Genomic DNA, 140,884 nt, shown 5'->3' with positions numbered 1-140,884 from the left:
GGGGTGTGTCACTTGACGTGAGTCCCCGTATCCCCGTAACGGCCCCTGGAGAGGAGGGGGGTACTCGACTGTCCGTTCCTGCTTCCGCTGGTCTCTCCTGCCACGACTTGGTGTAATATGGGGGGTTCACCCGTGCGGGGAAGCTGGCAGTCCAGATGCGGTACCTCATCTCCAAAGTCCAGGGGTCCTGAGGGCTCCTCCTCCCCTACACCCTCGCCCGGTCCTCCGGGTTAGCCTCCATCAGTGGGGCTTCCCTGCAGGGGTTCACCCCTGTTCGGTCCCCAATATAGTATAATAGCCACCCACCGACTGCGCCTGCTCCTCTGGGACCGGAAGGGATACTTCCCACTCCCGATAGTCTCTGGCCCACTCGGGCAGGGACGCCCGGCTCCCTAGTCTGTCGACCAGTCCTGCAGTGGGGTGCTGCCCTCGCACTGCAGGACCCCTTTAGGAGTCCTTATGGTACCTGGCCCCAGCCAGGTGCCGCTAGCTCCGGCTGGTCTGGGGTCTCCATACCCCTACTGACTGTCCCTCGATACCCGGGGGTGCGGGGCTTACCTCCCTGCCCGCAGGTCTTCTTCAGCGGCCAAACCGCCCGCAGCCGCCTGAGAAAGGTCCCCCTGTCAGGACCTCCAACTCCGGGTCCCTCCGGAGCGGCTGCCACCGGCCCCCCTGTTACCGGTTCCTTGTCTCTCCTCGCGGCCGCCTCCGACTCCACAGCTCCCGGCTCCGCTGGTTCCTGCGGCGCGGCTCTTGGCTCCACGGCTCCCCGCTCCGCAGCCGCCGGCTCCGTCCGCGTGGCTCCCGGCTCCGCCGCCGCTGGCTCCGGTCGCGTAGCTCCCAGCTCCGCGGCTCCCAGCTCCGCAGACGCCAGTGGAGGCTCCGTCTGTGCGGTTCCCGGCTCCATGGCTCCCGGCTCCGCAGACGCTGGTGCAGGTTCCAGCTGGAGCCTCACTCCTCCACTGTTTGGGGTAGGTGGGCTCCTTTTATTCTTCCAGGCCGGTCCTGGTCCGGCCCGGTCCGAGTTCCGGGAAAACACAAGCCTCCGGCCACACTTCCGGGTCGGCACCCGGAAGTTGGGCGGAACTCCGGCGTTCCCCGTCCGACCCTGGCCCCCTGGGGCCTTGACCCCTTCACAATAATGTAATTACTGGGAGAACCTGCTCAGCACAGAATTGGTCAAAATATCATGGATTAAAACACTTTTGACCAAAACATGGGGCCTCATTGAAAATGTAATTAAGTTTCCAATGAAAACATTTTTAAACAAAAAAATTAGCCTCAAATTTTGTAATTTCACTGTCAGATAACAAATGTTGGTCTCCAAGCGCACGGTGGAAGTAGTAAAGCACTCTAATAAACCCCAAGGTCACCCACAGTTTTTAAAGGATGCCTGGTTAAGTGTACAGCCAGGTCAAATGAGCAGCTACTGCAAATAAGTTTTACTAGTCTCATCAGAGAGAGAGAGAGAGAGAGAGCGATAGCTTTCAGGGGGCACATCTATAAGAAATGTTTACTGCACAGTAGACTAATTAGCTGTGCAGTTAACATTGCACATCTACATGGGTACCCCTATTAGGCTGAAGTAAACTAATTTACTCTGCAGCAGGATAGTACTTGTAAATACAAATACTATCCTGCTGCAGAGTTACCCAGCTAGCTGGGGCATGAGGGTGCTTCAATGGTGAAGCCCCCTCATACCCCAGCCAGCCCCTCCATAGCATGTTGAGCCAGGGGGAGCAGCCTTGGGCCCCCTGCCAGCTGGAGTTCTGCAAGCTGGCTCAACATGCTGCGGTCCTGGGTGCACGTGCAAACAGCACACCCAGAGCAATAAGCTCTAGAGTTTATTGCTTCGCATTAATACGCACATGTAGACATGCCCAGAAAAGAATACCTGCTTTACTTTAGCTTGGCATTTGGAAGATCCTCAAAGCCCTGTGAAGCAAGAGAAAGGAGAGAGAGATCCATGATCAATAATTAATTGTTATCCACAATGTTTTACTGAGGCTTGAGCACATTGTTCCAAAGCTGCTTTTCTTCTCAAGCCCTTTAAAGCTTTTTGTCCATCAAAGCTGCTTTCAAATGAGCAACTGAATGATGGCAGAGGTTTCAGTCCTGCCTGGGTACCAGCGCTCTAATAAACACAGATATCTTCCAGCCCTCTGATCACATTCAGTATGGATGCCACATGAACACTAATTGTTTCTTCATGCGCTGCTCCTGGATGCTACATAGACTGTGATAAACTTAACAGCATGTTTGGCAATACTCAAACTAAGCAACCGCCACTGCCTGTTACTCTTCAACACTTTGTTTGCCAGCAGTATTACAAGACTGTGGCTGATTAGAGCTATGCAAAAAAGATCTCAGCAAAGCATACAAATCTTCCCTGGCTTTGCAGTAGACTCAGATTATAGTCATTGCAGGACCTATAATCTAGTCAATGTATGCAGGTTCTCACATGCCTCCTATAACCATATAGATCCTGAGCATCTCACCAACATTAATGACTTTCTCCTCTCAAATTCCCTCTGAGTTAGTCCCATGCTACAGATGAGGAAGTGAATCTCAGACAGATCAAATGACTACCACAAGGGAGTGTGTGGGAGAGCCAGAAACCAAGTCCAGGTCTCCACAGTCTTACTTCTCTCCTGGAACAGGAAGAGCAGCCTGCCTGGACCTGAGTGCAGGAACATAGGAGAATAATTTATGGCTTTGCATCCAAACTATGCTAAATTGGCCATTTGCAGGGTTTCAGCACAAAGTCAAGTGCAATTTGGCAGCTTTGCTCACATTTTGCTTTGAGCACCTGTGTGCACCTAAAGCTCAAGGCAAAACAAAGCCTCCACATAGGTCAAAAATGCACAAAATATTACAATGATCTCCTGTGATGTGCAACTAATCACTCTGGCCCATCTTTAGCTGTTACTGCGCAGAATAGGAAAGCAATCGGAGCACAGTTAATACATGTGCTCATTGTGTCAGCATGGCAGAGCTGGGAAGAGGATATACATGGTGCTTGTCACATGAGCCAAGATGAGTCCTGTTAAAGCAGAACACACAGACCCCAGCAGGAAAACATTTTCACCAGTAAAGAGTATTCTATTATGACAAAGAAAAGAAGATATAGTATAGTATAAACCACCTTTATACCAATGTAAGCATGTCCAGACTAGGCCTTGTGCCGCTGTAGGTGTCCTGGTAAATAAAACAAAAGTCCTAACTCTTACTGTTTTACCCCTCCCCTCACAAATTTTCCACATTGGAAAGCTGGTTATGACAAATCACAATGGAAGGGTGTTGGGTGGCTCAATTCTTGTCACAAGTGGAATGCTGGCTGTCTCACAAACTTGGGGTGCAAAAGGGCAGCTGAGGGCATTTTCACTGGGGAGTCCGCGCACTGAAATAGCAGGGGAAGGGCTGCAGGTCAAGATTAAAGTACATTTGCAAAGTTGTGAATGGGGAGCTCTGGACTGGAACAGCTGTAAGCAGCCAAGGTCAGGACTGAGTACTAAAACAACAGAAGGTTTAGCTTGTTTAGTAAAACAGTAGGAGACTGTTAGGATGCACCATAGACACTGAGCTGCCTATGCGCTACCATGGGTTGCTTCCTATATGATCATTTCAAAAGACAACCTTGGGGTGCCACTGTCTCAGCTCTCCTCCAAACTCAGGACTTCACAGGACATCATTATTATATAAAGGACCAAATTCATGGTCCCCGGGATGTGGCATAGACAAAGGGGCAGGAAGGAGACTCAAAACCTGTTGCCAAAGGGTATCAATCTAATCCAATCTACATATCTATCCACCTGACCTGAGAATTTTAGTATTTGAAGGGGACTGGGAGCTCACTCTGATCAGCTGGGACTGAGAGCAATTAATGATGGGTAAAATCTGCAGTGATTTTAATGCAACATGATGGATGTTAAATGAGAAAGGTATATTTTTTGCCTTAGCTGAGTGGAGAGCAGGGAAGGTAGCACTCCCCTTCCCTGAATAAGCCCATCTGCAACACTTCCAATTTGAATCCAAATAATATTTGAGGTTTGGGATTCGTCAGCAAACTAGCTTTGAGTCCCTAATCCCAGCACCTGATGTCTGGGGGTGTTGGGACTTGGAGCTAATTAATTCAGCCACCTGTAATTTCCACTCAGATGTGTTGTCTGAATGTCTGTTTCTTTCTTAGATATATCCCACTTTCAAAGGCTGCTGACAAGAGGGCTGGCTTGACTCCTTATGCCATAGTACAGTATAACCCCTCTATTGGCCCCTCACTTTTTTTCCTTCTCCCCCCTACTCTCACTTTCTCTTGTCCTGTCTCCCCTTCACTGCCCTCTCCCTTTTCTAGATTCTTATCCAAAAATGCTCTGATTTTCAATAATTCGTTTGACTCCTTGGAAAGGGAACAACTATATTCCCCTTCGTGCCATCTGCAGAGTAATGTTCCCAGTGCCTGTCCCAACCTCTCTAGCAGGTTTCATCTGAGCAGGAGAGGTTCAACACTGACTGTTCTTGCTGGGAGAAGGCATCGGGTGATAAATATTGCAGGATCCAAGAAACCCAGGAGTCTTGTCCTAATTTCTTTTCCTTGGCAATGAAAGGAGGGGAACAAGAAGCAAAAAAGGTAATTAGTTTGGAGTTTTCAGAGAGAAATTGGCAACGCTTGGTCCATTCCCTTTTAGTGCAAAATGATAGTTGGGGTCTGTGCTGTCTGGACTGCTGGCTTTTGGGGGCAGTGAACTTCTTACTCATCTACGACACACCTAGAACTCTTCTACTGCTGCATAAATAATGTGTTGTAATAAGAAAACCTGGATGCAGTTTCTCCACATCTGGACAGAGAGGGGCTGCTGCTATTTTAATTTTTAGTTGTATTCTGGTGGTGCCAACTGAGGCTGGGACCCTACTGTTCCAGGTGCTCCACACACTTATAGTAAGAGACAATCCCTACCAACAAAGAGCTTGGTCCGACAATGAGTGCTACATAGGCTGAGCATGGTGCTCAAGTGAAAGCCTAATGAGGCTAAAGGGATTCCCATGGGTGTAGGAGGCTTTCCATGTACAGTCTATAGCAGAACTAGGATCTTGATTTAATCCTCAATGTTCCCACTAGCATTTGAGTGCAGAAGACCAGTTTTTAACTCTTTGCTGTGTCAGCGAGTCACACATTCAGTTTTTTCTGTCTCATGAAGGGGCCCATCATGAGGATAATTTTTGATGGTTGGCAGCTGTGGTTCATTATTGACCTTCATTAAAGGGACCTGTCATAAGACCTCATGAAATTCTCTGATATCACTCTGACCAGAATGGTAGCATGTACTGCCACTGTTTTCCTTACAGAAATCTTTCATTTGAAATTATAGGGAGGTTAAACACATTTTTTTTTTTTTGGATGAAGGTCAATAGACACCTGCAATGAGGGCAGCAAAGGGGCCAAAAGAACCCAAGGGCTAAAGAGCCATTGCTGCTTGAAAGAGATAAAGTTAGAACTGTTTAACGTGCCTGGGTGTGAAATTAGCACCATCACATAATCTCATTAGCCTCTGACTACCCATCCAGCATGGGAGGATGAATCTTAATTGGTATTTTCTTATCAATATGCCCAAGTCATGGGGATTAGGGATAAGAGCCTTAATGCAACCTGGATTTTTAGAAGATGCTTCTGATTTTATTGTGATCAGGAACTACTAGTGATGCAGAGAGAAGGAGCAAGAGAGCATAGGGAGAAGGTTCCTTTCAAGAACATGAACTTCAGTTTTTCAATGTGTTGGTCAACGTGCGTACACATTTGATATATGTGATGCTTACACCTGCACGTCCTCCAGACCCCTCTCCCCCACACATACAGTGTGCAGTCTGTGCAAAGAAACCTCAAGGAATCAGCAGCACATGCATGCAGGAAATAGAAATGCATCATTATTTCCTACTACAATTGATTTTTGAGGGGCTTTTGATTATAATATGGTTCTTAAAATAACACCCCTGAAAATATTCCACAAAATGTTTTATAGACTATGTGAATGTTGTACATATAAGTATTAGGGCCCATGTACACAAAGTGCTTCAGGAATTCCAGGGCTCACATTGATTATTTGCTGTTTTTTCTTAGTTGCTTAAAGTTAAGTGCATGTTTAAGCACTTAACAGGGACCACTGGCTGAATCAAGACCTTAATGCAAACCCAAGGAGCATTGCAAATCCATATATCACACTCCCTCTTTCCCCTTCTAAGAACAGAGCCATGAATTCTTGCATTAATATGAATCTCCTGCCAGGATAGTAAATGAAGAGCGGCAGCTATAATATCGCATCAACCCAATCCCAAAACACCAGCTGCTTGCTTCCTCAGGGTGACCTGGAGTGAACAACAGGGTGTGGATTGGTGTATTTTTCCATCGATTAAGCACAAACTCACGGCTCCTTAGAGTGCATTAGTCTGCTGGAATGCTCTTCTAAGTGTGACTGCCTTCCAGCAGATATCCCATGTCCATCTTCATTTGCAGTGAAAGGCAGAGGTTTGCACCTTTCATGAGAGTAAATGAGCAAAGATGTCTGTAATAATCAAATCTGCAATTCTTTTCTGTTGTGGTGGCTTTTTCTATTCATTCTCTCCCTGTCAGCTCCAAATCACATTCCTGCCTCTGTTATATCAGCTATAACTATATATCACAACCTTGCCCACACTACACCCTTGAGAGCTTTTCTAATACTGAAGTATCCTGCTACACCCTGGAAGATGTCCTTTTCTCAAAAAAAAAAGGGGGCGTGATCAATCTCATGGGCTATGGATCACATCCTGGCATGCCCTGCAGGCCCACTCAGGAAGAGAAGAGGTTGTAGAGAGCTTCTTTATTTCCATATGCTGGCTACCCAGGTACCGGTGTAGGGAGGAAGAGCCTCCAGCTACAGTGGCTGGATGGAAGCTGGGAGGAATTTTAAGACTATGAATATAATCACTTTCTTGAGTTTATCATAGGGCAATGCATCTATGTAGTAGTCTTTACTCAAGACTTAATCTGGCCCATTATATAAAGGAATAGGAAATATGGTCCCAATGTTTATTGGTAGGGGTCACCAAATGGTTTTGTGTCCTACTGGGGCGTCACAGTATGGAAAGGATTGTGAATCTCTGCAGTAGAACAATCAGAGGAAATGGGCATTTCCCATTCCCCAGAGATTTTGAAAATGTTACCTTTAAAGTCAATGAAAGCCAAAACATGTGTTTGATTTTCTGGACCTGGCAGTGAACTGCAGCAATGCTCAAAAGATTCTTTGTCCCTCATTCACCCTCTGCGATTCTTTGTCCCTCATTCACCCTCTGCACCTCTGCCAGAGCCAGAGTCAGATCCAATGTATCTGGGCTCTTTTACTGTGTCCAGCATCATAGTACCTGGCCTCCTGAATGGGCCTGCAGCTTAATTCTTCATGCCTGGCATAACCTGCTGTTTAATTTAATGAATCATTTTTTCTTCCAAGTAACATTTCAGCAATTAATGAAACCTTTGGCCTCATTGAACAGGCCATTTCATGTGTACTTACTGGAGTCAGTTTGTGAAATGAGCTTGCTGTGCTATGCAGATATTCTTGTAGTTATTATAATACAGATGTCCGAGAGCATTCTGCATTACACAAGACCTAAACATGAGGGATGCCCAGGCAAGGGCCTCATTGCTAACACAGTAGGAACCCAAAGATGGAGCCTAAAGTGCGTTTAAATGGAGCAGCGTGTAACCATTCTGCTCTTTAATAAGGAGCAGCTCACAACCCCCATAATGCAATGCATGAGCTTGACCTTAGCAGCAGCCACTCAAACAGGGATAGAGCATGAGATGCTGAGATTTCATATATTAAAAATGAAAATAGTTATGGCCTGCTTACATGGCTGTAGAGCTATATAAAATATATGAGGTCCACAGGCTGTAGTGTGGCTGGCAGTCCCTTAAGCTGCCTTCATTGTATAGGTTGCACATTACATTCACTCCTCAAAGCAATAAACTCCCTTTTACTCACTGCTGTTTTCTCTAAAAACCTGCCCTGTTAAGGAAGCTCTGAGATCCCATATATCAGAACACAGCTTGGTCACTGACTTTGCCAGTATAATTTTGGGTAAATCACTTCTCCTTTGTGTGCCTCTATTTAACTGTCTCTAAGAGAGGAAGCCTAATATTTTCTGTCTACACTGACTTATGGATCAGCTGAAACAGTCCACAATTACACAGGGTTTTTTACTGTAGTTACACGCATTCATTCATCATTGTCTATTATCTGTGTTGTGGTAGCACTTCAGACCCCTAATCAAAGACCCTGGGCCCCTTTATGCTTGGTGCTCTACAAATACATAGTAAAAAGATGGCTCCAGTCCCAAAGAGTTACAAGCTCTGAGAAAAGAGACCATTTATAATTCATAAAGAAACCATTACCAGGGGATCTGGATATAAATTATATGTCTTCATGTAAACGGGCTCCAAACTGAAGAGTCAAACATATCTCCATCTTACAGGAGGAAGATAAAGAGAGATACAGATTGCTGTGAGATGCTGTCATAAGAAGCACTACAGAAGTAAACAGTGTAAGGAATTTAACCCTGTGGAGAGAGCCACCCTAAGGTCTTGTGCAGCCCTGAAAAATCCCGTTCGTGCTGCAGTGTGCTGTGCACTGTGGTGAATTCCTCAAAATCCAGCTATCTTCCATCTTGAATGCAGCAACCAAGTTTTCTAAGGTGGGTGTAAGGAGTTACAAGCTTATCTGGGATATTTGGGGTACATCTAGTTTGCAGAGACTCTGACACTATCTGGAGTGGTTTGGTTCAGGAGGCTGCACTTAATTAAAACTGCTAAATGGAACAATTAGCTGAGGCTCAAAATTTTCTGCAGCCTCAGCTGAGTGTGACGAGTGTTTTCTAATCTCTCTATTTATCTTATTGTCAATCTGCAGCTATCAATTAAAACAATTCTCCAAACTCTATTTTGATGGGTCCATTTGGAAACCACTTAGATGACAAAAGAATCATTTAATTCTCCTTTTGTGGAGCTTAATTTGCCCAAGGCATTTTTATGACACTTTCCAGTAGTGAAAGGGATGTGGACTCTGATCTCAAACCTGGCAGTTTTGGGGTATTCTGCCAAGCTGGGGATCCAGATTTGGGTACCAAGGCTGGGATGTCTGCAGAAATGCCAGACAGCACCAATATATGGTGTTTTGCAGACCCTTCGTGCAACCGCCCACCCTGGTTCTAATGGCTTTGGTGGTTGGAGTGAAAACACACACTGAATTCTCATAGGTTTGTCATTGGGCAGTGGTGCCTTTGCATGGAATTCACGTGCAACCCAGGCTGGTAAAAAGTGCATTGCACGTACAGCTTAGTTTGTCATTAGTGCATGTAAAACTGCATCTAACTGAATATAGCACAGGAAATGCATGCTGTGCTGTCAGGCCCGGAGGCTGAAAACCTCTATTTATCCACAATGCGGGCAGTAGCTGCAGCATTTCCAGCTTTCCCTAGCACATGGCACCCTGCCTACGTGCCTCAGTCCTGCCTTAGAAGGAGTGCCTCCAAGGGTGCTGGGATTTCAGCTGCCCTCGTCCTTTTGGTCCTTGGTCTCCCTGTTTAGACTACAGCAAGGCTGACACTTGGTTGGGTTAATGGATGACTTAGTTGGATGCCTATTCCCCAGCACATTTCACACAGACCACTGAACAGGTGGCACGGACCGTCATTCATTGCTGGCCCTTGGCAGTACTCAAAGCAGTGTCTCAGAGGCTGCAAGCTCTTTATCCCATCTGCTATCACCTGAACCATCCAGTTCCATCTTACCATTTGATTTAGTAATGGTGAATAAACTATGGGAATGGCTGACCTTAGCAGTGACCCTTCCCAATGCTCCCGGCACATGTAGTCGCTGACAGCTGCAGTTCTCCTCTTCGCAGGAGGTTAGAGCATTCTAATTAAATCAGGGACCTGGTTTAATACTCTTGGTCAGCACAGGCAGCGGAGACAATTCCTTCACAGTTGCTTTATTAATGCAGCGGTAATCTCCGGATTGGAAGTTCACCTCCATATTTATTTGCCTGACTCCTTGGGAGTGGGGAATGAGTTTCTCTGCAGATGCCGGCTTTCCGTGTGCATGCCAATTTGGAGAAACAGTTCCCCAGAAGAGTGCACAGACATGAAGCAGAGCTGCCCAAACAGGGGTTCACAGTGGCGTTTTGCCACAAGGACCCTAATTAAGCTCAAATCCTGCAAGAGGCTGGGTACCCTCAGCTTCCATTCCACGTGAAGGTGCTTTAATTCATATGCAGATTAGATGGAAACTAGTTCTCTTGCTCTTTTATATGGAGAGGAGGCCTACATAAAGTGACAGAGGCTGATGTGCAATGTGGCCTTTACTTGGATCAGGACAGAACATTGCAAGTTTTTGAAAGGCGCCTCATGATTTTAGTCAACCAAACTGAGAGGTTTGAAAAGCAGTCTGTTTTCAGCATTTTCTGGCAACCAGGCTGCTTTATAGTGTCTGATATTGGGCACTCAAAATCATTCAGCACATCTAAATATGTCAGCCTCAAATATCTCTCCCCACGTATTTTAAACAAGAAAGCTGCTGCAAACAGTAGTTTTGGGTCACCGTGGATACCCCCAGAATGAAAGAAAAACCACCGGGGAATGATCTATAAATTGGGAAGTAGTGAAGAGAGGTTGCACGATACCCCTTGGCAAATATATATATAAATGTTAACATTTCAAAACCTGCTTTTGCAATTGGGTAGGGCTCAGACATGTCAAACTTCTTTAACATTTTGAAATGTCAACCAGAATTTTTGCATAAACTGAAAAGTGCTGACCAGCTTCCCAGTGAATGTGTGAGCTCAAGAAGGTATCAATGAATATAGGTAAGTACTTGTCACAAGGCACTGGTCAAGTCCCAGTTTATCCCTCTAAAGTGGCTACCCAAGAAGTTGAGTTTTTTATGGTTCTGCCCCCCTATAACTGTGACATTTATGCTGGGCCTGATGCTACTTTCACAGGCTGAGGTGCAAATCATGTGGAACTTCATTGAAATGGCTGGAACTAGACCAGGAAGGAGAATTAGACCCCAATATATTTAAAAAATGCAGAATGAAGTACATTTCTGAGTTGGATAATATATGACCTGCAAGGTATATAGTTTTGTTCTAATTCCCCCAAATATACAAGAGGATGGCGATACTAATGGGAAAAATATGCACTGTTCAGTCAGGGAAATTATACTGAATGACAATTCCAATGAAAATATATTTTCTTGGTGACACCAGTTTCCTAGTACAATACAATAAAACATCCAACTGGTAGCACATCAGCTGATATAAATCATCATTGTTCTGCTGACGGCAATGCAGCTACCTTGATTTATACCAGTTGATAATCTGGCTCTTATTCATAATTATTTTTACAAATTCGATAAAGAATAGCGAAGTTTGGAAAGTTTACCAGGATGTGTGCGAGTGTGCGCGCATATGTGTGAGTATTAGCTCAAGGCAACTTTTAGCAACTCAGATAAAGAAAAACATTCAAATGAGGCAAGGATGAGTAATTGACGATCATAACTGTGATTATAAGGTATAATTACAATTAGCTCCACAAGAGTGTTAATCATGAAAATAATTACATGTCAGCTTTCCTCCTAAAGAAAAGAGAACGTAATTAAGTGGCCCAAAAGGGCGACAAAAAAAAATCACAGTGACAGAGGTGGTGTTGGGGATGGGGGAAGGGTTATGGTTAAGGTAAAGCTGCCTGAATGCTTTAATATTACTGCTCAAGCCTCTTGAAATGAGGAAGGGGATATAAAATTATTAGCTGTTCAACTTAATTGAGCCAATTTTGCCACTATTAAAAATTGAAAGAAAAAATATCCCAGGGATATAGCCTCTAGGTTTCCAATCTTTACAAGATTAAGTCTGACTTCTGTGGATTCAGAACAGACCAGCTTCCAAGCCACCTTTTTTCCAGCCAGGCCTAACTAAAGAAGAACTGGTTTCCATCAAGGAATCATCATCAGAAAACAAACCTGATATTTTGGAAATCGTCCTGGAAGGGTGTAACTGGAAAGGCACACGATTGGGACTCAGGATAGCAGTATTTTCTGTTCTGTTCTTCACCTACACTGATGCACAACCTTCAACAAGCTAGTTCTCCTCTCTTTGTCTCATTTTCCCCATCTGCAGAACAGAATAGATAGCCGATGTAAGCCCAATAGAGTCACAGAGTTGCAATAGTGTCACTTGCATCATGAACACGTGACGGATTTTTTTGTCAACAAAGGGGTGATTTGCCACGATAAAACTGAAATACATCGGAGATGGTCTAAGTTGCCACGCTCAAAGAAAGTTTGACATGAAAAAAATCATGCACGTATACATGGTGACACCGTTATTCTGGAAAAATGGTGATTTCTCATCACGATTCGTCATGTGTATATGGTCAAATCATCACGTGTACAAATACGCCCATTGAAAGTATACTGGTTTCACCTGTGTGGTTATGTTTAGTCCTAAAACCTCTGCCTCTCCCCTCTTAACACTGGTATCAGAGATGGCCCTCTTGGTAGCGTTCATCGTAAGCCTTTCCTGTTTTTGGTTGCCTGTTTGCTCCACCTGATGCTGGGTGAACTGAATTGCTACTGCCTCATGAAGAGATTTGTGTGCCACAGCATCTTTGTGAGAGACCAAGCCACTCACTCCTTGGCATACACACCATGAATCATAAAAGCTTTCTCTTCAGGGAGTGAGGGTGACAAGGTCCTGTAATTTATCTCGCATGAAATGAGCTGGATTATTTGAATGGGCCAGAAAAAGCAGTCCATTAATTCTCCAAGATAGCTCCTAGGCCCTGCGGGGTTGCAATTCCAGTCCACACATCCAATACACCAAAGGTTGTTATTTTTTTTTTAATGTTTTATGCTGCAGACTCAACTTTGACTCCTACAATTACATGCTTCTCAAATCTGTCTTCACATCACCAATCATGTGTATAAAATAATAGAGTCAGTTTGCCCAGTACAAATCCTTTCTGTACAACTCTGTAGAGGAAAAAAAAATCCCAACAACCTATGTTCTTTGCAGACTTTTTGTTTTCTGTTTTCCTAATTCTTTTATTTGTTTTTGTCATGGAAGTAGCACTGATCCCACAAGTCCTACTCAAGATTGGCACAAATCAGGAACATTCACCCTTTGCACAAGAAAAGTTTTTGGGTTGTCACAAAACCTGGGGGAATATTGGGCCAATGTTTCCTGCTGATGTAACATGGTGCAATTCCATTGCAGGGTGGCAGGGGTTAGGTCCATATCAAAGAAATCACACTGAGAAACCTGCTGGCTTGCCACTTTATTCAGAGCCTGGTCTTTTTTGCTTTCAGTTTTTAGATGCAAGGCACAATTTTAAAACATTTTTTAGTGCATGGAACAGCTTTCCAGGGGGTGGAGTAGATTCTCTCTCACTGGGGGCCTTTAAATCAGGAATGGGTGGCTGCATTCAGAAGAACATGCTTTCTTTCTGCCGCAAGTCATGAGCTAGATGCAATAACAATTGGGTGAAATCCCATGGCATGTCCCACAGTTCAGAGTAGATGATCAGGAATCTGTGAATTACTTGGCAAAGTCCAAATACATTCCTACCATCTGAACTGTCAATGGCATGACCCCAGCATGGTTTGAAGGTATACTTCTCTTCTACACAGAACAGACCTCTGCCACTTCAGCTAGCATGGCTGTGCACAGCTAGTGGCTATCGTGGGCTTTTGTTGTCTCTGCAGACACACCATTGGAGTACGACACCATGTCAATTGGTCTGTGACTGCAAAATCAGCCTAACATCCTTCCCCAAAGAGTGTTAGTGGTGAACCATGAGCTTTAACTCTGTGCTGTCTCCACATACAGCATTATGCCTAGTAGCTGGATTTCAGCAAATTGCTGGGAGTCACTTCAAACCTCTGCAAATCATTAGCGTGCCATGTCTCTTCAAGAGCCACTGTGATAAATTCCTCTGAGTAACAGTGTGGCTTTTTTATTTGTTACTTTCCCTTCAGCACCATTTGTAATATCAATGCTATGATTTTTTTTTAAATTATCTGCTTGAAACGGCGATTTAAAACTGAATCCCAGGAAGGAACCTGGCTGGCATACGGAATAAAAAGCCCCCTGAGAATTGCTTGGCAGGTATGACCTGAATTCTTATGTGAAAGGCACCAAAAATGGGAAAGAAGCATAAGTTGGCAACACGCTTGCTCCCCAACAGAGCCTCCTGCTCTGCTCTTCCTAGCTGGGCACAAGCCACTTTTTGTGCACAAGTCACTTCTTGTGCATGTGGTCTACAACATGACCTTATGTTGGCAGAGAAGGCTGTCCTCTCCAAAGCCATTCTCTTCATAGGATCATAGAAAATGAGGGCTGGAAGGGACCTCAGGAGGTCACATCTAGTCCAATCCCCTGCTCAAAGCAAGACCAGCCCCAACTAAATCATCCCAGCCAGGGCTTTGATGAGCTGGGCCTTAAAAACTGCCAAGGATGGAGCTTCTATCTCTTCTCTTGGTAAGCCATTCCAGTGCTTCACAACCCTCCTAGTGAGAGTGTTTTTCCTAATATCCAAACTTTATCTCCCTTGCTGCAACTTGAGCCCATTGCTCCTTTGTTCTGTCATCTGCCACCGCTGAGAATAGTCCAGCTCTGTCCTCTTTGCAGCCCCCCTGCAGGGAGTTGGAGACTGCTATTCAATCCCCTCTCAGTCTTTTCATCTGCAGATTAAATAAGCCCAGTTCCCTCAGCCTCTCCTCATAAGCCACATGCCCTAGCCCCCTCACCATTTTCATTGCCCTCCTCTGGACTCTCCCCAACTTGTCCACATCCTTCCTATAGTGGGGGGCCCAAAACTGGACACAAGACTCCAGATGTGGCCTCACCAGTGCTGAATAGAGGGGAATAATCACTTCCCTTGATCTGCTGGCAATGCTCTTACTAATGCAGCCTAATATGCTGTTAGCCTTCTTGGTAACGAGGGCACACTGCCAGCTCAGATTCAGCTTATTACCCACTGTAACCCTCATGGCCTTTTCTGCATAGCTGCTACTTAACCAGTTGCTCCCCAACCTGTAGCAGTGCATGGGATTCTTCCGTCCTAAGTGCAGGACTTTACACTTGTCCTTATTGAACCTCATGCAATTGCTAGAGGAGTAGCAATCTTCCATATGCTAGAAGAGTGGGGAACTCTGGTATGTGATGGGTAAATCTCTTCCCTTGGCCAAGGGCTCTCCCATTTATCAGAGAAGTTTATGCACTGAAGTGCATCATGTAAAACAAGGGAACTAGGACTGTGGTGGTTGCTATGGTGCTTAGACCTTGCCATTAAAGTGCACCATGGCATCAACTTTACTTCTGGTATTGGAGGGAGTAAAAACCATGATGATAACGCATATGTACAGGAGAGAGAGAGACCTCCGGGAAAAGCTGTACCCTTCTGCGATTCCCTAGAGATCACAAATCGAAGCCTGTGGGCCTTCCCACCCCCACACCAATGGCCATTTTTGGCCCTAGCATCACTCTGTTCCTAGCCAGAGCTAGGCACTGGACTGCCCTCTACCCAGCCATACTGCACAAGGGGGGAAACCAAAGATCTACACTTTTCTTTTCGCCTTGCCCTGCATCAAACCCATGGCCATGCCTCCTTCTCTGTGCAAACACTTTGCCGTTGATTGTTCTGCCTTTTCCATTAGAGCTGACCTCAAATGAAAGACAGGAACCTGGACTGGTTCTCTATGTGCCAGAGACAACTATGTGTTAATTCCATCACCCTCAATGCCCTCTGTTACTGGGTCCAGATGTCTTTCTAATTACAGGGCACATAGAAATTGTCCAATCCTGCCTTTGTGAGCTGCAGTGAAAGCACATGGTTCTGGGAACAAGCAAAAGGAATTGGGTTCCCTGTCTGTGAACCCTGCCCCTTTCCTTCATTGAAAAGGAAACCACTGCACACCTCAACTGGGACCGCAACTCTTCAAATAAAACTACTGTGGTTCCCTGCCCTCTACACTGCCTGAAAGTGGTGAGGGAATGATACCTTGTCAGCAAACCTGCAAAGCACAGAGCCATCCTTCAGGATGAATGATGGTATGAACATGTGAGGCGAGATTATTAATACTCCCTGGGTTGCCACGTTAAAAAAAATGGATTTTTAATAACTAACCATCTCTTTCTCCTGCTTGGGTTTTTCCAGGGTTGGGCTTGAAGAACACAGAGATTTGAAGAATTAACTGAGTTAACAAGGGCTGATTATTAATGTGCAGAGCCTAAAAAAAAAAAGGAAGAAACATAGAAATAAAACACAAAAATGAACTGCAAATAAGGGTAATCTCTCATTCCCCAAAAGTGAGGCACATTGAATTATTGCTGTAGTTATCAGAAAAAACACCACAGGAACAGAAATAAATACTTCCCATTAGTTTTTGGAAAGCCTGTTAAATTAAAAATGTGAGAAAATTCCTGGAGTCTGTGGAGGGATCTGGTAATGAGAAGATGTCTGTAGCAATGACTGCCCATGAGACATAGGGCCAGATTTTCAATAGCATCAGAGCCTACCATAATGGTTCGATTGTCATGAGAGCCCAGTTCTCATTTATACCAAGATAAATGCTTGGGTTTAGTAAAGAACTCAAGTTGGTGAAGTATGAAATCTAGGGAAAAAAGGATTGAGATTGGAAGCCCAGGTACAAACTCTGCACTTTTGCAGTCTGTCAGGGTCAAGCCTTTCAAACCCAGCCCTGAGCAGCACCTTAGGTAATCGGACCACTCATTTCTCCATGTGTTAGACCTTCATTTATAGCATGGGAATCACAATACTTCTGCTTTTTTAAGCTGCAAGGTCTTTAGTCCCTTACCATGGTAAAGCACCCGGTAAAACAAGGTTGTAGTCTTACTTAGGGTCTATGATGAAACCGTAGCACAATTATTAGTATTGATATTCACCTTATGCCAAAGTCCTAAGCAGCTTTGCCCTTATAAGAAAAGCAAACCCCTTAATTATCTAGGTAGAAAGAAATGCTATGTTGACTGCCATCGCTCATTCTCTCTGGGTGGGATCATCCAGGATTGTCAGGGCTAATGGAAATTGATGTTTCCTTTCACACCTGGTCTCTTTCCTGCTTTATTAAGCCTTTGCAAAAACTGTTGTCTCTGGGGAAACAGTGGGAGTGGAGAAGGAGGCCTGCGGAAGGGAACAATTCCGGTTGTTCAGCACAGCGCTGGGAAATTGCATTCAGCCGTCTTTGCATAGAGTAATAAAGTGTTGTCTGAAAGGCAGTGTGGAGTTTTAATTTTCTCATTGTCAATGGATGCTGTAATCACGTAATTAACCAAGTGCAGGAGATAGTCATTTAAAGCAAGCTGAGAAATCCAGCACATGGTGCAGATGCTGAGGAACTAAAGCAAGCGTGATTTGCTCCCAACAATGCTCTTCTGGAACTACAGGCCTTTAAATACTTGAAACCTAGAAGAATCACCATTACATGGCAAGCTGAAACAGAATTGGGGGGTTTCCACCACAGCTGTCATATACAGGGGACCTGTTTCTTCCCTGCATGCCACTAGCCTAAAACAGGAAGAACTATCCTGAAAGCGATGGAGATGCCACTACATTACACTGCTGGATGGTTGAAGAAAATGGGGCCCAGTGGGTCACAAAGCACTTAACTCAGAGCTGAGTTGGAGGTCAGTGAGAATAATAATGATGAAGGAACCCAAGTCTTTCCATGCAACCACACTGTCCTGGACTCGGGTTTCTGTGCATTTGCCAAGCTAAGGAGTCTGGGGACTGTTCAGCAGTTGAATGAGACGTGCAAGAAACCCAGGCTTGCTGCAGGAGAGAGTATTATTGACTGGCAAATGTAAGGACATTGTTAGGTGGCCAAAATCAATTGCTTCCTTAGACTCTGGCCTGATGCTTTAGTTATCCTGACAAGGCTTTTCCTTATGGTATCCTCCTTTCATTCCTCCCTAAACTGCTGCATCCTTATCTCTCATGCCACCATTTTTTTTCCCAGTGTTGCCTTTTCCATAGTTATTCACATTTTTCCCCACATTGCTCGTAGTGTATTGTGTTAAACAGAGTCCCGAGTACTGCAGAGGGAGTGCTCCACATTAAACATTGATCGCGTTTAAAAACCGGCTTCCTCCAAAGCCGACCGAGGGGGATTTTTTTGGACCAAATAGCATCACTGCCACTCTCTAACCTGATACAGGAATGGTGGTGCCCTGGTTGTCATGGTATCTAGATTGGCCACAACCTCCATGTGTCATCTCCGAGTAATCAGCAATCTTCTGGGAGACAGCAGGCAGTGATATGTAACCAATAACTTTTCAGACTCAGTGATCAGCAACGGGCAGCTGATGACTTTTTCAAAGTAACTGTAATAACCCAGTGCACAGAGCATGGACACACAAATACAACAGCTGCCCTGCATTCACACAGCTCCCATGCGCTGCCTCGGATGGCAGAACTTACTTTCCTGAGCAGGAAGCACAGGTACTGACACTTGCATCTCTCCCAGGTCCAGAGGAAGAGATTTTTTTTTTGGTTAAGGAGCACAGAAGCTAGGGCTCTGCTTCCCATGACTTGAGCCTCTGATCCCAAGCAAGTCCTGAAGTGCCAGATTTACAATCAATATTTAGGTATCTACAGGGGCTGACTGCTGCCTAGTGAGGTTAGTAAAGCATTGCCATCAGTGGGTTTGCACACCTAAGCTACTTGGCTGTGTTTGCTCTTCAGCGTTTATTTATTTGGGAGCTCTAAACTCATGTTGCTAAGGTGTCTAATAGGGCTGTGTGACGCTTCGGTCCCTGATTTGATCCGGTAGAGATTTGGCCCGATTCGGTGGCCAAATCCCTGAATCCAGATTGAATCAGAGGACCCTTTAATCTCTCCAAATCGAATCGGGACCCTCTTAATCGGTTTGGAGAGACTCGGACAAAGAGAGAGCTTTAAATGTTTTTTCTACATACCTCTACATAGCAGCAGCTCGTGATCACTGCGATGCTGGGGCTCATGGAGCATCCCACAGAAGTGTGGGTGTAAACAGTGTGAGTCCTGGCCTCGTCACAATATTGATTATGCACGCATAGGAAGGCTAGAAGTTAAAAGTCTCTGAAACAGCTAAACTTCTGACTTTAATGATGCGATGACCTACTCAGGAAACTGAGGCACGCGCCATTGAAACGTTGTTATATGACAACCCCGCAGGAGAATGATGTTACTAAGTCTGTGTGGTACGATTTAATGCGACTGGTCCAAGAAAGTGTGTGAGAGACTGGGGACGATTGGGAGTGCAGGCGCTGAGCAGGGACAAGGACAAGTCCACCAAGATACACCTGAATGCCACTGGAGATACTGACCTTTGTTTCCCCCCCTCATGGGACGGGGAAAGTATTCCCTCCAGAGGTCTCCGAGCACTTCACTTGTGGAAGAAAGGATAGAAATCCTGTCAGACGGGGACGTGACAGTAGGCCCTGCAGCCTGCGTGTCAGTGCTTTTGGCTGCCACCGCTGGTGACAGGCCAGCGTTGCTCGCCGGACATATTCGTATCTAGCGGTCTGTTCCGAGGTTGTTGATTAGTTCGTGTTGTTGTGACGGTTGATACCTTTGGCTTGTCATACAGATTTGCTTATTAACCCTGGCTTTGGTGTCTGTCTTCATTAACAGTAGTAGGCCTCAGGATGGGGCCAGTGCTCTGCGAGATTAACCCTTTCAGGTGCAAGCGAATCATAGACCCCTGGCACTGTAGAGGCCTAACAAACCTCTGCCCCTGTAATTACCACAGCCCTTGTGCCAGGCCAGTCTTCACGGGGGGGGCTCCCCAGCGCCCTCGGCAGCAGATCCGGAAAGGGACCAGAAGCACTTCTCGTCCACTTCTGGGTCCGCCAGGGAGCACGCTGCCCGTGCCCACCCAGCCCCGCACTCCCGTGGGACGCTTGATGCACCCCAGCATTGCAGCAATCGCAAGTCACACTGGTACCTTGAGGTTTGTAGAAAAAACATTTAAAGCTGTGTTTGTATCCGAATCAGCATCGAATCTTCGGATTCAGCCGAATCGGATCAGGGATAGTGATCCAAATCAGTGAATCGAATCACTGTCCCCGATTTGGGCCGAAGCCAAATTGAATAGGCCCCACTTCGGACACCCCCAGTGTCTAACCAAGGACAGAGCTATTCGAGGTCAGATGTGAAAGTTTTCATATTCCTTTCCCTATCCCTGGGCCCGTAGGCTCAAGGCACTTTTAACAGTCACTATGAAAAACTGAGAGAGCTTACAAATGCAAAGAGGAAAAGAAAGAGGAATATCCCGAGAAGTAAGAGACCACAAATTCTAGGATGATGAGAAGAAAAAAAAATACCCAATACCTAACTAAACGAATTGCCACAAAGTATCTCTGGAGCAAAGAGCTTTGCAGAATTAAAAAGGGGAAGAGTGTAATGAAAACATCCACAGTTACATTAGATGTATATATATATATATATCCTATCCCATGCATTATACAATATGGGCATGTTATAAATACTCATTCTTCAGCAGATTGACCAATCTCCACTTGACAGAGATTAGGAAGAAGCTTTCCCCGTAGCTGGGGTGCTGCACCATCCTGCCAGCTGAGTGGATGCTGAGTACTGGCAAACTTCACTAACTGAGGAGGTCAAGGCTAGATTTGCATCTATTATCTACTCAGCATCTCTCCTTAAAACCAGAGGATAACAGAGCGTGTCTGTGTCCAATAAAACACCCTCTGTGACACTCCTGCTTTCTTCTCTAGCACGAAGGACATTACAGCTCCTAGACCCACAATGTAATCCCTCGAGCACCCCCCTCACCAGTTAGGGTGAGGAGACAATATTGTCCCTTCTTGTACTCCTTTTCCCAAATGTGATCTATCCACAGGGGAGACAGTCTCCTCTAAGGGCGGTTGATCAGAGAAAAAGGATATCTGGGGGAAGGGAAGAGAAGTACATTTCTTATGCAGGAAATGATTCCTTCGTCTGGGAACCCTGCAAACAATTAAAGCAATGGAAGAAACCTAGAGATTTAGAGATGCAGGAGAGCTGACAAAGGGTAAGTTTTACCCATTCATCTCTCAGCCCTGCTTGGCATATTTAGCAGCAGCTTGGAAGCACCTTGTGAAATTGAACCTGGTAAATGTAAATGATGGCCTTTCCCGTTCTGATTTTTAATTTTGTGGCCCTCAGCTGGCCCCCTCCAAAACAGTCTTTTTCCCTCTCCAGTGATCGATGATCTGTCCATCCCCACCTCCCTGCCGCTGGACTGGAAATTGTTTACTTAATGGATGTTAAGGCTCTGCTGACTTTAATTAGGAGGAGATACCAGTGTAGAGGTTGCATCCGGGAACTGCAGGCTTGGGAGGAGTGGGGGAGGTTTGCGAACAAAAATGAGTTCGATAAAGCATTGTAGATAATCAGAGGTCACCGAGTATCTCTAGACTGTGCCACTGCAGAGCTCTCCTTGCTCTAAGGCCCCTCTTAAGCTCTTGTTTGCTTTACACCTCATTAGCCAAAGGAAAAATCACCAAATGGCGTCAATGATCCTGTGTACCTGACCTGGAGAGGATTGATTTTTACCTGGATTTGTGGAGGATATCAAAATGCCCTGTGTTATATTCTGATACTGTCTAGAGACTTATGTGAGACTGGGGCCTGCTGTGCTAGGCTCTGTACGTAAGTATAGCTAGAGATGCCCCTGCCCAAAAGAGGTTTTGGCTGGCTCTTACAGGAATGAAGCTAGCGGTTTGGATGCTGCCGGACTCATTACCTAGATCATCACCTTCTCTTCCCAGATAAATAACTTGCTCTATGTCAGCCCTGGCACCTTGTAGTCAAGGATCTCAGGGCACATTAGAAAAGGGAGTGAGTTTTCTTATCTCCAGCTTACAGATGAACTGCAGAGCAGTAAAGAAGCTAGTAACTTCTAGAGATGTGGAACTGAATGATTTGCCCAAGGGTCAGAAAAAAAGTGTTTGGATAACCCAGGAACTGAACCAGGATTTCCAGCATCTCATCCCTAACCACAGGCCCATCATTTCCTTGCACCTTTACCCTCGCTTTATATAGGAATAGAGCTATCGGTGAAGTAAGCTACTCTTGCTTTAGGCCAGCATAAACAAAAGGATGCTCAGACTTGGACCCTGCATGCTGCATATAATCACAACTATGATCTGATCCAAGACTCTCAGTCCTGGACATCCCTTCTTGAATGGGCAAAGAAGGGATGCTATGTGAAACCTGCACTGACAGCAAGAACGTAAAGCCTGCTGCATCTGCAAGTCACTGTTCGTGTTCCCCATAGCCGCCCATGGAGATAATTACTCAGAGCTCTTTAAAATCTTTTGTATGTCTCCTCTGCGATTTTAAATCAATCCATCAGTTGTGACAGTTTTTGAGAGCTGATGCGGCTCATCCCCTGGAACAGACACGCGGTGGATCAGAATGATTATTCCATAAACTCTGTTTTATTTTTCACCTTACATCTCCCTTGATCTTTGAGCCATTAAATCTCAGCTCCTTTCCCAAATAAGTCTGTCTGTGGCACTGGTGGCAGAGTTATTTTTGCCCAACCTCTCAGTGTGTTCAGAGAGGCGCTACACCTCCATAAATGACAGGCTCTGTGTTTTGTTGGGGTAAGGTAAATTGTGTGTTAAGTGCGTTTAATTTGTTAACACAATAGGCAGCAGCGCCGTCTCCCCTTTGAGTTGCCAAGCATCAACATGATTTTCAACTGCTGCCACTTAGGAAGTACCAGGGAGTAATAAACTGCACCCTGAAAACACAGTGACACAGAAAAGGACGTACGTCTGCCTTGCTCCTCTGTAGTGATGATGAACCTATTAATTGCCCCTCCTCCAGGGCAATCAGTAAAAGCCAGGAGACTAGTGCTGAAAGGAAGTGGTGCCGGCAGCAACAAAAGGTAGCAGTTATGGTTGAAATACGGATGGTGGCGGCAGTGGCAGTGGTCGACAAAGTGGTTATAGCACTGGTGACACTGGTAGGTATGGCAGCCAATCCTTTGGTGAACTCCCCTGGACTTCAGACACCACCGAAACAGGATGTGAGTATGAAAGAAAATCAGACCTCAGTGTGTTAAAAGACCCATCCTTTTTCTCCTAGCTGATCACCATACATCCCACTCCCCTGTCTATCTCGAATTACATTTAAGCAAACACAGGAGGAGGTTTCTCTCCATGGTTTCCTAGGCTGAGATGCCCACTCAGATGTGAAAAGTGAGTAATAAACTGCTTTACTATTTCCAAACTCACAGCCAGGTCAAGGAAGGAGTCAGCAGCTGCTGGATGGTTTTATGAGCTAATTTAATTCTTCAAGTCTATCAGCCTGCAGTTCATATAAAGTCCCTGACATACAGACTGGACCAAGGCCTATAAACAGGAGTGAGAAAGCCTCCATGTAACTGCAGAGGAGGAGAGAATAGAGGTCTCATCAGGCCCAGAAAATAATCAACCCCCTGTCGGCTTGAATTCCTTACCTGGGCCAATTCTTGGGACACATCTGGAGCTGGTATGAAGTGGAACTATTCATACCAACTAATGCTTTGACAAGCATGGCCCTAATTTTTAGTGGGGAAGAAATTCAACTAAAACTCTGCATTGATTTTGCGGGGCTGGGGTGCAGGAGTGTGAACATGGCTGCAAGATTGTGAGTTACAGACTTGGGAGGGGAAGATCCACCAAGGCCACCAGAGACAGAGGTTGGCACAAACTGTCTTATTTACAAATTGTCACATCCAGTGTCTTCAACATGCTAGCACCTAGGCTCCTCTTTCTGAGCCTGATCACCATTAGTCTGAATCTTGGCCAGTGTTCACTTAGAGTCATAGACAGTGAGGGTGGAAGGGACCTCAGGAGGTCACATCTAGTCCAACCCCCTGCTCAAAGCAGGACCGTCCCCAACTAGATCATCCCACCCAAGGCTTTGTCTAGCCTGGTCTTAAAAACCTCCAAGGATGGAGACTCCACCACCTCTCTGGATAACCTGTTCCAGTGCTTTTACTACCCGAGAGAGTAGAGATGCTTAGGGGCTACAACCTCCGCACACAACATCCATTGTTGCACTCCTACTGTCCTAAACTACAACTTTTTCCTTCCCTAAAAATAGCCCGTGTGAAGTCCATGCGAGACCACCCAAGCAACTTAGGAGAGAAAGTCTGCATAACATGACTGCCAGTGCCATTTAATGAAAGCTGTAATTTTCCTGCAATTGATTTCCTAAAGATAACTTGTGGTTTGCGTGCAGCGAAAGCTAATTTAAACAAGAAAGATGAGTCTCTCCAGCACACCTTGATTGGCAATCGTGATAAATTCCCATAGTTATTATTGACTCTGAGGAGGAGTCTCATTTGTTAAAGACATTGCCAAAATGACAATCCAGAAATGGAACAAAACAGGGAAAGCAGAAATCTGCATGCAACTCCAGTGTTTGCAGAGTTACCCAGGTCTTTGACAATGAAAAGATGAACATGTGGCCATCACGTGGCTTTTTTCTCCTTGCCAGTATCTCTCATCACCTTTTGGGTTTGTTTTTTTTTCTAACTGGGAAGATTTAAAAGTGATTATTACTGCAGCGCTCTCTTGCTCACTGACATGGGACACAACAACTCTTCTGTGCCTGTGACTGTAATCCACAGGAGTAAAATATTTAGAATTATCAACCATTTTTGCAAGCTCACTACTGGCAAATTCTGACACATGAAAAACTGAATTAAAAAAACATTGTGAGATGAGCTTAAAAATCAAATTTGTTTCAGAATGACAAGTTTGGGGCTCTTTTTATTTGCCTTCTAGTTTCTGGCCTTAAGAATTGCACTTATCTCACAATGGGTGCAACTGCATGTGCACGCTCCAGCAGATTCAATTAATTCAGCCTGCTCCAATGAGCTGTAATTACAGTGCGTTGGAGCAGCCTTGTTGCTTGTGTATAGGCACCCTAATGCAACACAAAAAAGTGCTCTTTAGCTAATGCACATTAAAATAGGCTAATATGCATTTTTCTAGTACCTCTCAATAGAGGTACTAGATTTAATGTGCATTACCTAAAGCACATTAATGAACATGTAGATTTGCCCAGTTTCAAGGATAGGTGACACGTGGGGGGGGATACAGGGGGCACGTGTCCCCACAAATTTCTGCACTGATGATAGGGCACGGGGTTGCAGCCTAGCTAGAGCCAGGACCTGACAGCAGTGGTGGCAGTGGCACGGAGTTGTGCCCCTGCCTCCACTGTCAACATTTATGTATCATGTACAGTTTCAAGTGCATGTATGGTTTCTTTTACTTTTTGTTTTTTCTGTAGCTTTTAAGGCTGAGATTTCCAGGACTTATCTTGGTTTCAGCAAGCTGAGGTTTTAACAAAAAACACCCAATATGATGAGACTCACAAGGAAGTCATGAGAGTTGGCAGTGCTGAGAGCTCTCTCCTCTCCCTTCCCACCTGTACATGAAATGTTCACAAAGCCTCAAAATACAGGAAGATTGGCCAGCTCTGTGTGAAAATGATTCTTGGTGCACTTGTGTCTCGGGGATAAAGTGGAACAGGGGGAAACATTAAAATAGAGCATTCAAAGGCAAAAACATCCCCAACTGCTACTGTAAATTGGCAGGTTCTGAGCAGGTTGCCAAGGATCTGGTCCACAGCCCCTTGGATGTCAAGCAGTGTGTCCATTAAAGCAACTCATCCCTCTCTGCTTTTCAGTGGTGCTCCACCGTCTGCTCCACTTTTTAACCTTTCACACACGGGAAGCTTTAAAAGTGCAAGATATGCACTTCTTTGCAAGATGTACACATGCAAAAGGGCTAATCCTCAGTGGCCAAACCTGAGTACGTTGTGACCTTCTTTTAGCTAAGCTTCCATTTAGTAATACATTTCCATGAAAATGAGGGGGCATAATTATATGCTGGAGAACTTCTTTGCTGAATCCAGGCCTACATTTTCTTCCACAAGTATGTGGTCTCATGGTGCTTCATGCTCCCTCTCTGCCTCACAGTGCTGATCACAGCTGCACAATCAGTAATAGAGTCATTTTGTTAGCCCAAAGTGGTGCGTCGGGCAGGCAGTGTAGGAAAGAGAACTTATCCTCAGTGTTTTGATCAGCCAGAGATCCATACTTGGATGCCAAACTATGTGTTAGTAGCCTGGATTGAATTGTAGACCCTGCTGAAGGCACATCTATGTCCTTTCTGAAACCTGCCCCTCTTTCTCCCCATCCTTGCATCACACTACATAAATGGTGACCCCCCAGTAAGTAAAGCATTAAAAGAATAATGAGGTTAGTGGGTTGAGAGCCAGATCCTCAGCTGGCAGTCACGGGCAGTGACTTAATTGAAGCCAGATGAGCTGTTCTGACTGATACTAGCTGAGGCTCTGCCCTTCTGCCCCTGAGTTCAAAGGAGTCCATCTCAGATGGGCTGCACTTCTGAACCAGCTTGATTCGGCCAACTCCAACTGGAAACTACATGCAACCTCTTTGGCCTAGGTCGGCAATTCTGTTGGGAGAACAGAGCTGCAAGAACTCAGACCTAAATGGAGTAAGGGGAAGATAGCCAGATGTTGTCCTTGCCCAGTGAAGGATCAGTTAGAGATTAGGTTGTATTTCTGGTCATGTTTTAATACACATTTAAGGAAAAGGCCTTTCCAGTGATTCACACCTCTGATATGCACAGACTTAAGAGTCAGATTTTTCTTTCAAAAAGAAAGAAGAATACAACAGATGCTTGCTCCCAGAAAGCATTCTGTGAGAGAGAGTGAAAGACCTCCCTCTTCTGCATGATACTCACAGATGCCATGCTGGGACATTGTAGGCCACAGGTAAACAGTGTTCTGTACTGTAAATTGTGTCTCCGAAACCCGGCCGCTTGTGTGGGTGTGGAAGCCTCGGCTAGGTGTCCTGCTACTTGCAGCCAAGAGGTAACCGTACACAAAGCAGCAGCAAGAAAAAGAGCAGCAGGTAGAACAAGTGCTTTGCAGGAGACCTCGTCTCATTATTCAGGTGCTTATTTGGCTCATAGGCTTTTCCTTTCTTATTTTTTCCCCTCAGAGGTCGAATGCTTAATGATAAACTACAGCTCTTATAAATGCAGAGCTAGTAATTAACAGTTGCAAAGCCATTATTTTGCACAGGATTTGGCTTCTTAAATAAAGAAGGAAGGGAGAAAATGTCAAAGACACAGCAAGTCCTGCAGTTCCCTCACTGCCCTGCTCTCTTCTGAGTTTGAAGGCAGTGTTGCATGTGTGCGCCTGTACAGATATACCTATTTGCATAATTTGCACATTCATCTCGCAAGCATGATCATGTATGCAACCACACATGAATACATATTTGTGCTCCTGCATGTGCAAAAGTTAAGATAAGCAGTCATAGGCACACAGGCATTCATATACAACTAGGCACACATATGTGCACACTTAAGCACACACCTAATCACCCATACCTAGATGCTGAAATGAGCACAAAAGAATTAATGCAAAAACAAGTGCATGCCCGCACAATGTATGATTGCTTGCACCTGCACACTACATAAATATTTCTTTTCATTTCAAAGACGGTCGAAACGCTGAAGTGTAAAACACGTCAAAGTCTCTGGTATCAGCTCTGGAAATTTGTGTTGTCTTTCCAGGCTGTAGCCAAAAGAACCGAACAGATGGATCATCCATCAAATGAAATTCTCTGCACAGTATGAGCACCTTGGTCTGGATTCTGAACTGCGGAGGGCCTGCGATGCTTTGGATATGGCACGAGAGGCAACCAACTGGGCTGTAGGTATGCGCATAACAGATGCCAAACTCCCTGAGAAAAAGAAAGTTCATGTCCTCCCTACAGAAATATAAGACAGAAGTGGTCACAAACTGGAAGAATTTCACAGGCAGAAAAATCACTGGAGTATTTCTTTCGAGAACGGCGTGGTCAGGAAAAGAACATCCCTTCCCATAAGAAGAAGAAAGTATTTTGATTCAAGCTCTTCCAGCAATTGCTGAGATTGTAATAGAGGTCCCAGCACGGGTACTTTAGCACTTAACCTTTTCAGTTAATCAGTTATTATTCTCTACAAGCTTCAGCCTTTCAGGCCTGGGACCTGTTATTTAAAGGGGAGATGAAAGCTTCTTTACTTGCCTAGACTTGAGATTTCAAGGGGCTGATCATGCTCCCACACCAGTTTTACACTGCTGGCTGCAGCAAAACGATTCCTGATGCACAAGTCTGTACAAAACCTGGGCTCAGGATGCTGTACCTGACCACAGATGATCTACAACAAGCCCTGAAGTACAAGGAGGGTTGGTTTTCTTCCTCCTGCCTCTCAGATCTGTGACACAGTTGTATTTGCTGAATCAGGGCATAATTATCACAGAGGAAACCCACTCTGCTCTTGCTCCCAGCTCTGCAATTCAGGAAAAGCTGAGTGGCAAGAGCAATACTGGTACAGGCAAAAGTTAAGTCAGGTCTGACCTGTCATCTCTGTAAGAAAATACAGAGCCCTAAATTCTAGTTTCTTTGCATGTTTCAGACTACACAGTCTTCCTTTTTGCTCTTTAACTACAATCCTCCTCCCCAGCTGGCCTTTACTGACAGGATACATTGTATTTCCATTGCCAATACAACTCACATCAGGGCATGATTCCACCCCGCCCCTCCCTGCCAGTTTTAACATCAGAACAGCTCCATGAGTTTCCCTAGGGCTGCTCCCAATGCATGCTGTTTTAAGGGAGAGCAGGATTTGGCCCCATGTGTTGTTGACCTAGGTTTATCTTGGTACTATATTAAATTAGTTATAATAGTGTTGCTTCTGGTCTGGTTCCCCTCTACAGTTGACTTGTTATTAGTCAACTTTGTTATTGGCTTGCTGGGAATTATCCCTGGCTTGAGGATCCAGCTTGGGATATTGAGGGCCTGATTCTGCGTATTGTTTTGCACATGCTTGGCTTTCATCTTATAAGAAGATACTTTGGAGTCCATGGACCAGATGCGTGGGAATAGCCAAATGGGTTTATATCAACTGAGGATCTAGCCAGTGAGATTGTTCATAGGCACCTGTACATCTGCACATTTGCAGACCTGATCAGCAGACAGCACGCTCTGCTCCCATGAAGGTGGATGGAGGTTGGTATGTTCAACACTTCTAATAAGCAGGTTTAGGATGGGTCTCACGATGGACACCCAACATCTGGCTACTTGAAAATGAAAAGGCCCAAGTCTTTAACAACACTGTGCTGGGCCTTTTTCTCCATTGTCTTCCCCCCTGTATGTCCTAATTTGGAAGTATGTACCTCTACTTTCTGCCCATTTGAATGCTGCCCCGAAGTGCACGGCAGGGGAGAATACATGGATTCCCCCACAACATCGGCTCTGTCTTGCATTCAAGTCACTACTTGATAGTTTAGTCTGAGCTCCTGTGCAACGTGGCCTAGAGAGTTCCAGACACGGCTTCCTGCACCAAGCCAAGTAACCCGGGGATGAGCTAGAATACAACTTTTGCAGACACACAACCTCAACTTAATGACTTCCAGTAACAGAGAATTCATCACAGCCTGGGTTAGATGTTCCCAAAGGTTAATTACCCTCCTGGTTAAAAATTTGCACTTTACTGCCCATATGAATTTATCAGTTTCCAGCTGCTTGGCTTTGCTATGCTTTTATCGACTGCATTAAAGACTTCTCTTCTATTAGAGATCATATCCGCACCTCGGTTTTTATAGACTGTAATCAAGCTACCTCTTACTATTGTCTTATGCTGCTCTAGGAGTGTAGGTTCAGATGCTCACTGAATAAGACAGTAATAACAGGCCCTTCCTGTAGCACCTTTCATCAAGATTAATGAAGCCTGAAAACACACCTCAAATTAGGTCAGTATTGTTCTCATTTTAAAGACTTAGAATTTGAGGCACAGAAAAATATACAATCACCTACACCAGTGACAGAGTAACACAACTGGGACAAGAGCTTCTGGGTTCAGGCATGCCATATATTCTCTATATTCTCTCCTCGGAGATTTTAGTCCTTTAATAAAGGGGGCCAAGATATTAACTCTGCAATTGTCTTAAAATCCCCCAAAAGGTGCTTTCCAGCTATAGCCTGAGCCCCAGCTGAGAACAGAGAATGAGATGTTTATATCTCAACAGTTACTCCCTGTGGCATGAGTAAATTTGGGAAGAAGGGAGGTGAGAGAGTGAAGAAAGAAAATATTTCCCCAAATCCTTCAGCTCTTCACTTGGACTCCATGAATGAGATATTTAAATATGTTGCCATGGAAACAATCCAAGCAGGGTTTTTTGTGCATGTGTGTGTTTTAATAATCCCAAAGGGGGTATTTAATTGGAATCAACCACAGCTTTTTAACTGTGTTTTAAATTGGAGAGAAATAAAAACGAAGAAGCTGCCAGAAGAGGAACATTAAATAAAAGGGAAAAGAAACATGAAACAAGGAAAGGACGGGGGGAGAAAAATAGGAAATCAAAAGAATAAATTTACTGTAACCAGCAAAGGATTCATTAGGGTTATAACAAAGCCGAGTTCAGTTTCCCTCCTATTGACACCAGCGAGTTTGATGTAGGTCTAGCTTGAAAGCCGAAGTGAATGGCTCTCTCTTCCACTCTCTCCGCATGGTCCCCAGGGGACCTAGCAGCTGTCTGTAAATTGCTCCACTCTGGGGAATATGGTTTCCTTTCTAACCACACCTGCACTGAGCAGCCATTCCAGGAGCCTGCTTCATCCCTTCCCAGGCACTGCTGCATGCCCTCTCCTGTCCCAAACCTCTTATCTTGGATGGACCTATTTAATTGCAAGTGATTCTGAGATGGTATTTGTTATCACACCCTAGCTACAGGATGGTTTGGACCACTGCCAGGGCTATTTTTCGTGCTAGCAACAGATCCCGAGCCTATTATTAATGATTATTATTAATACCAGTAATAATAATTAGGAGAGCTGCTTAAATGAAAAGCAAATCCTGGCACAAGAATGAATGAAAAAAAATGGCCATGAATAAATTTTAACTGGAAATTAGAAGGTTCCTGACCATCAGGGGACTGAGATGGAGGAATAAAACACAGGGAAGAAAAACACTAAATGTCATTTATTTAAAGAGACAAAGTTCCTTGGGTAAATCCGATCTCTTTTATTTGACCAACTCAAATAGTTGGAAAAATTCTTCTTTACCCAAAGAGCCTTCCCTGTCTATGTCCTTGGACTAACATGGTTACAACCTACACCCCTGAATTTATTTAAAGAGGAATTTTGATACAGTTAGGAGAAGGGTTATTTGCCATAGCTGCCTATAATAGCAAGACACTAGTACAATAACTTTTTGAGTCAAAGAGACAAACAAAACTCTTGGGTTAGAGGCGATATCTTTTATTAGACCAACTAAACAGTAGAAAAAAAATCTTTCTTTGCAAGCTTTTGGGTCCAAACACCCTTCATCAGGCTGAGGAGAATTCAAAGTTTGTAAAAGTTCTCCCAGGTAAAAAAGAAACTTCACTTTGCACACGGGAGGTAGAGGCTGGAAATTTTTTCCTCTGGGTTCCTCAGAGTCCTTTTTTGAGAAAGTTGCTCTGTGATCTGTTGATCAGATAGGCTTCTTCCCTGGAGGTATCTGATGTCAGGCAGGTACATGAAAATTTCTTCTTTAGGGTGTTTGGACCTGAAAGCTTGCAAAGAAAGGACATTTTTTGCACTATTTAGTTGGCCTAATAAAACATATCATGTCTGACCCATGAGTTTTGTTTGTCTCTATTTCTTAGACAAACTTGGCTAGAAAATATATCCCTAAGTCAAAGAGAGGTAGTTATCAACTTTAGTCTGAAATCAGGCAGAAGGCAAAGTAGATTTGAACTTTCTGAGTCAGACTGATGTTCCTATAGTTTATTATTGAAATAATAGATGTTCCTATAGTCTATTATTAGAAATGAGGGAGTTGCCAAAGACCCAGAACACAGTGGAACCCGAGTGTGCAAGGAACCACATGCACACACATCCAAGTACACAGAGGAAGAGGTAGCTTCTGCCTTAAAGGCTAGGGACAGACATTCAGAAAGCTTGAGCCTGAATTGACTCAATTTTTGCAGGTTAGTCTGGCTAGGTTAAATCACTTTGTAACGGCACAGACATCCCCGACATGCAGGCACATGCCTGCAGTGGCTCAGGCTACAAGCTGGGGGTGGCTGAGGGAGGCCTGGCCAGGCCCTGGCAGGATGCTCTGATTAACCCAGCAGGGAATTGATAACAGTGTTTATCACCCCATTAATAAAACAACAGAGGGACATTACCAGCCAGCCGTTGATTCAACCTGTTGATTCAGCATGGAGCATAGCCAGCATGTGGTCTGCTAGCTAATACACAGACACCTCTAGGCAAGGCAGAAGGGAGAAGGGAATTCCTGCTTAGCAGGGAGTGGTAAAGGGGAAGCTGGGGGAGCAAACAGCTCTTCTTAAACAGCTTTTCCAAGGAAGGACATTAAGCTACCTGTTGATTAGCTCCAAAAAGCCTATCTGCCTTGGTTGCCTCCCATGGCACAGACTGTAGCCAGCATGTGATCTGCTAGCTAATGCTGAGGTGTCTGCGTAAGGCAGAGGGGAGGGAGGAATAATCTGTGCTTAGCAGGGAGAAGCCAGGCAGACGCTGCTGTGCCTGCAAGTCTCTGCCGAGCTGCAGCCAGGGAGCGGGGGGGGCAGCCCTGCTGTGGAACAGAGAGCCCTGCTCAGCCCAGAGAGCATGCTGGGATGCTGGGGGAGTCTGGTTTATCTTAAACCAGCAAGGGGTCTGGGACAGACATTTCATAAACCAGTTTGAGTCAAAGCTGATATACTGCATTCAACCAGGTTTATCTCAAACAGGTTTCAGCCATTTTCAAACTGGTTTATGTGCACTGAACACCTGTTCTATTACAGGCTTAAACCAGTTTCTGATCACTTAAACTGGTTTATGTGTAATGTCTGTCCCTAGAGCCTAAAGAGACAAGACAGACCAAGGCTGCGAGCAGCCCAAAGGAGGGAAGTGGCTTGCCTTTTGATATTGTTTTACACCAGTTTCTGGAGAGGGAACAGCACAGTACTCCTTCAAATTGACCTCCCTTGTAAAGAGCTTTGAGGTCTACCGATGGAAAGCGCTGTGTGAGAGGTAGGCATTACTATCAATGCTGCCGAACTCCTGGACGCAGCAATCCCCTGGTTAACGTGGACAGGGAGTCAGGTCCCCAGACGTTCAGCAAGGCATTACCAATTCAGCTTAGGCACACATTGGAAAAGTTATATTATGTTGCTATAACAACAATAGTGGGAAGCCCTGGCCAGGATTGAGGCCTGTACGGTTAATGCTGCTCAAGCACAGAGTAAGCAACTGTCCCTGGCCTGAAGTGGTCATAGTCCTATGCAGGCTAGATTCAAATTGAGACCCTCCTGCTTTGTAGGCAGCAGTGGCATCCAGCGAGCCACAAGAGTAGAGTTGTGCCCGAAACCACTGTGTGAAACCTTTGTGGCTTTCCGTCCCTCCTCTATCCAGTCCCCAGTCCATTCCTAAACTAACACACCACCTCTGCAAGATGTACCTGACGATTAGAAATCTGAGCCCTTTTTGTTACCCTTATTGCAATCATACAGGCTCCGTACTCCTCCCTGCAGCTGGTCCCCTCTTTGAAAAAGAATAGCGCAAAAGAAAATGTATAGCTGTAATAGATTTTCCCCTCTGGAGTGTACATTAAATTTAAGGCTTCACTCTGGACACTGAATGGTTGGTCATTAACGCGCCTCGAATCAGCAGCATAAAACAATCCTCATAAGTGCTGCCGTGAAAAATGGTGACAGAGATCAGAAGTGATCAGAATGCAGACAGGAGCCTCCACTCTCAGTGTAAAAATGATTAATGAAAAATCCCCAGCATCCTTTCTCCTCCTTGTAAGAAGGGAAGCAAGTGAGCTTGACAAGAACAACCGCTCCTCGCGCGCGGAGGATAATAGCAGGAATGATATGTCTCCAGGAGATTCCCAAGGCCTCCTGTGCACATAATAAATTGCCCTTGTCACTTTCAGGAAACTTATGAAGAAAGATCGCCAGAGCCAGGGAGAGGAATGAGGACAAAGAACAAAAGATTCAGCCCAAAAGCGGCTTTGCCAGCAAGACGCTCAGGCTAGGCTCGCCCCTTACCTCCGTTTGTTCTGCAAAGTGTTTTCTGAAAGGGAGTCAGATCCCCTGGCTCATCAAATACCTGTTGTCATGTAACAGCAATGCAGCTTGCAACAAAGCTCTGGTTCTCAAACCTCACACTGGCCAGACTGGAAGAAGCCCTTAAAATACTGCCACGGGTGTTTTTAGTAGTGGACGTTCACAGGCAGCTGGTGAGTCAGATATTATATACCTTTGCACACTCAGAGCTGAGTTCAAGCTCTGACTCCTATATGGCCTCAAGCAGGTCACAGTCTCTCTTGTGCCTCAGTTCCCCATCTGTAGAAGGGACATGCTTCCATTTTCCCCCTTTCTACCTGTCTTGATTGTCATGATTTCCATTTCTTTGGGCAGGGGCTCTCTCTTTCTCTCTGTATGTACAGCGCTTGTACGCACTACCACGGTACAGATAATAACAGCAGTAATAGGAAATGCCAGCTAAATACAGACAAGATTCTTTGGGTAAATCTGATAGCTTGTACTAGACCAACTCAAATAGTTGGAAAAATTCTTCTTAGCAAGCTTTCAGGTATAAATACCTTTTGTAGGCTCATGAAGCATCTGCAGTTGGTGTGTGCTCTTCGTGGGTGGAAATACTGAGGATTTAAAGTCAGGGATGGAAGAACTGGAAGTTTAGCAAAGGAAAAAGTTACAGGGCTGATGATCCTGGAGCATTAAGGGCCTGATTTTCATTTGCACTGAGGCCTCTGCTCTGCTGTAGTATATTGTCACTGCCAGAGCATGGCAAAGGAGCTGTAGTATAAATGAGAATCAGTCTCCTATTTATCCACTAGATGAGTACAGTGTGGGCAGAGGCAGGGCAAGCCTCCACAGCCTGCACACATATGCCATCCATCACCCAGCCTCAGTCCAGACCTAGGGAGGGGATAGAAGCCAGAGGACATTTAAGTCTCTATGGTCCATTCACACATTTCTACTCTGGCTGCTAAGTAAGGGGGGCCAGTTTGGAGTGGTGGTTTTTAATCATTTGCTCCCTAAGAGCTGGACTGAGACCCCCTCCTCTCAAAGGAAGATGGTAGAAGAGCCATTATTTGGGTCATTTAAATTTAAATTGGATGGAGCACTCGGAAATACGCTTTAGGGAACCATCCTGAATTGGCCAAAGGGGACAGGCTAAATGACCTGATAGGTCTTTTCTGGTTCTGGTTTTTGTGAATCATTTTGCATAAGGCACTGAGCATATGCCAGGTGGTATTGCCTCTGGGTCACACATACTGAGTCAGCAGAGGAGACAGAGTTCATGGACAGCATATTTCTTCCTCATGAACTGGCTTCCCAAAGGAGTTAGTTATATTTTAAGAGAACAATGTAGCACTACTAATAGTGAGGAGGGTGTGGGTGAGGAATGTACTGCCTCCTTTAGCTGCCACTCTGGTGGAGGGGAGGGATTGGAGTTTACCACCATCCCATCCTTTGTCCTTCCTGACCTTTTCTTTTCTTGCTAAAAGTCACATTTGTACAAAAGCCATAAATGGGAAAGGGGCCTCTTCCTTCCCACAGCACCACGTATTCCTGCAATGGAAAGGTTATTCCTTTCAGAGCCGAACAACCTGACATATGCGTTGGAGTGAGCTGCCCTTTCCTAGCCTAAATTATCAACTCTAATATGTTTTTTCCCTTTTTTATTATTTTTCCCCTGAAACAAGATGTTTTTACATTTCTTCCGTAACATTGCTTTCTCCATGGGTGAGGACAGAGAACCAAGTCTGAGGCACAAGTCATGTTACCAGGAACAAAAAGCAGCAAAATGTAATGGGCTCTGTTGTAGTAACCCTTAAGAAGTTGCTTCTCAAGAGGCCTACAGTGGAGTGGAAGAGTAATATCTTGGAGTAAAATCCTGGCTTTTTATTGATGTCAATGGGAGTTTTGCAACTGAGTTCAATAGGATTTTATCAGGAGTAATTAGATGAGGTTTGTAAAGTGTTCTGTAACTATTATCATCTCAGCTCATCCTTCAAAGGACATGAAACACCTGATAGTATTGGGTGAATTTTTTCAGATAAACCTTTTATTTCAGGGAGAAATGCAGATTCTAGGATGCTGAAATATTCATTGATTGATCCTCATTTTGCCAAATTGTTGGAGCCAAAGAGAAAAAAAATAGCAAAAGTCTAAATGTTTTGATATTTTCAAAACAAGATTTCAGTTTTTTTATTTAAAATGATTTCCCCTTTCACAATTTACTTTGGTTGTATTTTAAAGGATGAAAAACCCTGCAGGGGAGGAAAAAAAGCTTGAATTAGAAAAAATACTGTTTTATTTTAGGTTAAACAAAATTGTTCAACCGGAATGAATTAGTTGCAAAGTTTTGCTTTGCTTTGCTATAAGTTAAAAAAAATGGATGGATCTCACCCAGAAATTAATTCTAGAATTTCCTATGAGGCCGAAAGCCAGCTATCCCGATTGATCTACCTTTGGGTGATTTCAGAGGAAGTAAACACAGGGGGTACTTTGATGTCACATATGTTGGTTTCAAACGAGTGCAACCTCATTGGCTTCAAAGGGGCATTTCTAATTTACCCAGCTTGAAGTAAGGAGCAAACATATAGCTTGGTTTTCTGCTCTCCTGTAATAAGGGAGTTATTTCAGATTTGCAGCACAGTGGTTGAGATAAGAGTCTGGCCCATTAGCTGGACATCCCTTCATCTCCTGTACTTATTACTTTATGCATCATCCGCCACTGCACGGGAAGCATGAGCCAGGGACTCTGGGAGAGCCAAGAATAGCCAGTCATGACTTTTTTAGCTTGCAAATGCAGTAAGTTGCCATGTTACATCCTCACAAGCCTTAATGCAGCTCAGGGATCTTAAGGAGCTTTTTCTATTAACCCTTGCTCTTCTGCATCATCTCAGACCCCCCCAAAGGAGCTCCTTCCTTCACCTTTAATGGAGCTGCAGTGAGCCTTTATTCTCTGAATCCCCAGCAGCTGCCATAGCTGCTTCATTCCTCAACAAAGAGAAACCTTATCTTCTGATGGACACATACAACACATTCACAGTGACATTTAAATCTCCCTTTGTAGCCGACTCAGATATTTTTGCTGTTAAAAGAAGCCCGCGCAGTTGTGCAATTTCATTACTGCAAATGTTATTACAGTGAATGCCTGTTTAAAACATAATGTCATTGAAAAGGGGAAAAAAAAAGATCTAGCAACAAGTGGAGCCTTACCGTGGGCCTGAATTCATCAAAGAGTGGGAAAGGCTTCTTCAAGTGTCAGACCTGCTAATGCAACGATGCTTCCCTTCATCAAGCCAAGCTGCCTGCTTCAAACCCCTAATGTGCTAGGGCTGAGGATTTCAGAAAAGGTTAGTACTAGATCAGTAGCCAACACTTACTCTGTACTTTGGCTGTAGTTTACGCGGCAGCCAAACGGATTTCAGAGCCCAAATCCCTATTCCAAAGGCACTCATATGGTAGATAGCTCTTCTGCCATGTCACGGTTTACCTTTTTAGATGGCTACACCAGAATGGCAGACAGACCGATAAAACCTAAATTAACTGATGTAACTTCCCCTGATTTACCTTGATTCCTTTGGGATAAGTCTCCACCAGATTGGACAAAGTAATCCTGGCTTGCAGGCTTGTGTCATCTAGTCGTTACTTTTCCACACCCATGTAAAGCCAATTATCCCAGTGTAAATGTTTTGTTGGTCTATGAATTAAGTGCAAGAGAACAGCGCACAGTCATGACTGCAAGATAAGAGGAATTATCAGGCTAAGTCTCCTACTCAACAGCCTGATCCAAAGCCCACAAAGGTCGAATCTTTCCAGTGACTTCATTGAGCTTCAGCTTGGGTCCTGGTCTGCTTATTAACAAGACGTGACAAGCTTTGGTGAATGCAGAGGCAGAAAGCATCTGAATTTTACACTGCATTTTGCTAGAGACTTATTGCTTCAGTTGCTTTTTTCTCCCCACTCCTGCAGCCCACCCCCCTCCTTGGGCTCCAGCGCCCAGGCAGCGCCTGGCATTAACAAGACAGTGGATGACAGGCACACCGTGTCCACCATCCTCTCAGAGCTTCCCAGCTAAGTAATCATAAACGTTGCAAGTTTTCTACAAAGCAAGCAGCTGTCTTTCTGCTTTGGGACAAAGTTTAAGAGGAGACTGTCTCCTTGCAAATGACGGCTCCGCAAGCTTCGCAGCTTAAGAACAATGACTTTGGTGCCTGTTTTCTTCCCTTCTTCTCTTTCTTTTTTTTAATAGAAAAGATTGCAACATTGCAGGAGAACACGTCAGCTCCTTCAGCCGCCAATCAATACTGCCAAGTGCCTCGGTTTTAACTTCTTTTCTGCCTGACGCTGCTGAAATTGGCACCAGGGGATTGAGTTACCTGGCCATACTCCCATCAGAGGGGTTACTACAATCTATCGCATTTCTTATCGGTTTATTTGGGGGGTGTTTCATAACATCCTATTGCCGACATAGCTGGAGAGCATCTGTCTTTCATGTGCTTTGGAGCAGTGGGTGTGAGGGTGAGGTTGGTAGAGCTCCAAGAAAAGAGATAACCTTGAGCTTCACTGTTCCCTTCTAGAAAGAAGGAGCCTATAAACAGCCCTGAATGAGACATCCAGCCCTAGCCCAAGTGTACGGAAGGAGAGCGCAACCTTGCAATGGAAATTAGAGAGAAATTATTGCGTCATTTTGGGACCCAGCACTGTCACTAGTGCACTTGCCTGGTATGTAGAAAACCTGGGTAACTCTGCTTCCTTTTCCCCCCTTTTGTCTATTTGGATTATAAGATTTTAGGGTCAGAGAAAAATTAACTGTACACCCCCCACACAGCTCATATGCATGCTGTCATGCATATTCACAAAGTCCACCCTGAGCACATGTGCATGATACAAATGCAAGATCACTGTGCCACCACGATGTGCACCACACAAATATATATGATGTGCACGTGTGTAGCTTGCACGTGTGACTGACAGCCCTCACCTAGGGTGCATTATACCTATGAATGTTCATAGTGGTCAGAGTAACCTTGTCAGTGCCTCCCAGGAAAGGTGGCAGAGGCTGTCATTGCAGAATGGTTTGGGCCTCAATCCCAGGCAGAAACACCAATGCTTTTTGGTCCTCCACATCCTCAGTCTTGCCCTGAGGGCATCCTGCATCCCCTTCACATCCCTGAGCCCACACAGCACCCAGGTACCACTCCTGTCTTTCAGAAGATTTCACTTTCCAAAGTCTCTGGGGTGCAAATGGTAACATTAAACGTAATGCAGTGGGGTGCTCTCAGGCCTGACGGAGCAAGAGGTTCTCATAATGAAAACCCAGACTAGTCCCTCTGCAGCAAGGCAGGGGAGGAGACCCCACCATGCAGCATCACCTTAGCTCTTTGAAGCAGGGGGTCTCACACAATGGGTCCTGACACTTATTTTCTTTGGCATCCTACTGCAGAGAAGACTGCCTGAAGGGTGGTAAGTCTGGTCCTGTTGGAAAGTGCTTCCCATCTCTACTCTTTCCAGCCCCCGTGCTGTCACAGCATGATGGCAAACAGAAAGCCACTCAGACCAGGGCAAAGTCAAATGTTGCTGAAAGGACAATGCACAGAAATCCTTGGAAACTACAAAGCCATCCCCTCTGCCAGCACTTTCCATCTCAGTCTTAAAGTTGTCAGTGGATCTTTATGACCTCAGCTTTGCGAGGTGTCGCTGCCCATGAGTAGCTTTGCACAGTGGTTAGAGCACTAGCCTAGGAAGCTCAGGAAGCTTGTTTTCAAGCCCCAGCCCAGCCTCTGCCACCCTCCAGCAGTGTGAAGGAGTTAGTGGATCAAGAGTGTGAGGGGGCTGTTGGTTCATTTGCAGGGTATCAGTGCCCTTCTGGGACATATTTGGTGTTTATAAGAGGCTATGTGTGCATCCATAGGCCTATGAATCCATGAGCAGGGTATTAGGCTGTCACTCTAAGCCCCTGCTTTGCTCCGTGGCAAACAAGAGCAGCCTCCATCAGTCATTGTGCTTCCATTTCCACCTCTCCACAGGCCCAACAAAGCTTTCTGTGACCTAAATCTGCAGTTTAATGACAATGGCATGTTTTTCGTGGGTGGCCTCCCCTCTCCCTGGCGTAGCTATGGGAACCTGCTTGTTGAAGCACTGACCTTGTCTGAGCACCTTTTGCTTGAACAAACATCAGCCCTGCTATTAGGCAAGCTGGCGTGGAAAGCGGGGGAAAACATGTTTCCCTCTCAGGGCCGTCCAGAGAAGCTGGATAAGGATGGGAGAAGGTCTCTTGGCCCTCATCTGGGAAGTCCCGTCCAACATCTGACCACCAATGGACATCAGCAGCAATCACCTCTCCCTTGTTACTGATGTGGTAAGCCAACTAAATTGGCCTGATCGATTATTCACTGGACTTACCCAGCCATGCTTGACTTCCCTCCTTCAGGGCATGGCTGCCTCCTACTCCCTTTGCCCAGGGTGTCCTGATAGCACAGCATAGTAATGATCTGTCCAATTGCCAGGCCATTGTTTTGCTGTCACACAAAGGAAACAGACGGGGGTGGGGGGCTCTACCAGTGATGCACCAAGTGTCCATTACTGCACCAAGCAAGTTCTCTGCGCTGTACATTAGTCTACCCTGATCATCCCTCTGCCGTGCAAAGGGGACAGGGGCCGAAATATTCAGATCCTCTTGCTTAACCTCTCTGGCCTTTGCTTAGACCCCATAAGAGACATCCAAGTCAGCAGCCCACATTCATGCTGGTCTATTACCCTTCCCACACTCTCTTCCCTCTCTCTTTATTATACCTGCTTCCTAACTCAGCCATGCACCTGCAGTGCACCTCGCTCCATTGCACTGCAGCCATTTATACCCTCACCATTACTACTCTTTCTCTCTGCCAGCCCCCTTCTGTGATCAGTCTATCGGATGGCAGATGTTCAATGAAATATGTAAATTCTCTCTTGTTTATGAGTGAATATAATAAACTCTGGCTACTGCGCCTTCCAGGTGGCTGTTGGATGCACAGCGTTTAGTGCATAAATACCCAGTGATTGATCTCTGATCTTTAGAATAGGGCTGCGAGGACCGTGGTAAATCTGCATGCATCTGGAGTGTAAAGCCAAGAAGCAGCAGCTCTAAAACTCTTCTGACACTGTTATTTATTTCCTTGTTTTAAGTTTCTTGCATTTTACTGCATGCCAGACAATGCAGGCCTTATGATTTATGTATAACCAGAGCAGCCCCCAGTGGCTGATACTGTGAACAATTCCAAGGCACCCTGGTCTTAGTCTCTCCGGCAGATTCCCAGTCTCAAGTCTTTCTGTTAATCCCCGTTCATCCCTGCATAGATGTTGAACCCCCTCCCTTCCCCCCACCCCAAGTAGGAAGGAATAAGGGAAGTTTGCTCGCAAATCCATCTTATCACTGTCTGGGGATGCTGGGGGAATAGCTCAGCCCACAGAGCAGGTTAAAGCAGACATAGTGTCTTGATTACAATAGTTCTTCTGGGCCCTGCAATATCTGAGAACCGTTCAGACCTAAGGATGCCCTAGGCACTCCTCGTCCACCCCTGCCAGCAGCCCGTTCTCTGCAGGACAAGAGACATAAAGCATGTGTATCCCTTGGAAGCTTCCTCCCTCAAGCGATATCCTTCACAGCGTGTGGGCAGAGCCTGTCGGGTGTTTTAGGAGAAGCTGGGCTCAGCCTCCCTGTGACACACCAGCTGCCCTACCAGCTGCCTCTTATCTGCCAGGGACCAGAAGGCCCACTTCATCTTTTAGCTTCAGCTAGGTCAGTGTGATGGGCTGGCAAAGAGTACGGGGATTAACTGAGAAAAAGGAAATGCAGAAAGGTGGGTGGTATTTGTGAATGAAGAGAGAATCCCCAAGCCCTGAGAATCCGTTCTCGTAGGACAGTGGGAAAGGACTGAGACCTAGTCCAGAAAAAAACACCTTTTTCTTTAATGTTTCTGTAATAGGGTTGCTGTGACACCCCTTTCGTGGCCGCCTTAATACCGTCTGCCTGATCTCTCCCACCTTCGTGTGGGCTGCTTTTTGCATATGCCCTGTGTGGGCTTGGTGGATTTTCCTCCCCCTTCCAGTCGTACTTCAGTAGTCCCCACAACCTGGCTCCCAACCCTCCTCCTCCACTGTGTCTGAGGAACGAGGTCTGGGTCCCCTGTTACAGTTTCCTTTGGGGCTTACCACTTAAATTTGCTACCTGTGTCTTGCCTGGTTAGTCCTGGGAAGGGCTGCTGTATGTCAGAGTCTATCTCGAAGCCTTGTATAAAGAAGAATAAAGATTTCTGGGGAAACTGAAGCAAGATGAGCAGTGCCGATAGAGCAGAAGAGGGTGCTGTGGAGGCCAGCCTGGGCAAGGGGCATGCTCAGTACTGCTTTCCAGCCTTAACATCCTGATAGATTTGGGGGCAGAGGGGACACAGACTCCCCTTATTTTCCTTGGTACTATTTAGTACTATTAAAATCTGAAACAATTTGAGAAAGATCTTGTGATGCGTCCAAGCAGGGCTCCTGGGCAAGACCTAACTAGCACTGGACAGCTATGGAGTCCTTTCCTCTTTGCAGGAAGCACGTATGAGCATAGGCAGCATGTCCCTCTTCATCCCTAGTGTAGCCCGTAATGACTCTGCTAAATTACATCAGTCAAGTGGGAATGTGGTCCAGTGTGGCTGCGGTGTTGTGAAGGCAACCTTCCAGCTGGTACTGGATGCTGGATCCTATAGCACCCACCTGCCTTTTTCCCCCCAGCATCCATCAAAACACCAGGGAAAGGAATTTAGGATCCAAAGTGATTATTACTACTATTACTTTTTGCAGCCCAGGAGGAAATGGGGTAAGAACGCGGGTGCTGTGTCAAGCACCTGAAAGCAGCTGGATGGGGACCAAAGCCAGAAGGGACGGGCCTTACCTGATAGCAACCGCTGCTGCTGGGGTTGGTTCCCTGCACGCTGGGGCTGTTGCTGCCTGGTGGCAGCTTCTGGGGCATGCAGCCTATCTGGGTACCTCCTACAAACTGGGACCAGGGGCATCCCCTATCCCCACCCTAGTTGCGCTACTGAGGGCTGTGGCAGGACCCATGCCTACACTAGGGTTATTTGATCCACCCAAAGCAGCACCCCATGCTGCTGCAGCCATTCCTGGTCCAGGGCTGCATGCATCCCCTGGAAACAGATAGGTGTGGGGTCAGCTCCACGTCCTTCAGTGGTCAGCATGCAGGGCTGAACTGGGAAGGGACACAGCAGGCACATTGGGGAAGCGCTGGAGGGGATAAGAAAATGGGGAATATGGGACCAAATCCTTTTCTGCTGCAGCTCAGGGAACAGTGAAGGGGGGGGGGGAGGGGGCATGCAAATAGCTCTGCTTTCATATTTAAGTGACTTCCCTTAAGTTCATCAGGTGACAGCTTGTTGACGTTTTCAGTCTCTGAGGCTGCCCAGGCATTTCAAAACGCCTGAAGATTTCATTATCCAAGAGGCAGTTGTTAGCTGTGCTGCAGTCTTTTGGCTACTTTTCAAAGCATCTCCATTATTATCACTGGTTTAAAAACATGCAGAATGAAAATCTTCCTGTTTAAAATGACCAGGAAGTGCCCTGCAGGCAGCATTCAGCCAAAGCATTTATCCGCCTAATTTTATTTCTGAGATTCCTTTTTCTTTGGGTTTACACTTGAATGATGGGCAGTCGAGACATTTCTTTTTAAGTGAACTGCATGCAACTGGAAATGTACTGTGTTGGTGGCCAAGGAGAGTGAAGGCCTCTCTTTATCCACACTAAAGAGACACCCCAGGGCAGCAAAAGTGCACACTTCCCTTACGATGCTCAGCCAGTGTTTCTCTGAGAGGTGGAGGAGCATCTCCAGGCATGGATGAGAATTTCCAACTTTACTGTGATACATGGCAGCACAGCCGTTACGCAGAAAGACATGTCATTTCCATGAAACAGCTGTGAGCAAACATCCTTCTACATTGCTTGAGATCTGTCCTTGACTCATTGGTGAGGCCGCAGCTGGAGTACTGTATCCAATCCTGGGCTCCACAATTTAAAAAGAATGTGGAAAAGCTTCAGAGAGTCCAGAGGAGAGCCACGTGCATGATCAGAGGGCAGAAAAACAGGCCTTACGATGAGAGGCTGAGAGCCTTGGGAGTCTTCAGCCTGGAAAACTGCAGGCTCAGGGGGGACTTAGTGGCTGCTTATAAGTACATAAGAGGTGTGCATCAGGATCTGGGGGAACGCCTGTTCACCAGGGAACAACAAGGCTCAGTGGTCACAAACTCCTGCAAGACCTTTTTAGACCGGACATAAGGAAAAACTTCTTTACTGTCTGAGCCCCCAAGGCCTGGAATAGACTCCCCCGAGAGGCAGTGCAAGCATCTACTCTGGAACTCTTTTAAGAAACATTTTGATGCCTATCTTCCTGGGATCCTTTGACCCCAGCTGACTTCCTGCCCCTGGGGCAGGGGGCTGGACTCAATGATCTTTCAAGGTCCCTTCCAGCCCTAATGTCTATGACATAAAGGCTCATGTGATCCAAGGCCAGGAGGGAAGGCCATACGAGGAGAGGCTGAGGGACTTGGGGCTCTTCAGTCTGGAGAAGAGAAGGCTCAGAGGGGACTTGGTAGCAACCTACAATTACATAAGAGATTTCATAGATTTTATAGACATCAGGGCTGGAAGGGACCTCGGGAGATCATCGAGTCCAGCCCCCTGCCCAAAGGGCAGGAAGTCAGCTGGGGCATAGGATCCCAGCAAGATAAGCATCCCATTTGGTCTTGAAGGTGTTCAATGTAGGTGCTTGAACCACCTCTGCTGGCAGACTGTTCCAGACCTTGAGGGCTCGGACAGTAAAGAAATTCTTCCTTATGTCCAGCCTGAAACAGTCTCACAGTAATTTATGACCATTCGACCTCATCATCCCTTGGGGCGCTCTGGTGAACAGACGTTCCCCCAGATCCTGGTGGTCACCCCTGATAAACTTATAGGTGGCCATCAGATCACCCCCGAGCCTGCGCTTTTCCAGGCTAAAGAGCCCCGTGGCTCTCAGCCTGTTGTCATAAGGTCTGTTTTCCTGACCTCTAATAATGCACGTGGCTCTTCCCTGGACTCTCTCAAGCTTCTCCACATCCTTTTTGAATTGTGGAGCCCAAAACTGGATGCAGTACTCCAGCTGCGGCCTCACCAAGGCCGAGTACAAGGGGAGAATGACGTCCCGGGATTAGCTGGAGAAGCATCTATGGATGCAAGCCAGCATCTTGGTCGCTTTTCTAGCCGCAGCATCGCATTGAAGGCTCATGTTCGTCTTGTGGTCAATGATGACCCCCAAGTCTCTTTCTTCTGTAGTGCTATCCAACGTAGCACTGCCGAGCCTATAAGGATGCTGCAGGTTTTTCCTCCCAAGGTGGAGAACCTTGCATTTTTTGGTGTTAAACACCATCAGGTTCTCGTCTACCCATTTGCTGAGCCTGTCCAGATCAGCCTGGATCACCCGCTTATCTTCTGGCATGGATGCTTTCCCCCAGAGTTTGGTGTCATCAGCGAACTTGGCCAGTCCACTCCTGACTCCAATGCCCACATCATTAATGAAGATGTTGAACAAGACAATTAATGAAGATGTTGAACAGAGGTACATCAGGACCTGGGACAACAGCTGTTCACCAGAGCTCCCCAAGGGATAACAAGGTCTAATGGCCATAAACTCCAGGAAGGCTGATTTAGACTAGACGTAAGAAAAACGTTCTTTACCGTGCGTGTGTCCAGGGACTGGAACAAACTCCCCCCAGAGGTGGTACAAGCACCTGCTCTGGACGCTTTCAAAAAATAGGTGGATATATTTCTTGCTGGGGTCACTTGATCCCGGCTGACTTCCTGCCTGTGGCACGGGGAGGGGGGCTGGACCCAATGATCTCATGAGGTCTCTTCCAGCCCCTAATGTCTATGAAATCTATACAATCTATGAATGCAGCAGGGTCTTCAATGCATGTGGAATTCTGGACATCACATAGACGGGATTATATACTGCAAATCAATATTGCCACAGTATTCTGGTCTTCTATATTGAGATTACCATACTTCTAGCCCTCTTTCTGGCAGATACTTTTCTACTAGGGACAGACATGTATATACCTATAGGCTGTGTCCAGATGAGCCGGGGTATGCAGTTTGTGGTGCCACAAACCAATTTGTGGCACCACAAATTACATGCAGAGAATGTTAAAACATGCAGTGCAGGGCCAAAATTTGCTACTGGGAAATCCCAGTAGCCAAAAAAAAGTGCCAGAAAAAAATGTGGCACAGTGTATATGACAGGAGTGTGCGCCGGCAGACACAGAGGCTTGGTCCTCCAGGGAGACAATGTGGCTGCCGGCCAGACCATCTCCACTTCTTCAGTTGTGTTCTGGCTGGGAGCCGGAAGGAGCTGGGCAAGGTCAGTTTGCCCAAAGCGGGACAATTTGTCCCTCAACAAACTGCACATACAGGGGCGTGCGCTGCAGCAAAAAGTAGCAGAACAAATTTGTGCCGCTACTATTTTTGTCTCTCCAAGTGCACGTCCCCACACATCTGGACACAGCCATAGGGCCCCAATTGCTGCAGTATCTAAGCATTTCCCAAATATGGATGGCTCTATCTTCCCAAATTAAATATTACTCTCCCTATTGTACAGATTGGAGACTGAGACAGACTGTGAGACATGCCCAGTATTATGCAGGAAGTCAGTGGCAGAGTTAGAAACCAAACACAGCTCTCCTGAATCCAGTCGTGTCCCGCCCATAACCTTGCCTTGCCTCCCTGAGCTAATTTCAATAACATCCCAGAAGCTGAGCAAAGGGTTGCTGTTGTCATGCGTTAGAACTGAACCCATGCCTTAAATGATAAGAACTCTATTATCCATTAGCAACTGAGCTGGGAGAAAAAAAAATCAAACAAATATCTTTTTTCCAGTTGAGGCAACTGACACTATTTATGAAAATGGCAAAAGTGTCAGCCAAAAAAAGCCAAAAACCCAACAGGAGACAAGTTGTGATAAAGTTGAAATGCGTTATAGTCTCTCCAGTCAACAGTGAAAGTAAGAGGATAGTTAACCGGCTCTGGAACCAGTCAGGGTATCATCAACAGGCTGTGGCAAGTACCATTTAGGAGTCAGGATATTTCCATTTCAGATTGATTTGGTCACAAGTATTAGTGATAGTGTCTATAAGGATCCAGAAAGTCCTACCCAGACAAAAATAGATGGGGTTTTTCCCCCAAAATGTGGTTTAGTTGAATTGAAACATTTCATGTCTCAAACTATCTCTTTGATCCACTTGGGCACCTTTTACCTTTTTTTACACTTGAATTTCTATCACTTTTTAAACAGCAAAAAAAAAAAAAATCTGTTCCCAAAGAAAAGTTTGCGAATTTCTGGTTTGAAAATGCCAGAATCAAGTGTTTCAGATTCAAAATGGGACAGTGGGAGCCTGCTGAAAAGTTTTGACATTTTGTTACATTCTTCCCATTTTTTTGAAAGTGCCTCTTCACTCAATTTGATCCAAATTTGCAAATTGCTTCAGTCTCTCTGAAACTCCATTTTTGGGTGAATTAGCCCCTAGCTAGTTCTGCCAGATGAACTGAAAGGAAAAAGGCACTGAGGTGAACTGAAATGGTTGAAACTGTGTGCGCACATTTATTTCAGCAAGCGCCGCTGCCAGCCAGATCGGTGTCTTTCTTTCTGTGGCTTGTTGCACACAGGCGTGTGTGAGAGGGAGACAGCACGTCGGGGTTGGGGGGAATTTATGGGAGTGCATTTGGATCTGTGTTATTTGGCTGTGTATGAGTATTTACATGCATGGGGAGGGGGGTGTGCATGTTTGTCTGTGGGGCTGTGTGTTGTGCCAGTCTCCCTCCTCTTCCTCTCCACCCCCCAAACGCAGTGTGATCTAAACAAACCTGCCTCTGGACATGTCATCCCTTAAAATAGATGTTCATACATCAGCCTTTCCACGGCGGCAGCAGAAACAGCAGCAGCAACAGTATGAAGACATGGCTGACGGGATATGACTAGACTACTCGCCCTGAACTGAGAAATCACAGTCTGCATAAAGGTAGGGTAATGGGGGTGGGCATCTCCCTCCTGCGTGTCTATCTGTCTGTCTCGGTGGGGCTGGGCAGCCTGCATGAGTGTGATAATGTCTGTGCCGAGCCATGTGCGTAGGCAGGGCTGTCTGCCTCTCTGCTTCTCTCCTCCTCCCTCCCAGTGCAGCGTGAGACTGGCAGGGGCTGCAAAGACAGCCATGAACCTGTGAGGCATTGCAGGCTGCAGCCTGCTCCATGTTTTGCTGTGAGTGTGGGTCTCACCCCACCTGGGAGGTTTCGGGAATAAGGATGTTTTGGGGGGGATCTGCTCTGTGGTCTTTCATCTTCTGGGTAGCAACCAGTGACATTTTCCAGCTCAAGCCCCTTGTATCTGAGCATCGCGAGGGCGGGGAATTACATCCCAAAGTGGATGTGGATGTGGCTCGCAGCCTCTTACCCAGTCCTGGGTCTGTTTGTAGCCTTCTATTAAGAGCTGTGAGAAATATCAGACCCTTTCTCGTGAGCTCCCCCCTACGATCCACGGGACACAGACACAGGCAGGGCTTGGATGTGTTGCAGTCAAGGTCAGGCAAGGTTGGCTGTGTCCTGAGCAGATGGACACTAGTGACATAGTAAGTGTGTTGCTTGTCTTGGCCTCCATGTCCTGGCTGAGGGGCTTGCCAGGTATTTGTTTATTCCTGGAACCAGCAAGTTAAATGTTCAGCACAGCACCAGAGCTGGTGCAGGGTCAAAAAAAGGACCATGGCGCATGCTTGGGCAGTTCTTGTTACCTTCAGAGGCAGCTGCAGTGAGCTGTGCCAGAGCTGGATTGAGCTTGCTCTTCCAGCACAGACCGGTCCGTAAACCGCACAGTTATGTTCAAAGCAGCATCTAACATCCTGCACCTGAAACAGGCCACTTTGGGGAGCGATAGTGGAAAGGAGCATATCTTGAGCATCTCTGGACCCACTCTGAATCTACAGGCTCCTTGAAATGTCTCCAGCCTCTCTGTCCTGTTCGGTGGGCATCTGGGGAGTGTTTCCTCCTGGACCGCTGCCTTCCGGCCATTGCTGGAGACAGGATGTCACAGCAAGTGGATGGATGGTTTGAGCCAGCCCAGTGGTAAATCTAAGGTCACTGCATTTCCCCCTCTTAGCTCTGGTGCCGAGCTGCTGATGGGAAGAGGGGCTGGGAAGTGACAGGCTGGACGTGCTCCTGAGCACTTGAAGCCACTCCAGGCGACAGCTGAGGCAGTGCTGTTGGGGGGCAGGAGAGGGCAAAGTACATTAACGGTGGCAGCAGCCGTGGCGGTTAGTTGGCCGTGATCAGGAGGACAACGGCAAGCAAGCAAAATGTTCCCACGGCTGAAGCTTAGCTTCTGGGTCTGGGTGAGATTATCCTGGGAGGCTCGCTGGTGGTGGGAGGAAGGAGGAGCATGGTCTGGAGCACCGCACGGCATGCTCTGGCTGCTCTTCTTTAAAATAAGTCTCCTTGTGCTCAGCAATCGAGAAGCACCCCTCTCCCCAGTCACCTCCTGATCTTTCAGAGGGGTTAAAAGAGCTCCCAAAAGGGGTTAAAATTGCTTCTTGCTATGGGCTGCTCTTATTGGTATGTGGCAAGACAAAGCTCAGCCAGACCCCACGTATCTCCATATGAAATTTTCCACCTGTTTTTCCTCCCAGCCCCAGCCCCAGCCCCAGCCCCAGCCCCTGGCAACCGGCCCAGAGCTGTCACTGCATGCCAGCTCCTCTGATCACAGGCTGGCACAGCCTGTTCCTGAACTGGCCTCACTATGCTGGCAGAAAAGCTTTGCGGTCTCCTCAGAGGGGGAAAGCAGCAGCTGAACAACTGCATCGCCCCCTAAATACAAAACCACAGGTAGCCACTCCGGCCGGCGTGGCACTGCTCAGACATGGCAGAGCTGGAACATGGCAAATGGGGAGTGTTGCCCAGGGGCAGAGGACCCAGCTCTCTCTTTTTCTTGCTTCTGCCATTATCAAGCTGTCCTAGGCAGGGAGGATGAAATGTTATTCCCTTTCTTCATGTCAGGGACCCCTGGATAGAGAGTCCCTGCTCCCTGCACCAAGCTCGTGAGGTAGAGCTTGCTTGGTAGAGCCACCTTGAAGGGTATTTTGATGAGGCAGCAGCTAACTCCAGTGTCAGTGGCCCTATGAATCTCAGCCTGGAGTTGCTGGATCTGGCATCTCCTGGTGTTGCTGGCCCCAGGAAAAACATCTGGATCTGGGAGGGCTTCTAGGGCTGAATCCCATGGGGGAGCATTTGATGATGTGGTTTCCCTAATAGCCTCTGTTGCTTCCAGGATAAGACAGTGGGTGGCAACCGCAGCAAAAGCAGCATCCCGGCCACGGCCCGGCCTCGACCAGCCCACAGGGATGCATTGTGGGATACAGCCACTCCAATGGCTTTCATGTCCAGGTTCTCCAGGAGCAGCTCCAGGTCAGCCAGCCGAGAGACTCCAGAAGACCGCAGCAGCCACCCCATCCTCAGTGTCTTCGAGTTGGAGAGGCTGCTGTACACAGGGAAGACAGCCTGTAACCATGCTGATGAGGTCTGGCCTGGACTGTACCTGGGAGATCAGTACGTACAACCCCAAGGAGACTCTTTCTTGTATCATATGGATGGATCCTGACAAGCCCTGGGGGTGTGGGGGCCCACAACTCAAATAGCAGGGGGCAGTAGGTTGGGGTCAGTGGGCATTGGCTGAGTGGCACGGGGAGCCCAGGAATGGGAGGGGAGGGGCTGTGGATTAGGATTAAAAGAGTTACCTGAGGAACCCAGGCTAAAATCACATGGGGTTGCAAAGTGGACACAGCTTAATTTACCTAATGTTAATTGTCCCCATGGTAACTCCATCCCCTTGTGGACGCTTCCCTTCCAGCCAAAAATATGCAGCAGGCCACTCTGATCTATACCATCACTGCCTCTTCTAGCTGGTGGTGCTTGCACAAGCCTCTTCCAAACAGGCTTTGCTCCACGCTGAGTGTTGTGGATCCTCCATGAACCCCCAAAGGGTTAAAACCCTGTTTTAACCCTTTGCATTCTCTTCTCCGCCTACAGGGATATAGCAGCCAATCGACGTGAGCTGGCTCACCTGCAGATCACCCACATCCTCAATGCCTCACACAGCAAGTGGAGGGGGGGTGCCGAGTACTATGAGGGCACCGGCATCCACTACCTGGGCATCGAGGCCCACGATTCGCCCACCTTCGACATGAGCCCTCACTTCTACCCCGCCGCCGACTTCATCCACCAGGCACTGAGCGAGAGAAGAGGTGAGGGGCAGAGATGAGCCAGGAAAGGACCTTATCCAGGAGGGAGAGGAGGCAGTGTCCAAAGCCCTCATCACCTCTTTGACCCCCTTGTTTCCTCAACCCCAGGGAGCTGGAACAGAGCAATGACTCCCCAGTTTCATATCTGGCCTCCTATACACTCAACTCCATCGAAATTAACTGATGCGGTGGTGCATCCAGATCACTGCCCCCCCATTTGGGAGGACACCCAGCCCCCCGTTCTGGACTGTTATCTGACCCCTCCATGTCATTGTGCAAGGTGGCAGGCACATATTAGCAAAGTGCCATGGCCTGCTCCAGCTGATATTGGGACCTGACCCACTATCAAGGTCCTGGGGTATGGAGAGTCAGGAACAGAGGTGTCTGTGGTTTCTGTCCCTGAGCAGGCAGAGCTAAGTCTAGTTCACAGGAGCTGTGGAATAGGGCTGGGTGAAAAATGTTCATTAGCACTGCTTTTCAATGGAAAATTGGCTTTTCACCTAATTTTTCATTTTCCCTGGGAAATGTATGCTTTTCACTGAAAACAAAACATCCTGGCCCTGTGTGTGTGTGTGTATGTATGTGTACATGTACACATGTATACATGCATGTACATTTGGATTGAGAAAGCTGCTGTAGGCTGCTGTGGAAACTGGGATGTCATTGTCCTAGGTCCCTTCTTCCCCTAGGGACTATGACCCCATGGTGGACTTTGAATCATAGAAACATGGAAAGTGAGGGCTGGAAGGGACCTCAGGAGGTCACATCTAGTCCAACCCCTTGCTCAAAGCAGGCCCAGTCCCAACTAAATCATCCCAGCCAAGGCTTTGTCATGCCGGGCCTTAAAAACCTCCAAGGATGGAGAATCCACCACCTTTCTGGGTAACCCACTGCAGCATGTTTTGCTTCAGAAGAGCCAAGGAAGGGATAGGAAGGAGGCTTTCTCTTGCTGCACTTTATCTCCTAAACTGCTGAGTGCCTGCACCGTGATGAAAGCCCTGCTCCTGCTACTCACGTGACAGCAGGTTTCTGCTGAGTGGAAGAGAAAAGAGACTCATGGGAGAGGAAGCAGACTTTCTTTTCCATGATGCACCGTGGTCTTGGGACTGCCCTAATACACTGACTCTTACCAAGTGGATGGACTCTCCTGGGTCACAGGACATATTGTCTGAGCAGTGCATTCATCCCAAAGACAAGAAAGCGAGCACAAAGCCTCCAAACTATAGATCCCACAAGGCATCATTTCTGAAGCAAAACATTTTGGTTGTCGATGTTGGGATGAACTTTCCCTGGATTCCCCTCCTGCTCCTCCATTTTCCACCTGGCTCTGCCACCTTGTCCCACGTCCTGTATCCTAACTAAGATTGGACTGTCTCATCAGTACCGCACTAGGGCACTTTCCTAGGTTCCCTTTAGAGACCCAAATCATGCTATGATGTTGCTGCTCTTCTCTCTGCAGGAAGGATCCTTGTGCATTGTGCTGTTGGGGTGAGCAGGTCGGCCACCTTGGTCCTCGCCTACCTCATGATCCGCCATCACATGACCCTGGTGGAAGCCATAAAGACTGTCAAGGACCACCGTGGCATCATCCCCAACCGGGGCTTCCTGCGCCAGCTGGTCACTCTGGATAACTCTCTGAGGCTGAAGCGGAGGGTCTGAGGGGGTGCTGCACAGTGGATGACATTCAGCAGAAATTTGCTGTCACATGAGCAGCCAGCGCAGGGCTTTCATCACAGTGCAGGCACTCAGGGGTTAAAGTGAAGCAAGGGACTCCCCCCCGTCCATCCAGTTGCCTGGGGTCCTCCAGGAGCCTCAGCTATATGAAGTGATCAAACAGATCTCTGCTCCCCCAACTGCAGTTGCAATGGCCCAATATGCGGCCTCCCCCACAAGCCTTCTAACCTCAGAGGTGCAGCTGATGAGACTCGGCCCCATGTCTCAGGCTGCTCTCACTCCCTGATGGCTCAGGGAAGCCCTCAAGGGTTGGTCCTCCTAACCGGCAGACCCATTCACCCAGCCGGCCTTGCCCTTTCTTTGTTCCTGGCAGACCCAGGCTGTGTGTCCATTTCTCTGTGACCTGGGTATGGCCTGGGGAACAGACCCTCTACTGTAGAGTTTGAAAGTCCTTGATGTCAAACATTTACCTGTAAGAATAAAAATACTGCAAGGGAAACAGAAAGTCTAGCTGTCCCTTCTGTGGCTGGAGCATCTTGGTCCAGACTGAGAGATGGGGTGGGTTCCCGACTGTGAGTATTTAGTGGTCACTTCTCTTAGGGCTGAAATGAACTTGGAGGGAACTCCATGTCCCGTGTCACAGCAACAATGATGATGCAGGGCTCAGGAGGGTCCGACCAGCTCTTTATGATCCTCTCCCAGGCCCTTTGAAGTCAACATAATGAAAAGGAAGCAAAATGCATCTGTATGAAAGCCGCCACTCCACAGGGGTGGGTGAGACGGGAGGAGGGCATTTGTTTCCCTTTATTTCTATGGTGGAGGCTTTGAATCATGCTACCAAATGGCCCAGCCAGCCTTTCTTCTCACCCAGGAATGGGCACCATCATTCAGAAGCTGCTGGAGGGAAGGAGCCAGGGACTGTGGGACTAAACACAGAGCACTACAGAGCTAAACACAGACCTACACCTTGAGGAGCTAATGCACATCCATACCCATATCACTGCCTCCTTAACCCACCATAGAAACAAACACACCCATTACAATATCTGCACCTGTCCACAAGGCATCATCTCCCCTTGTCTCTCAGTCCTGTCCCTGAATACGGGGCTTAAAACTCAGTTCATTCACGGTTGCTTCCACTGGAGGACCTGCTGCTGCTGTTGCTGCTGCTGTCCTCATGCCTGTTTTCTGATCCTATTGTCTTGCCATCCTCTTCACTATCTCTGTCTGTTTCCCCACTGCGGGGTCTTGAAAGAGCCTGTGCCAAGTGTCCCTCTGCCAGGTGGATGAACTTTTTTTTTTAAGGAAATTTTTCCTGTTCCAAGCCAAATCAGCCAAATCAAGTCCAAACCCATGAGTCAGTCCAGAACCAAAAGTGGCCCTATAACCAGCAAACATCCTCCACCCCCACCTGAAGCTTCAGATGTTTCCAAGGTCTTTGGCAGGCATCCTACATGCAGGCCCAAGCCTGGAGGCTTGGGATACAGATGCTCCCGAGTTTTGCTTGCCCTCAGCCATATGGCCAGAGGAGCAAACTAGGGAGGAGCCTCCCATTTCCATGAAGTGGGCGTAAAGCCTAAAAAGCTCACTCCGAGTATCATTCCACAAAAAAAACCTTAACATATTACAAAAACCGTGTCCGCGTAGCCCGTGCACCTATGCAAAGGCTCACTGGCCACCCGGACCTGTTACAATATCCGTGTCACGCTGTAGACACACAAGCAACTTCTGGTCTCTCAGGCCACCCTTTTTTTTCCTCCCCCCAGCTGCTTGCGGGGTCACATACTCAGTTCACCTGCTGTCCGTGTTGCTGTCCGGCTGCTGCTGTCGCTGTCTTCAGTTCAACTTGTTTCTTCCTCGCTGCCACCACCCCCCTCCCTGCTAGGTGGGAGTTGGAAGATCCTATGCCACACGCCTCTGTGCCAAAATGGCTTTGGCCATGTCCTCTCCATCCTCCACTACTGATTCCTGGTAGTAGGTCTGGAGTTTTGCTCAGAGCCATTTTCACACAGCCTACTACCTCTATGTCCGTGTGCCTGGACAACAGGAGGTTCCTGGCTTTCCCCAGGGTGCTCCTGACACGGGATACAAACTGGTTAAAGTGGGCCGATGGGCTCCCCTGGTGCTTGGTGAGGTGCCTGGACAGTGCCACTTCTCTGGGTTAGCCAGTTGTCACCGGTCACCACTTCACAGAGCTGCTCCATCCTTTTCCATACCCCTGTGGCGCAGGTGCGGAGCCAGAGCAGGTAGTCGATCGTCTTGGTGGCTCTGTGGCAGTTGAGCCACGGGCAGCTGGGTCTCCCCAGCTGACCCTCTCTATGTCTCCGGGACCTCGCTGGCAGGGCTCGGTGGGCTATGAGCCAGTTCAGGTCCTTGTGGTCTTTACCCAGGTCCTTGTGGTCGATGCGCTCCCATATGGCCTGACATGTGTCACCTGGGAGCAGGTCCACAAACGACATGGTGTCCCTCAGCCTCACCGTCTCCTGGATCTTTTTGTGGTTGCTCATGGTCACGGGGCCTGCGCTCTGCAGGCCATACAAGCTGCGGCACTTGTTCAGGATCTCGTAAAAGCACGGTGCGCCTGTGATTGGTTGTGGCTACACTGAAATGGCCAGGGGAGGATAGGGCAGGAAGTCAATATTTATCCAAGCAGCCCTGGACCCTTTGCTAGTGTCTAGTCCCCAAGCTGGGGTGAGCAAGGCAATTTGCAGGTGCCCCAGTGAGCAGTAGCAGGAAGCTCTTAAGGCAGGACTCTCATTTACACACCCCAATGAGGAGCTATCAGAATTGGAGAAGGAGTTTGGAGGAGTCCTGAGAAGAGCAGGGAGAGTCTTAGCTCCCGCTCAGGCACAGACCCATAGCAGAACACACATTGGCTAATATAGGGAAGGGTAAGAAAGCAAGCCGAGAAGCCGCCAAGCTGCAGGGATTTCCCCATTTGGAACGAGTGGCTCCCAGTGCACTCCCACATAGGGATCCAGCCCAGCTTTGCTCGTGCCCTGTTCCCAGGGGCCTTGCTACTAGCAGCATTCATTATTACAACCTTTGCACAAGCAGGGCTCAGGGAGCCAGACACACTGGCCACGAGAGGGCAGCACCGAACTGAAGAACGTTCCTTGTGTTCTGCGCCAGGCACTTCATTAGGGCAGGACTTGCCATCCATGCGGGAACATGTCTGAGGGCCTCGTTACGTGGTAATTTGGGCAGCTCCTTGAGCTCTTAACCCCTGGATTGTCTGCACTTTAATACCTCAAAGCGGTTTTAAGCACTCGTTACGTGGCTCAGAATTAAGCCGCTCCAGGACAGGATTATCTCTGATCCGCCATGCCCAGCTCCTGGTCCATTAGTATGTGGCCACTCCCCACCAATGTGCTGCTCAGGTTGAAGTCCTCCAGTATCCCAGCACCTCTAGTAGAGCAGGGGTAGAAGCCTGTCCTGGGTCACTAGCCCTGTAGGGGAAACTCAGAGGTACATCTCCTAGTCCTGCCCCTGCTCACCAGGGTCTGGGACAGAAGTTTCATTAAACTGGTTTGACATAAATCAGTGAAGTCGGATACCACATTCAACCAGGTTTATCTCAAACTGGTTTCAGCCATTTTGAAACTGGGTTATGTGCACTGAACTTCTGTTCTGTTACCGGTTGAAACCAGTTTCTGATGACTTAAACTGGCTTATGTGCGACTTCTGTCTCCAGTGTCAAGTCACAGCTGTGCAGGTAGAGGACTGTCAGAGAAGGCTTCTTCATCTCTGTTTCTCAACCCATGGGTCGCGATCCAAAAGTGGATCATGAAAATGCATGAAAGCGTTGTGAACAAACTTTAAATACAGATCAACAAACTTTTTAAAAAGTGGCTTTTCCTTTGAAAGGAGAAAAACATGGGAAACCGTGGGTTTTCCCTTGAAGGCTGGCAGAGCTCTGGCCTCTGAGAGGCTGCTTGCACCCCCACCCCCCGGGCCCACACAGGGGGTCCCCTGCTCCATGCACTGGGGAGCTGGGAGCAGCAGGCCAGGATTGCGGGGCACTGGGGCAGGTCTGGCCATCAATGTTTACAAATGGGCCCTGATACAAAAAAAAGTTGAGTTGAGACCTGCTGTTCTAGCCTAAGGGTGTGACAACTCCAAACTCAAAGCTAGCACTAACATCAGTCAATATTTGTGCAGTCCACGGTGTAAGGTGCAACGAGGCCCTAAGATTCATCCAGCTCCCACGATAAATAGGATCCATGTTTGCCCCCAAGATAAAGGGCTAAGACTGCCATCTAAAGTGGAGCCACGTGGACAGAGAAACCAGGGAGCAGCCAGGGCAGTACAGCCAGTACATCATCTAAGTACGGTGGAAGTGAGAAAGGCTGAGCCTGCTGTCATGTTTAGCAAAGACCACCAGATGGAGAAGTTGCACTCTGTCAAAAGCCGTCGGACCCCCGCCAATGAAACTGGGGCCAGCAAAAATGAACTTCCCTGTTAGTGATGGAAAGTCCTTTCTGCACCAAGAGGCCTGCTCTAGCCCATTCGTTTCTGGCGCGCACCCTCACGGCAGAGACGGGGATTCAGGAGCCTGCAAGGAGCAAGAGGAACATGCCTTGCGGGGAAAGGATTCTGAATAAAGGACGTCTGCGCTGCTCTTCAAAGCACCCACGCTAGGGAAGCACTGGCTCTGTTGTGCTTGTCCTGCCTATGGGAAACCGATTCTTGCTCGTCTGCCTGTCGGAGACCCTCTTGCTTGGTTTGATGTGAAGCCAGTGGCTGAGCCAGGCTACCTGAGTAAGCAAAGAGCCTACAGAGACTTCATCTGGGAGCCTAAGATCTGGAGAAAATTAAAAAAAAAAACGACAGGTGAAAAGTAGCTCCTTCTTAGTCCTCCTCTTTATTCCCCATAAGTTTCCCAGCCTGGTCCCTGTAAGCAACCTCATCTAACTGTGTTCCTAATGACCACCAGCAGGTGCCCGAGGACCAGGTTTTAGGTGGCCAGGCAGCTTCAGTTTCCAGCTTTGTGGATCCTTTCTAACCACTCGGTGCTCGGTCCAGAGATCTGGGAAGCCAGAAGCTTGGTCGTTCACCTCTGGGCCTCCTGAGTGCCAGGGGAAGGAGGTTACCATTTCTACCCGTAGCTAGAAATAAGATCAAGCTGTGCAACTTGGGTCTGGCTTTAAGACACTGTTTAGCCCCCACCCCTGCAAATCAGGATGCATGTGGCTGATTTCATGGGGTTTGCTGAGGTCTGACTCAGGCTGAGGTTGGGTTGGAAATAGCATGTGGCTGAAAACCACTTGGTTTGCAGAGCTCCCACTGAGAGCCTGGAATATCTTGGCCCGCTGAAGTCTAAGGGGAGCTCACGTGCCGCACAACCCCGGGGGGGCAGGAGGAGTGGGAAAGCTGGCAAGAGGGTCAGGAAGCAGGAAGAAGAAGGGTAGGAAGGGAGCATCCCAAGTTACAGCTTCAGTGGGCAATGTGGATGTTCTTGCAAAAGGCGGTAAGGTCCAGGACTGAAACGCTGCTGGAAGAGCCTATAAATAGTGGCTACAATACCATCCCACCCACCCCAGAGTAAGTACGTGGAGAAAGATCAGATCAAATTTAGCCGCGCATAACTGGCACCACGGTGCTTCGGGGACGCATTGTCCAGCCGCTCTTAATATAACTCCATTCTTCTTCCACTTCCTGACACCAGTTGGCTGCTTGGGCAGCCCCGTATATCAAGAGCTTGCATCTAATAAACATGTGGCAATGAGGGCTCTGAGTGCTTTGAAGGGCGAGCCGCTCAGCTTGGATGCTAGCCAGACTGTCTGGGATGCCGCGGTGCATCTGGCTTAGTGTCTCGGCAGGCCTAAGCACCAGGCAAGCAGCGGGCTGGCAGGGTGCCTATCCTGCTTCCAGGGAGACCAGGAGAAATGCTCCTCTCAGCCTTTGTCAACAAGAGGCACTGTTGTGTGGGAGAGTGGGCAGAGGGTCAGGATTGGGGCTAACTCTTTTAAAAAGGCATATGACAGAGAGGGAAATCTCCTGCCCCTGTATTATAGGCACTAGACATTCAGCATAAAGGAACTGTCCAGAAAAGGACAATGACACTAACTCCAAATAGCAAGCCCAGGGCTTCTGGGTAACAAAAAATATGGGGCTGGAGCTGGACAGGGCATGGAGGGCTTCTCGGTAGTATTGAACGCGGCTCTGCAGCCGAACAGGGCCCTAGGAGGTCTTGGGAAACAGGCAAAGGAATGGGCTGGGCAGAGGCCCTGCAGCCAGATCCTAGCTAACAACACAGGCAGGGATTGTCCTCAAATGTGCCCATCTGATTTTGCAGTTTTACCTCCTGTGCTATGGGCCCTGCAGCTGCGCAGCTCCCATTGTGTGCCCGGGCGCTAATCAGGCCTTCAACTCAGGGCACAGCCATTGTTCGGTAAAGCCGGGATCAGGGAAGTGCAGAGCACGAGGGGAAACTTGTTTGAGTGAGGATCAGCAAATTAATCCAGAGGCTGAAAGCACTGACAGAGCCCGCGACTGGGCTTGCTGTGCTGTGGAAGGGCCTCGTCTGTGTGTGTGGAGCAGGGGAGCCATGGTGTTGTTTGCCACGAGCCTGGCTCAGAGCAGCTACCCTGTGCCCTGCTGCACTAGGCTCTGTAACAGCATATAAAGGAAAAAGAGTCTCTGCTCCAAAGAACTCCCCAGCTGAGCAATTGCTATGCTAAACCAAACCTGTAGACCATGTATTCCCACATCGGCTTTCTAATAACTCCATTGTTTGAGTGGGAAGGACGAGAAATCTCACGCTAAACCATCAGTTTCCTCGTGTCTACTACCACTCAGTTTCCTTTATTCTCTGAAGCACTCAAACTTTGTCTTCCTCACTTTTGCAACCGTGGCTATGTACACCAGATGCCCTGCAAACAGACAGACTTATTGACCGGTCCTGACTTCAAACACTGCAAACGGCATAGCAAGAGATGGCAAATACAAGCTGTACAAAATACAATAATCCTTTCTGGGTGTGTCTACCACATTCATTAATGCGCCTTAGTTACTGTTCCTTGCTTAATGAAGTGCTAACTAAAAGCGCAGTAACTAGAGTTACTGTGCAGTAGCACCGGCACATGTTTTTTTGTGATGCTTACTGCACATTAGTCTAACAACACTGCACGGTAGGCTATTAGCATGGATTTTATCCACCATGATACTGTGCCGCGTTATTGGGCTAATGCTCAGTAAGTGTCTCGTGTAGACGCACCCTCTGGGATGTGAGGGAGGGAATGCATCATTTAGAGTTAAGCGTGCAGCTAAAACTATTCGAAGTGCATTTTATAGACTTCGCTCAGGGGAAGGGGCCCTGGGTTCATGGGTTCTGCCTCCGGTGTGATTTACGTGGCCTTCAGTCACACCCAATGCCAGGATTTCCCATCCCTGCCTCTCGCTGGTGTCATAGGGACACCCGGCACAGTGATCTGTCGGTCCAAAATCCCGTACAAGAATCCACACCGTTATATCCACAACTTGCACGTAGACTGCTGAGAATAAGAGCCATCCAGCTTCTTCTGTGATGCTATTTTAACACAGTCCCCTTGTGAAAAAATGCACGTGCAATCATTAACTCTTAGAGGACTCCTTGGTGACCCTTACACCCATGGAAAGCAAACGGAGCTGTGTTTGAGTTTGCTCCCAGGCTCTCAAAAAGTCATTTCAACTTGGGTTGTATTAGCTAAGTACATATGCAGCAAAGCAAACACTGCCTGTTGCCTGAGAAGCATAGGCTGGAGAGGCACTTCAAAGCCAGCCTATCACACACAATCTTTACACAGAAAGCATAGTAATGAGGCAGGCAGCTCAGCCTGGGATTGGCTCTGTCTGTGGATAATAAGCCAGGAGGGGTGGGGTTTCATGGAGGAGGTTGCTTCTTGTCAGCCCTATACAATGTCCTAGGGAGTAGGAAACAACCCCTGAGCAGCAGCTAGTGCCTTGCAATTGGAGCAGCCAAGAGGCCCCAGTTGCCCAAGCCTTCCTCCCTCTATCATCATCTGCCCTGGGATTTTTCTGTTGTCACCTCCAAGCCTATCCCGCCTGCTCCTTGGACAGCTGCTGGGAGGGAGCAAGCTCTTCTGGGTGCTGCTATGCTCCCCATCTCCTCGAGGGTCTGACAAGAGGAAGGATCCACCTCCTCGTTTCCCTTTTCCTAGCAAGAGGCAGCCTTTGGGACTCATTGATGCACCCATTTCAGTGGTGTAACGGTTAGTATCTGGCATGGGCTGGGGGTGGAGGGGGTGTACGCGTGCATGTCCGTGGGCATGCAGAAAGTCTCATTGTGCTGCGTGCCCCAGTGGCTTCTGCTCCCTGCTGAGATGGGAAAGGGCTCCTCTTTCTACAGCCAGGCAAAGTCCAAAATTTTTCTACAGAGGTAAAACGTCTGTCATTCCCATCAAGACTGGGAGTGGGGAATTCACGCTGCTGCCAAAAACATGTGAAATACAAGCTGCGGCTTTGTTTCCACTTTCCTCTCTCTCCCCCTTCCTCTCTCCCTCTCGGAGGCAGGGAGAGAAAGAGAGAGCGAAACTGTCTTTCTAGTGCAGCGATGAAGTCAAAACCGAGTGACTCCACATCCGACAGAGAATCCTTTCCTCAGTCTCGCTGCTACCCTGAAGGGGGTCGTTGGAGTTGATACTCAGATTTGGACTTTTGCAATCTTTAGGCAGAAACTTTTTTTGCTTCTTGTTGAAAGAGTTACCAAGATTAGCCAATTCAGTCATGCTGCTTCCGTCTGAATGCTGTCTTTCTCTTGATGTGTTTCACTTTGGATTAGCTAATAGTGACAGAAAAATATTTTGGATCAAACCCTTTCCCCCTGGTTTTGCTGCTTCTATTTTCCTTAAATATATGCTTAGCAAAACAAAGAAAAATTTTTTTAAAAGGGCTATCCGATGTCTTTCAACAAATAAGTACCTCGACTACAGTTCTACATCATTGTGGAGAAATCTTTTCCAGTTTACGTTTGGGAACTTTTTATTCCTTGTCTACTGTATTCTCCTTCTCGTCCCTCCTCCCTATCCCCCCCACCTTTTTTTCCCTTGCCAGACTTGTGTTTTTAATAGCTAACAGATGGTGAATGCTCCATGGCTCTGCCTACGTATCATGGTTAATTATAAGAAGAATCCCTTCTTGGATCTACTCATACTGAGCTTGGATCAATTATTTCAAGAGGCTTTTGTTTGATGGCTAGTTTGCATGGCATTTCGCCCTCCCTCAACTGCATATAGTTCCATGAAATTTAACTAGCCCACAGTCGATTGGCCATGTGCTGCAAAAGACAATGGAAAAAGTGGGGAGGAGATTTGGTTTTATTTCAAGTTCAGTGAATCCTGCTCAGCTCCAATGAATAAAGCCATTTACTAAATTAATTTGCCATGCATTCATTTTGGCTGCTGCTCATATTGAAAATCCCTCTTCCATGTGTCCATGCAACTGGAATAAACCTATTAAAGAAGGACCCAAGACAAGGCTTTGCATCTCCGCTGTATCCTGTTAAACGTACCAAATGTCCATGAAGACAGTCACGCGTGCATACGTTAGTTTGTAAAATAATCAGGCATTTAGTTTTATGGTGAAGTTGTTCAGAAAGCATGCTGGGAATTCTCTCATCAAAACTATTCTTGGGTGATAAGGCTGGTTTCTTTTAATTCCTGAAGGGCTGCAAAGTTTGAAGCTCCTTATAATGCAACCAGTGGTTTCCTCTTCCATAACACAGATTCAGATATTGTGTGTTTTTGTGCAATTTCAGGGACAAGAAGCCAATATTCTTGCCACATGTTAACAGCTAATGTGTTTAAAATGCCTGCATTGCCTTTAAAATTAGATGCATGGAAATACACCAGGAGAAAATGGGTCCATCTTGGGTCCGTCACGTTAGGCCCATAAAGCACAGTCGCGTTTCGTGGTTCTGAAGATTCATGGCATCTACTAGCTTCAGCAGCTGAGAAACTGGGGACATCAGAAAACAAAGCCACTCTTATTCAAGAACTTACACGTGGATTTTGGAATATGAGTGTAGGCACTCAGGTTTGTAAAATCTGGCTTTAAGCCCTGTCCCGACAAGCATTCAAGCATATGAATCCATCTTCATGAAGTTAGGTACATGTGTAAGTGTTGCAGGAAAGTTGCCTTAATGGGGGTATGCTTCCATCCCTGTTCCCAGTTACATATTTTCATCATTTTTCCTCTTGTTGAAATATATCTAGAATACTGACATATATATTTTGTGTAGTCCAGTGGGTACGTGCAAATCCAAGGGGCTACACATGCATAGCTTTGTTTGGAGGAGAGGATGCACTGACTCCCATTGTGGGCCCAGAGGTCACTCTTTGGGGAATGCATATGCTCATAAGACCAGTGTGGCACTGAGCAGATCTTGATTTTAGTTTGCACGCTCCGTCACCTTTCTGTGGAACTGGGGAACATAGCTTTTATATTTTGACCAGCTGCATTTTTTCTGTCATTTTAAAAAAAAAGCTCTCGTGAGGTGACATGATTCATTTGGCTAGAGCCCAGTGAGTGTGAGCATAACCTTGCATTTCCCCTGCGTCTCTTGCTTTGATGAGGCTCAATGTTGCACCCACCAAAGTTGGCACGGGGTCCTGCCATGTAGCCCCCATTGTGGCATGAAGGCCAAGTGGTCTGTCTATTGCTCCCATATAGGACTGTACTGAAATCCTTCTCACAGTTGTTATGCATTGGTGAATATATTCACTGTCCTTTCCATGGTCATATATATATATTTGATATCTATAGATATAGATAGATATATAGATATCTATATCTAGCTATCTAGCTATCTATAGATATATCTATATCTCTGTATCTGGTAGCTGTGGAAATCTAGTCCTTGACTCACAACTTGGACGAAACAAGGTGAAAGACAGGGCTTTCCCCCCCCCCGCTTGTCTCCCTCTTAGACTCTAGGAGGGAAAACCTCCACCTGTGCTAACAAGTTTGTTTTCTTAAGCAAACAATATGTTTTAAATAGGATTATTTCTGGTTTCCTTTAGACATTTAAAATACATGTCTCTCATCTCACCGCATCCTCATATGTGATCCAGGAATGGGCTGCACAGCTCTGGGACAATTATGTGATTGAGACTGTCTGCTAGGGGAGGAAGTATAGGGTGTTTTTTTTCTGTGCTGCTAGCCCTATCTTTGTCTGGGCTAACTGGAGCAGGGTCTTCTACATTACAAGAGGAGTTTCCTTGTCAGAGAATAATCTGTTTTAAGTCCCAGGCACAAGCAAGGAGTAACTGAGGCTTTGGCATTGTCTGTACAGGTCTGTGTAGTTAAACTAAAGCAAACCTTTACATAAATGCTCTTAATTCAGTTTAAGAGCGCTTACTTTAGCCTTTAGCCTAACTCCTCTGACAGCAGGAGCTAGGTTACTTTGGGGTATGAATAGGACAATTCACGACCAATCTCTTTGGCTACAAATAGATGTCACTTTTGTCCTGGGAGAAACCATTTTATCCCAGGACAAAGTATGGCTAGGGACAGAAGTTATGCATAAACCGGTTTAATTTATCAGAAACTGGTTTAAACCTGTAACAGAATAGAAGTTTATTACACATAAATGGATGAAACTGGTTCAGCCAGTGCACATACACGGCTGAAACTGGTTTAAGATAAACCTGGTTGAATGTAGTATCAGACTTAACTGATTTAGGTCAAACCAGTTTGTGAAACTTGTCCCCCAGCATCCCAGCATTTTACAGCCCTGAGCTGGGCTGGCCTGGGCTGGGCTGTCTGCTCCAGAGAGCAGGGCTGTCCCCACCCTCTTCTCCCTAGCTGGAGCAGTGAGGGCTGGCTCACCACTCCTCAGCAAACCCTGGTGGTTTTATAGAGGACAGCCCGCTTTTCTGCTACTCTGTCCTATTGATACAAAAACAGGCACCTTTATGTCCTCTATTTTTCTCCACAGACTTCTACCTGTCTGGCATAAAGGCATCTGGTTTTGTATCAATAGGACAGAAGACAGAGTAGCAGAAAACCAGGCTGTCCTCTATGAAACTGGACAAATGGCTACCCTCGTCTGGGACCAGGGAGGTGGGTTAAACTTCCCTTCCCCCAAGTACGGAGCTGCCCTACCCCGCTTACTTAGTGCTGGTTGCAACTGTGGACTACAAATCCCAGAAGCACCTGGAAGCAGGAAGAGGGAGTGACAAGCAATCCTGCAGAGTTCTGCTGCTGTGATTGTGGCCTGCAAATCCCAGAAACCTCAGAGGCAGGAGGAAGAGGAAGTGAACACACAGCCCATGCAGGCTATGTGCCAGAGAGCTGTGCCCTAGCACCCTTCTGGCTTGAGCCACTGCGGGCATATGGTTGAATTTCCTGAATCAAAAGTGAATGTCTGTTCATTTGCTTATTGGTTCAATCTCTGCAGTTTAAACTAATCTGCAAAAACTGAAGCAATTCAGCCCTGGGCTTTTTGACTATCTATACTTTGCCCACAGATTGGTTTTGCTGTACAAACTACAGCTTAAACACTGTGGTTTCAATACTGTTTGCACCTTGCCAACATACTAAGCTTTTATTATGCTGGTAAAATGCTTCTAGTGTGGACAAAGTCATTGGTTCAGTTTAAACCTGTTAGAAAAAGGCTTATGCTGGGCCTAAGCAAGCTACTCTTGAAATTCAGCACAAGCATCTTCACATGTGCTCCTTGACTTGAACTGATGCACTCTCCATATGAACAAGGTCCCCTAACTACACTAGGAGTTCAAACAGTGTGATGGGAATTCAGGCAAGCCCAGTCTCTTACTGGCTTCATTTAGGGCCTGTTCAAGCCTGCGTCACCTCGTTGAAATGACACTTTTAGAACGCGTAAGCTAATGTTCCCTGACAACACACCCCTAAACCCCAAGCCACAGGCACCCGCTTGCTGCTTGGAGAAGGGCACTCCCCAGAATCTGATCCGATCTCTGGCAATTCCAGCAGGATCTCACAGGTCCCAAATGCCTATTTTTAAAGAATGATACTTGCAAAGTGGGAGGTTCTAAAATTAGCCCTGCCAGCTGTTTTATGGCTGGCAAGAGCAGGTTGATCCCACTCTCCCTTCAGAGAAAGGAGCAGGTTATCATCTTTATAAAGTTCTTTTCTAGCTTGTTTCTCCTTCAGAAATGCCACCATTACTAGCACTGACTTAACGCAGTCTGCTGCTCCAGCAGCAGGGTTCTGCTATGGCTATATGCAGGGATGGGGCAATCTGGAGACAGAGAGAGGCACTAACATGGGGGTGGACAACTATTTTGGGTGGAGGGCCACTTCCTGAGTTTTGGCAACCCATCGAGGGCGGCTGACAGGGGCAGATAAATATACATTTTCTGAATTTTTTAGGGGCCCAGCAGGCCAAATAGAATGACCTGGTGGGTCGCATCTGGCCCCCGGGCCACATTTTGCCCACCCCTGCACTAACAGAAGCACAAGTTCTTTTAAGGGGTGCATCCAAAGGGAACAAAGGCAAGGTCCTATCTAGACTCCATTTTTTTTCTGTGCAAGAATAATGTCCCTGGCTCAGAAGCTTGTTCTGAGACCATCAGAGATTAACAGTCTCCTATGGGCACCCTGGTCAACAAACAACCTTCACATGAAAGCAGTCAAGTTAAAGAAGTCAGCTCTTTCCTCTATCCTTAGCAGTACCAGACTCACAAGCACCAACTGAGGGGATTTTCCACTGCCTATAGATGAGTGGTCAGTTAAAAGCCCAAGAAGCTTGCTCTCAATCCTAGGTCATTTTAGACGATCAGTGATAACCTGCCAAGCAATTAGATTCCTTGCAACTACCCCCAGCTTGTAAGTAGGAGATTTAGGTTGTCCAGGGACAAAACGCTCTTGAGAGTCCCTCCTTGCAACAATTCAAGGCAAGAGATATCATGAATGGAGCGTTTTTGCTCTCAAACACCTGGCTAGGGTCAGGCTTGTTGGAAAAATGGCTGGATATTGATGGCAAGAGCTGAGTGCCTTGGAAAACCAGGCGTGAGATGCCTTGCATTGCCCAAGGTCATGCATCAAGTCAAAAACAGAGCTGGGAATTGAACCTACTGCTCTCTATCCCACTGGCTTAACTATAATGCCACCCTTCCTCTCTGGTACTTACAGGCCTCAGCCTGTCCTACCACACAGATTGATGCTGCATCTGAAAGCGTAGCAGAAGTGCACAGCAAGCACCCAGCATGTTGCCAGAGAGCCACTTCACATTCCCTTTCTCTGTGTAATTGGGTGGCAATTTTGTATGTGTGTGTGAAAACCTTGCTGCTGAGCTCCTGCCTGGGTCTAATAGCTGGCGCTTCCCAGCAGGTTCTGAGCATCTTGCTCAGCTTCAAAATTGAACTGAGCTCGGCTGCGGACTTCTATTTGTCATCTTCTTTCTCGTGTATTTATCGTCAATTATCATTATTAGTCACCACTCTCTTTTTGGCTGACTTCTAAGGGGCCTTCCTGTATCCTGTAACAGCTGCTTTCATGCCTGAGTTCCAAATGACATACCACTATTATGTCATTTAGGGTTGGGTTTTTTTTAAGTGGCTGATTGAGTCAGGTTTTGATTTTTCCTGCTAAGTTTCCATCACAACAGAGAAAAGAGACCACTTCTCTCTATTGTCTTTTCCTGCCTCTGATGCTCAGGGGTATAGGACTGTGGGCATTTTGGCTTGTTCTTCTAGGGAAAGGTCTGCAGAGACCATAGATCTATTTGGTCCAAAAGAAAGTAGGCGAAGATACTAGATAGACTGAAACACAAGAGGAGATAGGCACTGAATTGGATGGAGCTGCCCCATATCCTATTGTACGGGAACAGACCACCACTTTATATTAGCCTGTATTGTCTCTCTGCCACGTAAGGACAGAGCACTGATGCATATAGCTGAGTACCCTGTCTCCTGCCATACCGGGCAGTGCTCCATCAGGTCTGACAATTACTTAAAGCTTCAAAATAGCACCCCCAAAAAATTGCCTTGTAAGGCACTCGGTTTGTAGTACAGTCCACGGTAGGGATGGTACAGGAAGTTTCGGTCTTGACCCCCAGAGAGATCAGTTTGCACCCTGAAGCATGAGGTCTGACACTGCTTATTTTGGCTTGTAGAACTACAAATTTTAGTACTGGATGTATAATTATCCCTCCTGGTTTTAAACCCAGGTGCAGTCCTTGAGTCTGACCCAGGCGTAGTAGCAGTGTGAAAATGTGGCCTTTAGACCACATGATCTCTGGGACAGGAGCCATTTCTACATGTGTTTATAAAGCTCTGGATATACCTGTAGTGCTCCAAAAATGTTAGATTTGCCTTATATAGGGAAGTCGGGGGATGCAGAATAGGAGGAGCTGAACATTGTAGACAGCATCTTTCATCCAAGGACCTTCCAACCAGTTAGAGATGCTGATTTCTCCATCCCAACAAAGCCTTTCTGCCAGGACAGATGTCTCATTATCCCTGCTCAATAACAGCTGAAACCAAAGCAAGACGCAACGACCTCCTTAGGTTCCCACAGTGAGTCAGTGTAAAATCTTGGCTCCACTGAAGTGAATTTTACCATTGGCTTCAAGGACACCAGGATCGTACACCATTCTCCCAGCTGCCAGTTCCCTTGTAGTTGCAGTCCCCTCCCTGCTCGAAGTTTCTCCCTTACCCCGGGAAGATGCACTGCCGCTCTCTGCGAACAGCTATTGCAGCTCCTCCATGTCCCTCAGCTGCCCTCCCGGGATCAGAAATAAGATGGCATGGTCATTCCTAGCTCTGTGGTAGAGAGGAAATGTTGCCCTCTTGCCAGAGGCAGGAGGAAAAATGGGACTGAACTGTCTGTAATTAAAACCTTAAGTGTTTCTCTAGGAGGGTTTAAATGAGATTCAACAGAGCAGGCGCTGGAGTGGGAAGGCAGGAGGAAGAGGTGCTCCAGCACGCAGATGGGGCCTCAGTTCAGAGACGCAGAGATCTGGAAGTGAAGGCAAGGTTCCCATTTGCATGGAGTCAGTGCTGTGTTCAGACATACAAAGACAGGGCTTTCAAATGGCAGGGTTTTGCTTTGCCTCAGCTTCCAACTGAGCTGCTTTACACTGGCTTTGCCATTTCCCCTGCGTTCTGTCTGTTGTGACAGGTTTTTTCCTGTCTCTCCTTCACATCGTTGGGTTTACATTCTTCCTGCACCATTACCCACCTCCCAGCATCTTCTGCTCCCACTTAGGACTCCTGTGCTGCTGAATCTGGAATAGGAGCTGTGCTGATGTTGGCCTGAGTTAGATGCATCTCTTGTGGATCCTGAGAGCATCCTCAGCAGACGAGAACAAGCCTGTGAATATCATATGGGTAGAAATGTAAAATGTCTAACATGTGGGATGAGCTAGAGGCGGGCAGCGGTGAGTTTGCCCCTGTGCACTTGAGCGTATTAGGCCTGATCCAAAGTACCCTGCAGTCAGCTGAAAGGCTCTCATTGACTACCATGTGTTTCAAGACAGGTGCACTCACTGCTCCAGGGCTGAAAGTGGGAATTCATCCATTCCCCAGGAGCTCCAAAGAAGCTCATCAGCCTCTGTTTCTGGCGCTGGTATGCTAGCACAGTGCTGTGATGACACACCAACTGTCCCTGTTTTTCAAGCATTACTCTGTCCTTCCATAAATCTTCCATCTCAGCACACTACATTTCTATGGAGATAAGGAGCACGTGTCTGTTTTTGTTCCAAGTGCCTGGATTGCTGGAATGATTGGTTTAATAAAACCAGGCCCTGGGTGCACTATGGTCGGCATGCCCTTGGGAAATCTACACTTATAACCAAAAAAAAAAAAATTTGCTGTGCTGCAAGCATACCATGTAGTATCTACACTGTTGATGTGGCAGAGGTTTGCCTCCATCCCAGCTATCCATGCAGGTGCATTAGTGTGAAGCCGAAGTGCTGTGGAGTGAAGAAGCTGCTTACTGGGGGAGGTGTTTAGGGCATGGCTTGTGGTTTTGCTCTGTGTTTAGGCAATATTAGGGCCAGGTCTGTGACTGGAGTCTCCAGGAGCTGCCGTAGTACAATTTGATCATTTGTACTGATCGAGGTGACTCCTGCCTGGATCTAGGGGAAGCTGGGCTAATACAAGGTGTGGCTCTTAGAAGTTTATCCCATTTAAAAAAGGGTTTGACATTGACAGCTGAAATGGAAGCAAATCCCCATTAAACAATTGAGCAGAATCAGGGATGCAACCTAAGGTTCAGGGCAGGACACTGGGGATTTATGGCAGGTACGAGCGATGGCACAAGGCAAGCCAGTCTGGAAGCCAGCTCCCGGGACTCGGATCACTGCCCCTGAAGCTCAGAGGTGGATGTGGGAAGTGCTGACAACAGTGCTAGGCTGAGAATCCAGGAGCAGTAGGAAAAAAGGTGTCTTTCTTTGGGTAGTCCCCAACAACCCCTGCCAGGCTTCACATCCCTTATGGGGTGTTCTCATTGAGATGGAGGTATCGTGTCTAAGGTGTAGTAATCATCATACAACCAGCTGTAAAAAGGATAGAGCAGGGCTGTGCATTTCTTTCTCGGACAACTTCAGGGCAGGACTCTTCCATTTACAGGCTGTGAGATGATGCTTGGTTTTATGTTCTGCCCACATTGCAAAGTCCATTGAGGATGGAAATATCAATTCTGCGCCTCTGGCGAAGAGTCTGCCATGCGTTGGCATGGGCGGTTCTTTAGAGGTTGCAGTGGGGCAGAACAGAAACTAGTTTGCTCTCCTGTATCTGGGTTAGAGCTAATGGGAGAAAGAGCCATGAAGAGCAGATGGGACTAGAGTCTAACAGGATGCAGAGAGATGCCAGGGGAGCAGAGGCGAATTTTAGAGTCACTTTTCTCTGCCTAGCTACTCTTTATGATGCAGTGAAGGGAAAATCAACGGAATAGCTGTTCAAGGGCTAGAGGGAGAATTAGGCCTGTCCTTCCCACAAACAGGGTATTCATCTCAGTGATGAGATACCTCGTACACCAGAGAGATGTGAAGGGAGAGCTCCAAAGACAAGTCTCTGCAGACTGAGTTGTAGCTGCGTATCAGGGCTAGGTCCTCCATGTGTCAGACCCAGTGAAGGACCCAACATGTGACAAGAGGACAGCAATTGCACCTTCCCCCCCATAAAGTCTGTACCCCAAAATGAAGATTAAGGCGTATTTATTTCCCTTGTGCATGCTGCAGTGAAGGGTAAGTTTTCTTTGCCTCCCTCGTCTCTTCCGCATCCTTTTCTTGATGGTAAAGGCTGTTTCTCTCTCTCCCCGAAAGGATGCTTCTGCAGTTTGGGGCTGATTTATACCAATAAATCGTGCACAATGCCTCCGATCACCTTCCAGGACCTGCCTCTGAACATCTACATGGTCATTTTCGGCACTGGCATCTTCGTCTTTGTGCTCAGCCTCATCTTCTGCTGCTACTTCATCAGGTGAGCTGGGGAACTGCTGAGCTCTGCACACACTCATTGCAGGAGGGTGCAGGGAGCCCATTTATCTGCTGGTGCTTCCTGGAGAAGTATCACCCTCACCGCTGTCTTTTGGGTGGCCTGAAGACATTAGCACCAGTTTGGTTGGCTGGAAATTCTTATTTTAAAGAAAAACTGAGTTGTGCAGCCCTGCACGACTCTAGGAAGTGGTTTGAGCAGAACTCTGTAAGTCGTGATCGTCCTGTCACTGCTGCCAGCTGACTTAGCCTGATTTTACCCTTGCTAATCTCTGCCCCTAGAAAGGTCCAATTCATGGAGTCGGTTTGATATTCTCCCCTACGGAGAGTTGTGCTTCTCTGTCTCACTTTGCTTGGCTATAAAAATGCCTTTCATGTTTCCTTACCAAACTCATCCTCCATCGCGTGCACACACACTCATTTATTACTGTAAGGGTCAGTAATGATTCCCAGCTGGTAGTGCTGCTATTTCTTTCTTTCTTTTTTTTTTTTGCAGAGCGTGACAGCTTATAGATGGAGCGCCATTGCTCTTCCAGGCTTTTGCAAAAAGCAAAACAGAACAAGATGGGTCAGGCACTAGGTCTGCTGCTCTCTGTGCCCTTTAAGGGGGCAGCCTTAACAAAGCATACTACTCTACCATTGCGTTTTGATGGGGTGACACCTTAAAAAATGACCATCCCCTCCTTGTGCCCCCCCCCGTCCCTCCCACCTGCTGGGAGCCACTGGTTCAGAGCAATCATCCCATCTCCTTCTGTCCCCAAGGAATCAAATGATCAGCCCCATGGTTATAAGGTCACAGGTCTGTGTTTGTGGGGTAGAGAGGGACAGGGTGGCCAGCAAAGGAGCTGACCCTGGGGTCACCCATTCTGGAGAAATTCTGGATACAGCACCAGCTTCATCTGAGAGACTGGAGACTATTTTTAGAAGCCTCTAATAGCCTCCCAAAGGCTGCCTGTCGCCTCCAGTCATATTCTGAGATCTATTATTTGTATTAAGCAAATTAGAAGAAATTAATCTCATGTGTGTCACTAGGGCCCATCAATCTGTCTTGAGTTTCAGAGCATGGCTAGTGTTACAGCTCTTTTGGAGTTAACCCTGTATTCCCCCTGGCCTGGCAGGTGGAATAATACCTGGGGGAGCTCTCCCCAGCAAAGGATGGCGTCTGGGAGAGGGTTTCTAGAAGCGAATTTGGCAGGCGTGAGGATTTTAATCCCAGCTGCTCTCATCTCCAGAGCTGCCTGTGAGCAGCAGTTTCCCTTCTCTTCGCTGGAGGTTTCTTCTGTCATCTGATCCCTCCATGTGTCACCTCTGGGAACGGCAGCTGTTCCTCAGCCGTGTGCGACACACTGACACGTCCCATGCCCGGGGCCAGAAAGGAGCACTTCTGCTGCCTCACATGCAGATCCCCAAGATAGACAAGTGGCAAGAGCAGGTGGACAGGAGCATCCCCTCTACTGATGGCCTCCGAGTCAACTTGCATCCAGGGACACACGAACCCATGCAAGAGGGGTGGGCTAGTAGTTCCAGCCCGGACGTGAGAATCAGCACCCCTAGATTTTGTCCTGGCTGGACCTGAGGAAAGTCAGGCTTTTCCAGCAGCTCCAAGCAGAGAAGCACAATCAGGAGCAGGAGCGTCCGTAGACCCAGGCAGTTCGAGCACCGCATTGTCTAACCCTGCTTGGAGCAAACTCCTTGCCAGTGCCTCTGTTGTTTATTTCCGTAACCTGCTGGGAACCATTTGCCAAGAGCAGTCGCCCCATTCCCCCAAGGACTGAACAATCAGCTCCCTGCAGGGCTCTGAGCCAAGCCAAAATCCCGGTCTCAACAGGGCTCCGTCTGAGTACACGACTGGGACTGAGCAGAGCAGGAAATGGCAGGAAGGGGGTTCATATTATTCAGGTGACCAAGCGGGATGGATGCATTGTTTATGAGGGAAGGGGGAGATGCTGTGGCATACAGTGAGAGGATGTATCTTTACATTACCCTTGCCTATTAAAAGCAGGCTATTTTTAAACACTAAGTGTTGCAGCAGCTGGGATTTCTGGAAAGGACTCAGCGGACTAGGCAATGCTGAATTCAAGACTTCACTGCAGGGCTCTCCCAGCACCGCTGATGCTTCTTGCACCTCACTTGCCCCGAGACCCTGGCTTTGCACCCTTGTCCTGATCAGCAGCTATTTCCATCCCGGGCTCTCCCCAGCCCTGCTGGGCCCCTCTCTGTCCTGCGGCGATAGCTTCCTTTGCGGGTGAGGTCCAAAAAAGTCTTTGTTCTTTGAAAGGGGGAAACCAACCCACAGGAAACCAAGGTCTCCCCAGCAGAGAGGTGCAGTCAGTGCACTCCTCAAACTTTGTGGCCCAAGTCTCCAGCCCCTGGCAGAGCAGTAGCTGCCTCTTAAATGCGCCCGACAGCCTCCACACTGAGATATGGCATCACAGCCCCCTTCTTCCCCCAAAGCTGCTCCCTAGGGTGCTGCTTAAGGGAGCACTATGCCTTTGGCTAGTGCTCGCTCATTGTAAAGGACCGTGGCTAGGACCTGTCCCTTCCGCTTCAGCCTAGTGTTTTTATTCTCATTAATAAAAGCAAATAGACGAAAGGGCACTGGGTTTGGAGGAGGTGCTGAGGGACTCCGGCTTTTGTGGCTTGGATAATGAGCCTGGTTGTCTCATCTGGCGTGTGTGCGTGGGGGGGGTGCATGGGGACAGAGGTTGCCTGGGAAATTATTCTGGTTGATAGCAGGCTGTTTCTGCAGCTGTTCCTCTGCTCCTGACGGCAGCACATAAAGGCTGTTCTGTCTGTGCGCGTGTGCATGTGCGGGTGGGCGAGAGTGGGGCAGGGGTTTTCAGGCCTTTGCTGCCTCCCATGTACTTGGAGGCTGGGAATAAGCTAAGACCTTGGGAGACATGCAATGAGATGCAGCCAAGGCAGAGGCACGCAACCTCGGGCCAGCCATCCTACCTCTCCATAGGAACGCCTGCCGTTTTGCTCCCCCAACTCACATGGACTATAAAGACGACCTCTGTGCTGTTTCACGTCCCTCCTTCCCGTGGCTGGTTCACTGGACGATAACAGCCTACTACTGCTCCCTGCTAACTTACTCCCTTATGTCCAGCTGTAGAGGCCTGGGCTCTGTGCAGGAGCACATATGGACCCCAGGCTTACAGCACAGGGACACAGGACATGCATAGGGATGGGCATGGGGGGTTAGAGTCATATTGTCAGTGGTGATCATCCTGCATGGGGAGGTGGTGTGAGCCAGGTAGTCCTGGCCCTTGATTGCAGTTTGCGTTGTGGGTGGGAGGTCTGTAACTCAACAGGGAAATAGTTCCCTGTTCATTGCAGGCCAGCAGCTGGGGGCAAGTGAGAGTTTGGCGTCCTAGACCAGAGCAAAGAGGGCAGTGAGGAGGCTGCAAAAACTGGGGGATGGAGTGGCCAGGTGAGGTGCCCTGTCCCACCCCAAAGGAGCTGGCTCCATGTGCACGGATCAAAGCAGGCGAGGAGTGAGCAGGAAGAGAAAGCCTGCTGTCCCATGATCCAGGAGGGCCACTCTGTCCCTGGTGCAAGTATTACCAGTTCACACTACATGTTCCCAGCCACTCAGCCTCCCCCCGCCCAGCCGCTGGGTGTTTGCAGAGCAGCCCTCCTCTCCCTCTGGGGCTGGATCCAGTTTGCAAGAGTCTGGCAGCAGGAAGGGAAGCGATGTCCAAATTGCAGATACGGCTCAGTCGCTGGGGGAACGGACCTCCCAGACCCCTGCGGTGCTCAAGCAAGATAATGGAAGGGTATCCCTCAGCCAAGAAGTGTTTCCACGTCTGTGGGGGCCAGTGGCGGCATTTCTCCAGGCCTCTCTTGCAGGGGAGACAAACAAGCGAGCAGTTGTCTGCGCCAGGCTGGGAGTTTCTTTTATCACCGCCATACATTGTGTCCCCCTGGAGTCCTGTGAAAGTGCTGGCCACCCCCATCCTCAGTCCAAGGTCAGGGCCAGGCCAGGCTTAGCGGCTGCTGGCGGGTCAGCATTGCTCTGGAAATACAGCGCTTCCTGGAACTCTAACTACTTCCTAAGCGAAACAATTAGGCCCGCAGGCTGCATGATCTTATCGGGCCCTGTCCTCCAATTCCTGATGATATTTCAGGAGACGCTAGGCTCTGATCAGCCGTGAGCTGGCTCCTTTGCAAAACAGAAAGTGAGCAGTGAATGCAAGCTCAGTGCCCGCCCCCAGCCCACCCCCAGCCCAAACCCTCTGAGCTGCTGCAATGAAAAGGGAAAAATGCAAAGAAGAAATAATGACCAAAATAATCCCCTTCCTGGCAGCATCTTTGGCTCAGAGGTTTCTCTTTCCAAGCAGCAAAGGGACATGGACTCAGGTTGATTCGGCACGTGGAGAGTCCTGGCTTTGTGGTCCCTGTGCTTATGTGGTGTTATCAGTTCTGCTTCCTCCTCTGGCATTGATCCCTATCCCCAACCTTAAACAAGTCACCACAACTACAGTGCCACAGGCCAGTCTTTGAGTTTAGAGGCTCCTATTGCAAAGATGCCCTTCACGAGGTACCGGATTTTCAGCAAAAACTATTCTTGCTGAAGTGAACCTGAAATGCAGGGGCTGGTATGCCAGAGAGCAGGCCCAAGGCATCTCTTGTCAGGCTCCCCCAAACGGCAGCACCCTACACTGAAAGTATTACGCTGTTTCCACCTGGGGTTCAGCTTTGAGGAAGGCAGAGAGCAGAGTTGATCCTCGAAAGTGAAAAAAGTGACTTGTAAACATTAACCGTGACAATCTGAGCCGATTTAAGGACATGTGCAGCATGGGAGCGTTAATATTGACTTTAGTATTGGCAAAGGGTTCTGGACTGACAGCTCTGGAGTTGCCCATTTATCCATGGGACCAGCACTGAGCAGGCAGCAGCCTCCATACTCTGCTCTGTCAATGTGCCCAACTGTGCCCCCTTGTCCTGAATGATAAAAAATGTCCCTTATTTGATGCCTGATGTCCTATGACCCATATCCACTAAGGCCCGGCGATGATGGATTTGGTCAGAAAGAGGTCTGTTCTCAAGCCAGGACTATGAAAAGGCTCATTCACTGCGGTTGCAGTGTAGGATTTTGCTCCATGAATAAATATCTTCGGGGTGCTGTCACTTAATAAACATGCATTGTCCCACAGTTTTCATACAATTATCCTTTCTTTCCCTGGGTGATCATCTTGGTGAAGCCAGAAGAAGGGAACTCATTCTCTGGGGCCTATTCATTCCTCGGCTTCTCTGGCAAATCAGCAGCAAAGGGGCCTGTTGATAGCAAATGGGAAGGTTGTTTTTCTGTGAGATAAGCACTTGTCCCCAGATGAGTTGGACAGAGGTCACCAGTTACCAGATCCTAAACAGCTTTCATGGCTAAAGTTGTGATGGGTCATGATTCATTCGAACCCTGTCCTATCCTGGAGTCCAAAGCTGAGCTTCCCCTGTGCCTCTGCTGGAGTTTGGGCAGATTTGTGTCCATAGCTTGCTGCAGAAAGCAGGTGTGGCTGTGATTTTCTCATTATGCAGCTGAAATTCCCATGTCCAGTTAGACTCGCCTGAAGGTCAGAGCAGCAAAGGTAGCCTGAATATAACTTTTCTGACTGTGGTCGGTTTGGGCTTGAGGGGGAACAGATGATGCGATTGTGCTGGTAGGTTTGTAGGTGATAAAAACATTGTATTTCCTGATGCATAGACATTCCTGATAGACGTGCTGCATTTTCTGAGTTTCACTGGCTTCAGCTTGCATCAGTGTCCCTTATCAGCCTGAACTGTTATTTTATGCACAGTGGAGTTTATAACAGAATATATTATTTTTTTCCCTCCCTAGCAAACTTCGTCACCAGGCCCAGAGCGAGAGATTTGGATACAAGGAGGTAAAGTCTGGGGTTGATTTCCATTTACTCGCATACAGTTTAGCACTGGGCCTGTGGTACTGGCCCTGGCACTTATCTACCTATTTACACATAGGTAGATAAGTGCCAGGGAGGGGCACTGGTCTGTAAGGAGCAGGACTGACAACTTTTACGTTCTGCACAAGTCAAAAAGCCATCCAAAGGGATAACAGTAGTGCAAGACTATTCACCTAGGGGTGAACTACCAGCTCCTGGGCTGCTTTCTGCTCTTCAGAGGCAGGGCCCCAAGCAGATAAAAGTTACTACTGTGCAGGGAACCCAGTGTACCTACATCCCACTTACTACCTGAGCATGAAGGCTCTGTGGCTGAAGAGGAATAGTGCAGCCGTGTATCCGCCTCTGGCTTCATTTAGGGCTGAGCTATCAGCTCGCAAATGCCACTGAGCGGAAAAAGCGTCAAAGCTGAGCCAGTGGAAGGGGAAAACCGGCCACACGGAGAAACAAGGTCTGTACTGGTAGAGGCCAACCTATAATAAGTGATAACAACGTAAAGCAGGGGAGGTAAGCCAAGATGGCCAGTTGCTGCCCTCTGCAGGGAAACGACCAGCTATTTCAGAGGCTCTTTGCCCAAAGCCTGCTGCTGAGCCCCAAAAGGGGTGTTATTTGGGGAGAGAAACCAGGGAGGGGGGCATAGCAATGCCAGCTGGAGTGGGTGTGTGGAGGGCCTGCAGCCCCGCTAGCTGTTCGGGATCTGCGACCCCTGGCAGCTGTCAGTGTGCGGCCGGACCGGCTATTCTGGTTCTGCGATTCCTGGCAGCTCTGTTGCTTTTCCTGGTTCTTGACCTGCTGCCCACCCTGCTCTTCCAGTCCAGGCCCTGTCAAGATTTGTGAGTCCTGCCCTGCTAACACCAGTCCTGGGGCTACCCTGGGGAGCAGCTGTGTGGCTCACCCTGGTTGTAAAACATGAATTTTCTTTTCAACCTAAGAGAACTTGTACAGTCCTTGCAATCTCCTATGCCTGATGAAGGGCGCGTGCGCCCAAAAGCTTGCAAATAAAGGGGTTTTTTTTGGCAAATACCTAGTTGGCCTAAGCAAAGGTATCACCTCTGCCACCTTCTTGTCTCCGAGGCAGCTTCCCCAGCCCAGCACTCACTCTCATCACCACCCCGGTCTCTTTGCCAGTTGTTTCTGATACTGATCTGCTGCCTCCTTTCCCCTTGTGCCCTCCAGGTGGTTTTGAAGGGTGATGCCAAGAAGTTAAACTTGCAAGGGGTAAGTCTGCCCACCCTGAGTGGCGAGACTGGGGTTTCTGGCAGCATGCAGGGGGGAGGCTGCAGGCGATGCTCGGAGACTGTTTCCTGAGTTTTGTCGTGATGTTTTGTCCTGCCTGTTCGTCCCTCCCCTTCTGTTTCCCCGCAGCAGACCTGTGCCGTCTGCCTGGAAGATTTTAAAGTGAAAGATGAGCTGGGAGTGTTGCCATGCCAACATGCCTTCCACAGAAAGTGAGTAGCTGCCAAGGACAGCCCATTGCTTGCTCTGGGCTCCCAGGCAGGCAGGAGGCCTGCTGTGTGGTTACACTGCCCATGCTCACAATCAGGTAGAGGCCTGGCGCCACAGATGTGCTCCAAGTGTGCAAGAGGCTCGCTCTATGCCCCATGTCACTCCTGGGTGGTAAGAGACCCAGCATCCTGACCTTGCTCTCTCTCTGGCTGCTGAAGAGCAGCCTTCAGCAACTTGGATGGGAAAAAATCAGTGGACCCATTATTAACTTCATCATCTGCTCCCAGTCTAGCTTTTAGCAAGCATCCAAGCATTCCCCGGCCGCAGAGCCAGCATGGTCAACTCCCTGGGAGGGTTAAGACCCAGCCTGGTCGGGTGATTCCCATCTCAGCCGCTCCAAATATCAGCATGAGAACGGACTGGGTTGGGCACTGGAAGGAGAAAGATTCCCCCGGGAGCACAGAGCCCCTGCTCTCCCCGTTGTTTCTTCCTCTCTCCATGGAGCTCATTTCCAAACTAGTAAGAGGGCAGGGTGCTTCAGCAAGAGGCGCTCCATAGGGCTGACCCACTCTGGTTAATATGCAGCGGCAATTTGGTAGTCAAGGGAAGGTAATGGGAGGAGAGCAGGAAGAAAGAAGAATCAGGCCCTCAGGGCTGGGTGCCTGTCAGTGGCAGAAGCCCCATGGGTTTGGTGACTTGGTGCTTGGGAAAAGAGCCCAGGGACCTGAGGAAGGGAGCGGGAGCCACCTACCCACTGTCCTTTTGCTTGTGGCCTGCAGGTGTCTTGTGAAATGGCTGGAAGTGCGCTGCGTGTGCCCGATGTGCAACAAACCTATTGCAGGCTCCACAGAGCCCCACCAAGGCATCGGGACCCTCCTGGATGAGCTGGTGTGAGGGCTCCTCTTCTCCCCGCCAAAGCCAAAGCCAAAGCCAGCAGAGCATTTTCTGGCGATCGCTGCACTCGAACCCCACCACTGCATGGATGACTGAGCAGCCCGCAACGGGCCCCTCTGAGTGCTTGGGGACAGACATCTGCCATGCACACAGGAGGAAAGCAAGCCTGACTGGCCTTTCACCTCCAGTGCTGAAGTTGGAAGACCCCCCTCCACTCCCCACATTTACACTGAGGAGGGGTTGCCTTGGCATTGGGATTGCTGGGGCCTAAGCATCATGAACTCACATGCACAAAGGGCCTGGGAGTCTAAACCTTCCTGGTGCTTGTTGCTGGCACCAAGTCCTTTGCATCAGGCTTCTGAAACGGGACGTTTCCCTGAGAAACCACCGAGCTGGAAATGTCAAGTGGGCCGGGAGCCTCCCTCACTCCCTCGAATTATAGCTTAGACCTAGGCGCTTGGAGCCGCCCATCACTTTGGGGCTAAGCAGGCTAGATATAGCCCACTTGTAACACCAGAAGCGACTCTGGGGGCCCTAACCTCTTCCATCAGACTCCTTGTAAAGGGTCAAAGCTTTAGCACGGCTGTAGCCAGACAGAGACCATTCCTGCACTGATTCTTCTCTCCAGCCCAACAATGAGTGGTTTGGTCATTTCCAAGAATAGCCAGTGTGCATGCATGGGCGAAAACACAAAAGCTACAGAGAGCATTTCATGCTAGGATGTGAGGGGCATTTAGAGGCTCACATTCAGCCCTGGGTGCTTGCTTGGGGTGAGGCTTTCCCCTTTGGTGGCAGCAAGGGGCAATGGTTTTGGTGGGGTGGAAAGGGAGAACAGCTCACAGAGACAGTGCTGGTTTTTTGTAAGGAGGGAAGGGGTTAAATCAGCTGTGGGTTTTCCTGCTCAGAGACTGCACAGATCAAGAAAAGTGCTCTGAGATCATTCTGTTTGCATATTGAAAGTAAAGCCTTGCAAGGTGGAAAGGGTGAAGTGAGAGAGAGAGAGAAGAACCACTGATGTAGGTAAAATCTAGTCCCGATCCCCCCCCAACCTCCCTTTCCTGTTTCACTGTAAATACTATTTTTGTATGTAATACTTTCCTAATTGTCTCAGGCTTTCTATGCACCCCAGAGGGTGGGGGGTGTACAGTTTTATGTAAAACAATAATTAAACTGAAGACATTTCAGTCTGTTCCGGCTGTGACTGTTTCTAACCAGGAGTGTCTGCAAAACAAGAGATCCCAACACAAAGAAGTGTTTTGTGTTCATTCCTTCTCCACCTCCCTGAAAACACTGCATTACTTGTAGTGTCAAAAAAAATCACCTATGGCCTGAAGCACAGAGATTTCAGCCTACCACAAATGTTTTAAGGGAATTAAATGAAAAAGAAAGACTGATTATAGCAGCAGGGCAGGAAGCTAGGGCTCTTGGGCTCTGTAGCTAGCTGAGCTGCTGAATCATTGAGCAATCTCTTCTCCGGCCACAACTTCTTGATGCCTCCATTTCCTCTTCTGTGAAGTGGCCACAACTTGTGGGGCCTGTTGAAGTGCAATTTGTTAAATGCACTGGGAGGGACGTTACTATTTCGCTGTATCTTACAGTTCACACTGGTACCTGTCAGGGGAGATACCATGAGCATGGTTTTGAGCCCAGGTGGTTTGACTTAGACATCCCCTTCTTCTCAGCCTTGAATGGCATGGTGTAGTTGAGGGTGGAGACCTGTCCAGTGCCTTGTGAGCAGGCCCCCCTGCCAGAGTCTACTAAAGCCTGCCAGGGGGAGGATCTCAGCTACACAATTTATGGTGATGGGGGGCTGCTCTCGGGCTTTCCCTCTAGCTTGCTTCTTCAGCTTTTGGCTCAGGGCAAGTGAAACTAGGGAGCATCTAAACTCCAAGGCTTGGGGTCTGCGTGTAGGATGCCTGCCATGGATTTGGGAGCGCCAGGCTGAAGAGTCTGGGAGGCAGGATACTTGCACCACACAGGCTTGAACAACCACACTCGATAGCATTCAGAACTGGTTTGGCCCCAGACCCCAAATTTCAACAACAAGAGAAAAAAAAAACAAAGCCCAAACTGGTTAAAAGAGACCAGCCTGACAGGAAATGGGACATCTGACTTTGCAAATGAAGACGCCGTAGGTGCGATGTGGACACTTGCTTCCTGCCGCACCAGAAGTCTCTTTTTTGAGTTTTGCAGTTTGTCAGCTAGTGTGTGTCATCTCGCACAAAGAGAGACTCAAACGAAGAGAATGGAAAGGCCATGTGAGTGTGGTTTGATGGGGTACCGATCGTTGCTTTGCACACAAACCTGTGTATTGAGCCGCTCGATGAAATGTGTCTGTAGCTCAGCGTGCCTCAGACTCTTTCGTGCAGGATAATGAGATCAGGGGTTAGCAGCTGCTGGGACTGTTGCAGGATCCGAGCCTCTATTCTCACCCTTCCTTAAATAAACCCTTACCGTGCATTGTTTTCCCAGCTCTTCCAGTACTAGCTCTGGCTTTCATTTTTGCTGTGTGAGTGACAGATGAGGACAAGGAAGCCATGCAGGAGGGATGGCTTAGTCCTCTGAGCACAACACGTCCCCAGTGCTGCTTGGTGTATTTATCATCGCAATATAGCTGGCAAGGTTAGGAATGAAGTCATGCCTCCCTTGCTGCCATCTACCGGTTGTAACTGGGACCATTCCTATGTATTAAACATGCAATATATGGAAGAAGCCTGGTTAGCTCAGGAAATAAGTCTCTCTTGGGCTTTCCCAGCGGTTTGACACTGCTACATAAACACATCCAATAGAAACTGCAGGGGAAAACTGCAGAGACTCCCTATGCCTAAAGAAGAGTGATTGCACCCAAAAGCTTGCCAAGAACTTTCCCCCAGCTACTCAGATGGCCTAAAAAAAGAGATCACATCTCTTCAAAGCAACTTGCCTGCCTATGTCCTTAGACTAACACAGCTACAACCAACAGCCCAGAGGAAAACTGCAGCATTCAACCCATGTAACGGGGTGGGGGGGGGACACAGAATTTAGCTACTGTCATCATCAAGAATGGTAAGTATTTTCTTCCTTTTACAGAAGTGAAAACTTGAGCCGAGAAAGGGAAAATGCCCTGCCCAATCACCCTTTGAAGAATCTATGTGGGCCAGAAACAGAAATCTTCAAATCCAGACTCGTGGCAACATTTTCCAAAGCGCATACATAGTCTAGAAGCCGGAGTCCAATTCTCTTACATGCTTAATACAACGGTGATAGTTGAATTTGGCATCTTTGAAGACATTTCCCTTGGTCTGGCAGGGTAAATAAAGAGTTTGTAGCCAGGACTCCTGAGCTCTGCTAGTGGCCTGTATGGTTTGACCTAGTCCTTTATCCTGATCTGCGAAGAGGTCTCTGTGGAGACCCTTGAGAAGTGCTTGGAAAGGAATAAGCAAAGTCTGTGCTTATTATTCATAGATTCATAGGGAATAAGGGTGGGAAGGGACTCAGGAGGTCAAATCTAGTCCAACCCCCTGCTCAAAGCAGGACCAGCCCCAATGGGTGCATCCACACATGCAAGCATGTGCACTTGCAGCAGCTCAAATAGAAGCGGTGCACATTTGAGGCAGGGCTTTTTGCCTCAGCACACGTGTTTGGCCATGCACTTTGTTGTGGAGAAAATTGTGCCACTTGGGGCAAAATAACCCTGCCTGGCTTCTCCTGGATCTGCAGCCAAGGGGAGCTAGAGCCTGGGGCCAGCACCTGTGCTGTCCCCAGCCATATAAAAAGCTGCCCTGTCCTGGCCCCATCCATACAAAAAACTGCCCTGACAAGCAGCTCAGGGCTACTCGCTCTCAGGGGCTTCTGGGGCCCGGCCAATTGGTACCTGAGGACACGACCCCTTGTGCCAGCTGGACTGCTGCAGCAGCATCCCAAATCCATTTTTAAAAATACCCCAAAAGCCATGTTTTTCCACAGTTAAAACAAAAAGCCACTCTACGCCACTCCACACACACACACACACACACACACACTCTCTACGCCACTACACACACACACACACACACACACACACACCCGCCAAGGGAGAGAAGGAGATACAGTGATCAGTTGGGCAACGCTTTATTGGTATATTTACAATGTTAAAGCAATGTGGAAGCCTACCAGTGTCTCTATCGTCATGAAACAAAATTCTAAATACCTGTATGTGTTGATGTGTGCTTTTGGTTTTCATCACACATGATGGGTGTGTGATGGGGGGATGTGGTGTTTGCAAGAAGGGGGTGAGAAGAGGTGCGGGGGATGGCGGATGGGTGGGTGTGTGTGTATGGAGGGATGTGGGTTGTCTGTGGGAAGGTGTGGGGTGATTGCTGGGGGAACTGTGGGTGTGGGGGCCCTTGTGGGGGGACTGCTCAGGAGGGATGCGTCCCTGCTTGTCCCAGACCATGCCTTGCGCCACTCTATTGCAGAGCGTTTTTCAAAGGGGTTTGAGGCGGGGCAAAAGACACATGTGTGCTCGTCTGGATGTGCCCAACTAGACCATCCCAGGCAAGGCTTTGTCTAGCCGGGTCTTAATCATGTCCAAGGATGGAGATTCCACCTCCTCTCTGGGTAACCTGCTCCAGTGCTTTACTACCTTCTGCAGTCTGTTACCTAGCTGCTATTTGAGAAAGAGCAGAAAGAAAACGGGTCAGAGCCTGGATCCCAATGCTACCTTTTGGTGCTAGAGCAGGTTTATCAAAAGGGGTGGGAGGAGGGTAGGACCAAAAGCATTCGAATACAGTGTGGCATCACAGACCCCTCTATTGCATCACCAGCCCCTGTATGATTCTCACACTGCATTGAACACAGCACGTTGTTACTCCATAGACCCCTGTATAGTTCTCACACCACATTTGGATACAGTGTGACATCACAGACCCCTTTATTACACCATAGACCCCTGTTTCATTCTCACACCACATTTGGACACAACATGACATCACAGACCCTTCTATTAGGTCAGGATTGACTTCAGGATGAAAATGAGTCACCAATGTGACGAAGCAATAGGCAGAGCGAACCGCACCCTGTCCTGCATCAACAGGGGCATCACTAACAGGTCCAGAGAGGTCTTGCTCCCCCTCCATGCGGCGCTGGTCAGGCCGCAGCTGGAGTCCTGTGTCCAGTGCTGGGCGCCGCACTTCAGGAGGGACGTGGGAAACATGGAGAGGGTCCAGAGGTGGCCACGTGTATGGTTGAGGGCCTCCGTGGCCAGCCCTATGAGGAGAGGCTGAGGGACCTGAATCTCTTCAGTCTCCGCAAGAGGAGACTGAGGGGGATCTTGTGGCTGCCTACAACCTTATCAGGGGCGAGCAGCAGGGACTCGGGGAAAGTCTGTTCCCCAGGGCCCCCCTTGGGGTCACCAGGAACAATGGCCACAAGCTGAGGGAGGACAGGTTTAGGTTAGATATTAGGAAGAACTACTTCATTGTAAGGGTGGCCAGAGCCTGGAATAGGCTTCCCAGAGCGGCGGTGCTCTCACCTTCCCTGCAGATCTTCAAGAGGAGACTGGACAGGCACCTGGCTGGGGTCTTGTGACCCCTGCCACCCCCAGTGCTCCTTCCTGCCCATGGCGGGGGTCAGACTCGATGATCTGTCTAGGTCCCTTCTGACTTGTTGATTCTATGATTATATCATAAACCCCTGTATCATTCCTCTAGACCAATACGGCTATAACCTGAGTACCTGACACATGGATGATATTGAATTTTAGCCCATTTTTTAAATGAAATCTTCAATTTTCACAAGCAGGAAGCAACTGTGACCACCTGAAACCTGAGATCCTGCTCCTGCCTTTGTTTCAAGGTAATTTGCATCATGACAGATCCTCATGAGAGGCTCCATACCAGCTATGAACGGACTGCCCAGAGGAGTTTTCCATCTCTTGACTCCTCTGTGAAATCCTATGTAATATGAACTTTCATTTCAACTAAGGAGGACTTTTACAACCTTTTCTTCAGTGCCCGGTGAAGGGTGTTTGTATCTTCAAGCTTGCAACTGAAGAAATTTTTGTGCAAAAATCTTGTTGATTTAATAAAAATGGCATCTCTACTACGAGTCCTGATTGCCTTTTCCTCTAGACCAATATGGCTACAACCCGGATACTTGTATCATGCTCACACAGTTGAAAACAGCATGACATCACAGACCCTTCTATTACATTGTGAACCCTGCATTGTTCTCACACCACATCTGAACACAGTGTGACATCACAGATCACTCTGTTACATCATAAACCCCACATTGAACACAGCATGACAGCAAAGACCCCTCCATTACATCATAAGCCCCTGTATCATTCTCAGGGGTGTACTTGGTAGCCATGTTGGTCTGAGACAAGAAGATGCAGTGTGACATCACAGATCTTTCCATCACATCATAAATTCCTGTATTATTCCCACGCCACATTGAACTCAGCACGACATCACAAACCCCTTTATTACCTCATAACCTCTAGTACCTTTCTCATACCCCATTTGAACACAGTGTGACATCCGAGACCCCTCTATTACATTGTAAACCCCTGGATCATTTTTACATTTGAACACAGCGTGACATCACAAACTCCTCTATTACCCCGCAACCTAAGGTGTCCATCTCACACCACATTTGAACACAGTCTGTTACATCAGAAACCCCCGTATCATTCTCACATTTGAACAGTGTGACATCACAAACTCCTTTACTACCTCCTAAACTACCACGTGGGTACACAGTGTGACACCACAGACCCTGCTGTTACATCATAACTGCTGTTACATCATAAACCCCTGAGCCACTCTCAAATTTGCCCCCAGCATAACATCACAAACCTACACATTACAATATACATCAGCTCCTTCTCTCTTATCCACCCCAACACCCTACACCTACAGCTATGACGCCAGAAACAACCGCAAGGAATCAAAACCCCCAGGTTCAGGTCAGATGGGTAATGTGCCCCGTCGTAACAGGAGGACGGCACATATCACGCAGGCGCGTGCCACCCCCATTCATCACGTTTCTGAACCTGAAGGATCGGCCGCGTTTTTTCTCCGCTGTAGGAGACAGTCCAGGCCTGCAATTTGCAAGTTAGGGTGACTTAATGATAGTGGCATTTCCCCCATTGTCTCAATGCGTCTTTTCATTCTGTTCCAGCCGAGGGACAGGCAGCCGCCTCTGCTCGCTTCCGACCCTAACTTCGGCCTCTAATCCCCCCCCGGACCCCCGAGCGACGCACACAGCCGCAGACTCATTACGCATGCTAATATTATTCATCGTCCGCCTCTTCTCTCCGCGGCGCGGCGCTGGCGCTCTGCTTTACGGCAGGGTTTGCGACCGTGCGGGAAAGCGAGGGGGCGGGGGATCACGTGTCTGTCAGTGCTGCGGGTGGCCGGCTGGGAGGTGGTGCCACTCCGCGGTGGGGCTGAGCACCGCCCCCCGAGGGTATCGCATGGGGGTCCCAGCTCCTGTCCTGTTGCAGGGCGTTGTCTCTGCGCCAGCCGCACAGGAGGGGAGCCAGGACCCTGCCCTGTAAGGGGACCAAGGGCTGACCCCAGCCCAGGGGAAGGGCTGGCTTGTGGTCCCCTCATTGCCCTGGTGCTGCAGGCTCCCTGGGAGCTGTGGGCCCACAGCTGCGACAGGCCTGGGGCTGGGGAGCAGCCCCTCTGCCTTCAGGGCCATGGAGCTCAGCAGCCTGCTGGCATCCCTGAAGCTGGAGAGCCAGCAAGAGCCAGGAGATCCCAGGCAGCCTGTTTCCTCCGTCCCGCCAGCAGAACAGGTTTTGTCCCAACTCCTGCTGCTGCTCTCAGGCGGGGGAGCCTGCAGCAGCACCAAGGCTGGGATGCTCAGGGACCTGAGCGCGCTTTTCCAGGCGGCAGACTGCCAGTGGCTCTTTGGTGGCGCCCTCCCACCCCCCAGCCTCAAAGTGCTGGGGGACATGGTGAGGATGCTGAGCAGCTACGTGGCGCTGCCGAAGCTGGAGCGGGATGCAGGGGACCTCCCCAGCCACAGTGCCTGTTACGCTGTGGTGGCCGAGCGAGTGGCCGATGTCGGCTTGGTGTTCCTCAGCCTCCTTGGAAAAGTGGAAGCTGCCAGAGGCTTGGCGTCACTGGGTCCCACGGTGGTGGATCCAGTCCTGCGTGGCGTGGCAGGGCCCATCTACGTCTTTGCTGCAGCACACTGTACGAAGAGGCCCTGGACCAGCCCAAGGTCTCAGTCAGTGGCACAGGAGCTGCTGGCCTTGTTGGTTCGGGCTACAGATTGCGGGTCAGTGGCTGAGTTCCTCCGGGGAACGAATGAAGATAAGGCGGGGAGGTTTGCTGCAGTGATGGGGCTCCTGAGACCAGAGCTGACCAAGTGAGTAGGATCACAGGGACCGAATGGCAGTCCTGAGGGGTTGCTGGGGGCATTGCAGGGACATACAGGCTGCTGCTGGACCTAAGTCGAGTTCAAAGTCTCTTGAAGCACATGTGCTTTCAGCAATAAGCTGTATTCCAAGGGCAGGGCAGGGAGCAGGGGTCACTGGGAGCATCCAGATTAGAGAGAAGCAGTTTTGGGCAAATACCGGATTCCCCTGGGAAATATGGATTGGATCCATAATGCAAGCTGCTGGCTGCCTCTCTGGCCTGTTTAGTAGGTGTTAACCAAGTCAATAGTGTGGATGTCTGGGGCTGCAGCTCCCTTTGCAATCAGTGGAATATTTGCCACTGACTAAAGCATCCGTTTGCAGGAAACTAGGTCACAGCTACCTCAAACCCCCCGATTAAATTCCTCAAAATCATTGGTGACTTGTCAAAAAAAAGAAGTGATAGTATGAGGTTTAGTTGGCATCTCTTTGCTCTCTTCTTGGAGATCTTTTCATCACTTTCTTGTTGGCTGAAGTGTGAGGGGCTCTGAAAACAGCTGGAGCTATTTGTATTAACTAGGGAAATAGTTTGATTTAACTGGCTAAGAGGCCAGTCCTGGCTTGTGTGCTGAATCATGGTTGATGTGAGAGCTGCTGCAAAACACTTATAGTGATTGCTTTTCCCATGTTTCCAGAGAGACATGGAAATGCAACCCCGCCACAAAGCACGTATTCTCCCAGACTCTGCGTCAGGTCACCCGGCCGTGGCTGAGCTGTTACCTGGAAAGTGTTCTTCCCCCATCATTGCTGATCTCTGATGATTACCAGGAGGAGAATAAAATCCTGGGTGTGCTCTGCCTGCATCACATCATCCTCAATGTGGTAAGGAAGGATCGGTGCCAAGCAGAAGAGAAACCAGGCTGCTGTTGGGGAACGTGGGGAAATTGGTCAGAGCTGAAAATTGTGTGTCAGGCCCGCTGATGCCTATTCCTGGCTCTGCTATTAAGCTCTGGGATGACATGAGAGATGGCACACCATGTGCTCACACTGCGGTAATTATGGCAGCCAGGAACTATCCATATCCGTCTGTGTGTGAATCATAACCTGGATGTCCATCAGAGAGATATTTGTAAGTTGCCAGGCAAATCTCCAGCTGGCATCAGTTGTGTTCCCCATTGCCTGTGCTAGGTTTTGTGGGGTTCTCAGATTTTATGTTGGTTAACCTGGGGCTTTTCATGTGCTGCTGTCCATTGTTGTGTGCTTTAAGCAGGAGCTAGAGCTCAAGTTTACTAATAGTAGCAATTCTTTTCTTTTTACTGCCATATTTCAAAGGACTTTGCAGACATATATTTTCCCTCTTACACCCCTGCTGAGCCAGTGAATGTTTTCCCAGTTATAAAAAGATTAAAAACAAAAGGCCTCAATAATCCAGTGACTTGAGTGAGACCATTGAGTGAGTCAGTGGAAAGCATCATTATCCTGGGCTCCAGGTCCCTCTAATCACCAGCTGTCTTGCTAACTTTGTCCCTCCAAGGTTTGTTTCCATAACCCAGCTTTGTAAAGCCCAAATCTGCAGTTGCCATCTCCCTGTACTCTGGAGCATGGATGAGCAAGGAGGCTGTTCTCTTTCTAATGTAGTCGTAGGGATCAGCTTTGTGTGGATCTGCTGAAAGTGGTGCATGGGAATACATGTTTTTTTCTTCTGTTGCAGCCAGCTGCTGAATTGTGCCAGTTTAACAGGGCTCAGGTTGTGTACCATGCTCTGTACAACCACCTCTATTCCCGAGAAGCCCAGCTCATCCAGGTAAGCTGCTAGAACTGAATCTAAATCTTCTTCCACTAAAGTGGCAGCAGGACTAGCTGGCTCAGAGCATTGGGAATGGGCTCTGAAACTCCACTTAGACAACCATTTCTAATCTCACTTCAGGTTATTATCAAGGGTTGTAAAGTGAAATGAGTTGGATTGTGCTTAGTTCTCAAGGGTAATGTTCCTTCCTGGTCTGCCTGCTGGCAGTTTCGGGTGAGAGGCCAGGAAGGGAAGCGCCAGGAAGGGAACATCACGCGTTCCTCTAGTGCACAGATAGTGTAGAATACCAGACCTGCAGCATACTGACTTCCTCCTCCTTGTATCAGGCAGTGCTGCTCTGCTTGCTGGACTTGCTGCCTGTACTAGAGAAATCTCCCCAGCAGCTGTCCAAGGTGACTGGGCCAGCTACACCCACCGATGAGGTGCTGCAGCTGGTTCTGACCCACATGGAGGCGGAGCACCGGCTTGAGCTGCGGAGAGCGTATGCCCACACCTTGCCTGCCTTTGTGGAGAGGTGAGAGCCAGCACCTTGCCTCTCCAGTGCCTTGCTGTGTGCCAGGGCAAGGAAGGGGTGCATGCACAGCCACTTTCTGTACAAGGACTCCAGTCTCCAGGGTCCGTTCCCTCCAAATACCTGCTGCTTTGTCTTGGCAGACATGGCATTCTGATAGCACGTCATCTGAAGAGGCTGGAGCGGGTGATTGTGGCATACCTGGAGATCTGTGATGTGCCAGAGGAGGAAGCCAGACTGGGGATATTGGAGACACTGAAATGCACCATACAGCATGCCTGGCCAAGGTATCTGTAAGAAACAGTAGATGGAGGCAACAGAATGGGCCTCCACCCTCCAATCAAGGGCAAACTCTGGTGCTAGTGAGAGATGGATCATCACGCATGGTGCATAACTTGTACTTCCCCTCAGAGCTGTGAGGTCACTAACAGATGTGCTCCCTAGCTGAGGAACATGTAGCCCAAGAGCTAGGAAGGTGTTGGCCTGGTTCGTGCCTGCAGATCCTGTGATGAGTGGAGTGGCACTTCATTTGGATGCTGGTCCCTTGTATGCAGCTCTTAGCAAGGGCTACAAGCTCCCTCTGGTGGTTGCATTCAAACAAGCAGCTTCCTGTTGCCACTGTTATCGGCCAGAGGTTTGTGTGCTTTTGAGTAAAATTCTCAAATCTTGTTAAACGTGTAAGGGAAAAACACTGTGCAGCTGTCCTGGAGAGCAGCTCCTGCCTAGGGTACACGTGGCAGGTGCTGTTCTAAACTCCCCTCACTGCTTTTCAGATGGATTTTTTCTTATGCCTTCTGCCTTTAATGTACTGTTTAACCTCCACTGTAGACTGACACTTTGCCTGAAATCAGTGGCTGTCTAGAAGAGGCATAGGTGACTGGGAGGCAGGCACTGCCTTGCCTTTGGTTGTTGCTGGCCGGCAGTTAGGCCAGGCTTGCACCAAGGCTGCGCAGAGTGAAGAGCACATGTTGTTTTCCACTGCAGGATGCTGTGCAGGCTCAGTGTGCTCCTCAAAGCCCTGCTCAGAATGATATGGGACGTACGGACTGACACAAGCCTGACACCTGAGACAGTGAAAACAGCCGTGCTCCAGGGTGCCACTGACTGCCTCCTCCTGCTGGATCGGTGCACAGAGGGGCAAGTCAAGGTGAGCAGGGGGGGACAGAGGCTCTAGCTAAGCTCCACTGACTCTTCTTGCCCTGATTTCTTACAAGGGAAAGTCAAATTGCTTATAGTTACTAGAACAGACAGGGCTGTGGGCAGGGACTGTGTTGTTTTTTTGCTTGCCTTCCCAAAATAGTAGGTAGGTAGGATTGGTAAACTAAACCAACCAATTGCCAAGCTTTCTGAGAGCCTAGAGATGCGGTCTGCCAGTCCCTATGCAATCCTCCTGTCCAACTCAACTCCACAGCATAGAGGACTTGGAGACCTTTGGAAGTACAGGGAGGCTGGTTCTCACCCCTATGGTAACACCTGAGCCACATCCTCAGCATTAGAAGGAGCTTCATGCAATGACTGCTGCTTGTGCTTTCCTATTTAGATCCTGCTGGAAGGCATCTACCACAGCTGTGAGGACAACACCATCCAAGAGTGCATCAGGAAGGTGCAGAAAGACACCTGAAACAGCAGCTGCTCACCAAAGCCTGATTTTTATATAGTAAAATATTTTTTATTTAAAATAATTGTGTGCTTTTGCAGATAAGAAACCCACACAGAAGCAGGGTTTGTGTGTCCGACAGGAATACACTGTACAGTCCAGCCTTAGATTGGACTTGAAGAGGTAGCACTGGCCTCTTTTCAGTATTCAGTAACTCTTTTAAAGATCAGGCCTTTTACGTCTGAACACACTTAGGCCATGTCAAGATCCTCTCCGTTTGCAGCTTTCATTCCCTTTCCTTCCCCTTCAGTAGCCACAGTTCTCTCCTGCTGGTTTCTTTGTCAAGGGCTATCAGAAATCTTTTATTTGTTTAAATAATATTTTTTTAAAAAATCCTTGAACTAGGTGTATTAGGAAGTAGTCCACCCCCAGAAGTCCTTGAAAAGTGTGGATTCCAAGTCCAATTGTCCAATCCCAAACTCCAGTCTAAACCCACTCCACCCAGCCAGGCAGGAGTCAGGTAGCTTTAGATTTGGAGGCAGGTTCTGTCTCTTGTTCATACTCTATTTCAACATAAGCTCGTTTTTTCCTGGCGGGGCCTTTCAGCGGGGTTTTGCCCTTGGATTTGGTGTGGTAGGTCTTTTCCTCTGTTTCTGTCTCTTCCTCTTCACTGGAGGATTTATCATCCTCTTCGCTGCTTGTTGCCAGTTTATCCATGTCCTGTGCAGGAGGGGAAAAAGCTTGTTAATACTCATTGCAGAGTGGACCTAAACCCACACTCCCTACAGGACTGTGCATATTACTCTGATCTGGTGTTTCCTAACTCCCTTTTCTCTAACCTTTGGTGGCTCTGGGGCACTGATGAGGACAAAGTACAGTGTGATCATATTATTAAAACATGAATCGAGCTGCTCTGCTACTGATCCCAGCCATAAAGCTTTGATCCACAAGCAGACAGATGCTTTGAAGTGGAAAGACAAAATAGTCAGCTGGATGACTGCATGTCAGGAGGATCAGAGTCTAACTTACACTCATTTGATGTTTTTAGTCGTTGTAAACTTTCAGACTTAAAGCTTCGGCTTCTACTGGTTTCTAATGAACCTTTACAAGGATGTTGCTTCTCTCACATGTGATACATAGTGGGATCTGCCCTAGCCCACTGCTTTACATACCTCAAAGTCACTGAGGTCACTCTCATCTGCTTCCACAAACTCCCTCTTGTCTGCATCCTGTAAAACAGGAGGTCAGAAACTGAGTGTACCACAAAAAGGCTCCAGGAAGTCGCTGCTTAAGGGCGTAGGCCCAGCAATGGATAGGCCTGGATAGTTAGCATGTTGGATTGATCTTTACAGAAGAGCTCATGGCACTGTGGCTCATTTGCTATGTAGAGAGACTATGAACAACAAACTAACAGCCACACACCTGTAGCCATTAGCAATATAGTCACCTCAAGCCTTTGCTAGGCAGCAAGTTGCATTCAGTCTTCAGCAGTGATATGCATTGTGTCACCTTCTGCAAAAGTGGCCAGTAGCTCTCGACCTGACTGTGGGCCTAAGTCTTGCAGGTACTGATGTCCAAAATCATTTAGAAGTTTGAAAATTAGTACTAGGCAATCAGACCTCTATGCGACAATGGATTCTGCAGAGGGCTCTGGGTCTGCCCTATGAACATAATTATGAATCCAACTGTGATTTACTGTGTAGCCCTCTAACAAAAAAAAGTGAGGAAGGCTGAAAAGGGAATGCAGACATGGAGGAATAAATAATAACTTGCAGTTGCCCACTTATGCACCCCTCTTCCTGAGAATTCACACTCCTCACATTACCATGCTAAGACAGGTTAATATTCAGATCCCAAGCACAGATGTACATTGTGGCTCCAACACCACACTGGGTGAATTTTAATCATCCTGCCTTGAACTATTTTTCAAAGCATTACCTCATCTTCCTCCTCCTCTTCCTTCTCCACATCTGAGTCTGTCTCACTTTCTGCATCCTGCTGCTCCAGAGCCTTGTCAAAAGCATGAATGGGGAAGTTGTAGATATCCCCATACTGGAAGAAAAAAATACAAAACAAATACCTGCTTTACCAGGTAAGTAGCCATGATCTCTTTACAAATACCTGCTTTGCCAGGAAGGTAACCATGATCATCAGATCATGGTCTGAGAACTGGACAGGTGCTATTGGGTAATGCCCCTCTGAGTCTCAGGTGAAAAAGCAGGAGACGAGCAGGAGCTATCTGTACCAGAGAGTGGAAAATAAGGTGTGTTGTACAACAACCTGATCTGTGCCTGGTCTGGAGTTTGGGGGTGATCTCAGGATGAGCTATGGAGTCTGAGCTTCCTTCCTTGCTCAGAAGTAGAAAGCTGAGTAGAAGGACAGATTAAATTCAGGAGGTTTCAGTGCCTTCCCAAAGGAACTTTTTGATCTGTTAGTTCTAGCTCAAGGGCATATTCTTTGCTCTTCTGGCACTGCTGTAGGTGTCGAGTGGACCCTCCCAAAACGTAGGCTATGGGGAAGCAAAGGGTTGGACTGCAGTTGGCAGGAGAGTCTGCTCAGGTTATTCACCAAGGCAGCTCTCTCTTGCATGTTTCTGTACCTGTGGTCTCAGATTCTTCAAAGCTCTGCTATAAATGCAGCTAGAAATGTACATGAAGCTGAACACAGAGTTACTGAGTAGTAGTTCTGGTCTCATGAATATCACAGATTTCCTCATCCCAGCCGCATTCCCAAGGTGAGCAGCATGGCTATGTAAAAACAGCCCCTTAATTCCCCCAACCTGAATGCACCTGCTACCTAAGCAAGGTCAAACTCCTGCTAGCAAGGACAGTGGTGGGAGAACGAGCTGGGTTCAGGGCAGCTTCGTGTACTCTTAGAAGGAGCACAAGATGGACATGCCTCTGTGCTAGAAGACAAAGATGGCAGCAAGCCTTACTGTTTCCTGCTTCAGTCTTTCCAGTAATTCCTTCTCAATGGCATTATCCAGCTGGGCAGCAATCAGGGCTTTTTCCTAGAAACAGGGGAAAGAGAAGCTGGAGTCCATTCATTTCCAAAGGCACAGTGCGGAAGAGCCAAGGAATTGGGACACTACAGGCATGGGTCACATTACCTCTCTCCTTTTCTCTCTCCTTTCAACCTTTTTGCTTAAAGGAACAAGCTTCCGTCTGTGAGAAAAGATAAGGGTACACTTGGTGAAACTGCAGCCTGCTGACCACTGGTGTACAGCAGATGAGCAAATGTTAATTCAGAGGCTGGACTTGGCTTGTTACAGGATGCTCCATGCTTCTTGCCTCAGAGGCAAGTTAAAACTCCGGCAGGGAGGAGAGGGCATGGACTAAAAGTGGGGAGGAAAACAATACGCCCTCACTTACTGTCGCTTGAGCGTCAGCTTCCGGATGCGGATCAGGTACTGCGTGATCTTAGTGAAGCGCTGTTTGCACTTGTGCCGGATGAAGCGTGGCCAGTAGATGAGGTTCTCATCTATCTCCTCCAAAGCTTTTTCGTAGTTTCTGCTCAGCCGGACCTGTCGGAGAGAGGGACAGCTGTCAGTATCCCTGCTTGAGAGACCCTTCTTTGGGACAGTTGAAACAGGGAGCTGTGGGGTTCTTTTGTAAGAGTGGCTTATTATTAAAAGATGTCCCACATGCTAGATGCCCATATGCTAGTTGTATTAAGTCTCACTCTTGGTAGATTAATATAACCTTCCCTCTCACCCGTTCCCAGAGCCGATTGGGGAAGGCTGCCCGCTCAATGGTCTTCATGTACAGGTAACATTGACCTAAAGGAACAATAAACGTGATCTCAGCTACACTGCAACCTGTAAGCCAGGCTTAGCACATCAAAGTCACTGCTGAAGCCCTCTGCTCTGGGACAGTTGCCTCAGAACCAAGGCATATCAGTCTGACCACAGGAAAGAGTTTGACATCAGCATCTCATGGAGATCAGATGGGCACGTGCTACAAGGAGCAACCCAACCCCAGCCGTCAAGCGGACCCATCTCCCAATATCTGCCCATCGGATCAAATGGCATCCGATCAACTTGACCACCTTCTTGGAGACCCCACTGGGTCTCAGCAAAAGCCCAATATCCACAAGTGGATGATCTTTTCCCCACAAGGAGCATCACAGACTGCCCCACAGAAAGGCAGCCACTGCTGGGAGGGAGTACAGCAGCTATCTAGCATACAGCACTTCCCACAACAGCTGGGAATAGCTGACTGGATCCTCTGACAACGTGCATGCATTCAAGCTGTGAGAAGTCTCAAAGGGACGTGCCAGGTGGGGGGAACGGGAACAATGCTGTCTGCGATTAGAGCGAACAGGACCATGATGGAGCACGGCAGTCTTACCCTTCTCTTCTTTGATGGTAGCATACTGGCTGTTTGCTAAAGGGCAGGACGACCGGTTGCACAGACCCGTCAAATTATATTCATTGCGGCAAAAATTCTGGGTCTTTGTCCTGGAAGGAAGAGATTTTCCATGAGCCGCCAGCCCTGAAGCATCTATTCACAGATCTCAGAGCTGTACAAATACAAGCACACTCAACCGCACAACAGCCAAAGTGAGAATGAGGATCATCATCTCTACTTTACAGACAGGGAAACTGAGTCACAGAGGCACAAAGGGTTATACAGCAAGTCATGGGCACAAAGGGTTATACAGCAAGTCATGGGCAGACTTCTGACTTAGCCATGGCTTTTAGGATCTGTTTTAAGTAATTAATATCCACGCACTATTCTGAAACAAGCTTCCTTTCACCTAAGCGTTACTGGGATGAGTCAAGGACCTATTTTCCACCAGTTCTGGATTCCCTGGTGTTTGTCATTCCAAACTACTTCAAAACCCTATCCTCAGCCTCCCATTTGTGGAAGTGCTGCCCTCCTGAAGCAGCCTGACAGCCTAAGCTATTTCTGGGCACAAAATTAAAATGCTGAGTAACGACCTATTCAGCTCAGAGAGCACATGCATCCCCACGGCCAAGAAACTCATCCTTCTTCCAGTAGCCACAAGGGCCTCGTGTAGGAACTCACAGAGCTGGACGCTAAAATACTCACTTGATTTTGTACGAGCAGAACTGCTTGTTTCCAAGAGTGTCCCAGACGACCTGCGAGAGGCAAAATTTGGTTATTGCGTCCTGCAACATAACGCATTGTGGTTCTGTAGCCACCAGCCAGATTATTGTGGGAGGCCTAGCTAATAAAATGCAGCCTGAGCACAAACAAGGCAGAGTCTGTGCTAACCATTTTGCAAATGGTGCAACAAGGCCAGAACGAGGAGCAGTGGTCTCACGCAAGGGAGGTTTAAGTTGGGTATTAGACAAAACTCTCTCACTAGGAGGGTGGTGAAGCACTAGAAAGGTGGTGGAGTCTCCATCCTTGGAAGTTTTTAAGCCCCAGCTGCACAAAGCCTCGGCTGGGATGACGCTCTGAGCAGGGGGGCAGACTAGATGTGACCTCCCGAGGTCCCTTCCAACCCTTATTTTTGATGATGCTTTGATTAAACCAAGGCACAGAAGAGACGCACCAGGCAAGGAAATCACACCTTGGGACTGCTGCTTTGCACAGCCCCTACAGCCACCGCAGCGCCAGCCCACGGCTATTACAGGTGAGGTCGGAGCTGATGGGACAAACGCTTGTGATCAGCACCCTGGTACCATTTCGGACTCGAGCAGGCTCCCAGATCTGGGACAGTGGCAGCAGCACAGACTTTGCAGCTCCCCATCACCCTGTGGAGGAGGACTAGAGGAACAGGTCCCCAAGCAGGCTCCCCTCCTCATCCAGGACCCCGCATGCCTGAGGAAGGTGGCAGCATCCCATCCCCCAGCAGGTGCAGCAAAGCATGGGGGTGGCACAGGGGCCCTGCAAACCCCACCAGCTCCACCCAGGCCCAGGCTGCGCCCATGGACCTCCCACCCCAGCGCCTTCCACGTGGGACAGGGGCAGGGACGCAGCCGACTCCAGGCGAAAAGCCCGGCGCTGATTGGCCACGACGCAGCTGCCTGGCGAGAGCGGACGGAACCGAATCAAGCCCCGTGGGCTGGACACTCACCTCGTCCGAGTGCATCGCGCCCGCGTGTGTGCGGCGAGCAGGTCGGATCAAGGAGCCGCCATGCTAGAGGGAGGGGCGTGGGGCTCTCGCGAGAACAGCGGGAGGGGCGAGGCAGGGATAGGGCAAGAGGGTTGTGTGAGGCGCCGCGCCCGCGAGGGGAAAGTTGGGGAGACGGTGTGGAAAGGAGCAGGGGAGCTGCAGTTGTGTGCGTCGCTTCCCCAGCCCCTTTGCTCCCTGCCGGAGCTGCGTGGTGCCCGGCATCCTGTGTCCCTGCAGAGGTTCAGGCTCTTTGCAAAGAGACGGAGCAGCTTTGGCCAGCAGATAGCAGCAGGGAGCTGCACGCAGAGCTGTGCCGGCTTGGCCCCGGTTAGAGAAGGAGCTCAGATGTGCTCCCATCCTGAGTGGGGGGTACAGCCTTGGCGGGTGCTTTTCTAAAGAATTTCGACCATAGGGGAGCCCGCTGACGGATGGGATTTTCCCAGAGTGGGTATGAACTGCGCGTGGGAAAACAGGCCCTTAAGAGTGGCTGCAAGACCCAAGAGCATCCCTCAGCCCTGGGCGGTTGCAGGGGCAGCCATCCCATGGCAGCGTAAGGGCTTGGATGTTCAAGAAGCGGTTCAGGAGCAACTCCACGCAGGGTGGCCATCATAGAGGACAGTCTGTTTGTCCTCTTGATACCCAGCCGGACCCCTTTACGTCCTCTATTTTTGTCCTAAACAGGACATAAAGGCGTTAGGTTTTGTATCAATAGAGACAGAGTCGCAGAAGACCGGGATGTCCCCTCTGATGGCCACCCCAGCGCCCCACGTGACCCCTTCTACTTGTGGATAAGAAGTAGGATTTCCTTGGCAAATGGATTTATCTTTTAAGTCCAGACAAAACGCATTGCATTCACGTGGGTATTGAAGGGAAAAAGCTACTGGGTTTTTAATTCCCCTCAGGCTAAAATAATGTTCAAGTGCAGACAGCCCCTGGACGTTTACAGCTGGGAGGGGGGCTGCTGTCCAGTTCATGCCACCAAATCATTAGACGCAGGGGTTGCTGTGGATGAAGTCTTTCTGGACTTCCGGAAGGCTTTCGACACTGTCTCTCACCCTGTCCTCATCAAAAAGCTGGGAGACTGTGGTGTCGATGCCCACACAGTCAAATGGGTCGCCAACTGGTTGGAGGGCCGCACCCAGAGGGTGGTAGTGGATGGGTTCTTCTCGACCTGGAAGGACGTGGGCAGTGGGGTTCCGCAGGGCTCGGTCCTCGGGCCCGCACTGTTCAACATCTTCATCAGTGACTTGGATGAGGGGGTAGAAAGCACCCTGTTCAAGTTTGCTGATGACACTAAGATGTGGGGGGATGTGGGTGCACTAGAAGGGTGCAATAGGCTACAAGCTGACCTTGACAGCTTGCAACGGTGGGCGGATGAGAATAGGATGGGGTTTAACACTGATAAGTGCAAGGTGTTGCACATGGGGAGGAAGAACCGGCACCACACTTACAGGTTGGGGAACTCCCCTCTTGCCAGCACGGAGATGGAAAAGGATCTTGGAGTCGTCATGGACTCCACGATGAACATGGGCCGGCAGTGTGGGGAGGCAGTCAAGAAGGCCAACCGTACCCTGTCATGCATCCACAGATGCATCTCGAGCAGGTCCAGGGAGGTGATCCTCCCCCTCTATGCAGCACTGGTCAGGCCGCAGCTGGAGTACTGCGTCCAGTTCTGGGCGCCACACTTCAAGAGGGACATGGACGATATGGAAAGAGTTCAGAGGAGGGCCACTCGTATGATCAGGGGTCAGCAGGGCAGGCCTTATGAGGAGAGGCTACGGGACCTGAACCTGTTTAGCCTCCACAAGAGAAGGTTAAGGGGGGACCTTGTGGCCTGCTACAAACTGGTCAGGGGGGATCAGCAGGTATTGGGGGAGTCCCTGTTCCCCCGTGCGCTGCCAGGAGTGACCAGGAATAACGGTCACAAGCTGGCGGAGGGTAAGTTTAGATTAGATATTAGGAGGCGCTACTTCACAGTCAGGGCGGCTAGGGCCTGGAACCAGCTTCCAGGGGAAGTGGTGCAGGCTCCTAGCCTGGGGATTTTTAAAAGGAAGTTAGATGAGCACCTTGCCGGGGTCATCTGACCCCGGTGCTCTTTCCTGCCAAGGCAGGGGGTCGGACTAGATGATCTACCTAGGTCCCTTCCGACTCTAGCTACTATGAAACTATGAAACTATGCCTCCACTAAATTCCAGGAATTTAGGAAGAGCACAAGCCATCAAGAGGTGTTTGTGCCCGAAAGCTGGCTAAGAAGAATTGTTCCAACTATTTGAGTTGGTCTAATAAGATACAGGATTTACCCAAAGAGCCTTGTCTGGCACTAAATTCAGAGGCGCTCCTCTGGCTCCCACGGCATGGGATCCAGCAATCCGCGGGCAGACGGGCCCGATGCCTTCAGAGCTGTCCTGAAAGCCCGAGACCTGAAATGCTGTAGGTAAAAGAGGCTCAGACAGTCATCCCATCTTTCAAACTAGGCATCGAAGGCTGGTGTCCAGGATGGAAACATGCACCAGGCCTCTCTGCTTATTCAAGCTGGACAGATCCGGGTGGGCAGGAATATTTCAGTGGTTGGCATGGGATGGAGGCACAAGTAGGACTTGGAGACCAGCTCTCTGCAGTAGGGCTGCAGTCTGGACACACTTGTACTTCTTGCTGGAGTCCTATTCCAGGGTTTGGGGTTTTTTTCCTGCAGTCCAGCTACTGCTCTGTCATTGTTGTGTTCCTTCAGCTGCGGCTCCCTTCAAGCCCACTTTCCTCCCTGCTGGCTAATAATAACTTGCTTTATCAGATGAAAGCAGCCGCTCTGTGCATGCAGCAGGATGCTCAATGAAAAGCAGGAGGAAGTCTGGCTTTTTCAGGGCTGATGTCCACAGGCTGTTGTGGTCTAGATTAAAGCTGAGGGCTCAGCCAGCGTTAGTCAGCCACTTGCGGTGATTCATGGAGTCAATTAGAGGAGGCCAAATAAAGGGATCGTAATATCTTATCAGCTAGGGGCTTGTTATTTAAACTGGCTGCTGTAATGGGATGAAGCTGAGTAGTGGAACATTTCGCATGAATGTTAGGGCAGTGTTTCCTCATGACAAGGCAGCTTTTAGACCATAAAATTATCTCCCAAAGAGAAACAGTGGCAGCCTCATTACATTGGACTGTTGAAAGTAGGTGGGACAAAGCCCCAGGGAACAGGGACAGAGCAGTGCTGGCCCCAGGGGGGGAAGATTTAGAGGGACACCTTGGATTTCTGTGATTTGGTGAAATCCCTCCCATAGAAGGGATTTATCCTCTGCTGCTTTGCTGTCCCAAGAGTGAAGAGGAGAATTAAGCTCTCTTTATCCAGGGCTTATGGAGGTGTCCACAAAACTTCAACCTGAGGTTATAAACACATCACAAAGCAGCGCAATGTGGTTGTGAGACGTGCAGTACCTTTTTAACGGGATAGACCAGACGTGTGTGAATAGGAAACGGCTAGTTCCAGCTTTGAAGCAGAATTCTGAGTTAATCTGAAACGTCAAAGGAAAGGTGAGGAGGCAGGCTCGAATCGCACTGAAATGAGGTCAGGACGCCAGACAAATGCTTTTGCAAGGCATGTCAGGATTTGAATGACCTCAAGACAGTTTTGCACATCAGCTGAAGAGCTCTCTCATGACCTTGCAGCACTCTGAAGGGATGTACTCCTCTTCTGAGCCATTAACCCCACCCTGCAGCATCTGGGTTTTCTATGCAGGTCCCCATCTGGGTGCTGGTCCCCATCTGGGTCCTTTCTTAGCTGGTGTGATGTGACAGGATCACAGCAAAAGCAGATCTGGCCACAGGCCATGGCTGTTCTTTCCATTCACGCACTCTGATTTTAGCAGAAGGAAATTGCAGCTGTCTCAGTGACAGACTGAAGAGACCAACTGATGCAATCAGCTCCCGATGCAGACTGATTCTTTTAATTCTACCTGGGCAAACATACCACTGAAGCTGTGTGCCTGCAGAGATCCTATTTGTTCCCCACCAAACCCCTCATCTCCCCCAGAGCATACTCCATCTCAGGAACAGCAGTAGAATCGGTGTCATGAACATGTATATTTGCTTTGCTTATACTCTATCTATCTATCTATCTAACTGGCCATGGCAACTGGGTGCTCAGTTACCCTGTTTGTATAGAACGAATGGATTCGAGATGGTTTTGCCACCCCAATGGATGCAATCAGCTGTGTGGATAAAAAACTGAGCTCAGGCTGGCTGCAGTTTTGGTCCTCACTCTGTCTAGCCTGGAAATAATTTAGCAAATGGCTGGTGGAGTTTGCAGACAGGAAGGACGTCTATTCCTTGATTTAATCCCAAGGATCTCTCTTTCCCGTTCTCCCAACCTTGCTGCATGTCCTCAGAGGAGTCAGTGCCCACCTGGAATAGGGTCTTTTATTCTGTGCTGGGCTGGCAGGCTGCTTTTTGCAGCGACAACAAACGTTTCACCCACATTTTCTCTCAACTCGGTTTAAGCTACAGAACAGTGGTTGGTGCCTCTACTGTGAGTGTACCCCATAAATGTGGGCATTTATGTTTCTACCATGTACAGTGCGCTGCAGATTTATTAAGGTGGTGATACCTTGAGAAGCAGGATTTGCAGGTGCTGTAAAGCCACTGTCACCCAGTGGGGATGTTATCGTTGTTCTCTTTTTCTTTCATTTTGAAGGGCCATGGTCAGATCCTCTTCTCACTTACCCAGTGCAACACCATCCATTTCGGTGGAGCTACTACTACTTTGTACTGCCATAAAATTAGGGCCAGGCCCTTTGACTGTCCTTGTTGGTTGAAGAAGGAAGGGCAGTTCAGTGTTCAGAGTAGAGGCTGCCTCTTATTATGGCCCTAAGCATACTTTGTCAGTGTACAGCAGCCCTTATTATCTTGTCGCCAAATCATTCACACTCCTGGGAGCTTCTGCTTGTGCCGATGTGTCGGATGAAACCAGAGCACGCTCCAGGTGAGCGCCTCCCTCTTTTGCTGAGGGGTTGGTGACATTTCTGTGGTGCATTGTAAAAAATATGAAGACAAACATGAAGACTGTGCATACACCTTCACTGGATTATGGGTCCAGATACAAGAGGTTACTCTTCAAGTCCTTTTTATAGTGGGCACACATAAAAATGCCTGAACACATGATAGGCAAGGTTTTTGAACCTTGTCTGCCTGTGTGCTTAGACCAATACAGCTACAACCAACACCCCTGTAAACACATGATGCACGGGGAACCAAAGTATTATAAGCTCATCCTGGTTGGCTGGGGTGGCTTTCATATTATCCTGATCCTTGCAGTCTGTTTGTTCTCAGTTGAGAAGACCAGAACTAGAGATGAGCAAGGAATCTGACTTTTGTGCCCCATAGGAACCAAACGGTGTATCCCCAGCTGAGACGCCCAGAGCCTGTATAATTGAGGAAGAGCCCATTACGTTGGAGCCACTGATCTGGCTCATCTATATTCTCTCTGAGCCCTGCCAGGTACGTTTCCAGAGCAACCAGCTTCAGAATAGGCCCACATGAGGTTAAAGCTAATATTTAACTGGGGCCTGCACAGGAGAGGTGTCAATAGATCCCAGCACAGAAAGGCTGCTCTCCCTGGGGAAAGCAAACACAGTTTTCATTCAAAGCCTTGGCAGAACAGGCAACCGGGTGCTGATTTTCTGGAGATCTGTGGAGGGGAGCAGGAAGATGAAAATAGCTGACATCTGTGCAAAGTATCTGAGCTAGTTATTCCTGCGGGGGCTAAGAAGGATGATTGCATCATCTTTTTGGGAGAGAAGGGGGCGGAAATGATGACTATGGACTGATGTACTCTAGGGATGTACTTACAACAAGCACAGACTTTTTTAGTTGTCAGCCGCAAGGTACCTAATCTTTCCAGTGGTTATTTCTGCTCATATATCCATGACTGTACTCCCTGTCTTCTTGCCAGCAAGATTGCTAGCCTCGTGCTCCCAGGCCCTTGAGAAAGGTACATCAGCTGTTCCTTTTGGCATGTGAGATGGGGAGGGAGAGCATTACACAGCAGCTCATTCTAAGCCGAGAAGAACTCATGCTGCTAAATCTGGAATCGGATTTTAATGCTACCCAAACTCTAGGTTTTTAGTTTGGTCTCATTCTTTGGAAGAAAATGAGATCCTGCTGGACATTTACTGACCATTACATAATACAATGGATAGATAGCTTAAATCTCTCTCTCTCTCTCTCTGTTCCTGAGCCTCTTGGGATGATTTTGTTAAATCATTATTACAGTTGTGTGTACGACACCCAGTGAAAAGGGATGAGTGTCCATGATTGAGACTCTACCATAAATCATTCATAATGAACCCGAATCCTCCACCAGGTCTCATTTACTTCAAATGATGAAAGGTCTGGAAGAACTTTTGTAAGGTGGGGGATTGGAAATCAAGGCAGCACTTTAGTCTTGTCGAAGTCAATGCTAAGTGCAGATTAAGTGAGGTACTGGATCAAAGCCCCAGGACTTTCAGAGCACGAAACGGAGGAATGTCTAATCAAATAAAAGAGCAATATTTAGAGACGATGGAGCAGACTGCAGAAGGTTAATTCACCTGGTTATTCTCCTTGCCTCTGCATATTGAGGCTAATAACTGACCTCACAAAAGGGTTAATCATTGGCGTGCACAATGAGACCTTTTGCTGACAAAAGCTGGTGTCCTAAAGAGTGTAGCACAGAAAGCCAGACTGAAACAGTGGTCAGCGAGTGTTTTTATTTTGCTACACGGATGCAACCCAGAGGCACATTCCCTCTACAATGGTGTCTTTACTGGCAGTGGCATAGAGTGATAGTTCCATGACGTTACAAAGGAAATTCATGCTGGGGATTATGTGGGTTCCCCAGAGAAGAAAAACCCTGGAGAGACCAATAGCTGCATTTGAGCCTTCTCCAGTGCTTTTCATTGTAGGAACATAAGCATTTTGCAGTACTCAGTACTCCTGTGAGTTAGCTGACGTTATCCTATTACAGAAAAGTGGAGTGTCATAAGAGAATGCAGCTTTGCATGGGCTGCCTCCAACTCTTTATAGCCCCCTGCTTATTACATGTAAAGAGGTAAAGTGATTCTCCTTGGGTCACATAGCAGCTTAGTGGCTTAGCCAGGGATAGAGCCCAGGAGTCCTGGTTTTTGGTTGCCTGCTATAGATTATGCAGCCACTCTATAGCTTAGGAATGGCTGCATGGTGGAGCTGGGCCCCCGGGGCCTTGTTGATCTTGGAGGTGATCAAGTGATTCCTGTGTGATAATACATCTGTGGTTCTGTAAACACTGCACAGGTTCAGAGCGTGTAACTGCTCCTCCTATTCCCCATTCTCCACCTCCTCGTCGCTGCCGTCAGTGAGAGGGAATTCCCTCAGGGGCTTCTGGGTGGCATAGCATTTGGTGTGCATGGGGCATTCCTGGTTCAAAATGGCCTGGGAATAGAAGAAAATTAATATCTCAGTAACAACAATACCTGATAATTAGCATAAAGATCCTATTTCAGCACCCAACCGGCTGCAGCCTGATGCCAAACTATCTGAAAAGGGACATTTTGATTTTGAGATTGTGTTTTTACAGGAGAGGGTTTTTTGTACTCCAGTTTCTTCCTCACGGTGCCTTCCTCCTTGAGCAGATACCCACTCTTCAGTGCATAGAAGAATCATTTATATCCTGAGCAGGGCAGAGCTGGAGCAGCTGAAGTATCGTTATTAACACAAACAACCAAGATACAGACTCTGTCATGCTGGGGCCGGTACTGATACATAATAAGAGGTGTCCCTGCCTTCAGCTACTTGCAGTCAAACTAGATAAGAGGTGGAAAGAAGGACAGGCATAGAGAGGTGAAGTAATCTGCCCAGGGGCACCTAGGAGGTTGGTGGCAGAGACAAGGATACACCATAGGTATCCCTGATCCCAGGCCAATTCCCTGAGCTACCAGCATACAGAGGGGTTTCACTTTTACTAGTCACTTAACGTGCCTGTCTCTTCAGCACCATTTCTTTTTCATTTCCCTGAATTCAAGCCAAAATCCATATCTTTACAGTGCCCAGAATTGAGGATAATATTCCAGGCATGTCTGCACCCCGTCACAGGTAAAACCTCTGGATTATCAAGACGATATACACCAAACTCACAATCTTCTCCTCTTTAGCCGGGGGGCTCCGCAAATACCAGCAGAGAGGGGCATAAGCTATGTTGATCACTCCAATGATGACCATCAGCCAGGGGAACCCAATGGCCCGTACGATTGCACCCCCTGTGGATGGACCTGGATACCAAGAATGGGTAAAAACAATTATAAATGCTTTCATTGCCAGTTAAGAGAGTTTGGTGTGATTGGTGTAATTTATTCTGGCTGAGCTGTATACTCTGTGCTTGATGCCAATCCCAGGGCAGGGTAAATCGTCTAAAGTTAATCCACTGGTAAAGCACCATGTGCACTGTCCCTGCAAGTAAATGGTAAGCCATACCAATAGCGAAGCCCATGCAGAAGGCCACATCAGCTATGGCGTAGACGCTACCATAGACGGAGGCATGGCGGAGGTCCACCAGATACCCCATAATAGGCATCATCGAGGAGTCCACCATCCCTGCCACAAGCAAAAACAGGATTAGACATTGCCTTCTCCAAGCAAACCTCTTCCAGACACAACCTTTCCCGCCTGCCTTTCATCCAAGGATCTCAGCACACTACATGTTCATTGATCCTCAGTCTCCCTTTGTGAGATGGGTAAGTATTGTTATCCTCACAGGGAGAGAAATTGTGCTACCAGGGAAGCCTGGAGTAGGGTCTTGGTGTCCTCGCAGGACCTGGGACCACCAAGATCTCTCTTTGGTGTAACATGAAGGTTTGTGCCAGTGTGGCGTTCCAAGAGGAGAGGAGATGCTGGACCCAGGCTATAGGTTACAGGGCATCCTGGGAGCCCATTTATGGGCTGGCGGTTCTCCAAAGTCATGTTATAGAGAACTTGTCTTCAAAAGAGGAAGATTTGAGCTCTAGGTAACTGGGCTTGCCTTCATGACTCTTATACAAAGCAAACAATCGCACTGATCTCTTACCTATGGCAAAGCCAAGGCCACCGTTGGGACCAATCAGTCCATAAATATTTTGAGCAAGAGGCACCTTAGAGGGGAAAGAGAAAAGATTTGAGTGAGGCAATGTGGGTGACCTTTGGAGATCTGTCTTCGCAGGGCGCGTAAGCTAGCATGATAGATAAGCCAAGCAGACACTGGGTTTCTAATATGTGCCAGGCACGTGAATATTAGAAAAAACACTAAGGACCAGACTGGCAGAGATAATTAGCTGCAGAGGGTTGCAGAGAGGGGCTTAGTAGGATTTTCAAAAGCACCTAACTGGGTTGGGTGTCTAATTCCCACTGAAAATCCTGTTGAGCACCCACTTGCTGTTTAGGTGATTGAAAATCTGGCTCCCAGTATAATATGCTGCTGAGCTCCAGAACAAAACCCCAGCCTGCAAAAAACAAAAGTCTCTGTGGCTACTAAAGAAGAGGTGGTTTTCCTATTGCAGATTCCAGAATAAAGAAGATGAGATGCCAGTATTGCTTCACACAGCACTACAAGCACACCCTACTCCTGCTCTGCCAACACTTCTTAATTACTGTACAAGTAATGGCCTTCTTGTTATTCACATATCCATGCTCCACCAAAGCACCTTGATTTTAGTTGGCAATGTCTCTGGGTAGTTCTGTAGGCTCATTCAGGAACCACCTGTCTTGGGTTTATAACATGGAAAAGCTCTGTTGTGAGTGTGATTGACATGTCTACATATTAGTTCATGCATGACAGGGAATGGTGCATTTGTATTGCCTGGCTAACTTCTGATAATCCTTCAACAGGGAGGTCGCAAGGAGAGGTGGTGTTCCCATACTTACACAAAGGAGACTGACCCCCACCACAATCATTCCAATCAGGGAGCAGAGCCACCTACAATGAAGAAGGAGATGGGAAAAGAATGACACTCTGCAAGGCATTGGACCTCATGAACCTGGTCAGAGCATCAGTCCTTCCACTCAACTACAGAGCCAAATACAGACATAAGGTAAGGGACCTAGAGAAACAAGAGGCAAAATCAGAGGGGAGGGGTAGAAGACAATGACATTTCCTTACCTAGCAGGGATCCTCTCCTTACATGCATGGTATTTACTATACAACCCTGCACAGTGGAAGAAGTTTTCTTCCTGACCATAAAGGTTACACCCTGAAGCATGAGACTTGATTACCCTGATACTACTCTGCATACACAGAAGTGCTATGATTGGCATAAAATGATCCAGCCTTATAAGAAAACTAAAAAAACCCCACCTAATTGACTCAAGTCCTGCAACATAGGTCCGTAAGTCAATTTACTCTGTGCAATAGTAAATCTGTACCTTGGTTCTCAATGTACTGCCCATTTCTTTCATCTACCCACACTTTCTTGCCAACATCCTGTGTTATAGGAGTCCAAATAAACTGTGGGGAAGGTAGTATAACTATGGAGTAGGGTCCAGGTGTCCTTGCAGGGCTGGGGGCCATCAAGATCTTTCTTGGTATAAGCTTCATGGTTTGCAACCCACTGGGTTCCACTTACCGCCCCATTTTGTGAGCCAGCACCCCGAAGAGGTTGGTGCCGATGAGGTAGGATATGCTGGCGGGCAAGAATGCCATCCCTGCAAGAAAAAGAGTGGGATTCCCCATGCATATACATGCTCTCCAATGTGGACATCAGAGACACTTTCTGCCTCCACAAACAAGCTTGGAATGTATGTCCCTCAAGTGCTCCCAGCCTAGACAGCAAGCTTTCAAGATGCTCATCGTTTTTGCCCTTGTTACTGGTAAAGGGTAAAAGATCTGGGCTCCATACTCTCAAAGAGGCCTTTAAAAGTTTGACTGTGTTACATGCACATTTGCAAGTTACTCTGTCCAGTTACAAGCCCCCTTGTGAAGGGCTTCAGGTCCTTTGGGATTGGGCCTCCCCTTAGTCCGAATATGCCTCCTAACCAATCTTGTTATCACACCATCAGTCAGACAACACACACTTGATTGTGAGCTGGAAAGAATGGGTACAGCAAATGCTTGTGCAGCACAGAGCCACCAGGCGATCTGTGTGTGAGCCCTGTGAAGCAATGGTGACCCTCTTTTTTTCTTCTGTGGTTTCTTTACTATTTATCTGTGTTCTAGACCCAACTAAGATCAGGGCCTCACTGTGCTAGATGCTTTGTAAACTTATAGTAAAACAGAGTCCCTTTCCCAAAAAACTTGTGATCTAGATAGCCAAGACACAGCAAGGTGGAAGGAAAGAATGGCTGTTATTTCTATTTTACAGCTGGGAAACAGGCACAGAGTGACTAATTAGTTCCTATGGGGTGTGTGTATTAGACCCAGGAATCGATCCTAGACCTCTAGATTTCAGTTCTTTAACCACTAAAAGATCCTTCTCTAGTTTCTCTTCCTTCCCCTTCCCCTTTCAGCTCAGAGGGAGAGGAAATAAAAAAAAAAACACCACATAATTGAAAAGCTCATAGATTCTAATTAAGTCAGAATCAAATATTTGTCTGCCTACATATTTACCAGTTGTTTATTTTTAATATACTCTCCTCCGGGCTATAAATAAATCATGGTCAACACTCTCTGCCTGTTTATTAAGGCAGCTTCCTTATTGAAAGACACTGATTTGTCTTTAATTTCCTTTCCTCTTATAATGCTTATAAAGCACTGTTGACTCTGCCTGGGGAAGTCCAAGCTATTTCAGCTTCCACAGCAAACACCAAGTAGGCAAAATGAAACAAGGAAATAAAAAATCTGCCTTAATAATTGCTCTTAAGATGGATGCTGATGAGCTGGCCTGAAGCCCATAGTCCTATTCTTTTGTTGAAAGCAATACAAGGTACCACTGGATCCTGTGCAAGGTGGAAAATCAAGCTCCCTTAGACTAGTGCTTAGCGTTGGCACTTGAGAAGCATGCTTACAGGGCTAGTCTCTGGAGCCCCAGGCTTTTAGGCCCTCTGGACCACACTCAGCCCTGGGAGACTGGGGAGAAAAAAGTCTGCTGTAGCATCCTCCACCCTTGCTCAGTCACTCTTTTTAGCAAAAGCTACCTAATCCCTTATCAGGATCAGCCCTCCTGCTTATGGAGGTAATAATTTGATTTAGCTGCTCTCACCAGCACTGCTGCTGCTAGGTATAATTTAATTTGGGTTGTAAGTGTAGCTTGGAGCATCCCCCACGGTCATTCCTCAGCTAATTGGATTTTGTCATCGTTTTGGGGGGAGGGTAGACAATGCTATCTCCTCATCACATTTCTTAGACAGTGGGTAATGAGCAGGTACCCTGCTGCCTCCCTGGGGCTCTCCAAATGGCCTTCTTTTTTGCAACCCATCTGGCCAGCTATGCTTTTCCACATCTAATATGACTTTTCAGTGCTGCCACATACAGGCGATCTGGCCAGAACCCACCAGGCTGGCCACATACAAAACTGGCTTTTCTCTACCCACTTATTGCCCTTGTAGGAGGTCTGACCATTACACAACTTGTGTAGTCATAGGGGAAAATCTGTTATGTGACCACCACCAGTAAGATCTGTATAGGGCCATTGCCCTCTGAAAATAGCTGCTTCTTAAATCCATTTTAGAGGCCAGGGCCTGTTTTCACTTATGCTGGTAACTCATCTGCTTTGCCATGAAGGCATAAACCAAATCACTCCAGTGCTGAAAATCCTCCAGTGCCTCCCCAAAATTTTCCCCATCTCATACAGAAGGATAGATAAGTTCTCCCACAAATCACTGGAAAATAATCATAGAGCCCTAGAAGTGCTAGGTGCCCATCTCCCCAGTGGAAACTGCATTACTGTGAATCCATCTGCAAGACAGTTTGATTCCCATCCTAGTTCTGCTTTCTTCCCAGTTTCACTCCACTGCCTTCAGTGGAATGGTTCCTAAGTTACAGCAGTGCATATGTGAGGAAAATCGGACCCTGGGTATTTCTGCATCTTCAGTCAGGAATCACTGTATACTCTTATTTGTATGTGGCAGGGAATGGGTGACCCTCCTCCAGAAACATCAACACATCCGTTTCCCCATCTTGCAGTGTTGCAATGATCCATAATCTGGGAGCACTTGTCTCCTCAAAGGCAAAAATAGATCTAATTTATTGCTTATTAGCAGGAAGGACTAGTGAGCAGCATCCTCAGTTTACTGTACAGATGGCTTCTCTGAGCAGATTTGATTTGGATGTGACACACACACAAGTTGTTCAGTAACTTGTAGACATGTGCAGAAAGCTGCAAAGCAAGGAACCTACCTAGCTGCCACTTCGGGGAACACATGGTTTGCATCATCCAAATAGGCAAGGTGGGTTCCAGCATTGCTACCCCCATGTTAGCAAAGCAAAGGGCTCCTAGTTGGGAGAAAACAGAAGGGAACGTTCCAATGTAACTATCCACATTTTGATATGTCTGTCTGATTACAAACACAGCAGAAGCCCCTGATGAATACTCTTAATGGCAAGATGAAGATGCCTAATGAGGCACTGGAGGACTTAGCCACCTCTCCTTACCTGCTGCAACCAGGATGTAGGGATCTTGCAGTAAAGTGAACACTGGGGTGCCTGTGGTGCTCTGTGTAAGACAGAAAGGGCAGGGGTGATTGCAACGAGCTCTCTAAAGCAAGTATATAAGTCAAATCAGCTGCTAGGCAGGTGCACGGTCCAGATTGTGAGCCAGCCTGCGGGTGTGTAGGTGCATGGCCCATGCGGGGAGACTGACTTTCTGCATAAAGGTGTTTGGCAAAATTACTGTGCAGTTGTGAGAGCCAAGATGGAGAAGCCCCACAAAAAGCTGGTTACACTGATTGATTTCCCAGGGGCTGGTTTCCAACTGTCCCTTTGCACACTTGTGTCCAATGTCTCTGTGTTTATCTTAGTATCCTTTTCAAAAAGTCATGATTCAAAGAACCTGTGTATCAGCGCAGTATATCAGGCTGGATTTTCCAACCATGATATTTCTTTCGTGCACTGTTACTGACATCAGCCTACTGAGTCCTAGAAAAAAATTGTTTCAGGACACTCCCCACTCAAACAAGACAAAGGTTTTGGGTTTTTTTCAGATCACATAGCTGCTTAGAGATGACACAAGTCCTGTTGTCACTGACTAAGTTCACCTATGTGGCTGGCCGCATCTGGAAGGCAAAACATTGCTTTTCCCAGTGCATCATCTGGACCCATAGCAGAATCCAGCCAGTTTCACAGGAAAGGCTGGATTTCTTTCCGTTGCACCCAGTCAAACTTTGCTGTCAAACACGCTAGCGCAAGCCTGTAGCAACACGGCTGACGTCACCTAAATTTCCTCAGATTTAGGCTGAAGTTACTGAGATCAGCATGTGGCCCAGTAAGGTAGTAAATACTCCTGTTAAGATGTTTTTACCAGTATTCAGGAAGGCCACTACCCAGGCAATCCCCATCTCTCCCCTTTGCCAATGCATTCATTTCCAACACAGCCGTCTTTCAGAACTAGCAATGTCACTTCAGTCTTCCCCAGTAGGGAAATCCAGGCTTGTATTGTTCACACTATCTAGCACAAAGCCATGCACACTCATGTTTGTACTTACTTCAGGGGAAATCTTAGAAGGCTGCAGTATGCACAGCTGTAAAGCTAAGAGAGCAACAACATTATTTACTTATACCTTGGCATGTCATCTCATTACACTATTACTTCTTGTTTCATAGGTAGAATAGGAGCCCCTTCATTGGCACAAGCCTCAGTAATCCCATGTGTGTGCCTATGAGGTGCTCATTCAATGGCAGGGAGAGTTACGCCCTTATCCTACTTGCATTAAAACCAGTGGCAATGGAATAAATTTATTGGGAGCAGGATCCGGGTGTTATACTGCAAGCTGCTTTAAACAAGCAGAAAGCACTCAAATATGCAAACAGGCTATGATGAGCTGAGACCCACTTCATAGGCAACATCAACCAGGGTGTCTGGGAAACCAAAGATGGAAAAGACAAAGAGGAAGATATTCAGAAATTCCTGAGACTTAGGAGCCTTCGTTTCATTTTCAAAAGGCTTCTCCACACTTCAGTCTCTTCCAAAAATGGGACATGAATAATTGCTTTTGAAAACTTCCCCCCTGATCTTTTTGTGGCAAGGACTGCCTTTTCGTTATAAGAGTGTGAAGTAATGGGGCCCTGATCCTTGGCTCAAGCCTCAGCACAAATAATAAATTGTAATAGAAACAGGATCAGGTCATCGTGGCCATTCTACCCACCAGTGTAATGTTCTTAGGGATTTTATTACAGCTTGAAATGGCAAAATATTACAGGCAGAGCAGTAATGATGGCTGTAGTAGAAGATGCCTAACACTTTTATTGCATATAGTAGGAGCTTGTATGAATGTCTCTAGTTCTGTTGCCCTAACATTTGCCAGTACAGGATGGGATTTTTCAGTTTATAATTTTTTCATCATATTCTGGAAGGTACTATATAGCCTGCAGTACAATATAGTCATGCTCTAGTGAACAAGGAACCCCATTTGATTTTAGCAAAGGCCAGTTTACACCTGGATATAGGAAAAAGTCTGCACGCAGCACCAGGTGTATTTGTTAATGGGCGTAATAACTGTAGCCAGTGTAGAACTTGTACATCACCGAACATGTTATCCATGCCAGAAAAACAATCAAGTAGTTTATCGGGGCTTGAGAATCTGTATCCATAACTCACACATCAAGGAGGTGTGTGTCACAAGGAGGTGGGAACAGGACACAGTATTTAAGATCATGCGTTTCTGAATGCAGAACAAACAAATATAATAACTAATGATGACAACAGCACCAGTTGCATATTACCCTGTCTATTCTTCCATAGAAGCCTGTGAGGTTGCCTCCTAGCTCTGCCTTTGCAAACATCTGAGTTTGGGGTTGTATTTGTCCGTGGAGTCACAAAGCCCAGACTGGCTGGCAGATCCTGTTACTCACCTCCATCCAACAAGGCCAAGAATGCCAGGATCAGAAAAGGGGAAGATTTTCCAACAAACTCATACATCACACTTCCGAAGGGGGCCCCAACTGCAAGGGAAATAAATAGCTATGTCAGTAGTGAGTGTAGAGGACATAGGGAGGAAAGGGTATGATTTCAACAGTAATAGATCTGAGGCCAAACCCATGGCCCATTGAAGTTAGTGGAAGGAGTCCTGATGGTGCCAGTGAAAGGCCTGTATTAAAACCTGGTGTCTTGTCACTCTTAAAGATCTTTTACTTACACTGTGTTATTTGCCATGTTAAATTAAAGATGCTGGGGGAGAGAGGAGGGAGACATTTTATACTCAGTAGCTGTTTTCATGGTGAGAAACAAAACCTCCCATCAGCAGAAAGGGGCTCCAGGGGGTTTGGCACCGCAGAGGGAATGGGGCTAGGCATGGAAATAGAAGGAGAAAGGGCAGCCGTGCCTCTCTGAAAAGAGCCAGCTTTGAACATGAGGGGCGACAGGTGCTGTGGCAGTGCAGAAAAGGGCCTGGTGGAGCCGAGAACTAAAGTCTGGAGAAGGAGTTTTCACTGGAGCTCTTCTGGGAGCAGAGTTTACTCACCAAGCACCCCCAAGGCCAGGCCTCCTAATGCTATCCCCATCGCATTTCCTCTCTCGTAGTCGTCGGTGTACACACTTGCCAACATCCCCAGGCCTGGAAATGGAGGGTAAGAAGCATTGGGTTGGATTTGGCTTTTTGCATTTAATCCCACCTGGATTCAGGTGTGTCTCTCGCTCCTGGGCTCCACCCTTCCTCCCTCCTATGGCTTGTGCTCTCTATTACTGTGCTCTTTACTAGCATCTGCTTGGGTGACCAACCAAGCTGTGATGAAGAGGGGAGGGCATGCTCAGCTCAGAGACTCCAAACCTCACCCACCGAACACACTGAAATCTGGTTCTCAGGCTGCAGGCTATAGCACCTGAGGTCTGTTTTGAATAGACGTCCTTTCACCTGCTTTCTCTGCTGCCCAGTGTTGCTACACTCCAGTAGGAGCTTCTGAGCTAGAGAAAAGGTCCATGTGCCCCTCCACTTCGTAAACAAGCCACCAAATTCCACCTTGTTTTCTGTGGCTGGTGGCTTGAGAGGCACCTTATGAGCCCAGATAACAGTTCAGAAGCTGTCTGTGGGATACCATTCCTCCCCGCTGCCTAACTCGCACCTCTGCCCATAAGCTAGTGCATTTACCTGCTACTGAAGAAAAAGATGAGCCAATGCCTTGGAGAGCTCGAGCCACAAACAGGAGGGTGTAGGTGCCCGAGAAAGCAAACACTGAGGAAGGAGCAGAGAACACAGAGAAAGATGGAGTTGTACTTGCTTCAGGCCCCAATTAAAATCAGATCACACTATACAATATACACACAGACCTAGGTTCTCCGAAGGGCACTTATAAATCTTTCCTCATTCCTGGTCCAGAGGAAGGGAGGTTATGACTTATCTTCTTTGGAGACTTTTAAAAACTAGCTGTGCAGCCTGGGTCCATTGAGGGGCCCCAAGAAAACAAGAATGCTGCTGCAGCTCAGATGCTATCATTTCTGGGCAGGGAGTAGGCTGCTTTTCTCTATCTGATTTCATACATGGGATCAAGGAGCCCTTGGTTCCAAGCTGGTTTCATTGCTGATTAGTACTGGATCACTGTAATGGCCCTGGGGTAAGCAAGTAAAAGGCAGGGAAAGGCAATACTCACTGACTGTAGAGAGAAACATAATGATGAATCCAATGAACATGGGTATGTGGTATCCTAGCCTAAAAAAGGAGAAGACACAGAGGATTTGTTATGCACGACCAAGAATTTGGAGCTAGTGCCCAGCAATATGGTATGTATGCCTCTGAATATTTCTTGTATATGTATATGAGAGTGACTACATGAGAAGGGGGGAATATAGATATACATATATATTGGTGTATAGTATATATAGTCATATGTACGTGTGTAAACATTTGTATGAGTACATAAGACCGCATTTATTATGTGCCTGCGGGTGTGGCGAGTGCGTGTGTACACCAATGTGTGCGTGTTTCCTTTGGGAAAGTGAGTGTGTAACACCACTGGATTTGAGTGTGTCAGCATACATACATGTATGTGAGTGCTTTTATATGGAAACTGAGGTGCATCAATATATGTGTGTGCAAGCATGTGTCTCCATGTAATACTGTAATAAGTTATAGACTCTGCACAGAGGTACAGATATATTTTGTCGACTCTTCCTGCCAGCTAGACTTGGTGATTCCTGTCCTGACTCTAAGTCAGAAATGTCTCTGCAGAAGTGGAAATGGGGCACAGAAATACAGAGGCTCTTCAGGGAAATCACCTGGGAACACACTAATTCAGGGGGAGAATCACATAATATATTGGTGTCCTTGGACCAGCCACAAGAGTGGGTTGCAACATGAATTTTGTTAGAGCATTACAGGACATCGGTTCTTTCATAGCCTGGATGATGACTTACCTGTTGGTAAGAGGACCTACAATGGGATTGACTGTGAGCTGTACAAGGGCTTTGGAGGCAAAGAGCAGTCCAACGCGGACATTCTCATCCACGAGGAACTCCTCCCCATCCACACAGCTGTTTTTCGGTGGCAGGCTGGTCCCATTGAGCAGAAGTAGGCTGGTGCTGGCAATTCTGCTTGTTCCCTCTGTAGTATTGTCAACAGTGTTATATGAGACTGTCACTGTGGTGTTGTCAAAGTAAGAGAAGACTGAGAAGGGATGAGCTGCAGAGGGCATGGGGGTTGCCATGGTCTGGGTCTGGAGAACAGAGCTATTGGTGCCTCTATATTCAGTTGCATAGAGGAAGGTGGGGATGATTGGCACTGGAAGAAAGTTAAGGCAGGAAGTTAACTAGTGTTTTATGTAGCATTTCCTTTGTACAGATGGGAATTAATGATAGGCTACTTGTGCTGGCTAATCAAATGCGAAAGCATCCCTTTTTCCAGACCTCCAGCTATGACTCGTAGGTGGGATGGAGTGACCAACCCAACTCACTTAATTCATTTACTGATTTTAAAGGAGCCTGAATTCTTACTACACACAGTGGAGGACCACCTGACCTGTACACATGCACACGCACAACATACCCACAACAGTGAGCAGCATATTGTCCAGCAGCAGAGCAACAAACACGATCACCAGCACCAGTTTCCGGGACTCCCTCCCCTCCTTCAGCCACTTCCAGGGGCTCCATCCTAGAGGCTCGGGCATGGCTGGAGACCTCGCAGTGCTGCTTTTGTCTTTTGGCTCCTCTCTCTGTCCCACCTGCCTTTCAGGGCTGAGGATGTTCTTTAACCTTGAAGAAACACCGTTTGTAAAATGTCCAGTAAGATACAGAGAGCCTGATCTTAACAGAAATCTTTGCATCGGCCTCAGGGAGCTTCTGATAATACCCATAATGAGCAAAAGATGAACACATGGCTCATCTTCCAAATGCCAGTCACTTCTATTATCTCTGGACCCATTCTGCATTTGAAATAGGTGCCTAGAAGTGAAATACTGTTTTATTTATTAGTTTTTACACCAATTCCCAAAATACCCAGTCCCCCTTTAAAGCGCCCTTTAAGCCTTGATTTCGCCAAAATTTTGGAAGCTATCAGCAAATATCAAACTAGTAGGTCCTTGATAACAATCTCTGCCTCTTCCATTCTCCATTCCATCTTTGGTGACTAAATCACGTTTCACAAAAGCATTTTATTTTCCTGACCCATCTTTTCATTCTACTGCATTGAAACATTATATCTAAACTGAGGACTTACAAAAACCCTCCAAAAAATGGAAAAAAAGAATTAAGAATAGGACCTATGAGGGACTGAGGAAGGAGTGAATAAATTAATCACAAACCTGTAATAAATTTGCACTGAAACAAGCCAACAAAAAAACCCAGTCTGTTTATGCTAGGCAGAGCCATTATACCATAGATGAAATGGGAATAAAAGAGGATCTGGGTCAAAACTAACAGTTGACTTGTTGTCCGCTGGTTGATTTATGACGTCTTGTGCAGTGGCACTTCTCTTTCTAAACAGATTGTTATTAAAGCATTTTTTTTCTGAAGTCTAAGCTAGGAAAGCCACCCATCAGTCACAGGGCTCAGAACTAGGGGATATTTCCTCCCGTACCTCCCAGTAAAAGAGAACAAGGAAACACATGTCAAATGAACAGCCTAATGAATACAGAAGAACCAATATGTAAAGAAAGAATGTAAGGGAATCATATATATATATAAATATAAAAATCATATGTATATATATATAAACTCAGCCTTTAAAATAGATTTGATCATTCTGTTCACACATCTACACACAAACCTGTTGCATGGAGTAGAGAGGAAAAGACTTACCACAATGCACATCTTGGTCTGTGGAGCTGGCTGCTGCTGGGGCTGACAGTGTCACTGTTCTCTTAAATGACTGTGCCCAGTGAATTTATTATTGCCTTTTATCTGAGAAGGATATGAATGTCCCTCTTCCATGAAGATTTAATTGGAACTTCAAACAGGGTCCATTCAGTTCTGCAGCTCCCTCTGCGTCAGAGGCAGGAAGATGGGGTGGGGTAAACAGGGGAGGTGGGAGGATAGAGTTTATCTGCGGCAGCGAGGTCCCTGTTCTTCACAGCTTTTCATCAATGCTTATCACTCATCAAACACCTTAACTCTTGCCTGGACTCCGGCTGTTCTGGGGCTTTCCAGCTCTCCTTCTCTGGGGTACAAAAGGGTGCTTTATGTTCTGAATGGCCATTTCCACTTCACGGGCTGTAATAGTAACAACATTAAGAAGATCACATTATGGGGCAGAAGCCAGAAAATTAGTGCCATTCTTCTGAGTTCTGAAATAATGACCAAAGGGACAAATGAGGCTTCTCACATAAACTGAAGAGGCAGCAAAGAGCCCATTCAGTTCCTGCCTGGTTTTCACCAGATTAAAACAACTAACGCAAAAAATTATGAGCTTAGAGGAATCATCTGGATGGGTTGAAATGGAAACGGGAGTTGCAACTTCTTGCTTCCGATCTCCGTCTTCCCTGTTCAAATATTGAGTCAACATTAGCCAACATCACTGCAGAAACAACCAGATTTCCCCGGCTTGCTCTCTTTCAGCATGAGGGCTTGAGGGTTAAATCTCATGCATTGTTCTGAGAGTAACATTTAAAAAAGGGCATGGTGTCTATTTTAGTGTCAGTGTTTGTTAGGGAGGCAGGAATTGCGTCACTGTTGAGTGCAGGGTTGGTGGGTATATGTGTACAATAGATGCCTCAATATTCATGTATGTGTGAGTTTGTGTCAACATGTGGACTGAGGTCAGTACGTGTAGATGCTACGTCATTGGGCTTGTGGCCAGCGCTGTGTCATAGCCTGAGAGAGAGGCTGTGCACATGTGGAAAGCTGCATATGGTTGCTTCTTGCAGAGTGTGTGGGAGCGTCTCTCAACGTGTGAGGGAAAGGGCTTCATCAGGGTGCAGGTGCAGGGAGCAACATCAGCGTATGTTGGCTAAGGGGACTACACACACTTGTATATATAGGCGAATCTGCAGACAGAGCGAAAAGGTTGAAGTTAACCTTATTCAAAAAGCGAAGATAATGATAATGCTGCTTCTTCTGCAGGGTGAAGACTAAAGAGCCCTTTCAAAAGGCTGCCTGGAAAAAGAAGCCAGTGCCAAGATATCAGACCATAAAAGAGATATGCAAAAATGAAGGGCATGCTTTTTGAGCATTGATTTTAGGGGGAACAACAAAATCTACCTATCTGAAAAAAGGTATGCCCAAATAAGACAATTAAAGCCATGTGGACCAGTAGAATAGCACAGCTGATCAGATTGAAATGCCCCCTCCATTCATTACTGATGTGCGGGTGATGTAGCACAGGTCACTTGGAATGCACTTTATATTACAGTGAGCCATATACAGAAGACATTTACTGTGGAGCTGACTAATTGGCTCCACACTAAAGACTCAGCGTCTACATGTGTATTAGGCCGCAGTAAAATAAACGCAAGTACTATCCTATGGCGAAGGTTAGTGAGTTGCAATGCACTTGTAGATCCTGATGGGGCTGGCTGGGACATGAAGGTGCTTCGGTGTGGGGGCTGCCATAGTGGGGCACCCTCGTGCCCCCGCCAGCTCCTCCACAGCATGTTGAGCCAGGGCAGAACAGCTCTGGGCTGGCAGGCTGACCCCCTACCCCAGACCTCCTGCCAGCTGGGGCTGCTCCAATCCTGCTGAATGTGCTGCAGTCCCAGATGCATATGCAAACACATAACCCGGGAGCAATAAACTGTGGCACAATATGTGCCAGCATTTATTGCGTTGCATTAATATCAAGTGTAGATGCACAATACCAGAGTTTATTGTGTTTAACTAATATCACGTGTAGACGCATCTGGTTTGTATTTTCCCAAGTGGACCCGTCTGTCTGATCAGGCCGGCTGTCTGGCAGCATTGTCAAGTATTTTGGGATCTGGGTTTCTAAATTCTATTCCTGTCTTTAGCAGTGTCTTTTAGCTGTATGGATTTTTGTAGGTAACTAAGTGCTTTTTGTCTAAGTTTCTCAGTCTAAAAATAAGTGTATTGCCTATTCAACTCAAACTGGTGTTGGTGTGGTATGATATTTCCAGATGCCATTATGGAAGTGAAACATTCTCAGAAAGGTTTCTTTGGCCCACACTTTCAGTGAAACAAAAATGACTAAAAACTTGCCTTTGACTAGCCTGAACTAATAAAGTTTAATTAATATGCTTGATACTCTAAAATGATGCTCTTAAAGCATCTGTGTCATGTACTTCATTCTAAGCAGTACCTGATGCTAATTCCAGTAATCCTGAATTTAGTTTGTCAGAGGGTTTTGCTGTGATTGGGTTGCCCTCTGCTGTTGACTCGCTTTGAAGCTTCAGTAAGGCATTGGCTCCGAAGCAGCCTGTAATTGCTGCATAAAAGGCTGGAGTTCTCTATGTCATCAATGGGCGCATCTACATGTGCGCATTTACTGAGCTGTAACCTAAATTACTGCATGGTATGAGTGCACGTCTATACATGCGCACCTGTACTGCACAGTAAATATGGTGATTTACACTGACTTGAGTGTAAATATGATACCTGCAAATTTACATCCGATTAGTTACTATGTCATAATGCACATGTAGACACCTTACTGCGCAGTAACACTTTGTGTGGACTGACTTGGGACTAGCTTTAGTCCCAAGTCAGTCCACACACAGCGTTAATGTGCTTTAATGCACGCACGTGTAGATGCCAGCCTATTCCTGCTTACTGCGCAGTAAATTTAAGCCAGTGAAAATGCACGTGTAGACACACCCAGTGTCTATCACAGCAGCATGGGGGGAAAAAAGGCCCCGGGGAGATGTGACACGAAGCTTAATGATACCACATTGGTAGCTCTGAATCAGACAAATATTACCCCAGCAAGAGAGATTAGAATAGGCAATCCCAAAACGTAGGATAAACTTGCCTAAAATTTAATTTCTGGTAATATGTCTTTTGTTTTTAATTGAGAAAGCATTGTATTATTTGAGACATAAAATAATTGCCATGTGGTTATTGGCCTAGGTAGGCTGATGCTTTCCACTCAGAAAATAGGTGAATTGGTGATGCTGCAGAACCTGTAGAAAATGGTAGGACTGCTATTTTTGAATGATGAGGTTATACTCTCAGCCACTTTATTAAAAATTCATGACAAATATTTAGAACATGAAAGAATTCTCTTATCTCAAGTAATTAGACTTTATGTCCATGAAATGCTTTTAGCAACCATGAAATGCTTTAGAAGACTTGAAACAGTTACCAGAAGAAAAACGATGACCTTTAGGACAAAGTGCTAGGTATCTATTTGGCTCTGTTTTCTGTCTAACAGCAATACTTTGTACAGGGCTTCACAGATATTAATTAAACAGAGCAGATAGGTCAGGACACCATTGGACAGTAATAGCAGCATGGAAACCAAAGCAGTAAGACTTTTACTACCATACTTAGTTCACTAGACAGCATTGCCTCTTCCTCTGAGGAGTGTTGCATTCCCCACTTAGTCATTCTTTAGCTAAACTAGACATAGCCTGATTGCTAAACCTTTCCCTTATATCAGACTCCCCAGCCTCTGATAGTTCATTCTCTTCCAAACCCACTCACACTTGCCAATATCCTTATGGAAATGTGGTGCCCAAGAAAGATTTCTGCCTTGTGTGTGGAAAGAAGTAGCATGATAGATTCATTTCTTAATGCAACAATGACATTCTTTCTTTCCCATCAATAAATAAGGAGGATGACGAGCAGCAACTGTGAAAGCTAAGCAGAGGGGAACAAGTGATTTGCACCAAAGCTTATTAAAAGTCTTGGCTGAAAGAGCTCCCTAAAACACTGGTGTTGACTTGTAACCATTTTGGGATTGTAAGGGAGCTTCAGAGGATGGGGCGGAGTGAATATTTTGTGATTGTTTTTAAAGGGTGAATGGTCTTTCCAGGTTAACTGTAATTTGGTTTTACACTGAGCCACAGCAAGATCAGGGAGGGGAGAACGCAGGACATCACAAGCAAAGAATAAAAGGATGGTGGTATAATCAACAATAAGAGGCAAGGTTTAACGGAGAGGAGGTCTCATCAGACGCATTTGACATTGCTGAAAGGGAAAAGATGGCGGCACCTCTGGCCCTGCTTTTGAGGCTCTGTAGGCATGTCTACACGTGCAGTTTAATGTGCAGTAGCCTATTTTACTGTGCATTAAAGCAGTGTGGAAAACAAGTGCTACTGTAAAAGCTCCGTTACCTGGCATCCGTGGGCAACGGGGGGTGCTGGCAAATCACAGATGACGGTTATCTGAGAGCTTATGACAGATACAAATTAACAAAGCATACCAGGCGGCGAAGTGCCGGATCACTCTACTTTTACCGTATGACACCCATGTGCAGGAAAATAGGCTGTGCGCATTAAGGATTGCCTAAAATGCGCACGCTTGCTCTACTGCTCCTTAGCGCAGCCCTAATGCGCGCGACTTCGGTAGGTCACACTGGAGGCACGAGACAGCCCCCTGCTCTGGGAGGGCTCGAGAGCGTGGCAGGGCCCTGCGCCTACAACGCGGCAGGCGATGTTTCAGGAGCCCTTGCCCTACCCAGGGCCTGCGGTGACAGGGCAATAAGGCTGAAGCAACTAACGTCTCTTGATTTCCCCCTTGTTCCTGGTTGTTCTCCCTTGACATCCCTTGTTCCTGCAATGCCTCAGCACAGCCCCGCGCCGTTTGTCATGAGGACAGGAATATTTCTTGCAGCTGGGAGCAATGGTTTTGGGGGGAATAGGGAAATTTTCCACATTGCAGCCATGACCGCCCCCTCCACTCCTGCCCCTCCCCGGGCCAGCACGCTGGCCAGCTCCCACCCCCTACCCCGCCCCCTCCCGCTCTCATTGGCTGCCCGTCGCTTCCGGGTTACGTCGAGGCGGCGGCGGGCGGGGGAGAGGAGGGCCTATATCTGCGCGTGCGCAGTAGCACTGCGGCTCAGCGCGGACAAGATGGCGGCGCTGCGGGCGATCCGGGGGATGGTGAATGGCGCCGTGTCCGAGCTCACCGGCAGCGGCGGGGCGGCCCGCGAGCAGGCGGCCGCGGTCACCCGCGACTACCTCTCCCAGCCCCGGCTCAGTGAGTAGCGCAGGGCCGCCGCTGCCTCCCCCCGGGAGCGGGGCCCTTGACGCGCTTTAAGCCCGCGGCCGGCACGTCTGTCTGCGCCGCCGACGCGCCACAGGCTCCTGGCGTCCTCTCTGCCCCCGGCCCTTGGGCTGCCCCTGTGGAGGAGGCAGCGGGCAGGGCCCTGGGGTGCCTCTGGCCTTGGAGCAGGCTAGCAGGGTGGTCTAGAGGTGGGAGAGGTGACCTGCCCGTGGAGCTGGGAGGCTCCTTTGGGTATAGAGAGGAGGGCTGGTCATGGTGTCCAGTAGGATTGTACAAAATAAGAGTTGGAAAGGATCTAGTCCGACCTCTTGCTCAAAGCAGTACTGGCCACAACTACATCATCCCCGCTGAGACTTTGTCTTAGTGGGGTCTTCAGTACCTTTAAGGATGGAGATCCCACCATCTTGCCACTCTCCTAGTGAGAGAGACTTCCCCAGTATCCAACTTGTTCTGTCTTTGTCACCACCGAGGACAGTCCCATCCTTTTTTGGACCCCCCCCCCCCACCCTCCACCCCACCCCAGAGAGTTGAAGGCAGCTATCCCTCTGTCTTTTTTGCAGACTATATAAGCCCATTTCCCCCGGCTATCCTCACAAGTCCTGCACCCCAGATCCCAAACCTTTTTCATTGCCCTCCGCTGGACTCTGCCCATGGCATCCATGGGGTTGATCTAGCATCCCTGTCTACTTTTAAAAAAAGAAACAAAAAACAGCACTTTACTTTAAACTTGGCACACTCCTGAACCAACCCCAGCTTGTGCCTGCAAGAGACATCATGTTAGTTGGGACCTATCTCCTCCAACATCTATAAATCAGGCACTTTAGTGGGGCTTTTTGGACTCTAATAGCTGATTGAACTGGCTTTAGATTAACTACCCAAAAGTCCCGCTCTGTACAGATGCTGCAGAGCTGTGTTGAACTAATATGCTGCTGCTTCTTACAAAGCATGTTGCATGGTTGGGTTTTTTATTTGTTTTTGGGGGGAGGTTGTCTTTGGTTTTGGGTCATTTTGGGGTTTTTTGGGGGGGGAGATGTTAACATGTGTAAGCAGCCATTTGTGCCTAGAAGTATCTTGCCTGCAAGGGGGGGACTGTGACCTTCCAGTTTGCATATCGATGGAAGAGGTTCAGCAATGGGCACGGTGTAGCTATGCCTTTTTTGGGGATCCCAAAAGAGCCGGAGCTCTATCCCGACTCTTGCTGAATGTAATATTGGGCTTCCTAGCACAAGGGACCTGAAGGGATTGTGAAAGAGTTCTTCCTGTTAGTTGACTAATCTGTGCATGATCACTTCCAAGGCTATGTGGCAACCTTGCAAAGGGAATTTGCCATACAAATGTATAGAGTTGTCTTGCCTTCACAGAGTTTTAAATAAAGCAGGGGTTTCTAAATGTTGGCCTGATTGATGGTTTGTTTCTGTAGCTTATTAGCCAGTCCAGGCAATAGTGGCCTTAGAGACTACAGAAGGTAGAAACCTGCCCTAAATACAAGGGAAGACATTTGGGGCCTTTTTGCCAACTACAGGTATATATTTTATTAAATGGGATATGGTCTTCTGAGAAGATGGATTGGGTTTCTCCAGAGAAGGAGGGGGCTAATGGAGACCCTGTCATCTGAAGCTGTCCACTGGGAGCATCTGCTTGATAGGATGGGAAGGGAGGAAATTAAATGGTGGGCCTATTGCTGCTGTATCCGTTGCCTTTCAAGATTCTGTGGCCTGCATTTGAGTATTCAAAAGACAGTCTCGTACAAGTTAGTGAGGAGTTTGTCATGGAAGTTGTATGGTGAGTTTGTGCAGCTGAAGTCTTAATAATCAATGTCTGGAGGTAGGGTTGATCCTGCTGTGTATAGCTATCAGAATTGAGGCTGCAAGAAAAACAAGCAAATGAGGGTTTTCGTGATGGCAGAGATTTAAAGTGCTGATTCAAACGCTTTAATTTTAAAATTAAGCTTAGACTTTTGCCTGAATTTAAGGGTGGATTAATCTGTCAGCCTTGGTTACAGATCAGGCCAGACCTTTTGTTTTGTTTGGTTTTTGCTTTGGCTACCCCTTCCAAATGTAAGAGATTTGTACCAGGACATGCATATTGGGGAGGTCTTGCATGTTTTACTGGGAGGGGGAAGCGTGGGGAGTTGAAACATTTCATTCCTAAAATATAACTAAAGAATTTATGCAGGTGACTAAATAGCAGTGTCACTTGGAAAGAGTTTGGTGTCTTCTGGATTAATTGGGTCTGTTTAGTATTCCCTTGCCTAACAAAGATGTTCCACTTTTTCTGAGAGGAACTAGACATTACTGTAAATGGAGTAATATGAAGGAGGGTGGGGAGGAGGAGGAGGAGATGGGTATTATTTTCTCCAATAAGCTTGAAATTGTATTTCCCCTTTTTCCACTTCAAGTTTCACAATGATCCTAGTAGGCAGTACTTCTACTGCAAGACCTCTCTCCCTGTACTGCAACAAAGAAAAATCAAAATTAATTGGACAGCTTTTCCAGAGCTCTTTATGTTGGCTCAAGCATTCCTGCCAAAAGAAAAATCTTTAAATCCTTGCCCAGGTTGTATAAGTGGTGTGAGCCACCTTAGACAGTGTAGCAATATAACCCTTTTGTGGTGGTTGACTTCTGTGTTAGGTTGGTTCCATTTTAAGTCCAAATCGGTTATTTTGATCTGTCATGAAAACTTTTATCCAAAAATAAAAGGGAAAAATATGTAGCCCTGGTCACAGCTTGTGGTAGTTCAGTGGTCTCAGTATATTTGGAGCACATATTCTACTTGCTGCACTTGAACTGACGTTTTGTCCATCTCTTTAAAGTTTTTTCTTTTTCGTGCAGTCGAATGTCGGTCACATCATTTGAAGCAGTTGAAGTATCCCTGGAGAGCAATTGGCATGGATGAACCCATGGTCAGCGTGTAGTCAGCAAAAGATTGTTTTGAAGTTTTTGCAAAACCCTCTTCTGATGCTAGATTCAGCTGACTGCTATATCAGAAGCTGCAGTCTTCTGAAGTGGAGGCATTCACACCTGGCAAACCTTTTTGGGGTTCTTCTGAGTTTGCTAGCATGCTGTGTCAATGAAATAACATGGGAGAGTGTGCAGTTTGGTTCCCGTCAACCTTACTAGTGTTGACCAAAACATTACTAGAAACTTTTTTTGGGTGCCAACTTGCCATGCTACTTCTAAAATTCAAAAGCATTGTGGCTTAATGTACTAATCTCCCATCCAAAATGTGACTGGACAATGCGAGGAAGTATACTTTTTATGTTTTGGATCAGTGAGGAAGTGCTGACAAGCCTGTCATAAGTTAAACGGTGGTGTTGCTCAAGTTCTCTCTTTGTGTTTGCGAGTGGCTGGCTACACCCAGGCCCTTTTTCCAACTGATCTAAAACCACTGTCTTTCAGATCAGACAAAAATACTTCTTTGAATAGTTTCCTGGAGCTGGAATTAAGTGTTCAATTCAAAGAACCCCAGAGCACGTATCTGTCTTGGACTGCAAGCCCCCCCCCCCGGAGGAAGGAAAATATGCAAGGGAGGAATTTCTTTTCTTTTTTTTTTTTTTTAATCCTCTTTTTACCCAAGTTCAGACAATCATAGAAAGTTAGGGTTGGAAGGGACCTCAGGAGGTCACATCTAGTCCAACCCTCCCACCCCCAACTAGATCATCCTGGCCAAAGTTCAGTTCAAGTTTATTCTAAATATATAGTTTCAAGGTTGAAAGAAGCTGTGTTCTCTTCCTCGCTTTATCTAAGCAATGGTTATTCAATATATGGTATTGTCAGCACCATGATGTTGACAATTGTCAAACTAACTAGCTCCTGCTCGTTTTGGGGCTTCTAGTAGTTGATTCCAGGTTTGCTATTGAACCTGGCATCCAGTGGAAATGCCTGACAGTGAGGGGAAGTAGCAGTCCTTTAAGTCGCTAGATTTTGTGAGCATTAACGTGTCTAAAGTTGATTCCCTTTTGCTTTGTGTTGCGTTATGCAGAAATTCGAACGCAAATCCACTAGAATGGATAGTGGGGCTTGAAAGATGCTGCTCACTAAACTAATGGACAGACAAAGTTTATGTAAGCAATAGGCAGATACAGAGAGCTGGCTAGTCATGTAGTTAACAGAATGCACTTTGCAGCTGCATGATGCACCCCGCTAATATGCGTAGCCCAGCAGATTTGATAAGACGGCTCAGATATTAGCCCATATAGTATCTGGTATTTTTGACCCTTGCAGGTAAAAATTACTTAATGATAGCGTCACAATAACAGCTGGCAGACAAAGTTCTTTGGGTTAATCTGATATCCTTTATTAGACCAACTGAAATAGTTGGAAAAATTCTTCTTTGCAACGAACCTTGTCTGCCTATGTCCTTAGACCAGCATGGCTACAACCAACACCCCTGAAAAAATGACAACTGCTAGCTTCTGTTAACAGTATAAATAGAAGAGCTGTGACAGGAGACACAAAGCATGGTTTGAGCGCACACTTTGCAGTGTGTACAAAACTCAGACATCTTGTCTAGTGTTACTCTGAACATTTTTTTTTTTTTCCCTTCGGAGTTGGGTCCAGTGGAACTTGTGATGATCTTAAACAAATGAATGCCACCAAGTAACACTTTTCTCTTGATTGTGTTGATCTTAATTTTCCAATTCTAGAAATAGCTTGACTTGCTCATCCATTTTTTTCTTCCTTAAGGCAAACTGATTAATGCTTACTCTTGCTTACAGTCATCCCTTGTGATCCTGGTAAAGCAGGGACTCAAACACTTGCTGTAATTGCAGATCAAGTACAGCTGAAGTTTAACGTGGGATGCTGTACAACCCTTGTGGAAATAATCAGGGGGTCTTTCCCATGCTCATAAAGGGAGTCTTTGTACCATCACAGTATATACAAAGTCCATTTTAAGGAGCAGCAGTAGCCTTACTAGCAAGAAGATACACCAGTCATAAGGTTGATGAACAATGGTAAAACTAATCCTGTGACTTCCTGGGCTCATCTTGTGACATCGTTTGGTTTAACCAGTGTTTAGGCCCTGCAGACTGGAGAAACCCTGGAGTTCCTGTGTGGCTAACAAAGTGCTCTGGGGAAAATCAAATCTAGGCTGGCTCTACTCTCCCTGCAAAGCAGGTTTTGCTAGATGTACAAAGTACTTGGAGATTGGGAGTGGGGAGGGTGGAAATCCTACTAGGATGATCACAGTAGGACATGGGTGGGCAAAATGTGACCCGGGTGCCGGATGCAGCCCGCCAGACTATTCTGTCTGACCCATGGGGTCCCCCAGAATTTAAGAAAATCAGTATTTTTGTGGCCCTGGCTGCCTGTCATGCAGCCCTCGATGGCTTGCGAAAACTCAGTAAGCAGCCCTCCACCTGAAATTGATTTTTGTGGTTAGCAGTCATCTTTTGTTTTAAAATGCAGCCTTTTGTTAGCTGCACTTGAGGGAGATGGTATTTCAAACTATGGTTCTGTGACACCATATTGTAATGCTGGTGCAAATTAGCTCAACTTGTCTCGGCTCTCTTTGCTTTGATAATGTGAGGACTTCCTAGTCTTTGTCTGCTAAGGATGGGGGTCGGGGGAAGGTTGTTAATCCCTGTGATTCAGTGTGCCAGAGAATTCGCTTATCTAAATTGATCTTGTGGATCTTTGCTTCATAACGCATAGCTACATATGAGTTCTGCTTCTGTCCAGAGCTTTGGCTTTGCACACATGCATATTTCCACTCTTCAAACATTTGAGACAATGCAGCTCAAATGAGCCGTAGTAGATACCATCTGGTTTCTGGGCTACTGATTAAAGTGTAACTCTACCTCTTGCAGTGCAGTCCCTTAGCCATACACAGATGAAGAATCTTGCTCTTGCTAAAGAGCTTCTAATATAAAATGAGTTTAAAAAAGCCCTTTTTCTTTCTGGCACACTGATTGGGGAACCTTTAGAGTATTATCCTCTGCCACCTAAGGGAAACGATAAGTAAATTATTGCTTGGGTGTGTGTTTTTTGGTGCATTTATGTCTGGACAGAGATTATAACAGCATCCTTTGAGCTCCTTTTTTCCTGGTCCATAGCTGAAAAATCTGCTCCTACTGTTGTCTTCAAGACCTTGCAATTAACTGTATACAGCTTTATGAAATTGGCTACCTGTCTGAGTTGAAATGACAGTGTGGAGCAGTTCAGGATAAACCTATATTTAACTGACTTAATGAGGAACCTAGGTAACATTTGGATTAAAACTTGACCACATCAGATGGATATGTGCTAGTCAGCATGGCATTTTAACCACAATTGACCTTTTGGCAACACACTGTGCCAGTACTATGTTATGACGCTGGCTACATAAAGCTTTTAGATGACCACTTTATTCAGCAGCTTATGTTTAGCCTGCTCCTGAATGTTTTGTATGATGCATCTTGTTTTGTGTTTCAGCGTATAAGACTGTATCGGGAGTTAATGGTCCACTGGTAATATTGGATCAAGTGAAGGTAAATATTGCTCTTCCTGAAGTCTTTCTGATTGAAGGGGAGAGGAGAAATCCAATGCAGGAAAGCTGGGTTTGTAATTAGACACCGTTTGAATTATTAGCTCTATTACGGATGTGGAGCCTCAGTTTCACGTTAAATGCAAGATCTTATTTGCTTGCAAATGCTCGGAGTTGTATGTTAACTTATTATACAAAGTGCTGCAGACTGAGAGCGTCTGTAAAGCATCCAGGATTTTTGAGGGTCAAATGAAAAGGAAAGTTATGATTCTCCATCAGTTCAACTGATTTATACTGAAGGCAGGGAGGAGACATTGCAATGACTTGTACAGTTATAGATCAAAAAATGGATTACTTATTCAAGCTTCGTTGTTTTCATGGGATGAATTAATAAAGGGGGAACTTCCTTCCCTTGTAATCTGCTGAAAGACTGGGGCTGAATCTATTTCATGGAGGGTATATTGAAGCTTCCCTTAAAGTGACATCAAGTTATTTCCTCTCAAAAAAATTTGGCTCATTTGAGATGTACCTCCAGGCAGCTTGATGGGCACTGTACAGCTTTGTGTAAGTTGGAACAAACATCACACTTGAACAAAATTCTAAACTCTTGAACTTTTCCATAGCCTATGTGCTAAATGTTCTGCAGGGTTTGAAGCTTTTTTTGGGCAGCTTAAGTTGATGATCAACTTGAGCTGTTATGGATTCGGTTTCCACTCTAGACTTTGAACTCTACAAGCCTTGTAGCTGTCTGTCGAGATCCCAGTGAACTCCAGATCTTATGATATCTAATGTAGACTTAAAACTCTTTTCACACTGTCTCATTTTGAATATCCTCTGCAGTTTCCTCGGTATGCAGAAATTGTGCATTTGACGCTTCCTGATGGGACCAAGAGAAGCGGACAGGTTCTAGAAGTCAGCGGCACAAAAGCTGTTGTTCAAGTAAGTTAAGAATGGAGCAGTGCCTCGGAAAGGGTGAAAGAATCCCCTGGGTGGACATAAGTCTTAGATCTAGGTTTGTTGCCTCAAAGCCACAGTTAGGTATGGAAAGAGTGTACAGACCCTTAGAATAATTGGCAGATAGGTGTGAATAGCGCTAATCTCTTGCTGAGGCAGAATTTCTAAGGAAGGGGCCTTCAAGGCCACATCCAGACATGCAGTTATGTACATATTGTGGTTCCACTAACCTCTTTGGCACCCCAGTCCACATGTGTGTAACATTAAAATGTGCCCCATGTTGCAGATTTGCAGCAGAGGGACAAGATTCACTACTGGGATTTTTTGACATGGAACATGTAGAAATAGTATGTACTGGAACAAATGAAGGCTTGCTTCTCCAGCAGAATGCTCTTGCTGGCAGCCAGTGTTCCTGCTGCACCCTTGCTGCTTGAGCCAGGAGGAGCTGGGCAAGGGCAGTTTGTCTCACAACTAAGTGCACGTGCAGGGAGGGGCATGTGGTGTGGCACAAATTTGTGCCACTACTATTTGTGCTGCTGCAAGCACACTCCCCTGCACATCTAAGAGCATAATCTGCACCTGTCTTCAGCTTTGATTGCTAGGTTCCGGATCTGATCTAGTATCCCACAATATCCTTATGAGAACTGGAAGATTGTTGGCTCAGCTGTTTGACAATTCAGTGGGTGGGAAACTGGCTACAGGATAGGACCCCAGAGAGTTTGCATGAACAGATCTGTATCGTCCTAGCATGAAGTGGCCAGTGGTGTCCCTCAGGGGTCTGTGCTTGGACCAGTGCTTTTCAACATCATTTATCAACAGTTTGGATGGGGGAGTGAAAAGCTCGCTGGCCAAGTTTGCGGCTGGCACCAAGTTATGGGGCAGTGTGTTAATGTTGGCTGATAGGTCATAGATACAGGCAGACCTAGACAGGCTCGAGAGTTGGGCAGACCGGAACCAAATGAAATTTAACACTTCCAAATGTATGGTGCTCCATGTGGGGGCAAACAACCCTCAACATATGTACAGGCTCAACATATGTACAGGCTCTGTGGTGACGGCTTCAACTGCACCATGGCCAAAAGGGACCTAGGGGTAATGATTGACTATCACATGAATATGAGCCAGTGCAATGCGGTGGTCAGCAGGGCAAACAGCACGCTGCCATGCATGAACTGATGCATCTTGTGTAAAACTAAGAAAGTGATACGCCTGCTGGTGAAACCACAGTTGAAGTACTATGTCCAATTCTGGGCACCACATTTCAATAAGGACATGGAAAAACTTGAGTGGGTCCAGAAAAGAGCCACCCATATAATTAGGAACTTTCAGGGCAAGCCATACAAGGAAAGGCTGAGGGATCTGTGCATCTTTTTAGCCTAAAGAAGAGAAGGTTGAGAGGGGACTTGGTAGCAGCTTACCGCTATATCAGAGGAGTGCATCAGGAGCTTGATAAACAACTGTGTTCGCTAGGAAAGACCAGGACCAGTGGATACAAACTCCTAGAAGGCTGCTTCAGGCTTAATACCCAGGAAAACTCCTCCACAGTCAGGGTGTCCAGATGGGAATAAACTCCCTCTAGAGGTGGTGCAGTCACCTGCCTCGGAGGCTTTTAAGAGGAGACTGGACAGTCATCCCCCAGTTGTCTTCCTGTCTAAAGCGGGGAACTGGACCCGATGATCTGTGAGGTCTCCTCCAGCCCCTAACAATCTGTGAATCTATGTTGCTGAGCTGTTGCATGTCTGTGGTGCACCTATGCATTTTTTTTTTTTTTTAATTATAAGTAAAAATCAGAGTTAACAATGACTTCATGCAGATGATGAGGATTATTGTGCAGGTGGAAAATGATCTCAAACATTAAAGGAATAATACCACATAGCTAAAAAGGCCAGTCATCAACTTTTTACAAGTCTTGGTTAAAACACCTCTGTTTACCGTGCTGCTTTTTTAATATATCCATACTGGTGAGCAGATTCCAAATGGTCTTGGTAGTAGGTGCTAGATTACACCCATTGAGTAAAAATGATTGCTTGCTGTGTAGTGCCATCCCATTTTGTTATAACAATGCCTAATGGTTCTATTAACCTGTGCTATGTAGAACACTCATCTCCATCCCATTTCTTCTTGCTTTGGAGGTATTTGAAGGAACTTCGGGTATTGACGCTAAGAAAACATCGTGTGAGTTTACTGGAGATATTCTCCGAACCCCAGTATCTGAAGATATGCTCGGTATGTACTGAGTCTTGATTTAATGGCTAATAGAAAGAAGTAAATGGGTAGAAGAACAACCAGGTAGTAGCTGTACTCTTCATATAATCTTGTTATCCTCACAGGTCGTGTATTTAATGGATCAGGAAAACCTATTGACAGAGGCCCCATGGTCTTGGCTGAAGATTACCTTGACATCATGGGTATTCCTTTCTTTTTCTTCTGGTAGATAGTCATGCTGCTTTTGAATTTATTGGGCAGCAGTGGGTTCCATTCAGCTGTAAGAATGCTATGTGGTAATAGAGGTTTCCTGGAAAACATCAAGTATTTGTACTGAGTAAATTACCTAGTAGGCTAAAAAGTACAATCAAAGTGGTGGTAACTGGTATAACTGAGCAAGTAAAACAAAACTGACTTGCACTTTGCCTCCTCCCCAGCAAGAACCTTTTAGAATAAAAAAAAAAAAAATAGAGAGTTTGATTCACGCACTGTGTGCACCTTGGACCCATTGCTGGTAGAAGGGAGAGGCCTGATTTGATTTATTTGACTTCCTTTCCATTCTGTGTACTACACAAGGAACAGTAATTCATTTCCAGAGGTGTCTGCAAATTTAAAGCACGAGATCCCATACATAGAACGGAAGAATGAAGGATTAAGCTTCCGTTAATTCTCCAGGAAGACTTTTTTTCTAGCAAGTCAAGACGAGATGACAGGGCACACAGTCCTGGCCTGTTTCTTTCCTGCAGTCTACTTGGCAGCTTTTATTAAAGAGAGTGCTTTGATAATAGCATTTTCTAAATTTATAAAAAGATTATTTACCATCCCCCCCCCCCCCAAAAGATACTAGGTTGTTAACTTGCTTTCAAAGAATAGGGTGATATTGTACTACCTTTATTGTCCATCTGTGCAGTTATCAATGTCTATTTGACATTGATATTGTCAATAAGAAATTTCTCAACAAAAAAAAATTGGCAGTTCTAAAATGCATTGGTTTGGGGTTTTTTTTAACTTTTTAGTCTTCCTGTGAAGCCTTGCTGATCCATCTTTTTGATCAATGCATATTAATGTGGTTTTTCTGTGGAAATAATAGGTCAACCAATTAATCCCCAGTGTCGAATCTACCCGGAAGAGATGATTCAGACTGGCATTTCTGCTATAGATGGCATGAACAGTATTGCTAGAGGACAGAAAATTCCCATATTCTCTGCTGCAGGCTTGCCCCATAATGAGGTGGGTGCTTTAACAGAGAGTTTTGTGATGGAAAAAGTAGCTGCTGAGGCCTCTGGTTCAGGACAGTATTATGAGCTATGTTATACAGTGATGGTCTTGGCCTTCCCCTCCATATTGCAGCGCTCTTTTTGATATATTTTAGATATTTTATACGGACACAAAATAAGTGCAGACTTGGACTTCAGTAAACCCCAGCACTCAAGATACCATATCACAAATGGGTTTAATTAGGCCGAATACTGTGCTGCAGTGTAAGTCTTCAAATACCCTTTGGTCTGTTGACCTCGCAGCAGAGATTTGGAAGGCAACAAACCATATTTGCCCGTCAAAAATAAAAACAAATTGACGATTGTTTTATGCCACTGTGTCATAGAAAATGCAGAATATGCAATTTAGTGCAGGGGGATGATACCTTTCTTTCCTCTTCAGATTGCAGCTCAGATATGTCGCCAGGCTGGCTTGGTGAAGAAATCCAAAGATGTGATGGACTACAGTGAAGATAACTTTGCTATTGTGTTTGCTGCTATGGGTGTAAGTGGCATGAATTTCAGGTACAACATGGAAAGGCAGCTGTACTAAGTGGTTCCTTTTGTAACTGGGGCATGGGAGCAGACTTTTAATGGTGACAAGTACTGTACTTTTTAGAATGATTCTAAGCTGCTCAGATTCCAGCTGCTACCAGAATTGCAGAGGAGCATTTGGGGTAGAAAGCTTTTCCCATTGAACTTCCCCCTGGGAAGTATACGACCTCAAACACTGTCCTTTGTGGATGTGTCTCTCTCTTACTTTCACATGTGATTAAACCCAGTCATTTTGATCTTTTTCAAGCTATTCCTGAGATGCACACAAATTAGGGTTGTTTCACCCCGTAACAGGGTGAAGGCACGTACCCAATTTTCTGGAATTGCACAGTGCATCTCTGAGCCTGAATATTTGTTTTATCGCCTGGGTAGGGATCATGAGAACAGGACAAGACTCTTGATGTATAGCAACTCTGTCAAGTTGAGTAATGAATCAGGACCTGGTAGGGTATTGTTCAGCTGTGGCTAGACTGTTGAAGAACTTTTGTCACAGCTGAACTGAAAGCAGAGGTAGTTGGTATTTGGCATTCCTAGTCCACAGGGGAAGTAAAACTTAAGGGTAGACTCGAGTGTGTGAAAGTCATGATGCTGTCTTCCTGTTTTGTAAATTACCAAACTTAATATTGTGTTTTTAGGTAAACATGGAAACGGCCCGATTCTTCAAATCGGACTTTGAGGAAAATGGGTCCATGGACAACGTGTGTCTCTTCCTGAATTTGGCCAACGATCCAACGTAAGTAGGTAAAATGCCACTTCCAGCAGGGGTGAGGAGAAGTAGTGTACTGTAGAGAGGGATTGTGACCTTGACAAGCTTTTGAAACAAGTTCTGAAAAACTTTTTTGGCTTGTCAAATGTCAGTGGCTATGGAGCTGGGTATTGAATGCATGCTTTACAGTTGGTATGTTAGTTACAGGGTTTCTAAACTGCTTCTCTAAAACTTACCTTGAATTGTGCTGCTTGTGGTCAGATCCAATCCACAAATATCCAGCATAATGCCTGTAACCTGCTGGGGTTTTTTTGCAGCATCGAGCGTATTATTACACCTCGTCTAGCCCTGACCACAGCAGAGTTCCTGGCATATCAGTGTGAGAAGCACGTATTGGTCATTCTGACAGACATGAGCTCCTATGCTGAAGCCCTGCGAGAGGTATTTGTTCCTGTGTACTAAATTAGTTGTGTCCTTGTATGTTCAGTGTTTCTCAGAGGGGTGAGAGATTCCAACTTGACAAATCTATTAACTGCTCACCCCTTCCTGTAAAGGATTCAATACTGTACAAAGATCCTGTCTAGGTTTTTCTGTTTAAGGAAGAGGCAGTGTTTAAATTTTGGACATAACCAAACAGCTGTAATTGGGAAAGATGACAGATGACCAAGTACACCTAAGTCTCACTTAATGCATGCAATTGCTTCTGACTTATGCTGGAAATAATATGGGGATTTTGGAGGGTTTTTTTTAAAGACTTGCTGATGTTTGCAAGCAAAGTTCTGTCATGTCCTGTACCCTTCTGCCTGGGCACAGCTCTGGCTAGTCTCTGGAAAAGTACTGTAAAAAGATCTTGTATGTTTATGAATGTCAGACTAGTTGGCAGAAGAGACCTGATTCTCTCAAGTGTTCTTGTTCATGCCTTCTCTCATCAGTGTTACAAGATCTGTCTTTGAGGCAAATCCTTCCCTATGCCTGGTTTGTGGTGGTGCTATAGTTTTTGAAGAATTTGAGTAGCTATATTTTTGGCACCACCAAGTGGCAGATACTTCTGATCATGGGAAATTGCAGCTTTGTGGAAGCTGTGTCTGACAAGTCTGCTCATGTGCTTGATTCAACTTTGCCTGGATTGTCTGCAGGTGTCCGCAGCCAGAGAGGAAGTCCCCGGTCGCCGTGGCTTCCCAGGTTACATGTACACTGACTTAGCCACCATATATGAGCGTGCTGGGCGTGTAGAAGGCAGGAATGGCTCCATTACTCAAATTCCTATCCTTACCATGCCTAATGATGGTGAGTCCACAGGCTGCTTTGCACATACAGGCGTGTAATATAAGTTGTCACATGGCTCTCACATTTTGACATGTTAGTTTTGTGTGCATGCCATGGGAGGATACCCAGCTGGCTGACAAAACTATGAAGGTTGAAGGTACCTATTGTGACTTCCTGTTGTTGGCTTCTCCCCCAGTGGGACTGGAGATTTTATTTAGATGTTCCAAAAAGTTATCCTCTCCCAAATAAAGATTTACAACCTGACTACTGGTGCAGAAGAGAAGTTAAACCATAATATATATCCCTTCTCACATGTGCTGATAGATGTACAAAAAGAGTTTTCAGTAGCTGATGGTCTCTGTTACGACCAAAGGCAAATTCCAGCTAGTTCAGGAAATCTGTTGCAAAAAGTTTTTAATGTGTTCTTGATATTTGGAAGGAGCTGGGGATGTCCCTGAATAAACTGCATCTCTCTGGAGCAACAGAAATCCACTTTATTAACATACATGCCAAATGCTTTACAAAGCTCTACATACCACTTAAGAGTGAGAATAATTTCAAACGGTGAATGAGGCACAAAGAGAGGTGACTTCACCTAAAATTTTCCCTGATAAAACAACTGGGTGTTCAGCCAATTGGGTAACTAGCCAATCTCAAGAAGGCTTCCACAACAGCTTTCTTGCTGTGAATGGTTTTTAAATGTCCTCTTCTGGTTAATGGATATCTTATTCAGATCCTCTTGGTTTGTTTTACCTACAGCAGGAGCAGCTCAATGTATTGCTCTGTTTTGTAGCTCTTTGACTTCTTATCAAAGCATGAGATTCCACTCTAACTTCAAGGCATGTTAAATGTCACAATTGTGGATTATCATGGTATCTGGAATGTGATGCTTCATCATTTCAAAAGCCTGACATGTCCCTGCTGCTTTGGTTTGAATGGGTATAAAAAAACGGAGTCAGAAAACTAAATACCCCCTTCCCCTTTCAGATATTACTCATCCTATTCCTGACTTGACTGGATATATTACTGAGGGACAGATTTATGTGGACAGGCAGCTGCACAACAGACAGGTATTTCACCATTGAGCATTTTGATCCATCTTACTTTTCAGAACTTTAAATCTTAGCTTATGTTTTCTTGCACCTGCTTGTATAATGGTTCTGAGCTAAATGTGGAACACCTGTAATAGTAGCCGAGTCAAGGACTCTGAGGGGGTGCAAAGCCTTGTATTAAAGACCAAGTCTAAAGAGTAAAGAGTGCCCTCTTGTTTGGGTTTTTTTTAAGTTGGTTAAAATGGCCAGAACTCGTGAGTAAGGTATCTGTGTTTTTATCTTGGCTGTGAGGTAAACTTGGCAAGAAAACAGATACCAAAGATCTTCCCCCCCCTTTCCTGTTATACAACACTTAAATCCCTATGAACACTGCTGGTACAACACTTTTTTGGATTTTTTTTTTTTTTTTTTTTTTTTTTTTGATGCTGTTGTCTAAGCGTAGGAACACTGCTTTAATCTCTGTCACTTCCGTCATGCCCAGGTATTAAAATTTTAATTGCTTGGCTTTCTGGACTGGACTGTAACTACTACCTGCTTTGTCAGTTTCCCATACTGTCAAGATTTTAAGGGTTTTCTGGGTATTAAGAGTGCCTAAAAATTAAAGATATATTCAGTAATGAAGACCTTCCAAATGTGTTTGGTTTGGTTTGGTTTGTTTTGGTTTAGTTTGTTTTCTTTCTTTTTAGTGCTCCTAACTTCTTGTCTTCCCTCCAGATTTACCCACCGATCAATGTGTTGCCCTCTTTATCTCGACTGATGAAGTCTGCTATTGGAGAAGGCATGACCAGAAAAGATCATGCAGATGTGTCCAACCAGCTGGTATGTGTGATTACTGTTTACCTAGAGTAGTTGGAGAGCTGAACATATGCCTCTGCTTTCATATGACATCCTGAAAACAAGTGTATACGATCAGCAACTTTTAATCCCAAGCAATTTGACCTGCCAGCCAGAGTAGGCTCTAGTCTGTAGTGCTGTTCAATGCCATTTGCTTTTGCTGACAGTACAAGACCACCTTATAATAAGGGAGGGTGGGTATGTGTGTGTGGACTAGTAGTTCTCAACCATTTTAGGCTCAAGCCACCCTTTGGAAAATGCCAACTCCTAGTTTCCACTCTTTTGAGCCTGGAAAAACAATATATTGCAACACTATGATTTCTCATTTGAAATCATTGGACACTTTTATACACACACCTTTTTTTTTTTTTTTGGTCCTGTGACATGCTGGAGATCTACTGCTTTGGAGCAGACTCAATTGAACATGTTTACTTGTGAATCATGTTTATACACCTAACAGTGCTAATACTGTGTGGCATCCCACAGCACCCCTGAAAGGAACTCAAGGTTGAGAAACACCGGTGTAGACCCTTGGTTCACCAGCAGTGCACTGAAGAATTTTTATTTTATTTATTTTTTTTTAGGTTCACTGCAACAAATGCTGTTTGCTTACCTTGCCATGCCACTCTGTTCATAGGGTGTTTTTTCTTTTGTTTTTTGTGGGGGAAGTTTTCCCTGTAAAACGTCTAGAATTCTCCAGCAGTTGCTTTGTAAGCAACAGCACGACATAAGTTTCTTCGTATTGTAATCCAAATACCACTGCATTGAGGATTTTGTACTTCAGCTATCACTGTTGATGCTGTACTGTTTTTTTGCTTTCGCATTAAAGTGAGGAGTAGAACTCAGGAATAAGATACTGTCTATCTGTAAGCATCAAATGCATTGGCACTGCCAGGAGTCTCATGCTCTGAGCATCGTCATGGTTGACACTTGCTCTCTGCTTTTTTTTTTTTTTTTTCCCCCCTACTAGTATGCTTGCTATGCTATTGGAAAGGATGTGCAAGCAATGAAGGCTGTAGTTGGTGAGGAAGCTCTTACTTCAGATGATCTTCTCTATCTGGAGTTTCTGCAGAAGTTTGAAAAGAACTTTATTGCTCAGGGTAAGTGTAACATTTCAAGTGTTTGGTGGTGATCTGCTTACATTTGTCCTAACGCCACGCGAGCGCATGTCTTATTTGGCCATTTACTTAAAATGGGAAAGTGTGATCAGTCTGCTGTTACCTCTTCAGGTCCTTATGAAAATCGCACTGTTTACGAGACTTTAGACATTGGCTGGCAGCTGCTGCGTATTTTCCCCAAGGAGATGCTGAAGAGAATCCCGCAGAGTACCCTGGCTGAGTTCTACCCTCGAGACTCGACCGCAAAGCACTAGCTGTGACTTCATCTCTTGCTCCGTGCTCTGTGAAACGCTGTTCGTTTTCTTCATGTGTTGGTGTTTACTTGTCACCCCATCATTAAAACCGGAAAAAGTGACACCTGTGCCAGTGTTCCTGATGTTTTAAGCTGATATCAGAGTTTAAAATATCTCTTTCCAAAGGCTGGATCTTCAGGGGTTTAGTAAAATGCCTGCAGGGAGAAGCTTCAAGGTCACTTGTCTATACAGATGTGTGTAGTTAAGGTACTACTCCTACCTGGCATATTTAAGTTTTTGGTAAACTGACTTCCTTTTTAAACCCTGTCGAGAAATTTACC

At 47.1% G+C, this 140,884-nt stretch overlaps 6 protein-coding genes and 1 non-coding gene across 10 annotated transcripts; 4 read left to right on the top strand and 3 right to left on the bottom strand.

Annotated features, from left to right (window-relative positions):
* The first annotated feature begins 48,121 nt into the window (after positions 1-48,121).
* Positions 48,122-53,730, top strand: DUSP26 (dual specificity phosphatase 26). The gene is made up of 4 exons (XM_090054477.1): positions 48,122-48,290; positions 50,582-50,859; positions 51,340-51,554; positions 53,011-53,730. The coding sequence occupies exons 2-4, from the start codon at positions 50,681-50,683 to the stop codon at positions 53,208-53,210; spliced, it is 594 nt and encodes a 197-aa protein (XP_089910603.1). The 5' UTR covers positions 48,122-48,290; positions 50,582-50,680; the 3' UTR covers positions 53,211-53,730.
* Positions 53,731-61,106: 7,376 nt separating this feature from the next.
* RNF122 (ring finger protein 122) lies at positions 61,107-81,093 on the top strand. Of its 2 annotated transcripts, none has more exons than XM_090053104.1 (6): positions 61,107-61,438; positions 71,476-71,632; positions 77,486-77,531; positions 78,741-78,782; positions 78,933-79,012; positions 79,790-81,093. In XM_090053104.1, exons 1-6 carry the CDS (start codon positions 61,414-61,416, stop codon positions 79,902-79,904), a joined length of 465 nt encoding a protein of 154 aa, XP_089909230.1. In that variant the 5' UTR covers positions 61,107-61,413; the 3' UTR covers positions 79,905-81,093. The 2 variants fall into 2 exon arrangements, with proteins under 2 accessions (XP_089909230.1, XP_089909229.1); XM_090053103.1 differs by having other exon boundaries at positions 61,108-61,438; positions 78,930-79,012.
* Positions 81,094-86,834: 5,741 nt separating this feature from the next.
* LOC149862315 (small nucleolar RNA U13) lies at positions 86,835-86,931 on the bottom strand. The gene has a single exon (XR_016443391.1). It is a non-coding gene; the product is annotated as a small nucleolar RNA U13 (small nucleolar RNA).
* A 311-nt stretch (positions 86,932-87,242) lies between these two features.
* Positions 87,243-92,235, top strand: TTI2 (TELO2 interacting protein 2). Its single transcript, XM_090053261.1, has 7 exons — positions 87,243-88,250; positions 88,935-89,121; positions 89,951-90,043; positions 90,373-90,560; positions 90,701-90,844; positions 91,542-91,704; positions 92,098-92,235. The coding sequence occupies exons 1-7, from the start codon at positions 87,574-87,576 to the stop codon at positions 92,176-92,178; spliced, it is 1,533 nt and encodes a 510-aa protein (XP_089909387.1). The 5' UTR covers positions 87,243-87,573; the 3' UTR covers positions 92,179-92,235.
* Positions 92,205-98,282, bottom strand: MAK16 (MAK16 homolog). The gene is made up of 10 exons (XM_090053262.1): positions 98,203-98,282; positions 97,209-97,258; positions 96,504-96,613; positions 95,868-95,932; positions 95,526-95,677; positions 95,264-95,318; positions 95,090-95,164; positions 94,093-94,206; positions 93,327-93,383; positions 92,205-92,874 (listed from the first exon to the last, which is right to left on the bottom strand). Exons 1-10 carry the CDS (start codon positions 98,215-98,217, stop codon positions 92,671-92,673), a joined length of 897 nt encoding a protein of 298 aa, XP_089909388.1. The 5' UTR covers positions 98,218-98,282; the 3' UTR covers positions 92,205-92,670.
* Positions 98,283-104,960: 6,678 nt separating this feature from the next.
* SLC18A1 (solute carrier family 18 member A1) lies at positions 104,961-118,765 on the bottom strand. 3 transcript variants are annotated; one of them, XM_090054373.1, is made up of 16 exons: positions 118,581-118,765; positions 117,328-117,536; positions 116,700-117,063; positions 115,937-115,995; positions 115,438-115,521; positions 114,814-114,906; positions 114,206-114,295; positions 112,840-112,883; positions 111,791-111,851; positions 111,536-111,631; positions 108,828-108,906; positions 108,130-108,181; positions 107,297-107,360; positions 106,708-106,827; positions 106,372-106,505; positions 104,961-105,669 (listed from the first exon to the last, which is right to left on the bottom strand). In XM_090054373.1, the coding sequence occupies exons 2-16, from the start codon at positions 117,449-117,451 to the stop codon at positions 105,556-105,558; spliced, it is 1,578 nt and encodes a 525-aa protein (XP_089910499.1). In that variant the 5' UTR covers positions 117,452-117,536; positions 118,581-118,765; the 3' UTR covers positions 104,961-105,555. The 3 variants fall into 3 exon arrangements, with proteins under 3 accessions (XP_089910499.1, XP_089910498.1, XP_089910500.1); XM_090054372.1 differs by having other exon boundaries at positions 105,593-105,669; positions 106,372-106,827; XM_090054374.1 differs by lacking the exon at positions 117,328-117,536 and having other exon boundaries at positions 105,593-105,669; positions 106,372-106,827.
* A 4,946-nt stretch (positions 118,766-123,711) lies between these two features.
* Positions 123,712-140,665, top strand: ATP6V1B2 (ATPase H+ transporting V1 subunit B2). The gene is made up of 14 exons (XM_090051356.1): positions 123,712-123,872; positions 130,313-130,368; positions 131,205-131,303; positions 133,451-133,544; positions 133,649-133,726; positions 134,614-134,753; positions 135,183-135,284; positions 135,970-136,067; positions 136,358-136,481; positions 137,177-137,327; positions 138,294-138,376; positions 139,073-139,177; positions 140,163-140,292; positions 140,422-140,665. Exons 1-14 carry the CDS (start codon positions 123,746-123,748, stop codon positions 140,562-140,564), a joined length of 1,530 nt encoding a protein of 509 aa, XP_089907482.1. The 5' UTR covers positions 123,712-123,745; the 3' UTR covers positions 140,565-140,665.
* The last annotated feature ends 219 nt before the right edge of the window (positions 140,666-140,884 follow it).

The sequence above is a fragment of the Crocodylus siamensis genome, chromosome 6, assembly GCF_052110815.1.
Source record: "Crocodylus siamensis isolate JL-2025a chromosome 6, ASM5211081v1, whole genome shotgun sequence".
In the NCBI taxonomy this organism is placed as follows: Eukaryota; Metazoa; Chordata; order Crocodylia; family Crocodylidae; genus Crocodylus; species Crocodylus siamensis.
This window is presented reverse-complemented; position numbering and strand designations above follow the sequence as displayed.

Bases quoted from the DNA above. Each gene is read 5' to 3' on its own strand.
- DUSP26 (XM_090054477.1), top strand. From the start codon at position 50,681: ATGGCTTTCATGTCCAGGTTCTCCAGGAGCAGCTCCAGGTCAGCCAGC. The intron at 50,860-51,339 runs GTACGTACAACC...CTCCGCCTACAG, and splicing joins GGACTGTACCTGGGAGATCA to GGATATAGCAGCCAATCGAC. The intron at 51,555-53,010 runs GTGAGGGGCAGA...TTCTCTCTGCAG, and splicing joins GGCACTGAGCGAGAGAAGAG to GAAGGATCCTTGTGCATTGT.
- RNF122 (XM_090053103.1), top strand. From the start codon at position 61,414: ATGCACCCATTTCAGTGGTGTAACG. The intron at 61,439-71,475 runs GTTAGTATCTGG...TCTCCCCGAAAG, and splicing joins CCCATTTCAGTGGTGTAACG to GATGCTTCTGCAGTTTGGGG. The intron at 77,532-78,740 runs GTAAAGTCTGGG...TGTGCCCTCCAG, and splicing joins AGAGATTTGGATACAAGGAG to GTGGTTTTGAAGGGTGATGC.
- TTI2 (XM_090053261.1), top strand. From the start codon at position 87,574: ATGGAGCTCAGCAGCCTGCTGGCATCCCTGAAGCTGGAGAGCCAGCAA. The intron at 90,044-90,372 runs GTAAGCTGCTAG...TCCTTGTATCAG, and splicing joins GAGAAGCCCAGCTCATCCAG to GCAGTGCTGCTCTGCTTGCT. The intron at 91,705-92,097 runs GTGAGCAGGGGG...TTTCCTATTTAG, and splicing joins GCACAGAGGGGCAAGTCAAG to ATCCTGCTGGAAGGCATCTA.
- MAK16 (XM_090053262.1), bottom strand. The intron at 95,678-95,867 runs GTGAGAGGGAAG...TCTCTCCGACAG, and splicing joins CCAATCGGCTCTGGGAACGG to GTCCGGCTGAGCAGAAACTA. The intron at 95,165-95,263 runs GTAATGTGACCC...CCCTGTTTCTAG, and splicing joins GGAGAGAGAAAAGGAGAGAG to GAAAAAGCCCTGATTGCTGC.
- SLC18A1 (XM_090054372.1), bottom strand. From the start codon at position 117,451: ATGCCCGAGCCTCTAGGATGGAGCCCCTGGAAGTGGCTGAAGGAGGGG. The intron at 115,996-116,699 runs GTAAGTCATCAT...CTCCTTTTTTAG, and splicing joins GTAGGTCCTCTTACCAACAG to GCTAGGATACCACATACCCA. The intron at 108,907-111,535 runs GTAGGTTCCTTG...TTTTTCTTGCAG, and splicing joins TTCCCCGAAGTGGCAGCTAG to GGATGGCATTCTTGCCCGCC.
- ATP6V1B2 (XM_090051356.1), top strand. From the start codon at position 123,746: ATGGCGGCGCTGCGGGCGATCCGGGGGATGGTGAATGGCGCCGTGTCC. The intron at 133,727-134,613 runs GTATTCCTTTCT...TGGAAATAATAG, and splicing joins AGATTACCTTGACATCATGG to GTCAACCAATTAATCCCCAG. The intron at 136,482-137,176 runs GTATTTGTTCCT...GATTGTCTGCAG, and splicing joins ATGCTGAAGCCCTGCGAGAG to GTGTCCGCAGCCAGAGAGGA.